Source organism: Microtus pennsylvanicus, chromosome 5 (assembly GCF_037038515.1).
Source record: "Microtus pennsylvanicus isolate mMicPen1 chromosome 5, mMicPen1.hap1, whole genome shotgun sequence".
Classification (NCBI taxonomy): Eukaryota; Metazoa; Chordata; class Mammalia; order Rodentia; family Cricetidae; genus Microtus; species Microtus pennsylvanicus.
Genome location: NC_134583.1, coordinates 101,956,444 through 102,100,622, shown reverse-complemented (window position 1 = coordinate 102,100,622; position 144,179 = coordinate 101,956,444). Strand labels below are relative to the sequence as shown.

At 42.4% G+C, this 144,179-nt stretch overlaps 1 protein-coding gene and 1 long non-coding RNA gene across 2 annotated transcripts; one reads left to right on the top strand and one right to left on the bottom strand.

The window, feature by feature from the left end:
• Positions 1-43,291: 43,291 nt before the first annotated feature.
• Positions 43,292-104,898, top strand: Gda (guanine deaminase). Its single transcript, XM_075973670.1, has 14 exons — positions 43,292-43,569; positions 68,072-68,160; positions 72,791-72,962; positions 75,933-76,020; positions 77,937-78,042; positions 83,337-83,364; positions 85,102-85,209; positions 88,067-88,174; positions 90,256-90,353; positions 92,835-92,902; positions 98,291-98,437; positions 99,226-99,356; positions 100,078-100,105; positions 100,868-104,898. Exons 1-14 carry the CDS (start codon positions 43,444-43,446, stop codon positions 100,936-100,938), a joined length of 1,368 nt encoding a protein of 455 aa, XP_075829785.1. The 5' UTR covers positions 43,292-43,443; the 3' UTR covers positions 100,939-104,898.
• A 32,086-nt stretch (positions 104,899-136,984) lies between these two features.
• Positions 136,985-142,104, bottom strand: LOC142851149 (uncharacterized). The gene is made up of 3 exons (XR_012910741.1): positions 142,035-142,104; positions 139,723-139,852; positions 136,985-137,536 (listed from the first exon to the last, which is right to left on the bottom strand). It is a non-coding gene; the product is annotated as an uncharacterized LOC142851149 (long non-coding RNA).
• Between the last annotated feature and the right edge of the window lie 2,075 nt (positions 142,105-144,179).

Genomic DNA, 144,179 nt, shown 5'->3' with positions numbered 1-144,179 from the left:
CTAAGTCACTGAGACTGTGCCTTTGAAAGGGATATTGGGAGTTCAATCTCCTTCTCTTCCTTCGCTTCCCAGTCATTCTGAAATGAAAAGCCTCCTCCATTACACACGCCCCATCATGGTACTGCCTTACCACAGGCTCCCGAACAATTGATGAAGAAACCATGACCTAAACTATGAGCCCAGATTAAATTTTCCTCTCGTTAAGTAGTTTATCTTAGGTATTTATCTTAGGTATCCGAAAGCTGAAGGAAACAGGAGTGTGGGATCATTGTGACTCTACCTGATTATGTGGTTCAGAGTGGCAGGATTCTGGAAAAAAATATGGAGAAGTAGAATAGGAAAACCTTAGTATATGGTAAATGGAGAACACTGGGGAACTCTGGTGGGGGGATAGGAATGAGGACAGTAAGCAACATTATTGAAGAATCAGAAATGAGAATTCTACCGACGGCTGGATTTATGCTAGAGGCCCTTTATGCTACATTCTGGCTGATGATCCTGAGTCTCCTGTGGGAGGCTGGGTTTAAAGGTGGCGGGTAGGATTGTGTGGCTGAGGAAATCTCAATGAAGCGGAGTGTTCAGGCGGTGGCATGAGCATTGCTGGCTGCTTTACCCAGATTTATGGAGAGAATGAGGACTGAGACGTGAAATAAAAGTAAACAAAAACCTAGCCATTTGTGCATGAAGGGATACACTTCAAGTCCAGCCAGGTGGCCATGACTGCTAAAGACATTGGAATTATTGGGGGGAAATAATCCAAGAACTTTGTACTGGATCAAAAGTAAAGATTTCTTGAGGACATCTTAATAGTTGGTAAGACCTTACATACTGGAAGCTCAAGGATGCAAGAGGCCAAGCTGTTTTCAACTTTGTTTTTAAAAAGCCACAGTGTGCCCTAACCTCAAAAAACTGCCTAGCAATTGTTTTCCTAGGATCTAAATTATTCTGTGTTGCCAAGAAAGTACTCAGAGGCTGTTGTGGACATGGTTCATGTAGCTGGCTCCTGCTCCCACCGGTGGCAGACTTCGACGTTTTCTATAATAAATGAATCATTCTCTTCCCCGCCATTCAATCTGGTGTATATTATCCCAAAGCCAAGAGACAAAACTGAGTGCCTATCACCCTGTTTCTGACAAGAAATTTAACATACATTGACTAAGTAAAAATGATGACTTGATTCAAATCATTAGAACAGCTTTGGTGGGGAAATTACTTAGGCTTTAATGAAGGTGTAGAATTGGAGTTTTTGAACTAAGAAGTCCAAGAAAGTATATTAATTAATGTCCCCCAGTGTTGAACTATGATTCAAAGTTCCTAGCACTTAATGAGAATATAAGAAAAATTTATTTCAGTGCATATAAAAGAAAGTCACAGGACTCCCGCATGCTGGCCAACATTCCCAAACTCTCTTGCTTGCCTTTGTTGGCTAATGTTGTAAAAAACCAAACCAAAACAAAACAGTGGTTCTGAATCACGGTCTTGGGTCATTCGTGCCAAATAAGTCCTCTCTCTATGTGAGTCTCTTAAGACCACATGCATAAATCAGAGTTGAGAACTAAGAGATAACAGACACCCTGACTGTGTAGCTTGCTTTCTCTCGGAGAATGTTTCTGGGTCCTTGATGTTTGGCAGTCTTTCCAGAACATCCGAAATTAAATAAAAGAGTTGCTTCTCCTCGCAGAGCACTGGAATGGATCCAGCTAAGAATCGATCCAGCAACAAATAGCTTAATTTATGTTGGTATAAAAAGCCCTAGCCTCCCAGTGTCTGTAATTAGGAAGACTCCAACGGAGACTGAGGTGTGCTGGATGGTGCAGCCCCCCCTTCCCTGTCTCTGCCCACTGCACACCCACCCACCTGTTCTTTTCATAGACTGTCACAGCCAGAATACTCAGTAAGAAACAATTTGGTCTGTCACGTGGGCTCTTAGGCTTTTTAAGTGAATAACTACCTGAAACTGTGATAATCTTAGTGGATAAAGATGTTCCCAACAGTCCCTACAAGGCTAGTGAAACTTAAGAAGAGTTTTATTTATTTTTTATTCAGAATGCTCATAAACTTCCACATTTTAAACTGCAAAGCGAACTTAGTGGGAGGGGCGTTGTTGTCTGCTTTCTCTTGTCCTTGCTTGGCTCCTTTCCTGTGTAAGTCGGGGTTAGATTTGGCAACACATGACCAAAACCCCCACGTACTAATTATTCGTACAACCTAGACATTGATTTCTAGGGGGTGAGCAGCTGGAGGTTGACGTGATGAAACAACTGTTACCCCATGGCCTTGCCATGGTCAAATGTGAGCATTCTTTTTTTTATATTTTTATTTTTCCATTCAAAAAATTTCCACTTCCACTCCTCCTCCCATTTCCCTCTCGCTCCCCCACTCCCCCTCCTCCCTCCCCCTCCAGTCTTAAGAGAGGGCAGGGTACCCTGCCCTGTGGGAAATCCAAGGCCCTCCCCACCTCCATCGAGGCCTAGGAAGGTGTGCATCCAAATAGACTAAGGTTACAAAAAGCCAGTACGTGCAGTAGAAACAAGTACCAGTGCCATTATCAATGGCTTCTCAGTCAGCCCCCATTGTCAGCCTCATTCAGAGAGTCCGGTTTGATCACATGCTCCTTCAGTCCTAGTCCAGCTGGCTTTGGTGAGCTCCCATTAGAACAGGCACACTGTCTCAGTGGGTGGACAAACCCCTCGGGGTCCTGACTTTCTTGTTCATCTTCTTTCTCCTTCTACTCTTCAACTGGACCTTGGGAGCTCAGTCCAGTGCTCTGATGTGGGTCTCTGTCTCTATCTCCATCCATTGCTGGATGAAGGTTCTATGGTGATATTCGAGATATTCATCAGTGTGATTATGGGACATTCTTTCATGGTCCTTGTAGACATAAAGGTCCTTAATCTTGCTAGCAGGAAGACTGGTGGCGGGGGGGGGGGGGAGAAAGGCAGATGCCCTCCTTTTCAAAATAACCATTGCTCAGAAATAAGTCATACTTGATTGTCACAAAAGTTTTTGTTACAAGAAGCCACAGGATTAGCTAAAATTTGGGATCTCATAAAGGGGTTATTCCACTGGGGGGATCCCTGTTTTTCTTTTTAGCTTTCTTTTTATTTAGTCTTTGTGTCCTTTGCATCATGCATCTCCATCCCATTCATTTCCCTGTCCCTTTGTATCTGCCCTCTGCTCTTGCAGCACCTCTCCCCCTGCAAATAAAATAGAAGGAGGAGGAGGAAGAAGAAAAGGAGGAGGAGGAGGGGGAAGAAGAAAAGGAGGAGGAGGAGAAGGAGGAGGAGGGGGAGGAGGAGGAGGAAGAGGAGAAGAAGAGGAGAAGGAGGGGAAGAAGAGGAGGAGGAGAAGGAGGAGGAGGGGGAGGAGGAGGAAGAGGAGAAGAAGAGGAGAAGGAGGGGGAAGAAGAAGAAGAGGAGGAGGAGAAGGAGGAGGAGGGGGAGAAGGAGGAGGAGGAGGAGAAGGAGGAGGAGGGGGAGAAGGAGAAGGAGAAGGAGAAGGAGAAGAAGAAGAAGAAGAAGAAGAAGAAGAAGAAGAAGAAGAAGAAGAAGAAGAAGAAGAAGAAGAAGAAGAAAAGAAGAACCACCAATCTCATCATCATGGAAGCTGTAGTGTCACACAGTGAGCCATGTAGTTTACCCCTTTATCCATTTATCTTTACTTGCAAGCATTCATTGCAAAGAGTTACTGTCTGATTCAAGGCCTCTGGTTTCTGTTACACTACTGATACTGGGCTCTCACTGGAAATCCTCTTGGGAATCTTGTGTGTCGTGGAGATCCTAGAGATTTGTGTCTGCAGGACTGGTCCCTTCATGTGCTCCAGCAGATCACAGACAAGAGTGGATGTTGGGGTGGGCCCACTCATAATCCTGGTTCTGGGCCTGGGTAGTTGCAGGGTTGGTCAGTCCGCCAGCCTCTCCCTTGTTCTCACCACCATGGTAAGATTTCCTGCATTGCCCTGGTTAGTTCAACACTTGCAGCGATAAACAAGGGGTCTGGCCAGCTCTCACACTTGGTTCTCCTTCACCTACACCTTCAGGGCCAGCTTTTCTGTGTTGCCCAGGCATGGTGAAGAAGCCACTCTCCCTGCGATCTCTGTTTGGAACCAACTTCCTTATAAACTACCATTGTTACATATTTGGGTTATTTTTGTTGTTTGCTTTTATTTTGTTTTTTCTGTTATTGTTCTTTGAGAGTTAGCCTTTAAGAGATATCCTATATGAATTTCATATTATTTGCATGTGCACACATGTTTCCTTTCATTCTTCTAGATAATTAGGACATTACAGCTCCACTATTTTATTGCTTGGTTTCTTTTTTTTTTCTGCATGAAATATGTACAGGAGATCATTTCAGAACTGTCAGTATAGGCTTATATTTTTCAACAGATTCATATTTTCCTACTAGATACTCACAACTAAAGTCCTGCTGGTTAAATTTAATTGTGCTTTGGTATTTTGTGTTATAAATATGCTACAATAGCCATTATTCTAAGTCTGCAGGTATGTAAACAAGCATGTTGGATATTTTTCTAGAAGAGATTTCTATATCTAAGCTTTGGTAGTGATTATCAAATGGCTCCCAAAGTGTTCTGCAATATATACCTCCTCTATCTTATTTGATGGTGCCTGTTTTCTGAGAGTCTCATCTTCCAGGGTGCTACAAATAGCCATATATGTTGCTCTTCTGGTAGGTGAAACATTCCCTCCACCCTGCTTTAGACAGTCTCATTCTCTGTGAAGTTCCTCGTGTTTCTTCTCAGTGGATTGTGCTAGCGTTCTTTATCTCCCGGTTAAAATGCCACCTTGATCGTATTCTAAATTCCCACATGTATCTTTGTCTATTTCTAGACTCCTGGTTCTGTACCACTCATCTGTCTTTTCATGAAACACGAGCAGATTCCGTGAAGCAGAGACATAAATGTACATATGAATATATACTCATATACTGCTTATAGATCACGTATCCCTATTGTTAATCGTATTTTTAGTTAATTAATTAGTATTATTTATTTAGAAAATTTCTAAGATTTTTTTTCTCAGCTAGTCTGTCTGACTCATTTTTCAAAACAAACAAACAATTCAGAATCTTCTTGTTTAGGACAAAACATGGGTCTGGTGTCATTAATGAGTAATTTCATAGAAATACTAACTTTGCTGGGTGGTGGTGGTGCATGCCTTTAATTCCAGCACTTGGGAGGCAGAGACAGGTGGATCTCTGTGAGTTCAAAATCAGCCTGGTTAGGTGGCGGGAGAGATGGCTCAGTGGTTAAGAGCCTTGTCTGCTCTTCCAAAGGTCCTGAGTTCAATTCCCGGCCACCACATGGTGGCTCACAACCATCTGTAATGAGGTCTGGTGCCCTCTTCTGGCCTGCAGACATGCACACAGACAGAATATTGTATACATAATAAATAAATAAATATTAAAAAAAACAGCCTGGTCTACACAGTGAGTTCCCAGACAGCCAGGACTGTTTCACAGAGAAAGTCTGTCTTGAAAAACCAAAATAAAATAAAATCTATCTTTATGATATTAAATTTTTAATTTCAAGTATTAGAAAGCTTTGTTCACATAATTCTTTTTAGTTTATTTCTGGGTGTACATGTTATTTTTGAAGTTGGGTGTTACTCTGTACAGAAAAAAGTAGTTTTATCTATTTTGTTAATTTTCCTTACTGTTTTTTTATGACCTTTTCCAGTGCATATTCTGGAGTCTTCCAGTTATATAGCCACATCTGCTTCAAAAAAAAAATCAGTTCAGAATTGCCCCAGTTTTTGTTCCTCTTATTTCACTTAGTTTATAGTTACACTGATAGAAATCCCAATTAAAATGAGAAGAAAAATATTCCTTTTCCTTTGCATAAACCTAGTCTTGAAATTAAATCTCTGCAAGAGATAACAGCAAAGCACTAGTTGCTACGAGCATGCAGACCCAGAGTGGTCAGTGTTAACGAGGTTGAATCTAGAAACACCTGGAGGCAGGTCTCTTGGATTCTCTTGATTACTTTAACCGAGGTGGTTAGGTCAGACCTGTCCATTGTGAGTGGTACCATTCCCCCAATGGAACCTGGATTTTGTCAATGAAGAGAGGTGACTGAGCAGCCCTGCCACATTCATCACTCTGTTTCTAGACTGTAGATGCAGTGTAAACAGATGCTTCAAGCTCCCGATTCCTTGACTTCCCCAGAACGATGGGTTGCACTCTTGAACTGTGAGCCAGAATAAACCCTTTCTCCCTGAAGTTGTCTTAGTTTGGGTTTTATTGCTGTGAAAAAGACACTACGACCCACAGCAACTCTTATAAAGGGAAACATTTCATTGGGGCTGGCTTACAGTTCAGACGTTTAGTCCATCATCTTCATGGCCAGGAGCATGGTGGCCTGCAGGGAGACATTGTACTGGAGAGGCAGTTCTACATCTGGATCAGTAGGTAGCAGAAGTGACTGTCACACTAGGCCTGGCTTGAGCATTTTAGACCTCAAAGCCTGCCCCATAATCACCACTTCCTTCAACAAAGCCACACCTATTCCAACAAGGCCACACCTCCTAATTGTGACAGTCCCTATGAGCCTATGGGGGAGGGTTACTTTTATTCAAACCACCACAGTTGTGACAGAGTGTTTTATTACAACAGAAGGAGAAACTAAAACAAGACCCAAACCATCTGCCTACCGTGTCCCTTCTCATCCATCACACCGAATCCCAGGTGAACGCTACGAGGGGTTAACGATCAGGGTTTGGAAACCCTCACTATTCTTTCCTAATGTTTCATTTTACTGATGTAGGGTCAGACTAAGAGGGAATAAATAAAATAGATAAAACGGTTTGCCCAAAGTAAGCACACAACCATAGGAAGCACCATGTTCCAGGTAAGAGCACTAAACTTTGAGAAATAAATGAACTCAGTCTATACTTCTCTCCATTTCTTTACTAATTAAACACTAAGAATATAATGCCATGCATAAATTTACAGACCAGAAGTACCAGGACAGAGGGCAATAAACTAGGTTATTGACTGAAACTTAGCCAATGCCCTCTTTTTACATGACTATGAACTACAAGAGTACTCTCTTTATTTTTAAATGTTTGAAAACCATTGAAAGAGTACTGTTCTATTACTCAAGGAAATCAATTGAAATTCAAATTTCAATATTCACCTGGTTTTGCTGGGCTATGCCATGCTCATTCACATAGTCCCTGTGTCTGAGTTTTTGCCAACAGTAATTTGAGCATGGCAAAAGAGTCCATAAGTCCAGAGTCTAAACTATGGCTATTCCTGGTCGAGGACAGTGAGTGATTCTTGGAGTTGTAAAACCTTAGGATGACCTAGGTATCTTCATTTTGAATTAACATGCCCTACCCATTCTTTTGTCTGCTAACCGAGAAAATCTGGAAAATCAACAGGAGCCATATGAGATGTTGGACATCTCAACAACTGTAGATGATCAGTAGGTGAGGGAAAATAGCACTCAGAGCGGTTTGGCATCTGTCAGCATAGAGGGTCCTTAAGAAAAAAAAAACCATCAATCTTGAAAGCTCTACAACTTATTTTCACAGTATGTTTCTGTGGTTTGAAGCAGCTGTTTGTGTATGGGAGCAGAATGAGATGGAGGTGCTGACTTACTTACAAAGTATGAAAACTGAATGTCTCTCCTCAAATCCTAACTTCCTGAGGTGACCATCACAGGCAGGCATTGTCCCACCTGGGCGCCCTTACAAGGAAAGTCTGACAAAAGACTGTGGCTATTTTATGGGTAGCTAGGCAACAAGGAACATCATAGGGAGCCAACAGAAAAAAAAAATGAAGTGTCCACAGGTGGTCATATAGTCAAGATCCGGAGATTCCTTTTCAAGACCCAGAAGAAGGATGCAGTTTGGTATTCCTCAAAACATTAAACTTCGAGTGATAGTATGAACCAGCATTTTTCACTGCAAATTAAAGACCCTAAATCACTGAATGCTATTAGGAACACAAATGTGAGCAGACACTTGTGTTTCAGTGCTCATGGTGAATTATTCATGACACCCCAAAGCTAGAAACAGCATAAATACCCATCAACTACTGACTGTGTGAAGAAAAGGTGGTTTATCCCACAGTGGAACAAAAAAGAACCAAATGTTGATATGTGCTACAAAAAGAATGGACTTCAAAAGGTTGTGCTTGGCAAATTAAGAATGTCAGGAGATCTCTACTACTACAAAAATGCATGAAATGATCAACTCAAAAAGAGACTTTGGAGGCTTAGCCAGTATCAGTTGGTCCATTGCTTTTGGGCCTGCAGGAAGGCAGGACAATATGGTGGGAGTTCATGACAGATGAAGATGCTGAGCACAGGAAAGTCAGGAAGCAAAAATGACAGATGAGCAGGTGAGTGTCTCAAGTCCCCTTCAAGAGCATGACCTCAGTGACACAACTTCCTCCAGTTTGGCCCCACTCCCTCAGGATGCTTTTGTCTTTCAGTTGTTCCATGTTGAAGACTGAGCTATTAACACAAGGGACCTGGGGCATTCCAGATACAAATATGTCATTCCACCTGAGTCAGAGTAAATAGGACAAAGAATGAGTGATTCCACTTTTCTTACTTTTTTTTTCTAGACAGGAACTTACAGTGTATCCTAGGCTAGCTTGAAAGTCTCCATTCCTCCCAGCTCAGCCTCCCAGATACTGGGATCCACTACCACACCCGGCTTTATTATACAGAATAGTTACCTTTACAAACACAGCAAGTATAATAGAGGTTAGCAGGAACCAAGAATAGGGAGAAGTAGAACTACTGGCTTATGGGTACTAATTTTAGCATAGAGTTTATATTGGGGATGATATGAAAAGTCTGAAAATAGATACTGATGATTATATAAGATCATGAGTATATTTAATGCTATTATATTTTGCATTGAAAATGGTTAAAATAGTAAGCTTATTTACTGCACACTTTACCAAGAAATAGCTCCTGAACCTGTCCATTTATTTAAAGGCTGCTGGAGTGTGTTAGCAAATTTACCCATTAGGCTCTCTGTCCACCAGCTAGGTACTGTTTCTAATAGAAGATTGCAGTAAAGTAGTCCCACACTGGATTAAAATGGATTATAATAGAGTTCTTTATTTAGGAGTGGACTTACAAATCACAGTCCTCTCAACAGGTCACGAACAGGAACCAAACCCAGCAGTCAAGAGAGAGAGTGCATGCTTCTACATCTGTTTTTATAATACCCAAGACCATGCCCAAAGTGGTCCAGTATCTCAAAGACCATTGGCTAAAAGAGTTCTCCCAGCACCTCTCCCTTTTGTATAAATAAGAATTTCAAACCCAATCCAAAACTATATACAATAAGAACAGATATAAAGTATAAAAATTAGAATTACAACCAGCATAAACAATATTAAGCAAGAAACATATGTTGAAAGTTTTACTAATTTTTCTATCCTAAGGAATCTATGTCGTGTATTAGAAATGGCTTGGCTAAGTCATGAGAGGAAAATAACTACGATTATCTAGTCTTTAATCCCATTAAAGACTTGAGAAGAGAAATAATATTACTTAAGTAAACAGGAAGTGCAATCAAGCAACTTTCAAAATGTGCAATAAATGATAGAAACAACTATCTACCTGGGCAATCACCCAAAATCTCATTTGCAACACTGGAGTAGCCAACTTTGCTAAGGCCTATAGTAACTGACAGACCATTTTCAGAGGCAGGAAAATTTACAAAACCATCTTTTCCTGTTTTGGCAAGGTTTGGCGGTCTTTTTTTTGTATCTTGCTTGCCCAGTCCAGACTCCATGCATTTTGTCAGTGTTTGAGGCATGGGCAGTTCTTTGCCCAAAGGCTAATTTTGCCAAGAATAAAACAAGCTCCAAGTGGAGTGTCTTTGGTGCTCAACATTCTCTTGAGAATAGATCAATGCTGTCAGGAGCAGTCATGTCTCACATCAACAGAACCCTAAGTTGTTTAAGTGTTATATTTTATAGTTTTCTGCAGTGGTTGAAGATTACCTATCTATGTGGAATACAATCTCTATGTATCTAAAGAACCTGACTATTCTTACTATAAGTATGGCAAACATGGATGACTGTTGACCTGTAATTTTTAATACCTTTTTCGCTAAAAGACTAAGGCTTCATATTAGAACATCAGACACTCTTTAAACAACTATGCAGCAAACGAAGACAATGACCTCAAAATGTAAACAATGTGTAAGTATCTTCATCAGCCCTAGAAATGTAGAGTGTGATATGATAAATATATCCTAAAATTGTATCAATGTAAAACTGTCTTAAACAGAGGTAGAAGCATGCATACATACAATATGAAAAAATAACTTTGCATAGGTGTACAAATATCATAAACAGAAATAGAAGCATATTTAATATAACAAATATGATTTGAATTTGTATCAATATATAAGAATCTATATCAATGTAAATTGTCTATAAATAATAACTCACAAGTATTCATTCTATTATTCACTATTATTATTAGTGTGAGTAAGCTCATACAGAAGTGTGTGCTCTCTCTCTTGGCTGCTGGATTTGGTTCCTGTTCCCCACTTGTACGGAGGACTGTTGATTTGTGAATCTACTCCTAAATAAAGAATCCTTTATTATCCTGCATTCTGAGCCAATGTAGGGACTACTTTATCACAGTCCTCTACAGATAGTGGTCCCTATTCTGTCCTACCTGGCTCTTGCATGCAAGGCTAGGTGCGCTCCTTGGGAAGACCATGACGGGTAGCGTGGAGAAACCACAGGGAGCTCTTTTGGTTCAGTGTCAGCAGTACAAGTCAGAGCTTGCGTGGAACCATCTACCACACCTTTGCCTGAATTCAGAGATGGGCTGAGTAGATGAGACTTGGGGTCCAAAAGGCTTGGACTTTAGACAGTTACGCACTTACAGATATACAACAAAGCTGTCTATGGACACACACATTTCTATACACTAATAATTTAACTAATGCAAACATGAAATTATGTTGTTCATGTTGTTTGGCAACTAGCTTGTTTTTCTTACGGACACAGTTCTAATATTGCAGTTGCAGACATACCTTAATCGCTTTGAGGTTTGTAGGAGAGTCCAGTGCATGTAGGTGCTAAAAGAATTTTTTTTTAACCCACTGCAGTTGTGCTTCTGTATTTATGATAACAAAACAACTCTCATCAAAGTCACCAATGATTTTCATGTCTGCACATCTAATGATACATGTGTGTAGTGTGTGTGTATAGGTGTTTGTGTAATGTGTATTTGATCACATGTGAATGCATGTGTGTGCATGTGTGTTTGTGTTTGTGGTGTGTGTGTTTAGTGCGTGCACGTGAGTATATGGGTACACACTCTCATGCATACACCAGAACAAGATGTTGGATGGTTTCCCTGTGGCTCTCTGTTCTGATACAGGGTCTTTTCTAAATTGGAGGCTCATGGTTTCATTTAGGATGACTCACTAGTTAGCTGCTAGGACCTGCCTGTGTCTGCCCCCAGGAGTGTGCACCCTTGACCAACTTTTTATGTGGATATTGGAAATCTGAACTCAGGTTCTCAGGCTTGCAAAGTGGGTGCTATTACTCACTGAGCCAGATCCCCAGCCCTCAGTGAATTCCTTCTCATGTAATCTAATGTAGCTGTCTCCTGCTGCCATCCTCCTCCATGTGTGTTCTTTGTTGTTTCCACGAGGGCTGTATTCTTTGGTTCAAGTCACATAGCTTTAAAAGGATGAGCAAAATAAAATCGTGATTTTAAGATAGAACAGGGTTCATTTTCCTTTATTTCTCTCTCTCTTTTTTCCTTTTAAAATGTTTTTCTAAACTGCCTGCCCTTGAATTTTCTGGTAAGCAGGGCAAGAAAAAAAATGCTCAAAAAATGTTTAACTTGATGTTTGAAGAAGATATCTACTAATTATAGTTTGCAGACATGTGCGACAAAATAACACACATGTGAATTACAGCACCCTGCATTCTTTGCTCACGCTGAGTAAAATAGGCTATTATTAGTTGGGAATTATGTGGGCAGGACATAAATGAAGGGACTGTAACAATTAAGTGAAAAGACATCATTTTCTTCTTTTCATCCCAGAACATTTTAAGCCCTTTCAAAAGCCAATCTCACTTAATTGAAATCATTTCAGGAGACTTAGGAGTACTTGCTCCGAGCTTTTATTAACCTGTATAATTTGGAGCTGATGGCTGGGACCAAGATTAGGAAGTTATGTTGGTAGGAATACAAAAAGCACATAGGCGAATGGGATCTCAGCCATCTTGGGTTTTGGTTACCATAAGAAAATACTGTAGAGCAAGTGGCTTGACAGGACTTTTTCATATCTCATCTGGAAGAGGGGACATAAGAGGTCAAGGTGCCTGCAGAGTCAGTGCCTGCAGTGGCTTCTCTTCTTGGCTTACAGACAATGATTTCTCAGCGTATCTTCATGTATAACAAAGGACTCTCTGCTGCCTCTGCCTGTTATGGCCTTAATCTCATTGTAGGGGTGCTACCTTCATGTCTTCATCCAAAGCATGAATTACCACACCTAGTCTATTGCTAGAAATCCAAGCCAGAACCTCATGCATGCTAGACCAACATTAACTTGATGTGGAATTCCCCTCTGTATGCCATGAATATGTTTTATTACCATTGGTTAACAAAGAAGCTACTTTGACCTATGGCAGGGAAGAATATAGCTAGGCTGGAGAAGATATATAGAGAGAGTAGGCAGAGTCAGAGAGAGGCCGTGTAGCTGCCTAAGGAGAAGGATGCCAGAACCTCATGGTAGGCCACTGCCTCATGGTGATAGACAGATAAATAGAAATGGTTAACTTAAGATGTAAGAGCTAGTTAGGAATATGCCTACACTATTGCCCAAGCAGTGTTGTGATTAATATAGTTTCTGTGTGATTATTTGGGTCTGGGCAGCAGTCTCTGGTTGCACTAACTGAGCCAGAGGCACATCCTTTGTTATGTACTTCTTATATTAACATAAAAATGAAATAAATTCCAAACATAATACTAAGTAATAGGTAAAACCAATAAAACTTCAATTAATGGCATTAACTTGACAGGAGAAGATATTTTTCTCACAATTGCTCAGGTTATCTGGAAAACATACCAAACACTGGTAATTGCTATAGATAATCAGGATCTGTAGCAGTTAAGGGTTAATATAAATGTAATGTTCATGGTATTATTAATAACTTTGAGTCAGATGCCAATTTTACCAAAGCACTGTAACAGAATTATGTTACTTGAAGACGATGTCACCATCCTGCCTTATCCACACTGAATTCCACATTATTTATTAGCTAGTTATATTACTACCAGAAAGTAAAACCAAAACTTTACCAGATTAGTTGCATACTAACTACTATCAAAAATTATTTCTTATCTATTCTGAACAGTTGCTGATGTCGCCTGAAATCAGGTTCTCATGAGCTGAGCAAGCACAAGGCTACCGCCCTGCTCTATGGTGCTTTCATTTTCCACCTGCTTCTCTCTTTGAGAAGTCATCTTCATGATCCTAAGACAGTGCTGGCTGCTCTAACAGCCAACCCCTGCAATTTCAGTGGGGGAACCCAGCAAAGCGCATGTCTCGTTTCTGCCACAATTCTAGTTAGGAGCATTTTGTGTTTGTTCTTCAAGGATCTGTCGTGCCTTCATGCTGTGACTCTCTCTCCCATTACTCTTCAGGGCCCTTTTGCGCAGCCAGCAAAACAAACAGACGACTGTGTGGTGGGGTAGATTTTGGTGTGAAGTTGCTACCAGTGGTTGGAGTCTGGGCTGGGTGTTTCCAAGGTCTTGGCCTTTTGTTGAGAATGAAATAGAAGTCTACATAGACAGCAAAGTATCAAAGACACTGTACTTCAAGGGAAAACAACAGTTCAGGTTAGAAAGTACTCGTCAAAAGGACAATGGGCCGCTTGAGTTAAAAAGGAAGGGCCCTGACTTCTACTTTGGAGTTCAACAGAAGGAGGAGTTTTGTTAGTAGGGATATAGTTCAGGTGATTTTTCTATTTTGGTTGATGGGCTTTGATTATGCAACAGTGCTACTGCAATGTCCTTTCCCATAATGTATCTTTTTTAATCATATGCAAGTCCAATTATGCATAAGTATGATAGTACATAGAGGATTCTACCTAAAAGTTCACACTGGAGACATGGTTCCCCTTATTGCATACACAGTTTGGCCCATTGCCCATTTTGGATTGTAATACAGGATGTGTCTGAATAGAAATGAGGTATTGTCAGAGGCCTGCTAAGGGGAGTACTTTAATTCCATTGTTCAAAGCAGGTATACATGCATCTCCAACACAGGAATGTGTGTGTGTGTGTGTGTGTGTGTGTGTGTGTGTGTGTGTGTGGTGGTGGGTTCCTGGGTTGTTCACAGGCTGCTAGGTGCATAGACCAAGTAAATGGGATCCCAGGTTTCTAAGCAATTCCCTAAGCTTGCCTGTCTCACAGTGGCTGTTTTATAATTTAGTTCTAGAAGTGATGTGATCCCAATATGGCTTCCAAAGTTTGTGTGTTGGGAATTTAATCCCCAAAGCAGCAATGTAGTGAGGTAGAGTGAGGTAGGATCCTAAAAATGTTTAGAGTTCTGAGATCTCTGCACTTGTGCTGTCATAAATAGAATAAGGTTATTTATTATCTAGGGAATGGATCTGCTGACCATGAAGCTAATGCATCTGTTATAATGGCAATAGAGCTGAGTGCATGCAGTCTAGGTATGTACTGAAAGGGAAAGGAAACAATAAACCCCAATAGTTCTCATTATATAGCATAAATTTTATGTATAATATGAGATATAAATCATGTAGCATATATATGTAAGGATATATATGGATACATATATATATATAATAGTTTACATATAACCAGATTTTTTTTTTACATAAACCAGATCACAAACTCAAATATCAAAGTAAGTCCTCTTGCCATGTGGTACATTGAAGTTTAGATGGTCATCATGAAGATGTTGGCTTCACAAATGCTTTATAGTAATGATGAAATGATGCCGTTAAATGCAAAATTCTTCTTTGAAAGTGGCAGGAATTTGGAGAAAACTTGCTTTCAAGGTCTGTGAACCTTACTTTTAGAAGACATTTTGCTAACTGGATCTCCACCCTACTCAGGATGAAATGTTACTCCACATCTTCATAGCCCCAGCGTCTTCTTGGCCTTGACTGTTGTTGGCAAAAATTACCTGCCTAGACTGTATACCTTTCTTTTCAAAAATGGATGCAAGTCCCTGACCAATGCCGCTATCTTCTATGATGTTGATCCTATCTTCCACTACATTTGTCTTATATAGAACCAGAAATATGTTCACACCATCATTAGTTTCTGAGTAAGTGATTTGTTTTCTGAAGTGGATTATAAACCAGAATCTGAAGAAATTTTATACTCAAGAATGGCAGGCAGGCAGACAGGCATTTTATTGGGAATTATAAAGGTTAAACTAATTCAGGCTTAAAATATTTTCTTTCCTGTTTTTTAATGGTCAGATGATCTTTATAAAATCACGACTTGATCATGAAGAGCCATATTGCTAACTTCTGAAAATTCCTACAATACATATAAACGGGTGTATAAATCTACACATATAATTTAGATGAAAAACTCCTATTTGGAGTGACACTACTCCCATCAAGAGTCATAGAAGATATACAAAACCCCTCAACAGTAAGCATGAACAGCTGTCTTTTGAGTTGCTGGTCAAGGTTATCTAAGAGAGTCTGAAAACATTATAGGCTATTGCTACTGCCCTTGCTTGGCCCCTCGCATAGGTGGGATGGTAAATCCCTATTGCTAAAGACACCATATACTTCAGCCACAGAGCCCAGAGACAGGTGATCTGAAACTGACCTTAAAGCCTCCCCTCTGGGGACTAGCTTTCATGATACCAAGGCACCATGGAAGACTCCAAAGGAGGGAAGTAACTAACCATCATACTTAGCTTACAAGGCTTATGAACCACCACAACAACCATCATACTCCAGTAATCCTAAGGGCACAGTAATGGTACACACACCTGGGAAGAAACCAACAGCTTCTTTAATTGGACTTGAGATCTGTTCAACAAGAAGGAAATCTTGTCTGTTACTGGAAACCTAGGCAGCTCCCCAGGGCTAGTGAACCATGGATCTCAGAGAGTCCACAACCACTACCACCACTACTGACCCACCTCCAGCACAACTCCTAAACCTAAGGCTCAGGGATCACTGTGGAAGAGGGGACAGAAAGATTGTAAGACCCAGAGGAACGGGGAGTTTGCTATAAGATTGTGTCTCCTAGCAGTATCAGAGGCTACACAGATGAAGTCTCACCAAAGTAGCTGTCCAAGCATGACTTGAAAGAGGACAACAATAGATATGGAAAAGGGGGAAGGACCATTAGGTCTCAACTCAGCACAAAGAACTCCAGGAGACTGAAGAAGGCTGAGAGCAGGCGCAGTATCTTCCCCAGGGAAGAGCACACTAGTTGTAAGAACCCGTAGGGCAGGGAGACACCACACACACAGTGTCTTACAGACATAGCAGGACTGGTGGACACCTATGAACTCTCAGAGACTATGGCAGCATGTACAAGGCCTGCACAGGTCTAAGCTAGATGGGGTCCCAGTGCTGGGAGGGGGAGTGGACAAAGCTCCCACGCCTTACCCAGAAGCTTTCTTCAATACAAATTACTAATGGGCAGGCACCGTGTCAAGCCATAGATGGCCAACCCAAAATGAACTTAATTAGACTTTTGGAGATGTTTTGTCTCTTAATACTTTGGGCACTTTTTGCCTTATGGGCCCTTTGTTTGATATTGTATTTTCCAATTATGTGTCTTTAAGGTATGTATATATGTGTTTCTTTTTTTGAGACAGGGTTTCTCTGTAGCTTTGGAGCCTGTCCTGGAACTAGCTCTTGTAGACCAGGCTGGCCTCGAACCTGCGGAGATCCATCTGCCTCTGCCTCCTGAGTGCTGGGATTAAAGGCATGCACCACCACTGCCTGGTGTGTTTCTTAGACTTTTTCTTTGTTTTTGTTCTCCATGTTTGTTTGTTTTGTTTTATTCTGGTATGCTTGGTTTTGGCTTTACCTGTTTGTTTTCTAAAGAGTGAGAGAAAAAAAGGGTAGATTTGGATGAATGGGAGGGGGGTGGGAGGATCTAGGAGGACGTACGGGAGGGAAAACCATGATCAGAATACATTATATGGAAAAAATACGCACATACAGTTAATAATAAATGTGTCCATGAATGTGAAAAAGAAGAAGAAGAAGGGGCCTACATGAGGGCTGGAGGGAGGAAAGAGAAAGGGGAAATGATATAATGATATAATAATCTCAAAACATAATAAATAAATAAAGCCGATGATAATCTGAAGGGGAAAAATTAGAGAAACACAGCACACCCACTCCAGTCCCTATGGGACCCCAAGAAGAAACTGAACTCTGAGAAGTGAGGTGATGTACTGAAGTGTGGGTTCTAGCCTAGGGGTGTCTGTCTGCCGTCTTCAACAGTATCACACTGTTATCAAGGAGGGAGTCACTCCTGGAGATTACAGGCGAAGAAGAGGGCTTTGTTTGTGTTTGTCTTTTGTAACATCGAGGAAATCTTTTCCAGACATCAAAAGAATGACATAAATAGGGTGAACAATAATACCTCAGGGAACTGCGAGAGAGGCTCCAGGGAAATGTCAGAGGGCCCTTTCCCTCAGGTGAATTTCATTCCTTGGATTGTTCTCGGATGAGGTTTCATACCTCCTGCAACAAATACTTACACTCAATTATAAGACATGTCTATTCTTGTGGATGTCAGAAGATAGCTATAGAACCCAATCTGCTCAGTGTACCCTGAGCCTGGATATGGCCTTCCGCCTTCCTTTCATGATTTCCCAGGTATAATCTATAGCACATGCCAGGCAGTTGTGTTTAAATGGTCTGTCCTGAGAAAGTTCTGAGAAAGGGTTGCTCTGTTAATGCTTAGTATGTGCTTGTTGACGTTTGTTTACATAATTTCCTGATGATGTTTTTCTGAACTTAAGCGCCCTCATTTGGATTGTTGCTTTCTTTATTACATTCATGTATAAAGTACTCTGAAACTGAAGTAAGATTATCTACAACATTAAAGTGTAGTTCACCATCCTTTCAGGTCTTCAGATCCCAGGTCTCGCAGAGAGTTCTGCATGGGTCAGTGGAAGTTGACACACTGGACTTCTCTCTCAATTCACTGGCTAAAATTGTATCACATCATTGGATGTGGTGATGTCACCGGCAATTCTCCCTCCCGAGAGGCAGAGGCAGGGGGACTGCTGCAAGTTTGAATCCAACCTGGTCTGCTGGGTATAGAAAATTCCAGGCCAATCTGAGCTACAGTTTGAGACCTTGCTTCAGTGTCAAACATACAAACAGACAAGAATGCCATGTGCTAAGAAACAATCTAACCATTGTGGCACAAACATTAGGCATCCACTAGGGTGTACCACTGAGAGCCATTGAGGGCTACTTTCCTTGGTGGGTAGATAGCTGGATCTGTAGACACAAAAGAAGCAGGGGAAAGATCACTGTGGGGCATAGTAGTCCACACCTGTAATCTCCCACTTGGGAGGCTAAGGTAGAAGGATTATAGGTGTAAGGACAAATTGGACTACCTGTCTTATTTCAAAACACAGACGAGGTCAAGGGAAATGTTTGCTAGTGTCAATAACTGAGATAAGCCTCTTTAAGACTGATTCTGGGAGCCTTTCGACTAAACAAAATATTGCTTGAGCGAGTGGATAGAAAGAGAAACGTGTGTGTGAATTCAGATACTGAGAGGACAGGTAGCCACCTTGTTTCTTTCTTTAGGACCACTAAGAACTTGATAACTTATGCAAATATCCATACAAACCGTGTAAAGATTTCTCTCTCCTTCTCCCCTGTGCTGCTATCAAGACAACTGAGCACCATAAAGTTACCCCCGCAAGTACAGGCTCCATCACGATATTGATGACTCCATGCCAACTCTCAGGAGCTGAGGAAATTTCACAAGGAAGAAAAATGAAACTCTAGGAGATTCACAGACAAGTCAAACAATGTGCTGACTTTTAAGTAGCATTTTCTCTCCAAAATATGTCAAAGCAGTGTAAGTATGGGGGGGGGGAACTGAAAGATGCCTAAGTTCCATTAGTAGTGGTTCCAAGAAGACAAAAGACCATGGCAGCGCTGCACACATCAAGCTGGGATTCCTCTTTAAGCTTTAGTACTGAGGATTGTGGAGCTTGTAGAAGCAGGGGCTCTAATATGCTGATGGGGACGGACTTCCAGTGCCCTTTCTTCTCATCCTGGTTGTCATTCTGTGACAAAGGGTTGTTGGATCTCTCTCCTCCATATGCTTTAGGACCACGTGGGGCCCAGACTGTTTGCTACAGCTGAGCCTACCTTGGGCCCAGACCAGCAATCTTATACCAGATGTGTATTTATTTTTTACATACGTTTTGAAGGGTCGTTTAATTTTTATTAACAAATATTTTAAGAAGTCTTTACTCTCTCATTAGGCTCCCAGGAGCCTACATGAAAGATATGAGTTATATACCAAGAATTTTATATAAAGATGTTTATCCTGCTGTAAGGCTACAGACACAAGAAAAAAAATGTTGGAGGAAATAGACATAGATAGCAATAACGGATTGCCTTTCTAAATTTTGGCATGTTCAGGAGAACAACTATTAAAAAGATCGCTGTAGGCCTGAAGAGATAGATCAGCATTTAAAGGCATTGACTGCTCTTCCAGAAGACCCAGGTTTAGTTCCCAGCATGCACATGGTGGTTCTCAGCCACCTGTAACTCCAGTTCCAGGAGATCCAATGCCATCTTCTGGCCTCCTCAGTCACCAGACATGCTTGTGGTATACATACAGATATGCATTCAAATACCCATGCACATAAAAAATCTTTAAAAAAAGATAATTGGGAAAAAAAGTAACATTCAATTTGTTTGTAATATATATTGTCAAATCCAACTAGATTCTGTTAAAAAAACATGGAGGGGTAAATGTATAGGAAAGTACAATGAGAATATAGAGCAATATGTGAGCAGCCACATGTCACTCTAATGACAAGGTAGCTCTTTGATGGTTACCATTCACTTAACATGAATCTGTTCTTTTCTTTCATTTGGGACAGAATATTGTGGGGATGTCACAACAGGGCTAGCCTTGAATTCACTTGGAAGCTGAGGATGACCTTAAACTTCTAAACTTCCTACCGTCATTGAATGGGTGCTGGGATTACAGGAGTGCTACACCAACTTGGTTAATAACTGTTTTATTTTTAATAACAAGAAATGGAAATAAATGTCCTTTTGTTTAAGTGAATGATTTGAAAAGAGAATGTCATCCAATTGTCCCTCATCAAATGTCTCTTACTTTGGTAAATAACAATGATGCGAAAAAGATCTACACTTTGTCAACCAAACTAAGCACAAAGAGCCAATTAGTTGTATTTTTTTTTTTGTGACAGATTGTGGGCCGTTTTCTCAGTGATAGCTGCAGAACATATCCAATGTTTAAAATAATATAAAGGTTACAAAAGAATCGCCCTTTTGTTTAAATTACGGAACTGGGTCTTTGACATCTGGCCTGCTTGGCTCTCCTGCTGTAAAGTTGAGCTTCCATCTTGTGAATCCTATTAGCAAGAAAAGCAACACCAAGACAAGAAAGTTCTTCCCTGTCCCCCACAACAGGGCTATTTAAATGTTTTGGTAAGTTCACTTATCAATAGGATGGAGGAGTCATATCACTAATTAGAAGAAATAGAAATCCTTTTATCAAAGACATGTAGCTTGTTTTTTTTTTTTAACTCTAAGCAAAATGGCATTTATCATGTGACTGGAGCTATTCGAAGCTGATTAGAAGAAGCAGTGGGGTCTGATGTCAACTTCTTTCCTCTCCACGATTAGTTTCTTTACTTGGCTCTGGCTTTCATCTTGTCTTGTGTCTTCAAGGACTGTCCTCCATCACTTACTTTTCTCTTCCTTTCCTTTAACTCCGCTTCTTCCTTCAACAGTGGGGGTTTCAGGATCATCTTGAGTAGCATCAGTGAAATGACAGCTCCCAATTTCTAAGCATTTTGTCTCTATTGAACACAGAACTAGTGGCTTTTAAATACATTCCATGATTTTTCCTAATCTCCCTCTCAGGATCTTTTCTGTTCGTTCCATAGGAGGAAACGAAATGTCAGAAGGGTTAAGCCCCATTCAGTATTATGCCACGTGTAAGCAGAATAGCGCACATTCAAAACTGTGGTTATGAGATTATATCTTAATCAGGGGTAATATTTGAAAAATTCCCCTTTGAACCTGGGCAGTATCCATCTACCTCATCACGGACAGACTTCCTGGAGACTTGTGCATACTTGCCATCTCCTCCTCCCTTTGTACACCTCAGCCCAACAGCTGAGCATCTTGGCATGTGCCCCACATCACCGAAACTGCTCTGGGCACATAACCAATTACCTTTCTATATCTTGACTTGCTGGTTGAGAGCCTAGACTTTTATGACCAGGCCATATCTGCAGTCCTCCCTTTGTGTTTCTGAGGCCATAGGATCTTGGGTCCTCCATCTGATCTTGACTTGTAGCATTCTTGACATTCTTGACAATCCTGGCTTTGAAGCAGTCTTTTCATGGGCTTTCATGAAATACCCACCTTACTTGTTTCCCTGCTACTAATCTCTGGGATTGTAGTTTGCTTCATTTCCTGTGTCCAGCCCTCTTTTCTGGAACAACTTCATGCTCACGGGACATCTAATATGTCTGTTGCCTGTAGTAATTTGGGACCAAGATAGGGAACATGTGGCAAACCCGTGACAGCCAAGAAAATCTCTCTCTCTCTCTCTCTCTCTCTCTCTCTCTCTCTCTCTCTCTCTCTCTCTCACACACACACACACACACACACACACACACACACACACACACTTCCTTCAACTAGGCCCCATCTCCTACAGTGTCTAGCATCTTCCAGTAGTCAATTCAAATATATTATATATACATAAATAAGTATGTATGTATGTATACACATCTGTGAATGAATACACTAATGAGGTCAGAGGCCCCCATCTCTGAACATTGTTACATTGAGATCAAGCTTTCAACACCTGAGTGTTTAGGGGACATTTAAGGTCCAAACTCTAACCCTTTTTTATGGGTAAGCTGTTAGGTTAGGCTTGTCCTCTCTTTATTGTCCTGGGGACCTCGTTGACTCCCAGTGTTTCATATCCACTGTTGATAAAGCCCACATGTCTCTGGAGCCTGACTCTATCCTGCCCTTTAGACTTGAATATCTGCTGCTTGTGGGACTTTTGACTTTGCTCTTAGATGGGTAGAACCTTCTTTCTCTGAGCATGCCTCGTTCTGGGCCCTCATTTTCCTCAAGTGTAAAATGGAGAACATTTTCATTATTATCTGATAGGGCATTGTAAATGTTAAATGAAAAGGTCTTTGGAAGGTACTTTTGACCTTCCTGTGGAAATTACTATTGTGAGGGACTTTATGAAATGGATACTAAAAACATGTCATGGAACACATTTTGTGGGCCAGCTCCATGCTTTGCTTTCCATCTTGTGCTTATTCAGGAACCTCTCATTTTATCACCTTTGAAAAAAGTACATCTATCCATAAATACATAGGGGCACACGTACCCTGATAGAAGCAAATTCACTTGTACAGTAGGTCCCTGATCCACAGGCAATACATCCCACACCCCACTATGGTGGCTGATTCCATAGCTTGGATTGATTCCTAAAGAATCTGTTCTATCCTGCACACATATAACTGCTATTAAGCTTATTAATTAACTTGGCACAAAATATTATCAAGACTAAATAATGATCAAATAGACAAATTGTAACAATACATCATGATCGAAATTATGTGAATGTCCTCCCCATCTCAAGGTATCCTATTATAATTTTTACTCCAAAGGAACACTCTCTAGCTTCTCACTGGCTTATGGGAACTGCCAGAATGATTGCTCTTTCACTTTGGGGACGTGAAATAACAGTGTTTGGACCCAAGCAGCATAATTTGATGAGAGAGAGAGAGAGAGAGAGAGAGAGAGAGAGAGAGAGAGAGAGAGAGAGAGCGAGCTCTTAAGTGATTAAAGATTATGTAGCAAAGACAGTGTGGATACACAGGACCTGGGTGACTTCTGTCCCTCGTGGGATGGATATAAACTGGATGCAGTGCATCTCATACTACTGAGAAAAACACATAGTTAAAATTTTAGTATTTATTTATGGGATTTCCATTTGGTATTTTCAAAGTAGAGTTGACCATGGTTAATATAAACCATGGAAAGTCACACTGCCAACAAAGGAACACGGCTGTCCAGCCTTACAGTCCTTTTAAAATTTAGTTTTTATTTCGCCGTTGATGTCAATGTCTTCATCATTTTGTTAAGTATCTCTTTGGTGCTGAAGGTTGTACCCAGATGTCTTGCCTGGTGAACACACTAACAATGGCCTACACCTCCAGCCACACGGGTTTAAGATGACTCAGCTTTTCTATCATCTCCCATTCTATAGGGACAACTTCTCCCAAGCTTTCTTCACCTGCACTAAAGGTGACCTCTTTCTAGCTCTCTTCCTCTCAGACAGTGGAGTGAGGGATTCAGCTTTATATCTGGGGAGATGTCCACGGCCTGCTAAAATCCCTGTATAATTTTTTAATTCTAGAATTTATTTTCTGATGCTGACTATCTGTGCATCTGTGACACTGTGTTTTACTTGAAGATGTCTTCTCAGCTGTTATCAAAACGCTGCTGAGAGACATTTTAGATGTTCTCTGCTGTTCTTTATTTCCCAGCCCTCAAGCCAATTAGCTTTCTTATTTCTCTACTGTGAGATCACGCCCAGAGTGGTTTCTTCCTTTTGTTTTTTCTGGGTGTCATTGTAAAGTAGACCTCACACACTTTCTAAATTAGTATAATGAGAAAGCATCAAGCAATTGTCTTGCGCTCAAATGACTCTGATTAGGCAGAATAGCACCCGGAGACCGTGCAAAGCCCATGAAAATCTCGTCATGCTAATGGTAGAAGGGGAGTGCATCTGTGATATGGCATGCCATGGTTACCTAGAGAAAAAAACAAGGGCAAGATTTACTAGGACATGCTCAAAATGCCAACATCCAGCCACGTTTGGGGTGAGAATGTTTCTGCAGGCTGTGCTGCGGATCCACCAATGCCCTTTAATTCTTTTCCCGTTGTCAGTCCTTGGCAGAGTTCAGAGCTGCTGACTGCAATATCGGGGAAGAGTAAAATGTCAACTAGAAGAATAGATTTTTGTGACATCACGCCTTATGAAATGTAAGAATCTGTGATTGTAAACGTACCATTATTTTTGTGCTGCTAAGTAAGAAAGAAAAACTGGTACTATGTAGGCCATGAAACGCTGCTGACTACAATTTTCCTTGAAATAGCGGTGATGAGAATATGTGAATATATGTAGAATTCAGTGTCTGCTGTGTTTGTCTTGGTTGTGGAGAGATTGCTCACAGCAGGTAGGAAAAAGGGGTCTTTAGCTTTGAAAAATGCATTGAGGCATCTTAGTGGGAAATCCTGTATGGCACCGCTGTGAACTAGGCACCTCCTGGTGAGAGGAATTTGATCCCTAATATTCATGTTGGGAGCATAGAATTGAGTATGTAAATTGCCTTCTGACCTCCACACATAGCCCATGACTTGGGTGTGTATATATAACATAACACTAATAAGAATTTTGCTTTTAAAAAATGAGGATGGTGATGTCTAACTATTTCTGGAGCATTCAAGGAGATAAACATGTGGAAGTTCCCAAGTGCAGACAATACTTGTTCCTTTCTTCATTTTTTTTTTTTAAACAGGATGTTGCAAATTACCTTTGTCCCCGAGTCAGGGCAGTAGTAAGTATCACACTGATGTCAGAGGGTCCATGAGCCTCGGCGGTGATCCTTTGAATGCGTGCATTCGTGGGTCCACGTTCATTCTCACGCACAGACATGTATTTTCTTTCTTTTAAAGAAAAATCTGCTTTTATACAAATAGAAGCACCCCCTATAGCAGTGATGGTGTGAGAACCTGGGCCCTGCCAGTCCCAACAAGCCAGTGTTTGTGCCCGTCCTCAGCAACAGGCCAACCAAAGAGACGCAGTGAGGGTGAAAAGCAGGAAAAGCAATGTTGCCAGTGTGGCTGCAATAAGAAGAGGAACTGGGGGACCCTGTGAACCCCCACATTCATCTCCAGCTTCCAACATGCGGTTAGGTTGAAAGGAAAGTCAGGAGGGCGGGCAGAAGTCAGCAACCTTCAGCTTTACTCTGCTCTGTCTGTCCTCCATGATGTCCTGGCTAGCTGTCTGCACCACGTGAAGTCTTTTTTGAGGAGACAAATCCCATCTACCTTTTGCCTCTGGGATTTTATCTTTCTCATTTCCGTATAGCTTTCCTTTCCTTCTTATTCCATGTCTGGCTGTGTGACTGGTTGGCTGGCCCCTTCTTTTCTCACTCCTTGATCTCCCAGATTTTCCTTTCTATTGATTCTCTCTGTTTGCGAGTCCCACCTATCCTTTCTCCTGCCTTGCTGCTTATTGTTCAGCGCTTTATTAGACCAATCAGGTGTTTAGACAGGCAGAGCAACACAGCTTCACAGAGTTAAACAAGTGCAACATAAAAGAATGCAACACATCGCTGCATCATTAAACAAATATCCTACAGCATAACCAAATACAACACATCTTAAAATAATATTCTACAACATAAGGCTGTCAAAACCACAGAGGAAAGGGTAGAAGAAGGAAGAGAGAAGAGGAGAAAGTGCAGAAGACTACTGGAAAAGAAATTCTGGTTATCACAAAAATTATATAAATGACTGCGTACAAATACGTTGCCTCTAGGCCTGTCAGTACTTAGTAAACTAGGGACTGTCCACACTGTGACACTCGCTACCTGGACTCATGGAATGAGCACTTGGAATCGAGTAGACATTCTTTTCTTTTTCAGTAAGTATTAGAACGAGGTTGAATTGAAACCAGTTTTATTTATTTTTTTGACATTGAATTTAGCTAATGAGAAAACACCTCTTCTCAGAAATGTACAAATCATAAGGAATAAAAACAGAGCCTGGAAGGAAGTCTTCCTGGGGACAATTGCCAAGATGCCTAAGGTTTCAGTTCTTGTCTCCCTTGGGCGAAGTCTTGGAAGCACTAACACACGTTCAGCATGCTGCTCTTATAAGAAAGAGCGAGGGCTGAGACCTGACGCTACAGGCGCCACTGTCTGTCAGCTGACCACCCAGCACTGATTGCTCTCAGAGACTCAAGATGGGTTTTTCCGGCTAATTTTTATGAAGCTGCTTATCTCTTCCATTTGGCCTCTGTGTTCTAGCTCTTATCTGTGAGAAACGATAAGCCCTTTGCTAGGGGACTTTGAATCCTACTGCAATCCTGCCAACGACTTTGCCTGGTGGTTTCATTTTAGCTCCAGGTTTCATTGTTTATGGATTTGGTTACCTGTTACCCACATTCCCCAGAGAAAATGGACCACTGCAACAGGAAATAATTTTACATTAGAATGACATGAAGGCAAACGGTAAAGAAATAAACAGATTAACTGACATTTCGTGTCTGCTTCTGGGCCTATTATGGCCACATTACCTCTGACATATTTACAAAGCTGTCTGTACTGCTTAATGGATGGAAAGGGTGGAAGAAAGCTGCTTATATCCTGTGTTCTCTTCTGCACTTCCCTGACTTCCAAACAAGTGGCTCAGACCCTGCAGGGGGGAGCAGCGGTGGTGGCTGGAACTCCTTGGATAGATTTCTTGCCATCCTTTCCTGAAAATCTTAATGCTCATTGACAATTACTTTGCTACTTTAATAGCAATAATGATACTCGTTTTAAAACAACTGTTATTATTTTTGAGCGCCTCCCACACACTTAGGCCTTTCGTCTTCATTACCTTCGCAGCAGCAATGGAAGTCAGATAATATTATTCAGTTTCCAGTGTTGTTATATAATGTGTGGTAATATAGTTAGTGTGGATTAATTACTTTTCTTAATATTTTGACAGCTCCTTGAGGGAGTTCTTTACCCATTTTCATTGTGTGTGTGAGGTTTATAACTATTATTTTTTTATTGAAAATATTTTTTCATGCAATATACTTTGATCATGGTTTCCCCTTCCTCATCTCTTCCCAACCCCCCCCCCCTTTCACGTTCACCCAATTCCATATCATTTTTCTCTCTCAGAATTATTTTAAAAATCAGAGTCTCACCACAAAGTCCTGGCCGGCCTGGAACTCACTCTCAAGACCTCCTGAGTGTTGGGATTAAATTAAATTAAAAATATGCATGTTTCACCATATTCAACCATAATAAAGCTCTCGTGAAAACTTATATTCTTTAGCAGTTTTCAAGCCATCTTCAACCTCTCACAGGACTCCTGTGGGACAGGATGGCCCACGCCATCTTTATTTAGGCAGAAGTTAAGCCTGATTCACCTTTATGGCCTACAATGCCTCCAAGTTGGTCTAAAAGCTGCTTTTCTGCGCAGGTGAGCTGGCTCAGTGGGTATGGGTGCTTGTTGCCAGTCCTGATGGCCTGAGTTTGATATGTAGGACCCACAAGTTGAAAGAAGAAAACCAACTCCTACATTCTCTGACTTCCACGTGATGCGTGCAGTGGGGGTGGGGGGGCGATAAACATCATTTCAAAGTTATAAAAAACAAAAAACCAAAAACCAGCCTTTGTAAGCTGTCCTTCATGCTGGGGTGCTTCTTGGAAATGCAGCTGTCTTTTAGCCCCCGATGCTTGCCAAGCTTGAGTGGCATGGTTTCTTTGGTTGGTTGTTGGTGCACTGGTTCAGGGGATTCCCCACTCCCCAGGGGAAGCCACACGATAGTGAGTTCAAGTTCACCATCTATCTTGCTTTCTGTGCTTTCAGCGTCAACTTTGCCTAAGCGGCTTCATATGGGCTCTGTCTGCTTTCTGGTGGTCTGGAACTTAAATCACGGTTTATGACGTCATAATCCTGTCTCTCAGCGGCATTGATTGCTATGCTAATGTTAGTCTGCTCTTGGCATGCACATCTCTGCAATGAACCCAGAACTTGTATCAGTCCATAGACACAATTCAAGGTTCCTCTCTCCAGCTCCTTCCTGCTCAGTATCTGCCTACTCTTGCCAGCTTCCGAGGTCCATTTTCTTCAGCCCTCTTGCTCAATGCAAGGCACATCTCCAAGTCTTAGGCGCTTGTGCTACTCAGTTCTGCAGAGCTGGGACTGCCCTGGTGTGGGGTGGTGAGACAAAGAGAGATACTAAGCACTCTTCGACCCAAAGATCTTTTTTTCCAGGCACACACTGTGACAGCACACACACACACACACACACACACACACACACACACACTGTGACAAAAGTTCATATCATGGTGACCCCCAACCTTAAAATTATTTTTTTAAAATATTTATTTATTTATTCATGTATTTATTATGTATACAATATTCTGTCTGTGTGTATGCCTGCACGCCAGAAGACGGCACAAGACCCCATTACAGATGGTTGTGAGCCATCATGTGGTTGCTGGGAATTGAACTCAGGACCTTTGGAAGAGCAGTCAATGCTTTTAACCTCGGAGCCATCTCTCCAGCCCCCCCAAATTATTTTTGTTAATACTTCAGAACTGTAATTTTGCTACTGTTATGACTTATAATGTAAATGTGTTTTCCGATGGTCCTAGGTGAGGCGACCCTGTGAAAAGGTCATTCGACCCCCAAAGGATCACAACCCACATGTTGAGCACCACTACTTTAAACAGACAAGATCCAAACCTCTTCAGGGCATGCCTGGACAACAGAGAAAATCAAGGTCAGTGAGTGTTGCTTACCTGTATTTTCCTAGTACTTTCAAGGACAAGGCAGAAAGAACATGAGTTCAAGGCTAGCCTCTGCTTTATCACAAGATTGAAGGCAGTCTGAATTGCATGAGATGCTGGTCTCACCTGTTTAAAAAGACTATTCCAATCCAAATTAGAAAAGGGCAGCATAAAGAAATGCCTAAGTGTTTTGATGGACAGGCAGGGTTAGAGCTGAGACACACAACGTGTACAGACTTGACACTGTTATTGTTTGCTCATGACTAACGAGCCTGGACCGAAAGGAAAAGAAATAGTACAAAGACAAAAGCAAGCGTTGGACCTGCAGACTTCTGTACACAGGAATCGCACTGACAGCTGTCCATCAACATGGTAGAAGGATGACTCCCAAGAGGGAGCTAAAATCCTAAAGGCTGGCCTGGGAGACAACGGGAAAGACGCTTGCCCACAGCCTGACCACCTGCGACCCCCAGAGCCCATGTAGAAACCGGAGGCAGAGACCTGAAATGCTCTACAAGCCCATGGACCAGTCATCCCGGCTTACACAGATATGGGAGGACGTGGTGGAAAGGTAAGCAGTGATAACAAGGGTTGTCCTCTGCCCTCTGCACGGGTGGGACACCCCTCAAACACATTCACACACATACACACTCATGTCACGAATAAATGAATTCCTAAAAGCTGAAGCCAGAAGCCACAAAAAACTCATAGGATGTAAAAAGGAGTTTGCCTGAGAAAGATACCCAGGGATATTTGTCTATACTTGGATGAGACCCTGGACCTTAAACCAGTGCCATTACCAGATCAAGGCTTTGAGAAGGAATTGAATGTCTTTTGTAAGTGGGAGGGATGTGACCTGTGGTCAGAGACTAGATTTTGACAGACTCTTTTCCAGATATGGCCACATATACAACACCTCGTGTTCCCTTATATGGCGCTGATGTCCCTCTCTATGCTGATATCTTGTTTGTACTCTAACAAGTAAAGCGTGCCCGAAGATCAGAGGGTGGAGCTGACCACTAGTTTAACCATAGAAGTCTGGAGGTCTGTACAGACAGACAGGAAGTGATATGGCTAGGTGGAGAGAGGAATGTAAGGCAGAAGACAGGAGCTTGGTCTCTTTTCGGGCTGAGGATTTCATAGAGGTAAGAACTCTAGTGGCTGGCTGCTCTTCTTCTCTGATGTTTCAGCTTTCACCCCCTAATCTGACTCTGGATTTTTTTATTATTAAGGCCAATTAGAACTCATGCTACCCCACACATTGGGGACCCTCCATCTCCCCTTCTTCGTGCACCTGGCTAGACCTTTGACAACAGCAACAGAACTCAATAGAAGGGCTGCTCTGTGATTTCTGAGACCAGTCCTGCAATCCCTTACATCGTGTTTTACCACGTTCACTCTTGGGGCCATGCGATAAAGACACACTGTCGTGGAATATTATTTTAACTGGGCAAAGATGTGTTAATTTGCTTATGTTGCAGAATATTACTTTAACGGTGCAAAGGTGTGTTACTTTTGTTTATGCTGCGTCAGGGGCCAGCCAGGACATAAAACATTTCTCATACTAGAATGGAGGTGTGGGAATAAATGAGGCACACTTTACACAACAGTATCGGGAGGGAGTTTTGGGTTTATTTAAATCCTGAAATCACCCGCGTTTATTTTTCAAAGAGCTTTTATATCAAGATAAACTGGGGGGGGGCAGGTAACACAGACTTTTTTAGCATTGTTTCCTAGGTAGTGGGGAATGACTTAGGTCACGTCCTGTTGATGGCTATTTTGTCTTTATCGCATGGCCCCAAGAGTGAACGTGGTAAAACACGATGTAAGGGATTACAGGACTGGTCTCAGAAATCACAGAGCAGCCCTTCTATTGAGTTCTGTTGCTGTTGTCAAAGGTCTAGCCAGGTGCACGAAGAAGGGGAGATGGAGGGTCCCCAATGTGTGGGGTAGCATGAGTTCTAATTGGCCTTAATAATAAAAAATCCAGAGTCAGATATTAGGGGGTGAAAGCTGAAACATCAGAGAAGAAGAGCAGCCAGCCACTAGAGTTCTTACCTCTATGAAATCCTCAGCCCGAAAAGAGGCCAAGCTCCTGTCTTCTGCCTTACATTCTTCTCTCCACTCAGCCATATCACTTCCTGTCTGTCTGTACAGACCTCCAGACCTCTATGGTTAAACTAGTGGTCAGCTCCACCCTCTGATCTTCGGGCACGCTTTACTTATTAGAGTACAAACGAAATATCAGCACAGAGAGGAACATCAGTGCCATATAAGGGAACACGAGGTGTTGTATATGTGGCCATATCTGGAAAAGAGTCTGTCACAATCTAGTCTCTGACCACAGGTCACATCCCTCCCACTTACAAAAGACATTCAATTCCTTCTCAAAGCCTTGATCTGGTAATGGCATTGGTTTAAGGAGTAGGCTTCATCCCAGAGATGCTCAGATGGTTCAACATATGAAAATCTGTCAACGTAATCCACCAATAAACAAGTTGAAAAAACAAAAACCACATGATCATCTCATTAGATGTCGCAAAAGCTTTTTACAAAATACAACATCCCTTCATGATAAAGGTCTTGGAGAGAGCAGGGATACAAGGAACGTACCTAAACATAATAAAGGCAATATGCAACAAGCCAACAGCCAACATCAAACTAAATGGAGAGAAACTCCCAGCAATTACACTGAAATCTGGAACAAGACAAGGTTGCCCACTCTCTACATATCTGTTCGTATAGTTCTTGAGATCCTAGCTAGAGCAATAAGACATCAAAGGGAGATCAAGGGTATACAAATTGGAAAAGAAGAAGTCATACTCTCACTGTTTGCTGATGATATGATAGTTTACATAAGCGATCCCAAAAATTCTACCAAAGAACTACTACAACTCATAAACACTTTCAGTAATGTAGCAGGATACAACATTAACTAAAACAAAATCGGTATTTCTCCTGTACACAGATGATAAAAGGGCTGGGAAACAAATCAGAGAATCAATACCCTTAACAATAGCCACAAATAGCATAAAATATCTCAGAGTAACTCTAACCAAACAAGTGGAAGACTTGTATGACAAGAACTTTAAATCTTTGAAGAAAAGAAGTTGAAGAAGACACCAGAAAGTGGAAAGATCTCCCATGATCCTGGGTAGGCAGAATTAACATAGTAAAAGTGGCAATCTTACCAAAAGCAATCTACAGATTCAACACAATGCCCATCAAAATTCCAGCAAAATTCTTCAAAGACCTCGAAAAAATGGTACTCAACATCATATGGAAAAACAAAAAACCCAGGATAGCCAAAACAATCCTGTACAATAAAAGAACTTCTGGAGACATCACAATCCCGGACTTCAAACTCTACTACAGAGCTACAGTACTGAAAACTGCCTGGTATTGGCATAAGAACAGACAGAAGGACCAATGGAACCAAATAGAAGACCCGGATATCAATCCACACATTTCTGAACACCGAATTTTTGACAAAGAAGCCAAAAATATCAAATGGGAAAAAAAGCATATTTAACAAGTGGTGCCGGCATAACTGGATATCAACATGTAGAAGAATAAAAATAGATCCATATGTATCGCCATGTCCAAAACTCAAGTCCAAATGAATCAAAGGCCTCAACATAAAGCCAGCTACACTGAACCTTATAGAAGAGAAAGTGGGAAATACACTTAAATACATTGGCACAGAAGACCACTTCCTAAATATAATCCCAGCAGCACAGACACTGAGAGAAACAATTAATAAATGGAACCTCCTGAAACTGAAAAACTTCTGTAAAGCAAAGGACATGGTCAACAACACAAAACGACAGCCTACAGAATGGGAAAAGATCTTCACTAACCCCACATCAGACAGAGGTCTGATCTCCAAAATATACAAAAAACTCAAGAAATTGGTCACCAAAAGAAAACATAATCCAATAAAAAAAATAAAGTACAGACCAAAACAGAGAACTCTCAACAGAGGAATCTAAAATGGCTGAAAGACACTTAAGGAAATATTCAGCATCCTTAGTCATCAGAGAAATGCAAATCAAAACAGCTCTGAGATTCCATCTTACACCTGTAAGAATGGCCAAGATCAAAAACACTGATGGCAACTTATGTTGGAGAGGTTGTTGGGGAAAGGGAACACTTCTGCATTGCTGGTGGGAATGCAAGCTGGTACAACCCCTTTAGATATGTGTGGCAATTTCTCAGAAAATTAGGAAACAACCTTCCTCAAGACCCAGTAATACCACTTTTGGGTGCTCAATCATGCCACAAGGACATGTGCTCAACTATGTTCATAGCAGCTTTGTTTGTTATAACCAGAACCAGGAAACAACCTAAATGCCTCTCGACCGAAGAATGAATAAGGAAAATGTGGTAGATTTACACAATGGAGTACTACACAGCAGAAAAAAATAAAGACATATTGAATTTTGTAGGCAAATGGATGGAACTAGAAAACATTATTTTGAGTGAGGTAACCCAGACACAGAAAGACAATTATCACATGTACTCACTTATAGGTGGGTTTTAAACATAAAGCAAAGAAAGCCAGCCTACAAACCACAATCCTAGAGAACTTAGACAATGCAGACACTAAGAGAGACTTACATAGATCTAATCTACATGGGAAGTAGAAAAAGACAAGATCTCCTGAGTAAATTAGGAGCCTGGAGACCTTGAGGGATGTTTGAAGGGTGGAGGGGAGAGGCAGGGAGGGGAGCAGAAACAATTGTAAAGCTCAATAGAAATCAATAAAAAAGAAAATATGCACACACATGAAAATATGCACACGCAAACACAAGTAAACACATGCAAACACACGCACACAATTACCTTGAAACTTTCAGAAGTCAATTGTTTCATTTTCTTCACTTGAATTGGACAAAATAGAAAGTCTGGTGCTGAGGTTGCTATTATAAGAAAAAAAAAAGAGGTCTGAAAAAATGGTATTGTTGTGGCTGAGAAATGGGAAGAGATGAAGCAAGGCAAGAGAAAAAGGAAGAGGAACATGGACAAGGAGAGGGTGGGGGAGGGGACAAGATCAAAGACAGACAGGGAGGAGACAGGTACAGAGGAAAAGATGGATGCAGAGCTGCCGATACGAATTGGAGCTGCACCAGAATGGTGTGGCCAGCATGCAGTGTGATGGTGGATGCTTTTGCCATAAGCCAGTGTATTAGCATCTCCACGTGGCCTGTGAAGCTTGGGCTCTTTTTCTGAGACTTTCAGTTTCTACATGCCGCCAGTCACAATGGCACATCTCTACTTTCCCAGCACATTTCCCAGTAGGATTATGTGCACCGTGGCTATTTAAATATTCCAGAGGGAAGATAAACTCCCTGATTTGGAGTTTCTGCATCGCTAAAATCACATTAATTCACCGACAATTTACTGAGTCTTTCCCGTATTAAGCCTCACTCCACATTTGTAAAAGCACACACCAAACTTTAAAAAGCAACTACTAAAATTTCCTTTCAGAAACGTTTTCTCCTCTTCATTAAGGTTAGATTAATATAATCAGTGACTTCTAAGTTTCTTGTGGAAGGATCATCTATGAATGACACTAAAAACTAAACCTGTAGAAATATCCCAGGAATCTTGAAATTCATTTTAGTTAGCTTAATTCAATTTTTAATTTTTTTTTTTTGCAAAACCATCTTGTGGTTAGTTGGTCTTCATGTCCGTTATCCATTTCCTAACTTCCTATGAAACAGGGAACTGAACCCCAGAGTCTATTGTGACAGCAGTGTCTGGCTTTCTGCTAGGTTAAAGGTCAAATTTAGCATGGTTTCTATGACTGTGAAGGTCAGATGGATGTGGAGACAGCTCAGTATGTTGACCATCTCAACGCATTGGCTGGCTGAGCATCCTCTACTTTGGGATGACTGTAGTCTTGACCTGGTTGACGTGTGTGGTTGAGCTGGTTAATGTTTGAATCTAATTGACCTCTCTCCACTGTCTCTCCACGAAGCTCTGAAAAGTCTGTGTGCCATCGTGAAGAGTTTAGCTGTACTGTGGCACAGTGGAAGTGTATGCATTCTTCTAGTTTAAGGCAGGAAGATTTACAACTAGTCCCCCCAAATGGGAGAAGCTTTGCTAATGGCTTCCCTGACCTGCTTCATTGTTTCTAGAACTAGTGTTCAGGATGCAGAGGAGGACTATTCAATGGAGTCAGATGTCCCCTAAGACAGTTCTAACATTTCCACGGCTTTGATAAAATCTTCCAACCAGAGAGAGATAGAAAAGCCAAATAAGATATTGGCTCTAATTTTCATCTGAATTGATCGCACAAACTCAACATGATGCTGGACAGTTTATGCCAGCCAGAAGCTCTGACTGGGGAAAACCACTTACTCAACCACTGTATTGAATGTCTGTTTTATCTACTTTATATTACCTTCTTTGACAGATAACATGCTCTTAAAATGTAATATCTGAGCCAGAAAAAGGAGAATGAGGGCTTCAGGGAGGGAAGAAGTGTGTGGAACCAGCAGCAATATGGGATCTCCAGTCCTACAGGTACAGACTCTACCGCTTAGCACATGGAATGGCCTTCCCAAGTAGCACTGGCAAGTAGCTGAGCTGCAATGGGGATCCCAAGGTGCTATTTATTGTTGCTTGTCCCTTGGTAGTAGAAACATCTCTTTGCTGGAGTACAAACATTCACAACGTGACCCAGAGTCGTGATGCTCACCTCAAGTTTGCTGTCACACTGGGAAAGGCATAAGCAGAACTTGGCTGAGCTGTCCCCCTGAGCCTCACTGACAATGAGTTGGTAAAGAAACCTCTGTTTATTAAGTCCCTAAATCCCTCCAGACTGGAAAAAAATCCCCTCTACTTGGGGTGAGGTGAATTCGAATCACAACTCAATACACTCATTGAGAAAATTCCTTCCCTTTACTAGAACCCAGGTAAAACTCTTGTCATTTCCGTACACCTTGTTGCTCTTTTCCAAGCTAGAGGTGACTTTCCCTCTAGTCTGCTCTTCTCTTTCAAGAACTTAACCTGAGTTTTCTTATCTTTTCTGAGAAAGGGATGAGGGCGCTAATGAAGATGGGACATCTGGGTAGTGAGATGGTAGATGTTTTCTTTCAAGCTCAACTCTTGAAAAAATACACACATTTCAATTTGACGAAAGTAACCAAGTAGCGTCTTAAAACCGCAGACTTCTTTGAAGGGTTAACAAAGGAGATCTTCACATCATTATCAACATGGCGCTTCAGCACTAGTCTTCGGGCCTGTCATGGTCATTGTGTGCAGGTCGTTTAGAATGTGGCATGTGATGTTTCTGATATGACACCCCCTCCAGCTGTCTAGAGTAATGCTACATTGACCCTAAGAAAGCCGCTCTTTCTCCCTGTGGAGACAGCACAGAGAGGGAAGGCTAGTGGACATGTCACATGGACAGGACAATATCTGGGGCACTTAGCATGGTACTCGGTCTAGCGAGGCCCAATGAAAGGCTTCATGGACAATATTTTCTGTATTTGCACTACTGTCTCACAAAAACCAGCAAGGTGAAGATTGGACCACCCCTCTACTAGCAAGCGAGTGAGATACAAAGATTTCTACTGTCAGATAAAGTAACGGGGGAAGGGCTCAGGAGAGGTAAGCCCAAGCTCTCCCTTCAAAACTGGAAAGGCAAGGGCATTATGACTCGCTGTTCATCAAATCTTCCCACTCAGAAGAATACAGTTTTAAAAGGAATCCATTTATCCCACCTCAAAATTTTTTGGTGTATCTTTTTCTTTCCCCCTTAAAGCATAATGAGCTTGTCAGAGTTTCCATGGTGACCACAGGGTGCCATGGAAACTGATAGATTTAGCTCCACTAAAAGAATAAATAAAATAGGCAGGCATTTACTTGACTGCAATGACAACTCTCCTAGATGGGAGAAGAGATGCAGCTAGCATTTAACCCGCTTGCTCTTCTCAATCTGCGCCTCACGAAAACACGAATTATTCTTCCTGGGCGCGCCTACTGACCTGTGCTGCCTAGATGCTGTTCTCCTCAGGGCTCGCTGTTCACATGGTAGTTTCCCTTCCAGCTAGCTAGCTGTGTGCCACCAGTGACTGTTAGGAATGCGATACGGCGTGAAACCTGGAGATGTGAAACACACTACAGTGACCAATGGGACTTCTGCTGAACCTATCGCACCATCCCACAGTTGTCCACGGCAAGTCTACGTGGGAGGAGACTCGGAGTCAAGACCTAGGTTCATTCTGTGCCAGCTGAATAGGAACCCCCAGTGTCCTCTGTAAAATGTTCAAACTTGACGGCCTTGTTACTTCACAGGGTTGTTGTGAGACCTAGACGGGGTAGCAAAAGGCAAGCCTTTCTAAAGAGTCCGGCTCCAGCCCCCAGGAGGGAGCTATGGGGATGATCACCTAGCCAGATGGTGCAATCGATTATGCTTCAATCTAGTACTTTGCCTTGCCAAATGAAAGGTTTAGAATACACTTCAGCCAACCTTTGAGGATTTGGGGAGGGGAAATCTGACTCCCTACAAATTAAGGAGAATTGTGTTCTTGAGAAATGATGCATTTCAGTTTCCTTGTGTGTTTGAAATCTTTTTTTTTTAAATTATGAAACACTAAAAAAATAGAATAAATGAAATCCAGGTGTCTTAAGTGGTAGTCCTGATGAGTGGCTCCCTGTTAGCCTGAACTCGTTACTTTGCCCTTTAGCATCTAGTCAGCACCCATGGGCAGTAGAGCCTTCTTTAGATAGTCACTGTTCACATGCTTAACCTTCTGAGCACTTCATAGCGATCAGGCACTATTTAGAGGAGATCAACGGGAAGGAAGGAAGGAAGGAAGGAAGGAAGGAAGGAAGGAAGGAAGAAAGGAAAGAAGGAAGGAAGGAATAGATACAGTCCTTGTTTTCTGAGGGCAGCGGGGAAAGAAGCAGCATCACAAAGGAACCCTTCACATCCGAGCGAGCAGAGGAGTACAGGTGTCCTGGATGACTCGAGTGGGGTGCTTGACTTAGATGGAGCATTTAGAGGTGGGGAGGCATGAGGCATCATCCCAGCTGGTCAAGGGGTGCAAAAGGCAGGGGAAATATGAGCAGGGCAGATCTATGACCTCTGGGAAAGGGAAGGGAAATGATTCTGAATATGTGACCAGTGGCTACCCCAAGAGACCAATGCAGGGGTCTTTTTTTTTCTGAGAGAAAGTGAAATATGGGGTCCTGTTAGTTAGGTTTCTATCGCTGTGATAAAACGCCACAGTAAAATCAGTTGGGAAATAAAGGGTTTATTTCAGTTTATGGTTCCACATACAGTCCACTACCAAAGAAGGCCAGGGCAGGGACCTGGAGTCAGGGACCGGAGCAGAGACTGTAGAGGAACATTGCTTCTTACTGGCTTGCTCTTTAAGGCTTGTTCAGTTTGCTTTCTTATACATCCCAGGTCTCCAGGGATGGCATCGCCGATAGTGGTCTGGGCCCTCCCATATCAGTTTTCCATGGGGAATAAAAAAGTCAAAGAGACTTTCCCACAGGTCAATCTGGTAAAGGCATTTTCCTCAATTGAGATTTCTGCTTCCCAAATGATTCTAGCCTGTGTCAAATTAACCTAAAAGCAGCCAGCACAAGGATTTGAATCCTGGGGATGCTAAGACTTTGTTCTGAAAGCAAGTAGAATATTTTTGTACCCCTTTCTCCTTCTAGTCCTCAGTAGCCTGGAGACATCAGGATGAGATCCAAAATTGCAGGAAGCCCCCGAGTCTGAGGGTAGAGAGTCAGAAATGATTGAGAAGACCATGACTTCTGGGCTGGGTCTTGGGTTTCTGCATCCTGAGCCTGTGTGCCAACACCTTGTCTGGGAACAGACCGGAACCATGTATTGCTCACAGGAGCTACTACCATTTAAATCGCCTTGTAGGATGCTGAATCATGCCACCCAGGGACCAGGCCATTCCTCTGTTTAAGGTTCACTGTATAGCAAGTTGCCCAATGTTTGTTCGTCCTGCAAAGCACATGGTGACAACACGAGTGAGCATCAATATAAAATTCTATCTGATTCCATTATCTCAGCAGGATAATTTCCATTGTTCAGATGTTCCTTTACAACTCTACATGCGCCTGGCCTTTCATGACCTGAATTGCAACAGAGAGCATTTTATAAACTTAACATGGTCTTATACTCCACATGTTTACCTATTATACTAACGACTGTATAATATATTGTATTTAGACTGGTCTTGAGCTGGGGAGCTCAAGGAGGCCTCCTCTTTTGGCATTCTAGTTGCTGGGATTGCAGGCTTGTGTTCCGGTGCCCAGCTACAGTATATTGCGTGACAATTCACAAATCTAGTCTTAACTGTTGAAACTGAGGGTTCTTGCATTGAATAGCTGATTAACTGTACTGGTTTTTGGGAACACGAGCATGTGCTGGAAACATTAAACCCTCTTTCACACTAAATGCAGACATTTCCTGCATCTTTCTTGCTGAGGTCTGTATTTACATGGGCTTAGGGTAAGGGAATATTTCCAGTGTACTGGACCTGGGACACAAGAAAGTGATGGTGACGTGGCTGAAGTCTCCAAGAAGCTTGAACAAGGAGTGCAGCTTGGAAGGTTCTGAATTCTCCATCCAGCTTCAGAGGGGTTTAGGTTGTGAAGGGGATGTGTGGAGTCGGCGGAGGTAGAAGGTACAAATGCCATCTGAGGGGTCAGCGGCTCTCTTTCTCAACTGGAGGCAATCTTTATTTAAACAGCGTAATGATGACATAAGCCATTAGGCAAGCGTCAGGTCACGTCATCTCTGATTGCAAGAAAGGGTGGTTCCAGCTGACAGAGCCCTGGGTCCCCTTTTCACTTCCTCATTAAGTGTCCAGGGTGAAAGTATAAAGGACAGAACAGTCTTATCTGAGTCATCTTTGGACAGCACCTGTCAAACCGGAAGTCAGCAGTTTCTAAAGCATAGTCCTCCTTTTACAGTTCAAGAGGTTACAATGTGTTCATCTGAAACGTTTTCACCTTAACCAAGCTACATGTAGAACATTTACTGTCTTTTAAAATGCAAGCCTTCCAAAATGTCTTATAGTAAGTGTTTAACTGGCTCTTTATAATATTTTTCTGTTCCTTAGTTTCACAATAGGGGCCTGCTCTTGTCATAGTCTCCCAGAAAGGAATTCTTTTTCTATTAACCCACTCCATTCTCACTGCCTCTCTTTGGCTCCAGTATAGGGCAACAGTGTATCCAGATCAGGAAGATGAGCAACTGAGCTTTTCCCTCTTGCAGCGATCCTTACCCTGCCATCCATCCCATAAGCTACAAACCCTAGGTAAGGGGGTTTTATAGTGGGAACACGTGTGTGGGGGCCCACAAGTCCATGGTGATCATTCTGACCTAATTGTCCTCCTTAACTCCACAGAAGAGGATACACTTGTGACATTTTATATGCAGAATTGAGCAAGAAATTTCTCAGACCCTACCCTATCGGTACCACAATCCTTGGCACATAAGGAAGACTCTTGCTTCTGTGACTGCTTTCAGGCCATGACCCCTGTCTTCCAAGTTTCCCGGAACATGAATATATTTCCCTGGAACATGAATATATTTCCCCAGGGTCTGTATAAGCACCAAACTCCCCATCATGCAAACAACAGCTTCTAAAAACAAAAGCGACAGATTTTCAAGTTCAGAAGCAGCTGCAAACAAACAAATGTTCCTAAAAGGGGGAGCAGGCCGGTGACCGAATCCCTCAGTGAAGTTTCCCTGGAATTTCGTTAACCAGCATCCTCCGCCTCATGACTTGAGCTGCCATGGCCTGCACCGGAGTCATTGGCAGGTGACCAGCCATCTCCATGTGCTTGGAACTGAGAGTTTTCTCAAATCTTAAGACGTTAGGGACCGAAGCAGACAAGTTTAGTGTAAGTTGGGATGAATTGGTAACTGTGGACTTTAGTTAGACTGGAACCTCTTCTCAGTGGAGAGGAAGTGAAAGGACCCAGAAGGGACTACATGAGTAATTTATATGTAAGCCAGCATCATGTCATGAAAAGCTCGCTTCAGTGAAAAGCAGCTCAAGCAATGCAATGAGGTCTCACCTTATATATGGGAGCCAAAGTAGATACGTATCTGCACTGGTGTTCCGCTTACAGGAAAAGGAAAGTACGCCCATTCATTTAACAAATATGCAAGGAACACCAGTCCTCGCTCAGGCATTGGACAGTCCCTTTGCTCTTCTGGCATTTCTGTTATGTGCACCAATGCACATGCATGTGTATGGTATAAGTGGAAATAAACTAGCAGGCTTGAGAAACCTCTTTTCAAGTTGTTGTTCAGGGAGTCCAGGAGACGCCATACAAACAAAAACAATGTAGGCTGTTGCATTGTTACTGGCTGCCTCCCAGATCTGAAGTCAAATCCATGTTGCTAAAGACACCACGTTGTTTGGACACAAGGAAGGAATAAAGCTGGGACTGACCTGGAAGCCTTCTCTTTGAGGACTGGCTCTGATGGCACCAAAAGGTGCTGTGGCCGCTGCCAAGACAGAAAACTCAGCCAACAGTCCTATCCAGCTCTGACGCCCACACACTACAGCAATGACCAATACGACAAGGTATACCTAAAGGTGCAATAGTAACCAACACCTTTCTAATAAGACATAAGGCCCACTCAATAGGAGGCAATTCAGGTTTGATACTGAGAATCTGTCCAAATACCCGTTGCTGGGGAGGCTATTTACCCTAGAGGAGAATCTACTATTGCCACTTTACTAAACCAGTAAATTAGCTACACTCTAAATACTTACCCTTATATCCACAGGTAAGCTTACCTCTCACCTTCCATCAAGGAGGCGTCTCCTTGTAGCAGAGTCCATGACAGAAATCCACAACTGACCCTGATGCAGAGAACAACTGTGGGGTGTCCAGACCCAACTGATCGAGCCATAACAAAACTCTTACTCCAGAAGCTCAGGGAACATGAGGGAGAGGAGATGGAGCCAGATGCTTCAAGATCATGTCTTCTATATTGCAGGAAAGTTCCACCCATGAGAGCTCAGCAATATAGGAGCCTACATGAGACCTGAGCAATAACATCAGTTGACGAGCAAGCTTGGATGGGGAGACTATCACAAGGCCTCTTCTTTAGATGAAGGGATACAGGCAATTAACAGGTGCTGAGAGGGAGAGTCAGTCTTCCCCAGATAATTAATTAGTTTTCTAGTAACAAGCGGTCACCCCTAAAACATATACATATAAGCAAAACTAAATGGACTCAACAAGCTGTATTGACATTTCTATGTATGTATACACATAGCAATAATAAAGAAAAAAAGGGGGAAAGGGTGTGGGTAGATCTGGGAGGAGGTAAAAGGAAGAGTGGGGTAGTGGGTAAATGTGATCAAAGTATGTTGTATGACATTCTCAAAGAAATGCTATATTAACATTAAAAAGAAATGGTAACAAGCAAACGGAGAACATGACCTTCATTAGGATTGGCTACGAAGACTGAAGTAGCAGGAAAAGGATGGATTAGTGGAAAGAGAACTTCCGGGTAGGGGGCAGCTAACTCTTGGGCAGGGGCAGTCACTATGTGGCGTGGCGTGGTGCTATCATTTGAGGCAAAGTCCTTACAAGAGAGCCTCCCCATTCATATTCACAGAAAGCGCTTGCTGGGAGGAGCAGCTGTGAGAACCTAGCATCCACTCTCTCAAGGCAAATATCCTTGCGGGCAAGACTTCCTATAAGTGCCTGGGGCTGTTGCCTGAGGAGGGAACCAGGACCGGCTTTGCAGTGACGTGGCCCAAGTCCTGTTTTCACGACCAAGGAGTCGAGGACCTCAGGCTCATAGTCTTGCAGATAAATGGTCTCTAGATTCCTATCCACGCACTTTGGCTCACGGCTGCTGCTTAGCTTGGGGACCTCATTTTCTCCTCTTTTACAACTGAATAAATCAAGAGTCATCTACATTAGACCAGAAAAGTTGGCCGTGATATTGTATGTGGGTGGGCGCAAAGACGAAAATATTAACCTTAGGGGAACAAGAGGGACTTTGAATTCCATATTAACCCTTGGTGGTAGGGTCCTCCTTCTAAGGTTCTGTACGACAAACTTCAAGAACCCCAGCAAAGAATGAACGCATTCTGCATCCTGCAATCATGGGAAAGGAAACTGGTCTCAAGGCAGGTGGCTCCAACCGACCATTCACTTATCGCTCTGTTTGGGCAAATTCAGAACCTGGAGCACAAGTTGAGGTGATGGCTGGTCCGACGAGTGTAGAAGACTCAGAGAAGACTCGAGGTGTGCAATGACAGCAAGGTAGAACAGCTTGATTTCCATAACTCAAGGAGTTAACATATCCAAAACCAACGCAGGAGTGGGGAGAAAAACCACACCCCACGGGAGTCGAGCCAACTCATAAGAGAAAAATCCTATTGGCACCAAGGAGGCAGGGAGCCAGCCCCTGGGCGCGGCCTGCAGGGGGCAGGCGATTGCCCAGGGAAGCCGGGGCAAGACGAGGGCCGGCGTCCCAGCAGCTCCAGCTTCGCCGCCGCAACAGGGACAGCTCTGCGCCCGCCCGGTGCGCCCTCCTCGACCCGTGGACTCGCGCTGCTGCCCCGCCGCTGCCATGTGTGCGGCTCGGACGCCACCGCCGCTGGCGCACATCTTCCGAGGGACTTTCGTCCACTCCACCTGGACCTGCCCCATGGAGGTGCTTCGCGATCACCTCCTCGGCGTGAGCGACAGCGGCAAAGTGAGTGGGCACGGGGTCCGGGGCACCGCGGGCAGGTGGAGGGACTCTGGAGCGGTGCTGCTCATTCCGGTTCGCTCTGGCACAGAGCGAGCACTGTGGCTCTGGAGTTGAACTTGAACGTTTGGCTCTTAGGGAATGCAAACAGCCTGGTCACTAGGTTCATAGCCTGGTTAGGGTGGAATGACACCCCAGAGGCCAGGAGCTATGGAGTACTAGCAAAACATGGTAGGAACCCTCAGAAAATGTGATTGAATTCCTTGCACAGAGTGGGGGTGAGGGGCATCATTGGATTAGTGTTGTTTACTGAATGCAGAGGTAGAATAAACAAAAACACCAGGCTTCATTCACATAGTCATTCATTTTTTAAAAAATGCATTAATGCTGCAGGCTATACAAGTTTAATGCTGGGAAGGATAGAACTGGAAAAAATCTCTCTATCTCCCCGCTTCCTCCCTCCCCGCCCCACCACACACACAGCCATTTGCATTAAAACAATCGGTTTCATTTTAAAGTTGAAAATGCCTTCTGCGATAATTGGTCTTATATAGCCTCCCCTTAGGATTCCACAAGTGTTATATGATGTCTGGTGCCTTCTTCTTTGTTCATACAGATGGTAACTAAATATATTAGCAGTGTCTTGGTCAGTTTGATAAGTGAAGCCATTTCATTTGGGGGAAGAATGGGTATTTGGGCTGTTTCTCAAAGTATACCAGTTTGTGGGCTGCCAGGTTGGAGACTATAGTGCCACCGAATCATTGACAGTATTGAATTATAACTTGTATTTGGGAATAACCAAATCTGATGGATATTCTTAAAAAATTGTTAACATTGTGTGTGTGTGTGTGTGTGTGTGCGCGTGTGCATGTGCCAAGTCCATGTGTGTTCAGAGAACAACCTGTGGGAATTGGTTCTCTCCTTCCTCTGTGTGGATTCCAGGGACTGAACTCAGGTCCTCAGGCTTGGTGGCAAGCACTTTTACCTGCTAAAGTGACCCCATGGGCTCCAAAATCTTGTTTTCTCATGGTCTTTGTTTTTTTGTTGTTGTTGGTAGTGGTGGTGGTGGTGGTGTATTGGGAAGCTTGATGCTGTGTTTCCAAGGTGATTAAAAACGTCTCAGAGCTCACCTAATGGAGACTCCAGTAAACCTGGGGACCTGCACATCCATGCCATGTATAGGATCACGACCCTCAATTTTAGTGAACCTCTAACCTGGTGCAAACCCCAAGAAACCCAATGCAGACACCGGGAGACTGGTTTCAAGGAGGAGGTGCTAGTTTGAACACAGGAGCTTTTCAATTGATAGTTTTCTTTCTGGGATGAATCGCCTATTCCATCAATTCTAATAGTGTAACTGACGTGACAGCAGGTTTGGAGACATGATGGGAATAAGTAAGAAAAGGGTGCAAGCTATCGGAAAACTAATCTTTCCCTTGAGTTTATTCAGAAGAATAACAGCATCCTGAGCATGCAATTAGTGGTTGAGTCAGAGAGCGTGTTCCTTTTGGAACATGCTGAGACTCTCAGGGAGAGAGCGTGTTCCTCTTGGCGCATGCTGAGACTCTCAGTTTGGAGAGTGTGCCATTCCCACAGGAGACAAAATTAACTAGGAATCAGCCACAGCGGCAAGCCAGTCAAGATTTGCAATTGAAAACCCCTTGCTGGTGGATTGTTAACTATTGGTCTCCCTCCTCCGTGCAAGTCAGTAAGTTAATTACCCCTTCCCCAGCCTTAAAGGGTAAGGATGGGGTATCTATTTCAGTATTCCATCTCCCTCATGTTGAAGTAGGGAATGCCACACATTTAGGATTAGTAAGACAAGCTGCTTCTTTATATACTTATTATTTATATTATTTAACTATTCCAAGGCGTATGGGAAACTAGAATGTCCTTGAAGTGAGGAAGTGAATGCTTGGAACCATCAGGCTCGGGTGCCTCTGATTTGTAGTGAGCTCTTAAAGCTGATGCCAGGACACAGCTTGAGATGGATTGGGAGTATCTAGAAGGACTTGTGAAAATACTGGCTCCGAGATAGCATCCTCAGAGAACCCAAATGCATAGGTCCAGGATGAGATTCTTGTAGGCATCTTCGGAGACTTAGACAAGGCAGTGGGTGAATTCCAGTCTAAGTGATCCTGGGGGATCCATTGGGGGAAATGTTCAAAGCTCATATCACTTCAGGCCTAGGTCTAGGGCAGCATCTCAGGGAAGGGACAGTTTTCCTTGTCTTCTCTGTCCTAGGTCTAACTCCTCATTTCCTGTCTCTTGACTTAGGCTTGGAGGATGGTAATGACTGTGTTTCATTCATTCAAGTACAGCATATTTAAAAGAGCAAAACAAAAAAAATCCCTCTGTATCCAACATTTTTGGTATTATTTAGAATTCAGGGTTAATTTTTACACTTAAGCAGCATACAGCTTGTTTTTACACCAAAGATTCCAAAATGTATAATTCATTTGCAAATGTTTCATTAATCTTGAAACACAGTGTGCTCAGATATTACTGTTTACCCAGTTCTTCCCACATACACCACGGTCAAGTTGACTCTAAAAAATTCATCAAGGTTGGAACTTTCAGTGAACGCTTTACACAGAAACCAGAGTGAGGAAGTGTGCCCACGTAGAAACAGTGTCCTGGGTGTTAGGAGCAAATTCTCTGTAGAAATAAAGCCCTGGGTGGGAGTGTTCGCCTGCTTTGAGACCATGAAATGAGACACTGAACATCTCCCAAGCTCCAGCTCCCTCCTCGGCAGACTCAGGCTTAAATCTGATACAGAAAGAGCGTATGTATGACAATGTTCGCACTTAGTTGGTACTGTACTCAGACTGTGGTGGTTCGGGCCCCTTCCTTTTCTCCGCCCCTAGTAAGCCCTAAGCCTGTTGCTCAGCATGGCAGTTTTGCAGCTTTCCACATGGTAGCACCTGTGCAGTTACGTGGTAGAGAAGAAAGCTGAGGCCTGGGGTAAACCTCGCGGGAAGAGGCACAGGTGCTGGATGTCAGCTGTGCATTTTTGTGATCTGATCGTGACGTCTGTCATTCGTGCATGGTGACATGAAGCTGTACCTGGGAAAGGTTTCAGGGTCCTTAGCTGCTCTGTCGCTAGGACAGTATTGCCAGTGTCACTCCTACTACAGTCAAGAAGCTGGTTAGAGAAGCCAATCATCCACAGATGTGGCAGTGTGACCAGCTCTCAAAACATGGACCAAAGACCATGCTCTGTTTCCCTCAACAGTCTGCTTCCTTAAGGAACGACCCCTGAATTTAAAACTTACACGTTCAGGGGATGGCTTAGTGGTTAAAAGCCTGGTTGTTCTTCTAGAGGTTTTATTTGATTCTTAACATCCACACGACAGCTCACAACCATCTGTATCTTTTGTTCTAGGGGTGCTGATGCCCTCTTCTGGCCTTCAAGGGCACCTACACTCACTGCACACATGCATATCCAAACAGACACAGACACATACTGTATATAATTTTAGCCAAGGCACCAAACTTGTGATAATAAAAGTGGAATGAGTCTCGAATCCAAAACTGGGCTCATCAGTGAAGACGAATGAATGAATGAAGTAGGAAAGCAGCCGCAGTGAGGTCACTAATCTAGTGAGACACACCAGACCTGCTGTGGTGGTCAGAACGGAGTTGGTCTGAGTAGAGAGGGAAAGATAACACAATGTAAGACAGGCCAGGATGATAGAGGCCATGTAGAATTAGATAAATATTTTTTTTTCAAGCGCGGGGACATGGGGATGGATAGGTCAGGGAGTGAGGTTGTTAGAGACTGCTACAATGGTTTAGCTGAAGGAAAATGTTGCATGAACTCCTAAGACTGCCTCTGTCACCGAGTCTTCTATGAATCTGATCAACTCAACATTTTCATTTCTAGGCTTTCTTATATATAAAATAATTCCAATCATTACCTCATGAGGTGGGGGGGGGAAGTTCTAAGTTATTTAATAAGGGTAAACTGTGTGGAATAATGCATGACAGAGAGGCTGTCCAGGCCAGTATACACCAGCAGTTGCCACCCATGGAGGACGAGGAGTGTGGGCAGGGTGGAGAGCTATTTAGGTCAAGTCAGCTGAATCGGATGATGGCTCGTGCACATGGTCTTATTGCTGATTTCTAGAGCCCAGAGTGGTGTCTATAAATGTGTGTGAGCCTCAAATACTAGATTATGAAGATGTGTGTATGTAAAACTAGAGGCAGTATCTACCCAGCCATGGAAGTGAGTGTTGAGCTGGGCCTCAAAAAAAAAGGTAGGATTTGAACATGTAGAAAAAGGGTCAGTAACCCTGATAAAGGGCTCTTCAGTTCCCCAGACTGATTAAGTCCTACTTCATCTGAGATGGCTTTGCCATCTTGCTTTGATAGAGTTCTTAGTCTGAATTACAAATCTCTGACTCTGAATCATCCATTGCTCCTGACTGGGAGGGTGAAAATTCACCTTCCTTGCCAAGCTCACAAACTCAGAATATTGTCCTAGTCCTGAAGAGAAAAATTGGACTTAACCCATGCTGAAACAGGAGTATGGGTTTCCTAAAATGATTCATTCGTGCCCAAGTATCACAGGATTATCCTCTGATTTCCTGCAGTCTTCAAAGTCGTTTTCTCCATCCAACTTGTTCATGGCAGTGGTTGGAGAGGTGGCTCAGTGAGTAAGAACTATTTTCCCAAGTTCAAATCCCCAGCACCCATATAAAAATGTGGGCATCGCTATACATGCCTGTAACCCCAGCATTGGGGTTGGGGTGATCCTGGGAGCTTGCTGACCAGTCCAACTAACCCAAAGAGTGAACTTCCAGTTAAGTGAAAAGCCCTGTCTCAGACAATGCAATGGAAATCAATCAAGGAAGATACAGCCTCTTCTAGCACACATGCAACATGCTCCCATTTACTTGCATGCAACACTTACATAACACATACACACACACCACACACACACACTACTGCACACACATTCATACAAAAAGTATTGTGACAAAAGCTTGGTTACTCATTCAAGAGTCATGACTATGTTTTAATTAACACCCTCTGAATCTGATCAGCCTCTAATGGATGCACCATGGTAGTAGCCAGGCATGGAAAGCCTGTCATTCTGGAATCATGGTCCCCTTTTGTGGATTCTTGGTCTCATTTGGTAAAGAAAATTAAAAAAAAAAGGATTCCAAAGAGAGTTCAAGAACCATTTTGATAGAGTTTGAAAGCAACAGAGTAGTCAAACTGTGAATCTCAGCAGCTGCTGGAGGTGGAGAAGAAGAGATAATGGTACCTGTTGAGTTAGGGTTCAAGAAAGCTGCAAACTCAGTAACAGAGAACAGCAAGCAGCTGTGTCGGAGTAGGGGGACTTGAATGTCTCCAAACAGAGTGAGAACATCTTGTATGTCAGGGCAAGTGTGCTTGGGATTTTGGCTTGTATCAAAAGAGACGGAAGGAGCAAGGGAAAAGTTATGCCTTCTGGTTAGAACCCAGAAAGTAGGCTAGTGATGATCTATAACCAACAGTATTGAGGGATGGGTTCTTGGAATGTGTAAGTACGTTATCTGATCAGTTATTCCTTCAGTTTCTTTAGTATGTCTTTATGGTGTATCAGCTTTTGTGAAGGATGTCTTTTTTTTAAATTTATTTATTTATTAAAGATTTCTGTCTCTTCCCTGCCACCGCCTCCCACATCCTTCCCCCTCCCCCAATCAACTCCCCCTTTCTTATCAGCCAGAAGAGCAGACCGGGTTCCCTGCCCTGTGGGGAGTCCAAGGACCTCCCACCTCTGTGAAGGATGTCTTTTATTGAGGTCATTGCCAGGTTTAGTTGCATTAATCTCTTAGAGGATAAGATCGTCAAATGTAATATTCTAATATTTGGGACCAGTTTAGAATGTCAAGTCTCTACCCAGAGTCAGAGGTAGAACTCAGTTCTCATTCTTTTGATTAATGGGAAGCAACTTTCTCTTGATTGGCCTTAAGGAATCCCTGGTATCTCCTCCCTCTCATATAGTATTTTAAAGCTTAAAAAGGGGCCATTAGGATGCTTCTCTTAAAATTGATATTACCCAGAAAAAGGGCAATAAAGACCAAAGCTGACTGTGGACGAAGGGTCCATCATTAATGGCCTCTCAGCCTACTCATACCTGATAATCCTTTTTCCAGTTATCAGGTCCTTATTTTTCTGGCTTTATTTGTGGCTAAGGGATGTGGTAAGAAGCACCCTTACTTTCTTTAGATGTTTTTCTATGAGGAAAGATACCTAGAGATGTTGCTGCCACCATCTGGGACTATGACTGTGCTAGACTGTTTCATCACTGTGACAAAATATCTGAGAACACCAAGTTAAAAGGAAAGATTTGTTTGGTTCATGGTTTCAGAGGTTCAGTACATGGTTGGCTAACTTCATTGTTATTAGGTCTATGGTGAAACGGATTATGGTTGCAGGAACGTGGTTAATGAAGGCCAGAAGGCTAATTGCCATGTGGTGGCAGTGAAGCAGAGAGCGAGAGAACTTCCCTCATGGTTAAATCACTAGAAATATCCTCACGTGCATACTCAGAAAACTCTGCCATGTTTGAAGAGTTGAACTCCCCTGAAACTCACAGCTGGTGAAGTGTCTTCATTGTGTGAACCCTTGGACCCTTTGCTCATTGCCTGTAGTTACTGAACTACACTCCTCAAAGAGTGCTTTGGTTACTACAGGCAAAGCTCCAGACTGTCTTGGGAGGCAAGTTTTGGAAGGAAGCCAATATGAAGAAACTCAAGGGTAGTTACTTTCTCAAAGCTCTGCCTTCCTGGGCTTAGGGTCCCCAAGGTCCTTTTCTGGGATGTGGGGGAAGGGAGGTACATGAAGGCTTGGAGAGGAATCACTAGTCTGGCTGAATCATATGCCTTCTCCTAAACATCTTTCTTAGGTGGCATGTATCTCCCAGGTTCAACTCCCGAATCTGCTTCTTAGACAGCTAGATGCAAGTTTGTTGTTTCAGAGAATGAAAGAATAAGTGATTTTTGTCAGAGGGCTAAAGAACTGAAGAACTAAGAACGGGAGGAGCATGGGGCCTTTGAAATGGCTCAGCAGGTGACGGCATCTGGTCAAGCCTCACTACCTGAGTTCAATCCCTGGGACCCAAACATGGGAAGGAGAGACTCGAACCCCCTACATTGCCCTTTGACCTCCACACGCACAGTGTGCATGGGTTTACCTGTGTGCACACACACACATGGCAAGTAAACAAAATTGTGCTTTGGAAAATGGAGAGGAACATACAGGGCGCACTGTATGTTCTTAAGGTCAGAGAGAGGTCATCCAGTAATTGATAGTTTAACTGTCCTGGCACAGCCTCTCTATGGCCTTAGGATGACAAGCAAAAGCAGGGAGATGTTAAAGGTTAAACTGAGGATGGAGTTTAAAGTACTCTACTCCTATAAAGTCTCATCTCTAGCATCTAGAATGCCAGGTACTGGGAAGCTGGTACGGATTAGGGAAGGAAGGCAGAAGTAATTCTGCTAAGGCCACCTTCCTGAAGGGGTGGCTCTGCCACGTTATTTTCAAAGATCAATAGCTGCTTTTCCCAGTACCTTCTTCTGGTTGGCCCCAACATCGGTGTCTTTTCAGGCACTCCTACCCAGTCATGCCCAGCATGTTTCCCAGAGCTCTTCATTCATATTCCTTCCCACCACCGTTCCCGCAACTCTCTCTTGCCTCTTGACTGAAACATTTTTGGGGTATCTTGTTTTCCTCCCTATTCCAGTGTTTCCTCCACATGACTGACTGCTATTTTCTTAGATCATGGGTGGTTCTTCCGCAGCCATCTGTGGCTTACTATTGACTGGAAAGTCCAAATGTCTTTGGAGGAATTCTAGACACGGCATTCTTTCTGATACTTTCCCCAGTGTCATCTCTCTGTAAAGTGGGATAGAATGACTCTGACTTGCTCACACTGTCATGTGTCCCTGAGCAGAGAATGAACAGGTAGGTTTCCCATGGTTCCGTAGCACACCATGTCCTTTTATGTCTCCATGTCTTGGAGAATGATCCCTCAGTCTGAAGTAGCCCTCCTTTTTACACCCCAGTCCACCTGCGTCAAATGTCTTATTCTCTCAAAGCTCAGCTTTGGTTTCTCCAGTCATTATTTCCCAACTGGATAAACGTTTCTTCCTCAGCACATAAAATTTTGCATGCACTTTAAATAAGTATTTTCTTAGTACTTAAGGGATGGTTTCTCAAGCCAGACTATGAGTTCAACTCTCAGCTCTTTCATTTACCTGGGACAAATTTCCTTATGTATCTAAGCCTCCACAACTAAGCATCCATGTTTCAAGTTTAATGTTCATTGTGAGATACTAAGATGGTAGACACTTGATTTGAGGCTAAGGTTTAGAAGGTGGGGTCCTTGGTATGTGAATCAGATTAGAGCCCAGTTCTCACTGTAAGATTGGTATCTTTATAAGTGACACATCACACACACACACATGCACACACACAAGCACGAACACACACACAATCTCATTCTGTGGTGTTCTGCTCTACCTGAGGACTCTGCCAAGTCTCTTTTTAAAATACCTTATGCATTCTTGGTGGTGCAGAACCAGCAGCAGAAATGGACAGAGACGGAGAGTATGCCAGCTCCGAGCTGTTTGTCTCCCTTCTGCTTGTGCACAAGGTTCAACTCCAATATCATCACAAATCTTCTCATTGTTTTTAAATTACTTCTTCCTCCATTTGATGTCCTTTACTGTCTGTTTCTCTGACAGCGAATTCCTATGCATTTGCTGTATCTGATTTGTGTACATGCTAGTTCAAATTGTACGCTTCTGTTCATGTTGCATCTGTAAAAAGCAGAAAGTATCTCATAATTCCTAGCAAATGCAGGCTCTTTCAAATTGTATAGGTGCTCAGGAAGTATTTATTCAGTGTTCTAAAAATTTGCAGCAACCACTATACAGTTCGTCTTCTTCTTGTACCTTAGTAAGAACAACATTGGATGTTATTTAGTGTGGTCTCAGGAGTGACATCTATTGAACAAATATAAATGTTCAGAAAGTGTGATGATGATTAAATCCATTGGAAATGATGCTTTTTTTTAAAAAAGAGGATTTGGTTTTATGGTGAAGCCTAAGAATTGAAGATTACTTTCCTTAATTCCACTAACTATAAATATATTATACTTTAACAGCTTCTTCTACAGAAGCTGTTGCCACCTGGTTGGTATACTAACAACTAGGTTCTGTGTAGTGTCTCAGAAGCAGCACATCCCAACCTCAGTGTGATACAGATTTTCCATCCCAGCTCAGCCTTACCCTTTTCTTTAATGAAAGTTGGACTTCAAAGTTAATATCACTATTGGGTACCATGGCAGGTAACAAAAAGTTCAAAGACTTTGTGGTTTTCCCAAGGGATACAGGACGAAGTTCTTTGAATCCCAATCCATTTCCTCTTTCAAGTTCTTATGGCTCTGGGTCTGATTAAAAGACTCCCTGAAGGGCTGGGGAATGGCTCAGTAGGTTAGGCATGTGCCTTCCAAGTCTGATGACCTGAGTTTGGATCCTAAGAGCCCAGGAGAAGCATGAAGAAGTAGTACAAGGTTCTATAATCCCAGCAAGTCCCTACCAGGAGAAGGGACATTGGGTTTGCTTATGTACTGTAAACAACAGAAAAACAAGAGGCTCCATCTTCAAACAAGGATGAAGACAAGGATACCTCAGGTTAGCTGACCTCTACAATCCCATCCCTGCATTATGACACTTGTGCACACACTCACTCATAAACACGAACACACACACACACACACACACACACACACACACACACACCCTAGGTATACTTCCCCTACTGAAACATTGATTTTTCTCTTTCAACCTTGTCTCCTTGGTCCCATTCCATTGAACTCCCTACAGAGAGATCCATCATTTATTCTGCAGGGGTGTCTAAGATCTCTGATCAGTCATTCCCCTCTTGGTTCCTTGTCCTTGGAACTGCAATACCTCTTTCTTGATCTTTTCCTTTAAGATTGTTTTCTTTTTGTTTTCCTTTGACTCCATGGATTATATATAAAAAGAATATTAAAAAAAAAGAGAGCATGAAGTTGGAAGGGAGTCCTGGTGGGAGTCTTGGAGGAGCTGGAAGGGACAGTGGGCAGGGGTATGATCAAAATACATTATACGCATGTATGAAGTCCTCAAAGAATAGATAAAAACATGTTTTAAAATGCTACTGTTCCCCATTTACAAATATTTAATTTGAGTGGATGCCACAGCATTGACAAACGTGAGTGTCAGAGTTCAGAACTAGTTGAAGCCCTGTTACAAATTAAATAATAGGACTTGAGAGATGGCTCAGCAGTTAAGGGCACTTACTGCTCTTGCAGGGGAACCCAGGTTTGGTTCCTGGCTCCCATGGAGGCTGAGAGTGAATAACCACCTGTAACTCCAGTTCCTGTGGCTCTGCCCCCAGCTTCTGCCGTCCACAAGTACCGCATGCTTGCGGAGCAAGTACATGCATCCAGGCAAAACACATAAATGTAAAGTTTAAAAAATCTTATTATTTTATCTCAGAAATAGAATTTAGTATCTCTGTGTCACTGGAATGCTAGATACAGTCAGTTTCTTTGTTTCAAAAAACAGATTGCCCAGTACCGAAAGCTTCACTTCTTAAGATCAAAGAGGAATGATTTTTTCTATAAAATTGAGATTATTTTAAGAGAATGAAATAAATGAAACCAAGTAAGATGATAGAATTAGATGTTTGCGTTGTTCAGAATTGCAGAGCTGGGAGGATGTGGCGTGGGGCCAGAGGACTTGCCTAGCATGTTCCGAGCCCTAGGTTCTGTCCTTAGTACTGAGAACAAACACCGCATCAAAACAAAAACCTTTGGTTCTGGGAAGCATTTGGAAATGAAAACAACCTCCCTAGCCTCTCACACCTCCCTCCCAAGAGATGACTGTACCTGGAAAATGATTTAATCCAGTTGAGCAAAACAGCGCATCAATGACTCATATGAAGAAGGAAATCACAACCTTTGGCTGCATGAATGGAGGTTTGTACAGCTGTTCTTACCCTCCCCCATCTGTCCAAACAATCTGTGGGAAGAAGGAGGAACCCAGGATTTGTGCTAGATTTACGGTGATTGAAAGGCGAATAAGGAAAGCTATCTTGCAATCCAGACAGGATTAGGATCTTTAGTAGTGGCCTGTGATTGGGCAGAGGGCGAGAGAACAAGAGGAAAAGGGACATAAGGGAGCAAGCCAAGAAGGAAAACGCAGGTTTCCTTCATATCTTTGAACCTCCCATATTTTGGTCCACACCCTTTGTCAACTTTTGCCGACCTGTACAGATCTGTTCGCTAAACCCGAGGACCTGAAAGAATGGGCCAGACAGACTACAGTCTAATGCTGTGGATGGCTTTATTCAGTTCCTGTGTAATTTTACACGTAGATGAAACAAAGAAAGCCGTGATCCAAGGAAGGCTATTTCAGTTCAGAAGAACATGTAGTTTATTTATGCCATTAAGCACATATGAAATAGTAAGACAATAGCCCTTTCCCAGGACTTTTTCAAGGAATCTAAACACAATTGTCTGGCACACACTACAGATTATATCTGGAAAAGCATGCTAACAAGGCAGAAGGCCATATCCAGATTCAGGGTCCGCAGAGGACAGCACTCAGCTTAGCCTTTCCCCAGATGGGGTTCCATAGCTATGTGCTGACACCCGACAAGAATAAACATATCTCATGAACTGAGTGTAAATGCTCATTGCAGGAGGCACAAAAACACATCCAAGACCAATTTAGGGAACAAAATGCACCTGAGGTAAAAGGCCTCTGCCTTTTTTCAGGGAGGTGTTGTTTATCACATGTCATTATTGTGATCGTGTTCTGACAGCACTCACTGTTCTTTCTTGCCCTCCTCTACTCATGACACTCATCTCCCACAACCTCCCCACCATCCTTCCTTAGAGCTTCATGCTTTACTCAGCCTGTGACATCAATCTGATGCATAAAAAAATACCACCACGCTTTGGCCTCAATTTCAAATATTTACTAGAGTTTCTTTTCCTCAAGCAGAGAGTAAACCTTCAAAATGAGTTTTTGTACATTTGTTCGAACTTTTTGAAATTTGATGGGCATGTGATGTAACTTTAATACCCGATTCCTTTCTGGTCATGGCCAAAACTCATCCAAGAGCATGTTTGGTGTGGGAAGTCCTTCTGTCTATGCGTTGCTTTTATTGGTTAATGAATAAAGAATCTGTTTTGGACCTTTAGGAGATCAGAACTTAATTAGGCATGGAAAGCTAGGTTGAATGCTGGGAGAAAGAAAGGCAGAGTCACAGAGAAGCCATGGAGCCCTGGCGGGTGACGCACAGATTAATAGTGATGGGTTAAATAAATACGTAAGAGTTAGCTAATAAGAAACTAGAGCTATTGGGCCAAGCAGTGATTTAAATAATACAGTTTCTATGTGATTATTTCAGGGCTGAGCAGCCGGGAACAAACAAGCAGCTTCCTCCAACACATGTTAACCTTCTGTTTGTCTTGGCACTTCTGCTCCCAGGCTCTAGATGTGATGATCTGAGTGTTACCCTGTCACACACAGGTGTGACTTTCCCACAGAGCCACATGGAGGACAATCTATCATTCTGTTTGATGGTGTGTGCTGGTCAGTGTCCCGTCCTTAGCTGTCTAGCTGGAGTGCCCTTGTGTAACCTCACCCTGGCATATGGGTGGTAACTCTCAGGAGGGTGCTGAAAGGGCTGGAGAGATGATGGTGCAATGAATAAGAATTCTTGCTGTCAAACATTAGGCTGAGTTCGGGGAATCCTGCTGAAGAAGGACGAAGGATTGTAGGAGCCAGAGGGGTCAAGGACATCACAAGAAAATCCACAGCAACAACTAACTGGCTCATAGGATCGTAGAGTCTGAACCAACAACCAGGGAGCCTGCATGGGACTGACCTAGACCCTCTAGACGTGACAGCTGTGTAGCTTGGTCTTCTTGTGGGACTCCTAACAATGGGAACAGGGGCTGTTCCTAAAGCTTTGGTTGGCTCTTGGGAACCTGTTTCTTCTTCTGGGTAGCCATGCCTGGTCTTAATACAAGGGAAGAAACAGTCTTACCTCAACTTGATATGCCACGCTTGTTGACACCCAGGGGAGACCTGCCCCTTTCTGAACAGCAATAGAGTGGATGGGGGTATGGTGGAGGGGAGGGGAGGGAATGGGAGAAGAGGAGGGAGAGGAAACTGTGATTGGTCTGAAAAGTAAATAAATAAAATTTAAAAATTTTAATCATATATATATATATCACTGCTGCTTTTCAAGAGAACTGGAGTTAAGGCCACAGTACCTATGGCAGGCACTTGCTACCACCTGCCAGCCCAGCTCTAAGGGATTAGATGTAGTCCCAGGGGATCTTGTGCCCTCTTCTGGCCTCCTGAGAGTACTACAGGCTTATGATGCACAAGCTGTATGTGCAGGCTAAACCCTCACATAAAAATTTTAAAAATCTATCCTTTTATAAGTGAATTCGTGATCTTACTGAATTTGGCTGTTCTGAAGTGTGCTCCTAGGTAGCCAGCATCATTTCTTTGTACGTTGCTGCCAACTTTATAAGCAGGATCCATAAACCAAATTGGAGTACGTTTCTTCCTGTGACTTAAAGATGGTTTGAAAACTACAGGCACGGAGCCTTTGGAGTTCTGCTATCTAGAAACAGACAGGACCACGTTTAGCTTTTCCGCTAGTTCTTAACTCCTCAGACTTAATCACCAGGTAAAAATAAGCTAGTATAAGATACTGATTTTTTTTTTCCAGAGAAACTGGGGATGGCTTTGTGATTAGCGTGGCAGGTACCCACAGAGTCAAGGCTTGGCTGCAGCTGGTGGCACTGTTGGGAGTCCGGGGAACCTTTCAGAAGTTGTGCCTCATGGTAGAAAGCTAGGCCACTGGAGGATGAGTCTTGAAGAGGATGCTGGAACTCTGCCACCCCCTTTGCTTTTCCAGTCAGCATTCCTAACTGTCCTTGTTGGGGTTACCATTACTGTGATGAAACGCCGTGACCAAAGGACTTGGGAAGGAAAGAGTTTATTATGCTTCCACATCACAGTTCATCATCAAAGGAAGTCAAGACAGGAACTCAAGCAGGGCAGGAACCTGGAGCCAGGAACTGATGCAGAGACCATGGAGGGGTGCTGCTTACTGGCTTGCTCCTCATGGCTTGCTCAGCCTGCTTTCTTATAGCACCCAGGACTACCAGTCCAGGGGTGGTACCACCCAGAGAGGGCGGGGCTCTGCCCATCAATCACTAATCAAGAAAATTCCCTCTAGGCTTGCTTATAGCCAGGTCTTAGAGGCATTTTCTCAATGAAGGCTCCCTTCTCTCTGATGACTCTAGTCTGTGTCAAGTTGACAGAAAACTAGCCAGTACACTGGACCCCAAAAGTTGTGCAGCTAGTAAGCACAGCAACTCCACAGACAGGAAGTACCCTTGTACCAGAACTCTGTTAGTCTGTGCAGCTGTGTCCCAGTGGCCAAGCAGGTTGAAAAGAGAAAAATATGACAAACAGGTGGACCAACAAGATGCATTTTCATGTTAATATTGAACATTAGACATCAAAGATCATTTCTTTGCTCTCTTCAAGAAAAATATGTTGCGTTTGACCAGTGAATACCGCTGTGCATTCGCGTGCATGTACTAATGTGCCGAGCTAATTAGCTAATGGTCTTGGAGATCTTGGAAGGGGACATTGATACACAGGGATTTTAGAGCAGGATGCCGGTTGGTGGATGTGACCCTCCAGGAGGATGCAAGCGGTACCTGCACAAGTGAGGAATGGGTGTGAAAGACCTGGAGAACACAAGCTTGGCTGCTGCCTTCCCACCCCAACCGGTTTTCTCGGAACCCAATAGCAGGGTTTTTTGTTAAGTTGTATATAAAGGAGAGTTTATAAGTTAAATAATACAGAAAAAAACCCCTCTCAGCTTACAAGTTGGAATAGCTGCTCTCTAAAAGGGACTATGCTTCTCAGAGGATTATGTGAGCATGAGTTGGCGACATCTTAGAAGTTGGCGAAATGAGTAATCAGAGCAGTCATCTCAGTTGAGTCTCTGCCTATCCCTTTGTCTGAGTTTTGGAAATCATTTTCTATTGTGCAAATCAGCAAGAGCTTCAAATCCATAATTATGTATTGAGTGCTTACTGTGTGCTGGGCTGTGGTGGGTGACGGGGTTACAAAGATAAAGACACACTGTCTCCAGGGAGCTCCTGGGAGGTGTGCGTGGCCCGTGATATCACAGATGGTCTGTGATAGACACTGAATGGTGAAGTGAGGCCGCACACATGAAAATGGTTTGCCCACCTCAAACATTTTAATTAAAAATTATTTAAGAATACTGTTGATTAGGGCACTGAGGACCACACTTCTTTTTAAAACAAATTTAAAAATACTCTGGAATATGGCTATAATTAAGACTTTCATGATGCCCTCCTTAAAATGAAATAGACATAATTGGGATGTATATTGTGTATATACAAATACATAATTTGTATTATTCATACTTTATACATAATTTTAAGACTCATGCTGATAAATTATAATGATGAATATAATCATCTTGTGTCTTATTCATTTTTAATTTTGATCCTTAAAGCAATTTAAGTATTTGAGGATCACTGGACGTATAAAGGACCCTCTATTCTCTCATACCTTCCTGCTTATTATCTTTAACAGACAACAGTGTCCCACTAAGAATAAAGGAGATGCCAGGAAATATGGAGTAGAAGAAGCTGGTCCTGACAGGGTTATTTTGATAGACCCTCACAGATGACATCTGAGTTAGGACTTGCAGCCTGGCCAAAGTTAGATAGGGAATAGCATTATGAGGTAGGGGGAGAACAAGCAAAAAGCTGAGGCAATGAGGATTCATGATTGGGAAGGCAGGCAGTCAGAAAGCAGAATGAGCGAGAGACCAGAGTCTGTGAACGCCTACAGATGTGACCAACCTTGTTACTCTTCTGTGTTCTCCATGCATGCCATTTTCTTCAGCCTAATCTGGTGTTTTCTAATTCATTAACATTGTAGATGATAATATTTTCAATATTCATGCCTCAGACTTAGAGCTTATCAGTTTTGATTCTCTAATCATTCTTCTGGTCTTTCCATAATGCCTTACTTTGTGGAGATCACTTGAAACCCACCTTCTAGAAGTCCCTTAATGTGTAGGCTTGCTGGTCTCCAAAATTCCTTTAAAATCTGTTTAGTTAGTTTGCTCAGGCAAGGTCTTGATATATATATCAAGCTGTCTGGGAACTCACTGTGTAGCCCAAAATGGCCTTGAGTTTGTCATCCTCCTGCCTGCGTCTCTTCAGTGCTGAAGTGGCAGGCGCTTGCCTTCCCGCAACCTCAGATCTGTCTCCCTTAACTTTTAAAATCTAAAAAACATTTTTATTGTGCTTTTGTCCTTGAAAAGTAATTCTGCTGGAGAGAAACCTAAGAGGACAATTTTTTTTTTCTGAGCATTTTGAAAACCATTGTCAACTGTTCTTGAACTTCTATTGTTGCTTCGGAGACTATGTTCTTTGCCTTGCGTGCTGCAGCTCATTCCGCTCTATAGAATGAAGTGTTCCTTCTTCTTTCTGTGGTCTTGAGTTGATAGTTTCCATTAGCTCTGACAAAGTTGGCCATTTTCTCTCCTGATACTGCCTTCCTCATACTGTCTCCTTTTTCCTTGGGGACTTAGACTAGTTAAGGGTAGGGCTGGTGACTCTTTAGTCTAACTGGTTCTCATTTCTTCCCACCTCCCCTCATTCTTCCAAACTGTAAATCAGCCCTAAGTCTAAGGTGTTACTTTATCCTTCTTGCAAAGATTTTGACATCTTTTTTTACCTTTTTCTTCTCCCTCTGCTCTTCTCTATGCTCACTATTGCATCTGACCTTTCAAATGATCAACAAAGGGCTGTCCCCAAGTCTCCTGCTTAATGCACCTTACAATCATTCCTTTTTATTTATATGTGACTCTTGTTTGAAACATCTAGGAAGCACGTCCACCTTTTTGACCCTGTCTTTCAAAACAGTCATCTACAAAGCTCAGTCTTGAGAGTTGTGCAAACAAGTCACAAAAACCCGTCAGAAACATCTCATAACGTTAAAACTTAAAGGTAAGGGTAAGGGTTTTTTTTTTTGTGTGTGTGTGTTTAAAGTGGAAAACTGTCTCAGCAGTGAAGAGGATTGGCTGCTCTTCTAGAGGATGAGGGTTCAACTCCCAGCACCAACATGGCAGCTCACAACTGTCTGTAGTTCTAGTTCCAAGGCACCCAACAGCCTCTTCTGGTCTCTGTAAGCACCACCTGCTTGTGGTAAAACATTCATACAGCATACAAGAGTAACAAAGTAAACATTTATGAAATGATTTGATGTTTGGGCTCTTTTCTTTTCATACCTATCCTGAAATGCATGTAGCGGGAGGCAATAGGTTGGTGACGCCAAGCAGAGAATAAATGCTAAGCACATTAGCTTTACGTTACAAAACCTTCCAGAGCCAGAGCCCTTACGGTTCATTTCTCACCTTTTGAGGCTGCATCAGGCCCTGGGAGTGTGACATGACTAGAAATGAGCATTTCACACTTATGAAATGTTCCACCTACTGGAACAGACAGATACGAAGAAGATATTGGTGAAAATGTGAAATATTAGATTGAGTGTGTAAAAAATCAAAAATTCTGAGTTATATGATGCCTGCCATATATGAGTGCTGTCCTGAGAACTTTGTGTGTGCTGTCTTCTTTCGTTCTTCTGTGTTCACAAGGACGACTCCCAGTCCCTAGATAAGAAGACAGGCAGAGATGGACCAGGGCGGTGGCTCAGCCACATGTACCATTTCTCTACACACACGAGTGCTTAAGTGTGAATCCCTAACACCTAAAAGGTTAGCTAGGGTTGTGTGTATCTGTCACCCCAGCAGTGGGGGAGGAGATAGGAGGAGCTCCATGGTTCACAGGCCAACTGGCTTCGCCAAAAAAAAATGTGAGCTTCTAGCCCAGTGAGAGATTTTGGCCCAAGACAGTAAGGCAGGGGGTGATGGAAGAACACACCCAACGTGTGTCTCTGGCCTCGAGTGTACGCATGTGGGGGCTCCCACAGTTGTATGCATTCTCCACACACAATGAGATGCTTCATTAATCTAGTAGGTACCCCAATCCGATCAATTTCACAATCAATGTTGGGCCTTGTGGTGTCTTGGGAGAACGAAAACTACAAAAGATATCAAAGTAAATGTCCAATACATGGACAAGAAGTCCATAGAGGAAGGCTGGGCAGGATTTGTGTGTGTGTGTGTGTGTGTGTGTGTGTGTGTGTGTGTGTGTGTGTGTGCCTCATGAGTGTGGATGCTCACAGAGGCCAGAAGAGGATGTTGAATCTCCTTGGAGTTGGAGGACTCTGACAGGGATTCTGGAAGAGTAGCAAGTGCATACTCAGAACTGCTGAGATGTTTCTTTAGACTCCTAGCCTGTGGTGGACTTCTAAGTCTGAGTTGGATAGGTAGATGGTGCCTACCTACAGTAACTGAAATGGCATTTTAGCATGTAGTGGAAAGGAGTCCAGCTCTTTTTCACGATGACTGGAGTATGAACCTGCTGAAGACATCTCTCCTGTTGAAAGGAATTTTAGATCCTGTCTGTGTGGTTTGAATGCAGGGTGAAGGCAGAGTAAGAGGAATTAATTATATAGATTCCTCCACAGAACATCACCATTGGCTAGCTAATCTTTTCTCTTTTTATCAATAGGAACTAGTTTTGGAAATTTTGGTTTGAATCTATTAAATGGGGGGGGGGGGCAGGGCAGACAGACAGACAGAAAAACACACACACAGATTTTTTTTCAAACTGAAGTGCAAAAATGTTAAACAAGTATTTATTTGGTACACTATCACTTTAAATATTTGAAGCATAGAAAATTGGATTTTCTTTATAGAAAAAAACACAAATTGGAATAGCTTGAACAGCACCTACCATGTTCTTATTGTGTAACTTACAGAGCGAGCATCTTTTCATCCTGCTTTAGAAATGATGTCCTGTGATTTTTAATATTTTTTGTGCTATTTCTGAGATAGCTATAAAATATAATTCTTTGGAAATTCCTTTAATGTTTGTGTGTGTGTTCATGTGTCTGCACATGCTTGTAGAGACCATAAAAATTGTTTTAGGTATTGTTCCTTGGGTACTGTCCACCTTCTTGTTTTTTTAGACAGGGTCCCCCTCTGGCCTGTAACTCACCAAGTAGGCCAGAGAGCCCCACAGATCTCCCTGCCTCTGTCCTTGGCTGTCCTGGAACTTGCTCTGTAGACCAGGCTGGGCCTTGAACTCACAGAGATCTACCTGCCTCTGACCAGTGCTGGGATCAAAGGCATGCACCACCATTGCCTGGTTTGTTTGATTTTTTTAAGTGAGTATTTTTCAATCAATTCATTTACTAGAAGAAAGAACACTTTCTGTTGGTGTTAGGCACAATGACTAAAGATGGAGCAGCCGTCCATCCTCTGAGGCACTGCCAATGTGCCCACCATCTTTATTATCCCAGCCACTTAGATCCTATATTTTTCTGTAATGCTGTTAGTTATCTTGATATATTCACTTTATAAATTTATGTTTCTATGTAAGATATTGCTTAGCCTTTAAAAAGTTGTAAGAATAGTACAAATAGCTCTCATATATTTCCCTAGGGTCAACATCTTGTCACCTTTATATTTCCTCTACCCTCTCTAGACTAGGGGTTCCCAACCTTCCTAATGCTGGGATCCTTTATTACAGTTCCTCATGTTGTGGTGACCCCCAACCATAAAATTAATTCCATTGTTACATCATAACTGTGATTTTGCTACTATTATGAATCATAATGTAAATATCTGCTACGCACCCTTGTGGGGGTTGTGACCCCCAGGTTGAGAACCACAGCTCTCGAGAGATGTAGACATCCATACAATTTATACTTCTCTGAGCTAAGAGTAAGTTATAGGTACACACACCGATTGTACCCAAGTTGGGGTCTGGACCTTTGATGACCTGGTTGGCTTCTAATCCAGCAAGGGGTTGCCACCCTACTTTGGGGCTGGTGTCCTGGTGATGTGTATGGCCTCTGATCTGGTCGGGGGTCCTCTGGGGTTCAGGATGCTGGCCTGGCTTCTGGTGGGTGTTAGAGTCTTCTGCCAGCGGTGTGAGCTGTGGTAGGATGGGGAGAGGAGGGGCAGTTGGAGTTGCTGGGAGGGTGAGGGCAGGGCAGGAAGTGAAGGACAGGGTGGTAGCTTCCCTGTTTTGAGGGAACTGGCCTGGCCTCTGATTGGGTAGCAGGCTTCCGGCAGAGGTGTGGGCTGGGATATGGGTGGCAAGGAGGAGGGGTGGTTGGGGTTATGCTGGACAGACAGAGGCCGGGTTTGAGGGGGGCAGTCTTGCCTTGGGTTCAGGGAGCTGGCCTGGCACCCGGTGGGGAAGGGGGCTTCCAGCAGAGATGGGTGGGGAAATTTTTTCTGCCCCCTCTGATTCATATTACCAGACAACCAGGCAACTGTCTAGACAAACCTCTAGGCAGATGGATTGTACAGCAAATATCCCAGTGTGAGCTCTGTGCCTGGGATGGTCACAGCCTCCTCTGCACTCCCATTCACAAAGAGAATATGGGATCAGAAAGTCTAAACCCTTCATGGTAGTTTTCGGTGACTTTTTGGTAACGTTCACCCCACCCTGCCTTGATAGGTTGATTGGTTTTTCAAACCGGTCTCATTTTCCCTTTCGTCAGTTCGACTCGAATTGTGCTAATATACCAACGTGTGCCTTTGCCAGGGGCCTCAGAAATCTCTGAAGTGATTACCTTTGGTTTGGTCTTCCATCCCCCCACAGCGACCTGAGCAGATTTGTGTGATGCGTACAGACAGAAGCTGCCCCCTTCTGCTGTAGAGCTGAGCTGTTTCACGGTTGTCCAGAAGTTTACTCTACTCCATGGCAACAAGCGTTCTGCCCAGATTTCCCATCTGGTGTTTGAAGCCTGCGTCTTGCAGAGACTTGTACCACTGATAGTCGCTATTCATCTGCCTTTGGCTTCAGTACTTCTGACGTTATCACTATTGCTCATCCTAAACAGCCCTCGTTTCAAGTAAGAGGCACTTGGCCTTGTTTACTTAGCAGAAGGAACTTCGGTTCCTCATCTCGAAAATGAAGGGTTTGGCTGAGAAAGCCCCTGCCAACTGTTTTTAATGATCTGTGTATGTGATTGACAGTTTGCCTAGACAGAGACCACGGCCTGTAAGGTGGAAGGCCTGAGGGCCATGCCAGACTCTTAAATGAGCGAGCAAGTGAATGGCATCATGAACCCTGGCTGTCTAGGAGTGAGGAGGCCATTTCACCATGAAGAATGCATCAGTTGTATTTTTCACTAGATTTTCTTCTTAGAGAGTTCTTAAAAATAAATCTGAAGGCTGAACATGACTTACAACTTCTGATTGTTTATGGTCTGGCATGTTCCTTCTGTTCTTGTCTAGTGCCTGTTCTGGGTCTCCACAGGTGTGTGTGGTGTTTCTGAACATACTGAACATATCCTGTGTTAGTCTTTTGATAGTCTCAACTATTCTAGTTACCCCAACCTACCAAATGTCATATGTGTTATAGTCACTATGAATTGATGGCTCCCAATCCCTGCTACTCAACAAGAGGGCCACAGACAGTGCTGGATGAACAAATATGCAAATAAGAGCAAGAAAAAATGGAAGCCTTGGATTGTGAATTGAAGTTCTCTAAGCTGGTGCTCCAATACCATTGCCAGCTGGTCTTTATTGGTAGTGCCTCTTGTTGCTTCCGTTTCCCCACCTCCATTGCTGGCATTCCCCTGCTGTCTTTTTTGGTCTACCCTGGATATTTATCAAGCACCAATTCATTTCTATCACCCTCAGATTGTCCCGTTTCTTCGAGACTGTTCCTGCCCACACCACTGTTTCCCCCTCTGATGCAGTGAGGGAAGCGGCTCAGCATGCTCCCCCCACCGTGTCCATTCCGTTCCTCACCTGTCTGATGTATTTTAGCTCTGCAGCCATAGGCTCTGCATGTGGAGACTAGCTTTTAGTATTGGGGCTTTGCGCTTACATTTTTTAAGCATTGTAAGTAGAATTAGCTTTATGGTGAGAGGAAGAAAGTGAAATGACCATCAATTTTTCAATAAAGAGACAGCTACTATTAATACATTTACAATCCTTTCAACATACATGTTCATGTGTACACCCATATCTATAGCCACACCGTATTATTATTATTAAAAATGTCATTATACATGAGTTTTTATAAAGATACTTTAACCTTATATAAAGGTTAATTTGCTGTTCACTAAATATGTCTTCATTATTTTAATCGTTTCAAACTTTTAAAAGCTGGTGCTATATAGATGATTTGTTGAATGTAAATATGTATAGAACCCATTATTTCTAGAAAATTTTGAATAAGTATTTGTTCAAATTAAACCATGATATTAATCTTTAAAATGTTCTGGATGGGGAAAGGAGCAGTATGATAACACACACTTTTAATCTCAGCACATGGGAAGCGGAGGCAGGCAGATCTCCATGAGTTCAAGGCCAGCCTAGTCAACATAACAATTCTGGACCTGCCGAGGTGACATAGAGAATCCCAAATATACTTTCTCCTTTTTGATGGTCTGAAATGCTACACTGTCCCGCTTTCCCTACTGAGTTATGAATTCTGGTCTAAACCCTTACACAATTTTAATATAACATAGTATATTTTCTTTTGGGAAGTCTTACAGAACATTTATTGTTATATCATTCATGGGCATAAATTGAAACATTTAAAATTTCCCAGGAACACGAGGAAGTTTTAAAATGTCTATTATATATATTGAAAGGTAATTTATTATATGCAAATAAAAAGATTTTTCTCCAATTACATAATGGGTCAGTGAGTATTACTGGTTGCAGACATTAAATAGGGCAGCTTAATTTCTCTTATTTTCCATTTTCATAAATATCAGTGTTGAAAACCATTTTCATATAAATCAAAATAATTGGGGTAAGAACAGTTTTATTACAGCAATATTGACTGGTTCTTTTGACTTTTAAATTATTAGTTTAAAATATGTATCAATTGCCAGTTATTTTTAACTGGTCTATTAGGTGATAAGCAATTAGTTCATTTGCCATTCAGTTGGTTCGGTTGACAGCAAAGGTCGCAGTATTAGCAAAATATCACAAGGAGTCAGGTATAGGGGTTGCATATTATGTAATATATTATTTCATAAGGATTTGCACCTCCAAAGGGTGTGCTTATCATAGAAAGTCACTGTTGATCATGAGTTTTCCACAGGGGTAGCAAAATTGCCTCAATTTCCCCATTTAGTTTATGTCTCTCCAGAATAAACTTTGTCCATTTTTATTGTGCTCAAAATCATTTATTCATAATATATTTCAAATATGTGTATAAAAGTGTTATATTCTACTACTTACTTACGATGTTTATAATACATCACTTCTGAAAAAGTATCGATAAATTCTAATTTTATGGCTTTTTACATAAGTATGTATAGGCTCTGATGAGTGTTGATTCCTCTTTTTTAGATGTTTATTGATTTAACCATTTAAAAAAGTTTAATCTTTATAATCATCTAATTATTTTAATTTAGGAATTGCTTCTGATCAATATCACAATTTTTTAAGGTGTGTCTCAATGAACAAAGAAATTAATGTTTTCAGTTAAGCAATTATTTTTTTTCCTGAGGTACATCTCCTTAATTCTCACTTCACTAGATAAACAATTTTCTATTTTGTAAAGCTTTTTCCAATTTTAATTTTTCCTTAAACACTTTTTTTCTCATAATATTGCATCTGAAATAAAAACAGGAAGAGCCCTGAGCTCTGGCTTGGTAGACCTATCATGCCATCTCCTATCACAGCGAAACAAGGCAACCAAAGCAGCCAAACCAAGGTGCCATTTCCTGTGTTCTAACCTTGTGACTTCCTACCTCTTCTTGCTGAGCAATCTACTTACAGAGAAAACAGCCACAGCACACTTGCTCATTTCACTGTGTTCCAGGCGGATGCTGATTTCATCACCAGAATCATCACATTTATTCTCCACATTAGCCCTGTAAAGTATGAGTTAGTGTTTCCCATAACAGGCTAACAGCGATGTTATTAGGTTTAAGTTGGGTGTTTTTTCACAACAGTGTTTCCCTTAATCACATCAATGAAGGAGAAACGGTGCTCCTGGTCCCCATCAGTGAGTCTTCAGAAGAGCACGTCTGAAGTCTCAGGTCTACGCTTCAGCAGATGAGAATATGTATGCATTTTGCTTTTATGGATGACCAAATGCAAACTATTGTCATTCTTCCCTCCAAATTCAATCCCATTTGGTACCAAATATCTTTTAAAATTCATTCAGCATCACTATAGTCTCCTTTGAAAACATTTGTGTTTTTAGTGTTAACAAGTGGCTATGATTTGCTAATATTCGATTCTTTCCCTTTTTCTCTTAAAGATAGTGTTTTTAGAAGAATCATCTCAGCAGGAGAAGCTGGCCAAAGAATGGTGCTTCAAACCGTGTGAGATCAGAGAGCTGAGCCACCAGTAAGTCTCTGCCAACATCTTGCCTTTTGCTGGGAGCCAGTACCAATGTTCCAGTTATCAGAAAAGACAATGAGAGAGGGAGGCTTTCTGATTAAGCAGTTGGCCACCATTGGGGAAGATGGGTGAGAGGAAAGCAATCTGAAGGACAGAAACTTTGAGGCCCAGAGGCTGCCGTCATTACTTTATCAAACATCTGTTGGGTATCTTGTGTACAGTATTAAAGTCTTGGCAAGTTGTTAGCCCCAAATAAGCATGGGGGGGGGATGAAGCAGGGAAACCATCAAGGAACAGAGTTCTGATGAACATGAGATGGGGATGGGAAAAGTTGAAAAATGATGGAGGGGAGCTTCTTCATCTCCTTCTGGCACAAGCAGTGGACCACCTCTTGGCCCTGTCTAATGTTGGCTCCTGATGTCTACCATCCAGCTCCAAGTCATTTTATGAATGGTGAACTGACTTCTAACCTTGGCTGCACTGACAAGTTGCAAGTCTGTAATCATCCCTGAGCTGCGTCTTGCTCTCTGTAAAATGAGGTGGTGTATTTAAGGACATTGATTCCACCTGCTTCTCTCACATCCCACACTCCTTCATCTTTATCTCGCAAGCCCCAGACTCACCCTTGAGTATGTGGACTTGGCTAATGTCATGTCCCAGTGCTTCCTGTGTTGGGGCAAAGCTACACAGGATGCAGTGAGTCCTTCGATAGCCTGTCTTCTGCTCTTGAAGATGACACCCTCAAACACCGCCTTTGCCTTTGCCTTTGCCTCTTTGCTCCTGCTAGCACACACAGGTTTCCCTTGAATTAAAAAAAAAGTGAAGTCCCCTGACTTTCGCTGGGGAAGATGCCCAGTTCTCTCTCCATCACCCATATCTGGAGTGCAGCACTCCTCAGCACCTTGGACAGAACTAAAGCAGCCTGAGACTGGGAGTGAATCCCTTTGATGTTGAATGCCATGGGCTCACTGCAGTAGAGGTCCCATAGTCTCTCTGAGGCTTCACACATCTTACCTTCAGATTTTTGTTACTGGTCACTTCCCTGCCTCCTTTTTTACTCTCTCTGATATCTCTGTATCCTGGGTCTCCTCTATTTTCTTGACAACAGTTCTGCCGATGTCAATCATCACCACCCTCTCTTCCTCTCTCATTCTTAAGTGAATACTGATGCTCAAGAGTTAGCCTCATTTCTACAGAAAATTTCTGGCATTAGTAGCTTGTAGAGAAGTTTCTCAACCCCGAATCCTGTCTTTAATTCTTGTGTGACTGCTTACCCCACATCTTCAGTAACTTCCCGGACACCTAGAGGCCACAAGCTAGAGTCTAGCTAGGGTTTTGAGTGTGTTCATATGCTAGAAGTTGGACCCAGTGCAAAGATGTTGAGAAGTGGTGAGTTTTGAGAGGAGGGACCTGGTTAGAGATGATTGTTGGTGATCTTGCAAAGTGAGGGAGTCCTTGAGAGAATGTAGTCTATTAAGGTGAGTCTACTTCGTGCAGCTGGTTACTTGTATAGTTCTCTGTGTGTTGTCATGCAAGAAAGTATGTCTTGCCTAAGTAATGCATACACATTTTCAGAAGTTTGAACTATATAGGCCTCTTTTAAAAAGCAAAGTATCCACCCTTAGGTAGTTTGTTACAGAAATAGGAAACAGTCTACTGCGTCATACTGTGACATTTGGCTTAAACTTACATCAGGAGACCCTACACAGCTGACTCTTCAACCAGGTTCTCTGACATTTTTGTGTTCACCCTCATATGCTCAACCTGTCTCTCTGACTCATCTCATTTCCCTCTAGGGAGTGATAAAATATGAAATTCTTCCTCTCATGTTTGGTCACTTGCTTTTCTGTTCCCATTACCATGACCTTTTTTTAGTCATGTTTTTTTTCCTTTGTGTGTGTTTTTATAGAAATGTGCACATGTGTATATGCATGCACACATGTAGAAGCCAGAGTTTGTCATTCTCCACTATTGCTCAGGGAGGGCCCCTTTATTGAAATCCAGAGCTTATCAGTTCAGCTGGTATACTCAGCATATTCTGGGGGTCCCTTGTTACTGCCTCCCCTGTGCTGGGATTAAAGGGGAGCTACTATGCTCTCCTGGTATTTATGTGGGTGTTAGAAATTCTAACCCTGGTCCTTACGCTTGCCCAGGAAACACTTTATTGACTGGACCTTCTCTCTGGCCCCTCAACATCGTATTTTGGTAGTGATTCATGTTATTGTAAGAGTAGTTGCTTTTGTTTTCCTGTTGAGTAGTATTCCATTAGGACTCAGTTTGTTCATCTGTTTTTTTCTTCCATGACAGTTTTTAATATTGTTTTCAGTTTGCGGCTATGAGCTGAACAAAGCTGCTGCAAACATTCTTGCCCAACCTTTTATAAACTTAAGCTTTATTCTCCTGAGGAGACGCTTAGGGGCGGAATTATTCACCAAGAGCCTCTGTGTGATGAGATCTCTCTGTCTCTGTCTCAGTATCTCTCTGAAACACACATGCCCCTAATATCTTGAGATATCATAAAGTCTCTGAAGGCGGAGTGATGTCTTACTTCTCTGTAGACCCCCCACAAGTCTTCACAGAGTTTCCTAAACACGTTTGGGAAACACCATCTAATGAGCACCCGACTGCTGTGAACTCCAAGATATTTCAGTTTCCGGTGGTAGGGGAAGTAAGTCCCAGGGACAGAGGTACCTACCCAGAGGGGACAGTACTGGCACATTTCACGTTGTAGATGCCCTTGATGCCTTCCTACCTACTCATGAGGTGTCACTGTTCTTTGTCACATAGAGTGTAGCCAACAAGACTACTGAGCCTAGAGGGGAGCTGCCAAGGTCAAGACTTCTCTCCAAAGCTCACAAGTTAATGGTTCGCTTTTCCAAGCTACTGATATTTCCCCAGCTTACATTTGTTGTTATATAAATGAGAACACTGGGGCTGGAGAGGTGGCTCAGAGGTTAACAGCACTGACTGCTTTTCAAGAGGTCCTAAGTTCAGTTCCCGGCAACTGCATGGTGGCTCATGTAATGAGATCTGATGCCCTCTTCTGGTGTCCAGGAAAACATGCTATATATATATATAACCAATAAATAAATCTTTAAAAAAATGAGAACACCATTGTCCCACTCCACATGTTGAGCACATCATCTTATCACCACAACTGGCATTTGCTGATGCTTTTGTTTGCTAGCCTCCACTCTTGTATGCAATAACTCAATCCCCACAATTCTATGATCACAACCCTCTCCTCATTTTTCATATAGTGAAGGTGATAAACAGGGAGACTAGGTCACATGACACACATCCCACTGCTTGTTAATGGTGGAGCCTCACTCAGGCAGTCTGATCTAGCATATGAATATATGTATGTAACTGCTACAGCAAGCAGCCCACCATCACTGACACAGTGCTCAGGGAAAACTGTGTCCAGCACTAGTACATATAAACCCTCAGTAAGTGTTAGCTGCTTGCCCCACAGCCTCATTCCTATTTCTAGCTCCCCTTTTAACACAGAGCATTTTAAAGCTGCTCTTGCGTGCGTCTTACATCTGGATATATGGATGCATCACATTTGCTGGCTAAGGGTTTTTTCTTATGGTGTCGAGTTCTGTGGGTGATGGTCCAGGTGTTCTAGGTGAGAGCAGTGGAGTAGATATCATTTCTTAATAGATATCTGTTTGGATGAGTTGGTGCGGTGAATTCCCAGGGGAACTGAATTAGCTCTTTAGATGAGCTTTATGAGTCTGCTAAGCATTTGCTTTCCTTCCTCCTGTGGATAGTGCTTCTGAAAACTTAAAAATATCTATCCAGAACCCGTCGGTACAAAAATAAACAGAAATGTGGCTGGGGGAGGCTCAGCCAATCAGAAGCACGAGTGGAAAGCTGGGCACGGTGGTGCATGCCTGCCTTCTCAGCACTCAGGAGGTGGAGGCAGGAGTAGTGTGAGTTCAGTGCCAGCCTGGGCTCTACCTCAAAGTCATGTCTCCAGAAGGAAAGGAAAAGAGTTGAAGCAGGAGGGGGGTGACAGCATCTCAACCCCTCCGTACTTCACCTTCACACTAACAGTCCATGTCTGCACTCTCTTGGCAAAGACCAGGGATCTCCAAGCAGCCCAGGCATGCTCTTGATGCTTCTGTTGAGAGTTCATCCTTGGGATACATGGAGGACAGGATTTCTTGCAGTCTTCTAAGATGAAGGGGACCACTGAGCCTTGAGTTATTGGTTTCATCTTTATCCCCCCGTTGTGACATCTGTCTTTGCCCCTCAGCACAGTTCTTGATGCTTGAAGACCCTATCCCCACCTCCACTCTCTGTCCAGTTGGAAGAACAGAGTCATAGGATGTGGCCATGGCTTCTCTCCTTTCTTCTGCTATGGTGACTCAGCATCTGTGCACTTCTGTGCTTTCTTCTGCTACAGCAGCTCAGCTTCTGTGCACTTGTGCGTTTTCCTTCCCTCCACCACCTCTGACTAGAGCTGCAACCATTGTAACGTAGGTGCTCTCTCTTCTAGCAGAATTTTATTCTTATTTTCTGGTCTCTTTTAAAAAAAAGGAAATTTAGAGTTGTAAATGTGCAGGACAAACAAAACCCTTACCTAAAGATGCTCTCCAGTGATTTCCTTCTTCTCTTTACTTCCCAGCGAGTTCTTCATGCCGGGCCTTGTTGATACACACATCCATGCTCCTCAGTACGCCTTTGCTGGAAGCAACGTAGACCTGCCACTGTTGGAGTGGCTGAACAAGTACACATTTCCTACAGAACAGAGGTTCCAGAGCACTGACCTCGCTGAAGAAGTCTACACCAGAGTTGTTGTGAGTATCCTGTGTGGGGGTGCTGCGTAATGCCTGATCATTCACACGAACATTCATTTCTAGTTATAAACACTTCAGTTATAAAAGTGTTAAGGGAGAGATGGGCTGTGGCAACATTTTTAAGTCCTCTCATAAGCCGCTGAGCCTGCCACCCTCGCAGTGGCAAGGAGAGAATGAGAGTGTAATGACCCTAGCTTTCGTCTGGTGGATTCTACTACAGCTCTCTTATTCTTGTCTTCCGGGTGTGCTCTCTCACTGCCGCCAATTCATAGTGCTGTTCTGAGGACCATCTGGAGTATCCATGTGACCTTCAGAAGGCTCCGTGACTCACTGTCCCCATCTGGAAAACTCATATAGCACTAGAACCTCCTTGATGGATTGTTATGATAATTCATGAGATTAATATTTGGGAGGTCCTTTAAACAGTACCTAGCATATGGTAAGAGCTGCATTTTGTTATTTGTTTAATGCTCAAGGAAAAATTAAATTTCAAACTGCTTTTGGGAGGATATCACATCGTTTTATTAGGTTGGCAAGGACGGAAGCTAGGATGATCTCACATTACAGAAAAGGTGGGGACGGGATATGAGCACTGACGGCGTTAGTGGGAACACTGTAGCCAATTCAGTCCCGATCAGGGACTGCTGTGTGTGCCCCACTGTTATGTTGAGGGCTGGGAAAATGGGCCACGTTCTCCTCTTTTATAAAACCTAGCTCCAGAATAAGAGCACACCCAGAAACTGGAATGCAAATGCTTTTCATCTTGCCCCTGCCTCCTACAGTGAACTCTTCGGACCGTACTCCTGAGTTCTTGCAGGACTGACCAGTGGTTCTTCTGTGGTACTGGCTACATGCCTTCTGCATGAACTGGCCTGGCTCTCCTGCCGATTCCTTGTCTTGTATCATTCCAGGCTTAAAAAGTAGAAACAGGCACGTACATTCATTCAGTTGTCTTGCTTAGTTAAGATTGTGGGGCTGGCATTTTAGCCTGCATCCGCATGACAGTAGAAAACTGAGAAGGGCGAAAAGCTGGTTATGAATTGGCTAGCACACTGTGTTAATGAATTGTGTTAACCACACCAAATCTTTATCTTCACAATGTATTTATACCTCACATTGTTCTAAAACGGGCTTGAAATTGCTTAAAATTGCATAGGATGGAACAAAAGAAAATGAGTCATCAAATCACAGAAAAGGAAAAAGAGGGGAAGGGAAAACTAAAACCCAAAGTGAATGTTCGCTCTTGGGAGAGGCTGTCACAAATTTTGCTCTGTTTCTAGCACGTGATGAAGACATGGAAATCAGAAATGAAATTCACACTATGTGTGTGATTTTGAGAGCCACATTTGTTGAAATCAAAGCAATCTATTCTTTATACTGAAGTTAAAAAAATAATTCTGACATTGCTTAATGTGGATGGAAATCATGCTATCAAAATACATTTGTAAAGATGGTTAGGGGTAGGAGAGAGAGAAAAGGAAAATGAGAGAGAGAGAGAGAGAGAGAGAGAGAGAGAGAGAGAGGAGAAAGGAAGAGAAAATTTCACCTCAAGAGACCTTGAGAGAGAGAGAGAGATTTAAGGATTATATATCCTTCAAGCAAAGTCTCTATATATTTCTTCATCATAAATATAGGTATTTAAAGTCAGTGAGCCTAGAAATAGTCTATTCCTGACAAATATTTATTTGCCAAATTTGGCCTATGGTTCTGGTTATGAACAGGCCTACACATGCTGACAGAGATGGGAATGGAGCTGACCTCTGCTTGAGAGAGCTGGCATTTCTCCTTCATGCCCTCCCTCTCCCCCATTCCCTCCTCGTCCTCCCTCCTTCCCTCCCTGTGTTCTCCCTGTCTTGTCACTTGACTGGACTTTGCACAGATTTCTGAATCTTCTAAGTGCTTTTAGTTCATTCCAGACAAACGTGAAACTACAGCTTCTCATTTAGCTCAGGCTTTTCCTCATGAGAACTCAGGCTGGAGGACTTTCCTCACACCACGTCAGCACTGCTGGGCTGAAAAACTTCACTATAGGATTAACTTTGGAGGGAGCAAACAGGCCCCAGGGTCGTTGTGAGAACATATCTTCCAGCCATTCATTTTCAGCTTCTTCAAGTTGTTCGGCTTCTTCAGGAACTGTGGGAATGGCATACTTGATGCTCTGGTGAAAGAGACTGAGGACCAGGGAGGTCAGCTGGATCATCACGTGCCTTTCTTCATCTTGTTTGGGTGGGATTTGTGCCCTTTTCACACTTGAGAGTGACTCCCTACACAGAGGTTAGGAATGCTTGGATGACCTCTACAGGGAGGAGGAAGTGACTGCATGGGCACCAGCCAGAGTCCTGCTAGCATGCCCAGGCATCCACCCTCTTCTCTAGGTCTCCGGGTTCTTCTCTAGTCTCTCTTCTGCAGTCATCTCATCTTGGGTTTTTCTTGGGGGCTAAGCCCTGGTGCTCCCATTTATCATTGTGTGAGTAGAAATTTGCTGAGGATAAAGATGTAACTCATCTTGGGTTTTTCTTGGGGGCTAAGCCCTGGTGCTCCCATTTATCATTGTGTGAGTAGAAATTTGCTGAGGATAAAGATGTAATGATCGTTGTTCTGCCAGGTGGAAGCGGAAGTCTGGCTGAATCAATTTACTTTGTCATACAGAGCAAAATCCCATTTGTATGCTCACAGATAAATAAAACTTAAATATCCTCAAAGAATCCTAAGGAACAAGGAGTTAATTGGCATCCCATTTTGTGACCTCTGAAACACAACTAGGAGATTAAAAATACCAATTTTTCCTTAAGTTCTCACTTTGAGACCATAAATACTTTTGCCATTTACTGAGGTCTCTTCCACATCAAGATGGCATACCTTTCAATAAACACATGTTAAAATTAAAAAGCAGACTTCTATTTTCATCTGTGTGTGCCGTGTGACTCTTCTGAGCACGTGCAATTCGGGACTTTTGTGATTTATTTTCAGAGGAGAACACTAAAGAACGGCACAACCACAGCTTGCTACTTTGGAACAATTCACACTGACTCATCCCTGATCCTTGCGGAAATTACAGGTGAGCAGCTGAGAGCAGGATTTATGGGCACATCAAGCAAAGACAACCAGACCATGCCTGGCAATAGTTCATGCTCCGTAGGAAGCCATGCCTTCAGATCTAGAATTTGAGCATTTGCACTTTGTATTTTTTGCAAGTAACTGCATGCCTGGGGATATTCCTTGGCTCTTCTAGTGAGTTGTTATTGTTTAAAGAATTTAATTATTTCTATATGGATTCTGGTCCCAGGGTGATGTTTATAGATCTGAATTTTGTATATCAATTTGGTGTTTTTTTTAAGAGCACATTTATCAATGTAGCTGTAGCAAGAGTTTATTACATTATAATTAACAGACAGGCCTTGGTGGTTAGCTAGATTCAGGGCATGGTGCTAGATGCCAGAAGCATTGTCTTAGTTTAGTAACATGTTTAATTCTGTTACTAGATCCCAAACAGCATATAAAATACTCCACTCTAAATAGCCTTCTACATCTACTGGTGCCCTCATAGCACAGGTAGATTAAGTAAAGCTCAAAGGTGTGCACATATCCAAGACCGCAGAGCTGGGAAGCAAAATGGAGCCTGGATCTAGGTGGCTGATTCCACACATACCCAGCACAGTGCCTGGCATTTAGCAGGCACTTGGTAAACACCACTGACTGATGATGTATTTACCCTGATGTTGGGTTCCAGCATAGTTTATACCAAATGCCTAATGGCTGACGCTGAAAGCAGAAACAAAAGTTCTCAGAAGAGGCAAAAACAGCCTGTCTGGAATGCTTCCATAGACGTGACCTTCAGCTGCTTGGAAGAGGGAGAGGCGAAAATGAGGAAATGAGATGGACAGAGGAGTGGGGGCAGAGATGTTGATGATAGAGACAGGAAATAGCGTGGCGTAAGGAAAGGGGGGATTCACTGGCTGCTCAGAAAGGAGTGGAAGGGGGGCAGGTTTCGACCACAGAGAGGCCTTGAACATGCATCAGAGACTCAAGAGGTCTCAAGCCAGATAAGGGATATGATGAGAGCGGCATGTTAAGGAATTAATCTGATGACTAGATGTTAAAAGAACTTGCAGAGAGAGTGGCAGGAAGCCTTCTGAAAGACTTCTGACAGTGAGAAGACATTGTAACACAGCCCCACCTTCATAGGGCAACCGAAGTAAGAGTTTCTCCAGCACACGTGATGAGGTCCTTCATTGCCAGCGGCTGCTAGGCCTAGCAGTCAGTCAATGGTAAACAATGCTGTGACAGTCCGGAAGAACCACGGCCTGTTCATCTGAGCACCGTGAGCTTTGTGCATCGTTCTTTGTGTATTTCTTACAATCCCGCTCAGAGCAGAGGACTCTGGGACCCTGGTGTCTAGATCTCAGATGATAGCTACCATCTTGGGGTAACCACAGGGGTGAGGAATCAAATCTAAGTCAATCACCCAGCATCCATGTCCTTTCATTTTCTATGCTGTCCTTTATCTAGAAAAGAGACCCAACACGCACGGAGAGGAACTTGATCCAGGGATGGCAGGAGAGTAACAGATAGGAGAGAAATGAGCGGAGGAAAAAAGATAAAAAATGGTATATTGAGAATATTAATGTATTGTCTAGGATCCGAGGTTATTCCCTCTTGTACCATGTGAGAAGATGAGTGTCAAGATAGTTATGATATTGGTAGAAATAAACACAAAGTGTATAGTCAAAAGGGAAAGGTAAATAGGAAGTATAAAATACCCAATTGTTTTCCAGCAGGCTGGGGGCTGGGTGGAAGCCATTTGTTCTTTGAATTTAGTGGCTTTGTTATTGTCACAGTGTGAAGACTGAGTGATGACTCTTAACGTTCTCATGTTTTCAGGATAATTTTAATTTAAAAGTGTTTTTAGACTTCTCAGAAAAAAGTGTCAAAAAAGAAACATGTCTTCAGATTTTTTCTTTGCGTGCTCCACAGATAAATTTGGACAGCGAGCCTTTGTGGGCAAAGTCTGCATGGACTTGAATGACATGGTTCCAGAATACAAGGAAAGCACCGAGGAGTCGGTCAAGGAGACAGAGAGGTAGTGTGCCTGGGGTTTCCATCTGTATGGATGGCGCTGGACAGAGAGGGGAAAGTAGACACCATAAGGACCCAGTTGAGATTTGAGCACGGCGACAGACTATTCCACTTGCTGCAGTATCTTGTTAGTCCACAGTGCTCAAAAATGTGACGGTGGTCAGTGGGTGGCTCACAGAGCTGTCCTCTGTAGACTGGACTTGACCCTCAGAAAGATCCACAAGGTGTCTTTTTTTCTGATAAGAAAACTGAGCCCGGCATAGCCTGGTTGACTTGCCCACGGCCATTGGAGCAGCCCACTTACAATCTGATGTAATGCCAGAGATAATCATTTCACAGAGAGAAATGGTTTCTTTGGGGTTATTGTTCTAGAGGCTCCAGCACATGATCGAGTGGTCATGTGATGAGGTAGGAGTGACTATAGGGTACACTGCTCACCTCATAAACCAGGAAGGACAGACAATCAGAGAGAGGAAATTGGCCGTAATTCCAAAATGCCTTCTGGGGGCACATGGCCAATGGCCTAGTGATCTTCTAGCAGACTCTGCTTCCTAAGATACCCCACTTCCCAATAGCACTGACCTGGGGACCAAGCTTTGGCACATGGACCTTCGTGGGACACTCATCTGAACCATTTATTAGTATAGATTAAAGCATCAGAGCCAGGATTTAACAGAGTAAAGAATCTCTACGACTTAAAATGTAGAGTTTCTTGTAGCGCAACACGGATCTTACTCAAGCCATGCTTAGTATGGAAAGGAGAGGCAGGAGGTGTATTCAAGAATTTTTTACTCATGCACACGCCCAAGAATAATGGTGCTTGGAGCCAATTACAGAAAACATGTGAGACATTATGGGAAACGTTCCATTTACAGGTGGGTGAAAGACATTTCAGTAAAAATAGTCAGGCGGAGTGGTGCACCCTGCAATCCAAGTGTGTGGGAGACTGAGAAGAAAGGATCATGAGTTCTAAGCCAGCCTTAGCCATATAGTAAGACACTCTCTAAAAAAAAATAACCAAAAATTATGTTCTTCCCTGGCATAAAGCATAAAGAAGCCCAATGAGGTGTGAAGCTGAGACATTATCTTTAGTAAAACCTCCCAAAGACATTGATGTGAGACTTTACTCTGTATCCTTTCAGTTGGTTTTGTAAAAAAAAAAATTTATTGATTCTTTGTGATTTTGCAGCATGAACCCAGATCCCACTCATCTCCCTGTCTCATCCCTCCACCCTCTGCCCTATGACCTTCCCCCCAAAACAAAAGAGAGAGAGAGAACTTTGGCATGGAAGCTGTAGTGTGGTCCAGTGAGTCACACAGTATACACCTTAGTTCATACATCTTTACTTGTAAGTGTTTTTTCCACTGGATCAATGTGTTATAGCACTATTCTTTTATCCTACTATAGAAAAAGAAAAAAATCTGCATGCATTCTGGAATGACCACAACATGTGCAAATACAGAACTAGAAAAACTCCTCCCAGAACTGTTACATGAGGAGGTGAAAAGCAGACATACAGCAAGAAAGCTGTATTCCTTTTCAAAAAGGATTTATTTACTTATTATGTATACAATGTTCTACCTGCATGTATGTCTGCACACCAGAAGAGGGCACCAGATCTCATTGTAGATGGCTGTGAGCCACCATGTGGTTGCTGGGAATTGAACTCAGGACCTCTGGAAGAGCAGCCAGTGCTCTAACCTCTGAGCCATCTCTCCAGCCCCGGCTGTATTCTTTATATGCCTTTTTTTCCACATCTGTGGACTCATGGACAATAGATCCTTTTTAGTAAAAGGTCTAGACACATTCGACGGTGATACACAGGCAAGAGAGACACTGAATGGTAGAGACCAACGCCTATTATAAAGCCACTGGGTGTAGAGTGAGTTCACCAAGGATGTGAATTGCCTGTTTTGGGCTGATCTATACCTCAAAGGAGTGAGCACACGTGCGCACAGAAGTGTCAAAACACGGTGTGGACAGAGACAACACGACAGGTCCACGTGACCTGTCCTCCAACGTGACTGCTTCTCAAGCTGCCACTCACAGATGCCAAATACAAAACAGGTGCCCTGGACACACCAGGGTTGGCCTCAGGACAGGACTCCAAAAAGTCTGCTTGCAAGGGTGTAGGGTACTCAGTGCTATCCTCCAAGTTCAGCCCAGCAGGCCTGTGGATGATTCACAGGTAGCAATCAGGGCATAGAATAGAAGCCTAGGACTCAAGCCAGGCTAGTTTGTTAGGTTTGGCAGAGATACCCAGGATGAATGGAGTCTCATCTATACAGAAGCCACATTGCACCACAGTGGGGAACCCTGAAAACTCACTCCAGCTGAGGTTTTGTTCCAGATGGACACTTGGCTCATTGACGTGCAGGACAGGCCTAGAGAGATGGCTCAGCAGCGCAGGGCTTGGCTTTGGTTCCCAGGGCACACACGGCTGCTCACACATCTGTAACTCCAGTCTCAGGGAAACCAATGCCTTCTGATCGTCACAGGCACCTCATACAGGTGATATACTCATACATGCAGGTCAATACATACATGGGATAAAACTAGCAAAAGAACCCAAAGGTCTTCTGTTCTGTGAGGAGACAGGATGAACCCAGGCTCTGTGTCCAGCCCCTCTGATCTCCAGATATCATATTTGCAGTCCTTCTTCAGCTGTTCTGGGAGTTGCAAGAAAGAAAGAGGCAGAGGGCCGTGTCACCGAGGCTATCAGAGAGCTTGTCCCACACCTGACATGACTACCGAATGTAGGTGCGGGAAGTGTGGTATACAGTACAGTTGATCAACTATGAGAAAAACCAAAGTTCTGACAACATGATGAACTTTAAAATGGCTAAGCCAAGAAAAAAAGACCAAACACAAAAGGGAGCACATTATAAACCTTCGTTTATATTGAATGCATAGAAACTGCAAGTCCACGAGACAGAAAATGGAGAGGTTTGCTCGTGCTGGTGCTGGGGGGGCACTGCCCAACTCCTGCCTATAGACCCAGGGGATCTCACTCTGGCGATGAGAATTCAAAGACTGTATTATTACGGTAACTCCGCAACCCAGTAAATTGGCTACATTTATTGAATAGAGCACTTAAAATGGGTGAACTTTATGATATGTAAATTATACTTCTCCGAAAATGACTTTGAAAAATGGAAATACGTTCCAGTGCACAGTCGCTTTAAGAGTCTACTATAAAAGGTTAGATTTTTTAAGTGCATCGTTTTGAAGGGTTGCTTTTAGATTCATCAGAAAGTGATTCTTGACAAAGACTTTAATAGCACAGAGTGGCACATACTGCAGATTCCCCAACTGGGCAACTCCTTTGCCTACTACAAAGTCTCTCTCATCTCTCCTAGAACCCATCCTCCCGTTTTTGCCCCCACACAGATGAAGCAATTTCTTTTAAAGTTCAAGAACCTTAAACTGTATCAGTAACCTCTAGTTCTTCTTAAGATGTAGAATTAAAGTTAAAAAAAAAAACAAATTAAGTCCCTCTTCTAGGATGCCAAGGTCACTAAGTGGATGTAGTCCGTTTTGTAAAATTGGTGTGTTGCTTTAAAAATGTCTATTTGTGCATGCTTGCACATGTCTGTGTTCACAGGGGCATGCACTAGTGCACACATCGGTGGGGGCCAGAAGAGGATGCTGGGTGTCCTGCTCAGCCATGCTCCACCTTACCCCTTTGAAACAGGGTCTCTCACTGAACTGCAAGTTTTCAGCTGGGCTAAAACTCCCGGCATCCACCTGGCTGTCATGTCCCCCTAACACTGGGGTTGGCGGCATGCAGAACTTTTTATTTCTTCCCTTCCTCTTTCCTCTCCTTTTCTCCCTCCCCTCTCTCCCTTTCCCCTCTCCTTTCTTCCTTCTTTATTTCTTTGTTTCTTCCTCTCTTTTTATTCTTCCTTCCTTTTTTTTTTTTTGCATCGGTCCCTGAGATTCAAATTCAGGTCTTCATGCCTGCATAGTGAGCATCCTACCCACTGCACCTTCTTCTCAGCCTCACACACGAAGGGTTCTTTATTCTCCTGTATTAGGCTAGGGCTTCCCCAGGAGGCCAGACTTGTTAAGTATGGTGCCCTGCTCATTTAATTACTTTTCAAACATTAGTTGCACAAAGTAGTAGCTTTCACTGTGACATTTTCATAAGTGCATATAAACCACTAGGATCATATCTACAACCCCCTCAATAGCTTTTGATTACAGTTATTTGGCGAGTTTTCATTATATTCAATTTCATATAACATTGGGGGAACTTATTAATCATTTAAGTACTTTTTTTAACATGATATTTGATGGTTGTTCCATGGTATCTTGAATGTTTAACAAGGAATTTCACCATATTTTGTATTTCACATCAAGAGATACACAGAAGAAATTTCTTCAGATTTACTCTTTTGGGGCCTAAGTTTAGATCTCAGCTTTGCTTCTATTTTCTGGGATTCTCTCACTTCAAGTACGTTTCCTCTGGAGTGCTGAGGTGAGAGGCTGCTGCATGGTCACAGGAAGAGGGGCACACCTCTACCTTCAGCTCCTGCACAAACCACTGTTGTGGTCACCTAACCTTAATTCACAATTAATTTCTCTGGGGCTGAAGATGGATCCCAGAGCTTTGTTTGTGCCTGGCAAGTGTCTGTCACAGAGTTCCATCCCCAGGCTCTCAGTTCACACTTTGGTCTCACATAGCACCAGAAGGAAGAAAACTAATGACTGGCTAGGACAGAAATAACCATTTCACCGGACAGTTGTCACTGTTCAAGTAGGCAGAAGTGCTAAGTTCATGACTTGTTCCATTCCACATACACTTCATAGCCACCTGTCATCAACTTCCAACTTCCTCCAATATCCACCTCCTGCCAGACTCTGTCCTCGGAGACTGATGGTGATACTTGGGGTGTAAGTAGCTTCCACATAAGAGGAGATTAGAAGAACAGTCTCTAAGGCTCCTGAGTGCTCGTGTGTGCCCAAGAGTCCATGGCCCCATCGTCCACAGAACACGGTGCCCTGCAACTCTGTCACACAGAATTGGAGCCACTAACACAGCCTGGGGGCTGTGTGGATGCTCAGAATAGCCCACAAGATGCCCAAGGACAATATTCCCTGTGATTTTCCTCTCCCTCTTTTGCTAGCAAGGGAAAAGCTGGGTAATTATTGCTTGTTAATCCCTAATGAAGCCTTTGGTGTCAGAAATGTTTGCATGAAAATCAGGACATGTAAGGACTCTGTTCTCACCCCTTTGAAACATTGATTTGAAGGTAGCAAACTTTTCTAACTTTGCACTTGTCCCTTGATTTCAGATTTGTGTCAGAGATGCTTCAGAAGAACGTAAGTGCATTGTTCAGTTTTCACCTGGAGTACTGCTTTGTTAGCTGTAGCCTCTGCGGCAGATGAGTAGATAGATTACTCTGTGTACCTGTGGCTTAGTCTTTACATAAGAGACATTTTCCCAGAACCTTCACTTGATGACAGTGGACCCAATAGCTCAGCTCAGAGAGGTCAGATTTTTTTTTTTAATTGAAAACATCTGGCAAAGATTGAGTCCCGGGGAGTGGAGTGGGATGGTTTGTTGCACGTGTCCAGTGCCGGATGATGATCTCAGTGAGATCCACTCACATGTGCACTGGCAGGGCTGCGTGGAAGTCTTAGGGGTCTTTTCATTTTATAACTGAGAACCTGTGCCTGTTGATCAGTATCGCTTCACATGATCCAGAAATCGCCTTTCTGGGTGTCTATCAAAGGGAGCGAAGTGGGATGTCTTGGGGAGATGGATGCATCCTACGTTTATCACAGCTGTGTTTACCATAGCGTCAAATATGGAAACAACCTAGGAGTCTATGGATGAATAAAGAAAACTCATTTCATTCAGTTTTCCATTATACGTTTACACAAGAAAACTATACGTACATTTTGTATATACATATATGCATACAAGTGTACACAATCTAAATATGTCTCCCATATCCCATGAGTACGTATGTATACACACTTGCATGTATAATGGGATACTATTCATTTGTAAGAACCATCTTGCTATTTGAGACAGCACCGATGAATCTGGAGTTTATTATGTAAAATTAAATAAACCCAGTTCAGAAGAGGAATACTGCCTGCTCTCATTTGAATGTGCAAACTGAAAAGGTCAGATTCATGGGAACTTCTGGTTTTTGCTTTCCAGGAAAGGCTTGTGGGACACTATCTTTAGACCTCTCTGGGTGTTTGTAAGCACAGTTTTGTAGTCAGAAACAATGATCTGCTTTTGGTGGATTTGATTATTCGCTATTAAACCGTGCTGCAGACTCTATGTTTACTGAGCTTGTTTACAGCTCCAGGGATGTTGTGTGCACCTCTCTTTGGTTCTTGTGCCCTTTGTCTATGTGCAGCATGGAACCCAAGTTTAGTCAGGTATGTGAATTCCATCCCGAGTTCACTAAGCTTTTAGTTAGTGCAAGGTGTATTGGCCAGTTGTCTTTCACAGAAACAAAATACTCGAAGTAAGTAGCTTATAAGAAACAAAGGTCTGCTTTGACCCATTGTTTTGGACAGTTTTAGTCTATGATCACTTGGCCTGGTAGCTTTTAGGCCTATAGTTAGGCAGAACACAATGGCAGAAATTTCAGTCAGATGGTAACTGCCTACCTCATGGCTACCAGGAAGCCACAGTTGACTTCCTTCTAGTTGATTCTACCTTCCAAAGGTTCTGCCACCTCCCCATAGCACTATTAGCCAAGAACCTTCACCCAACATGAGTTTGGGGGGACCTCCTCAATACACAGGCAGGGAAATGCCACCCCCTCACATGTGGTGCCTCCACCCCAGGTTTTATCTGAGGTAACAAGAAGGGCACGCTTCTCATTAGTGATAGCACTTTCTTCTGTGAACTTAATGCTGTAGAAAGTGCTGTTCTCACTCATGAATTGTTTTTTGGAACCTAGAACCTCTGTCTACCTGAATTTGGGGCTTTCCCTCACTATTGAAACTGCAAAAAAATCGTTGTTGTTGTGGAATGTGTGATATGTTCATGATCTCCATATTTTCCTCACGAATTTCTTTTATTATGTCCAGTACTCAAGGGTGAAACCCATAGTGACCCCGCGTTTTTCCCTTTCCTGCACGGAGAACCTGATGAGTAAACTTGGCAACATCGCCAAGACCCATGATCTGCACATCCAGGTAGGCATTTTTCTTTGGTTTGTGCCTCTGTCTATACCTGCTGTAAATCCCAGTCTCCAGCCTCCATCTTTGGAGGCCCCGCCCCTGTGCCCCTTGCCCCTTGACACCTCCCTGAGGAGGGTCAAAGTGACCCACCAAACTTTGACCCTTCCCCAGAAAAAGTCAAGACCACTCCCCCATGCTACTTAAAATGCTCCCCCCAAAATAAACACATGTCGCCCCCCCCCACGTTGGCGGCTTTCCAGTTCCCCCCGGGGACACCCGAGAGTGCAGGAGTCCAATTAAACCTGGATATCTTTTAATTTGGTTTGTTTTGATTTGGCTTGATTGGGAATTTTGCGTCAGCAGAGAGCCCGTGTTAGAAAATATTCCTAACACCTGCAAGATCTCTCAGTGCCTTCAAGCCATCTCTAATAACCTGTAGTTCGCCTATCGAAATCTCCTAGAGTCAAAGAATTTTAGGGCAGGAAGCGCCCTGACTTATGTCTCCAGGAAGGAAGCTCCCTGTCTGGCGTCACCCTAAAGGCACCCTGACTAATGGCACCTAATCCAGTTGATCAGTTGTTTGGGTCAGGAGCCTGAAGTTGTTCTCATCCTCCATATTCTCTGATCTGTCTTAGACAGGCCAAGACAGCTTTATAAAGGATAGCAAGGTCAATGTCAGACTACCCATTTTTGGTACGATGCTCTTAACACATTTCCTTCCTACTTTTATATGATGCTTTCCTGGTGTTCTAGACCTTCATTTGTAGAGGAACCAATTATTATTTGAAAAGGAAAAAGAACTTAATTTCTACCTTACGAAAGTGCATTTAAAATCCTTTTGTTCTGAGCGTCTTAATTTAAAGTTAGGAACAAAAAGTATACCGTCCTTTATCATTAAGTTGTTGCAATTTAGCAATAAAATACTTTTAAAATCTCACAGCTGGGCTAAAATTAGGAGCGCCCTTCCCCCACTCAAGCTTAATTACACACTGAACTAAAATTTCCCCTTTCAGAGCCGACAGTCTTAGAGGGAACAGAAAGTTGGGGTGAGGCAACATATTGATGATCCCTTGCTTTTATTTATTTATTTTTAAAATGTATGTTCATAGGACCCATTTGTATGTCTTCGCCATGATTATTGTTTGTGGCTTCTGATATTTGGACTTTGGATTCAGTCCCCCACAGTTATGTTATGGTGATACAATTCCAAATTTAGATAATGTTTCCACTTTGGGAACAGCATGGTTTATTCTAAGAATGATTGAAAAAGAAAGAAAGAAAGAAAGAAAGAAAGAAAGAAAGAAAGAAAGAAAGAAAGGAGGGAAGGAAGGAAGAGAAAAGAAAAGAAAAGAAGAAAGGAAGGAAGGAAGATGCAAATGATATTAAAAGCTACATAAAAATAAAATGAAAATGACATGTTGAAAGTCTGTCCTTTGGCTGGAGGTGCAAGGCCATTGACAGAGCACTTGCCTAGCATGCAAACCCTGAAACCCTGAGGTCGATCCCCAGCATAACCTGTGCATGGGACACAACACTCAGGAGGTGGAGGTGGAAGAATCAGTAGTGCAAGGTTGTCCTTGGCTAGAAATCTAGCTCACAGACATTTTAGGAAACAGGAGATGAGCTCTGATTAGAGGGATGGATGATATGCATTTATTTGTATTATCCAATCAAAGCACCTGGTTGTTCTTCCTCTTGTGCTACACCCATGCATTTCATGGAAGGACTGGGATTTAGTCCTGACTGTGGGTAGAGTTTGACGTAGGTGCAGCACTGGTTGGAGTTGTTGCTCACTTTTTCTTTTATCTTGCCATGTCTCTTCTTAGCACAGAAAAGAGGCTTGGCAGAGTTGTTTTGCAAGAGTTTGTTGGCTTGAGAATTGTTCCCATCTACTTCCATCACCCTGGGTCTGAAATAATTTTATTTTCTAGAAACTTAGGTAGCTTCCAGTGCAAGACGCTTTGTGTCCCCTCAGATTTCAGGTGCCCCCATGAAAGGTTGGAGTGGCTGCCTCAGACTCACTTGGGTTGTGTGTGATCTCCCATGAGCTCCTTCCTGATGAAAGTGGGATTCTTCAGCTGTCACTTGCACATTATTTAATGCGAAAATATGATTTAGAAGGCCAAGAAAAGAGGCAGACTGAGGCCAGGCCCTGAGCCTAGTCTTCCTCCTGCCTCCAATACATGGAGTTCTGTAAAATTTCACACCTGAAGTATGACTAACACATCTGCATGAGAGATGAAAAATTACTTAACTAGCCCAACGCTTTAATTGCCTGATGAGAGGTGGAAGCTCACAGAAGACAACTGACTTGCTCTAGGACATATAACTAGGCTCAGAATTCAGCTCTCTTTGTTCAGATTTTAGTCTCTTTCTGAGTGACCCATGGATTCATCTTCAGATGGTCACTGAATTCTGATAGGCAGGTTGCTGCAAGCAAGCACTGGGTGCTCTTTGAAAGTACTTACGTTTGTTCTTGCACTAGATTAGAGTTTCAAGACTTGAGGGAAAGGTCTCTCTCTCTCTCTCTCTCTCTCTCTCTCTCTCTCTCTCTCTCTCTCTCACACACACACACACACACACACACACACACACACGGAGAGAGAGAGAGAGAGAGAGAGAGAGAGAGAGAGAGAGAGAGAGAGAGAGAGAGAGCCATACTCAGGATATTTAGTTTTTTTGTCATGTATATTGATATAGAGGATGCATATAATCATTTAAAATTAAACCCAAGTACAGAGTTTCATGTTTTCATCCGTAGTCTCCTATATCAGCAAGTTCAGCAAGCAGAAGCTAGCAATGGCATGCTGAGATAGAAGATATAATGTTAAATATTGTACAAAAAGTGAAAACAATATGTATTTGTTTGCAGAGCCATATAAGTGAAACACGTGAAGAAGTTGAAGTTGTGAAAAACTTATACCCTGGCTACAAAAACTACACAGATGTCTATGATAAAAATAATCTCCTGACAAACAAGGTAAATTCAGTATCATGATATAATGTATAATGATATAAATTTCAGAATCTCAGAAGTAATCACTGTTCTTCAGTACACATGCATTTTCTAAACTAGAGTCAATGCAGTGTGTGTGTATGTGTATGTGTGTGTGTGTTTTGGGTGTATGCATGTATGTGTGTATGTGTAGGTGTATGTGTGTGTCTATATGTTCATGTTTGTGTTTGTGTGTACACGTGTGTTTGTGTGTGCACAGATATATGTATGTGACTATATATGTGTTTGTGTCTACATATGTATATGTTTGTATGTACACATGTGTGTAGATACATGTGAGTACATGGTATGTGTGTATCTATCATCTATATGTGTATGTCTATATATGTGTGTGTTTGTGTGTGTGTGTGTACGTGTGGGCCTGATGTTTCATACCTATCCTTAAATCTAAAATTTCATTGGATGGTAAGAATGGCCTTCTTTCCAATGATGCTTTCGCAGTTAGTACATCAGTGGGCTTTTCTTTGAGTCAGCAGACCCATTTCCAAGGACAGTTCTTTAAAGGCTGTAAAAATGGGTGTGCTGATAACATAGGAAAGTTTGGAAATAACTATCCCCAAGGAATTGGTTAAGTCATAGAATCTACATAATGAGAATTCCATTCAGTGTGCACAAAGATCAAATATGCATGCTTCCACAGAAGAACATTCAATACAGTAGGACATGCAAGTACCTGCGTGTACATGTGAGTTTTCACCTTTAAAACCTGCCCAGAGATACACAGGGAATGTGAAAAGCAACGTTTTAAACTCTGAGGTTTAGAAATTGACTATCTATTACCTCTATAATTAATTAAAATTAATGTGAGTGGCAAGAGACTTCATTAAAGCAATATACCCTTTGGCCTTGGCCTTCTGTGAGATGAACACACTACCTTGAGAGTTTACTGCAACAAGTTGTTTCTTAGTGACTACATGAAAGGAGATAGGAGTGCAAGCGATTGGAAAGGTTAATACTTTGCATAAATAATGTAAATTTTACATCGGAAGTTTGATCCTTCTTTGCATATATTACCATACGATTAATAAATTAACCTTACATTTTCATGTTAATCTTATTTGTGCAAAGGTAGAGAAAGCTTTGTTTGAATAATAATTTTTGCCTGTTGAACTATGCCTCCCAAAGGAGAAAGCAATTGAGTATAGATTTTACATTAAAGTAAAAAAAAAATTAGAGAATTAAATGTTGCTTGGAAACCCACAAATCTTACCAGGATGAGAATTTAGAGAGGTTTCATATGTGTGGCACCTACTTTCTTAAATAAAGTTTACCTTCTTAACTAAAAGCTGTTATGATATGACGTATCCTGATTTCATGTCCATGTCAAGAGCCATGGGTGACTGCATTAAAACTAGTAACAGAAATAAAGAAGAATTCTTTCAGATATGGTGACTTATCCCAAAACTCCCAACAGCATTCCAGAGGCTGAGGCAGGAAAAATTATGATTGTGAGGTCAGCTTGCGCTCTATAGTTCAAGGCCAGCCTTAGCTATATAGAGATCCCATCTCCAAAACAAACCATCTACAACAATTAACCCATAGTTCTTTACAAAATCACATTTACAGCTTCCATGGACTTTTTGAAAGTCCTGATTGGAATACAGACAAGCACCAGCCTACTGGAGGTACATCATACAGATTTAGAAAAGAAAGCAACTTGAAAATTTTCTATAGCAGAGATAATAAAAATTGTAATGTGTTTGTTCACTTTGTCTGGAATTCCTATGCCATGGATGAGCTGACTGAGCCAAAAGAATCAAAATCAAGAGCCAAGACAAGGATGGAGTTCAGTGGTACAGTACTGGATTCGGTTACCAGCACTACAATAAACAAACAAACAAATCGTTAAAATGTACAAATTTGTTGAGACCTTTGTAATATGTATTTGATGCAGGGATTTTTGTCCTTTCAAATAATAGCAACAGTCTTTGCAAAGACCACTGTGGCCAAGCCGTTGCTTCTGTACCTTTTTATAGTACATAGCCATGAGTATTAGTACAAGCATTTTTAGTGGTAAATTCCATGCTGGCTATTCTTCTCTCTAGACAGTCATGGCACATGGTTGTTACCTTTCTGAAGAGGAACTCAACATCTTCAAGGAACGAGGAGCGTCCATTGCACATTGTCCCAACTCAAACTTATCGTAAGTACACAACTGCTTGGTAGATTTATTGATATGTAGTGTAGATGGGCATTTTCTGTTTTCTCGGTTTCTTCTTCTAGGGTCTGTTTCTATACTGGGTTTGAGTAGAGAAGGAACCAGTTAGATGGAGGCTCACCTGTGCTAAGGTGAAGAAAGAAGGCATTTGAAAGAGGGCATTGCTGCAGAGTTCTCTGAAGATCTCTAACTTGCACACACATGCAGCAAGAGGAAGTAGAACAGAGTTTAAAATCAATAACATTCAGGTTTTACAGCTGAGAACAGACTGAAAGAATGCATATTCCAGGGGCATAGTGTGCCCCAGAGTTTAGAAGGGATTTGTGGCTCTAAAGCTCTTGGTCACGCTGCTGAATGTGTTGAGACACAGCTCATATAGGAAAACCCAGGAGAGACTTACTCTCACTTAATTCCGAGAATACGAAAGCTTTATTTGAAACATGTCCTTAATCTTTCTTTATTTGTTAGTTTTCTTTGTTTAGTTTTCAAGACAGGGTTTCTCTGTGTAACCACTCTGGTTTGTCCTAGAACTCACTTTTGTAGAAAAGGCTGACCTTGAACTCACAGAGATAAGCCTGTAAAGGTGTGTGTCACCATCCAGTGTCCTTAACCTTCCCAAAGGTTATGAATTCAATGAATGAATCACTTGAAAGTTATGGCTTATATCTCCAGCAAAAGCAAAAGGTCCATAGAAAGAAAAATGTCATGTCTAAGTTTAGGGAACTTGTGGATAATGTGTTCTAGTCTGTAGATGCTGGGTTAGAAACTTAAGAGTTGTGCAAATAGTGTATTTGGGTGAGAACTGATCTTAGAGAGTACTCCTTGGGAGTCTGACACACAGGGCAGAAGTGAATAACATCAAACCAGTTACCACAGTGGGACCTGGAGTCTAATTCTTCTAGACTCTGCCAGTTATTCATCTCAAGAAGTGATGGCACAGGGACAGTAACACACACTCAGCAATGGCGGAAGTGCTGGGATGACTATGGAGGAGCATCCCTTTTGACTGTCTCCCAACAGGAACAGAGCAGAAGAGGGTAGAACACCTCAGAAAAGAGCTGGAGGTATTAGCAAGCTCAGGGACTTCGTGAATGGCACAGATGTGTGTTCATGGCGATGTAAGAAGAACTCCTGGACACACAGGACATTTCTCTAGTTGTTTAAAAGGTCTCAAAAGTCCCTGAGTTTTGAAACAGGAAGTAAATGCCATGACTTGTCCTTTATCTTTCCCTGGATCAAATGGGATGAAGGTGATGAGGTCCAAAATTCAGATCGGGAGCCCTCTCTCCGAGGTTGGTATCCTTGGAAGCAGCATTTGTACTCTCAGACCCCCATTTCAATGGCTCCATCCTCTTTAGTTGCATCATCTTTGACCCTAAAAGCAGGGAGGAAGAAAAACATGAGGGAAGAATACCTTTCCTTATCAGTCATAATGTCATCGCCAACCTTCTAAAATAAGACACATCCATGAGAGAAAAGCCCAGCAAAGTGCTTCCCCGGAGTTTTATGTGCACAGGACCGTTAAATGAAGGCCAATGGGCACAGAGAGCTCTCCCGTATTTTTTTGCTTTGATGAGATGGAGCATGGCAAACATACAGAAATGTAATTGGACAAAGAGGCTTTGATCTAATGCCAAGTCATTAAGTTGGGATACCCGGGAGGGCATCTTCAGATCTTCTTGATCATTGTGTCATATTGTTTTTCTTCTGTGACTAGGGCAGGACCTCTTCCAACACAGAATCTTATGACTGTCTATCAAACTCCTTCGTGGCCAACATAAGACATAAGGATGGAGGATTAGAATAATCTTATCAGGATTTGTGGCTGACATAGGGAAAAAGGGCAGACATTTTAGTTATTTTATTGCTTTTGGAGCAAACTAGGACCCTATGTATGCTTAGTAAGCACTCTACCACTGAGTTAGACCATAGCCCTGAGAAATTCTGGCTTATATGATTTGGAGACTTGAGGGGAGGAGATCAGAGAGATGCTCTGAGCCTACTTCTGAGGCCCAAAGCATCATACACTGGGCTATTATTTTTGTACTTTAATAGAAATTGCTTCTCTTTTGGGTAATGCATTGTTCTGGATATAGAGGAATGTGATGGTTTTTAATTTATATTTTCTATCATGAAGGAGGAGTTGGCTAGAAAGCTTACAGCTCTATTAGATTCACAGACTAAGTACCAAGCTTAATTCTTAATTCTAATTTTCCATGTAGTTTCCTGCCCTCTACCTTCCTTGCTAATTTGGACACTTGCAAGAGTGACCTCAGGCCAGAAAGAAGGAAGCAGATTTTTATGGTCTTCTCTGCTCCACCACTTTCCTGACCTGATCTGACTGACCATTGGCCTTAGGGCTTAGGAAGAGAATCACAGTTTTTAGTACTATAGCCATCTTTGACAGTGCCTGTATGCTGTTCAGTCACTCGGATCTCCTTGTTCTTGCATTTTCTTTCTCTCCAGGCTGAGCAGTGGCTTACTGAACGTGCTTGAAGTCCTGAAGTGTAATGTGAAGATAGGGCTGGGAACAGGTAAGCAGTCATCATCTGTAGCTGAACTGATAAATCATCATTCTGATGTAGCTGATTTGTAGATATTTAAGCTGTGCTTAAGGAACGTGAGCTTTTTTTGGTTGCTAGGGATGGATGTCTTAATAAGAAACAACAACCAAAGAGGAAGAAGTTTGGAAGTCATTATCCCCACTTCTCAAAGCCATTTTCCCTGGTCATTGTTTCTAAGCTGGGCACTCATGTCTAACAGCTCACAACTGCCTGGTCCAGCTCCAGGGGACCTAACATCTTCTTCTGGCTTGCACAAACACTTGCATTCACATGCACAAACTCTCACATAGACATATAATTTAAAAATAAAACAAATTCTTTTTTAAACATTTTATGGATTCTTTGTGGATTTCACATTATGCATCCCAGTCCCACTCATCTCCCTGTCCTCTCACATCCACCTCTGCCCTAGCAACCTTCCCACAGAAATAATCAAAATTTAAAAGAACAACTGAAAACCAAAACACACACACACACAGACAGACACACAAGATTCTGTAGCGTGTCGCAGTGAGTCACACAGTTTACCCTTTAGTCCATTCATCTTTACTGGTGAGTGAGTCTTCATTGCGATGAGTCATCGGTCTGGTTCGAGGCCTCTGGCTTCTGCTGCGCTATCAATACTGGACCCTCACTGGGACTCCTCTGGATATCCTGTTACTGTCCTGTGTCGGTGGAGGTCCTGCAGTTTTGGATCTGCAGGTCCAGCCCCTTCACATGCTCTAACAGGTTCATAGATGAGGTGGATGTTGGGTGGGCTTAATCATAACCCTGCTTCTGGGCCTGGGTGGTAGCTGGGTTGGTTAGTTTGCCAGTTTTCCCTCATCACTACCACCTGGGTGAGCTCTCCCGTACTGCCCCGGGGAACTCACCCAGTGCAGCAGGCAGCAAGAGGTGGAATCAGTTCTCTTGTTCTCAAGGCCTCAGATCCAGATCACATGCACTCACACTACCAGAACTAGCTCTTCTGCCTTGCTACCCTCTTCCCTTGTTAATCATTGTTTTTCAATGATGCCTAGCCATAACTATATATTTCTATATTTTTCCTTTTTGCAAAAATATTTTGGTAGTGTTTCCCTAAATTCTTTTTCTATCTCAGAAGTCTTTTTTATTGTTTTTATTGAGCTATGCATTTTTCTGCACTTCCCTCCCTTCCTCCCTTTTTCTCCCCTTCTACCCTCTCCCGTGACCCCCATGCTCCCAATTTATTCAAGAGATCTTGTCTTATTCTCCTTCCTATGTAGATCCATGTATATCTCTCTCGGGTCCTCTTCTTCCCAAGGTGCTTTTACCACGGCCCTTATCACAGCAATGGAAACCTAACTAAAACACTCTCTGAGCAATGGTCTTTGGTTTTCTTGGGGACATAGGTCTAGTGATGGATGCCATGTTTTCTCCGTCCTTCCTGCCTTCCTAATGCAGCCCTCTTGGATGCTAGCAGATACATAAGATCTCTTCCCCATTTTCTGTGTGTTCACTTTGCAAAAAACCCAGCCCTAGATGACCCCAATAGTTCCCTTTTCTATGCCTGCAGCTGGGTGTTTAGGAGCTGCTGGAGAGAGCAGTGGCTTACATGTTAAGTTCTGTGCTCAGATTCTAAGCAGCCCTCAACACTGGCAACAGCGATAATTATATTTCTCTAATAAGTATCTGCCTCCTCAATCCCACTTTTCCTCCTAAAACTTTCTATTGGTGCTGAAGTCCTCTTCATTCCCAGCCCATATCCTCTTTCTGTGGATCATTACAAGAGTATAAAAATAAATCAGAAATCTTTGTTTCAGTTTCCACCACCGAGTTTGCATACATTCTTGCTCACGTTTAAGTGCTGTCTCCTGGACTATTGCCATCAATACACAAGCATCTAAAATGTCTCCATTTCGTTCATACTATGTAACTGTTCTCTTGCTCAGACACCCCCTTCAGCTTCCTGTTCCACACTGCTGCCTTTCTTCACAGCAAAACTTCTGTGAGTGTGGGTATCCACACAGCTCGTGCTCTCCCCCCCCACCCCCCCCATCCTGATTCTTGCCCAGCCAGCAAGGCAGCCATCTTGTTCTTCTCGCTGTGACTCACTGCAACCATGATCTCTTTGCTGTCTCTCAAAAGATGCCATTCTGGACCTTTGGAAGAGCAGGCAATGCTCTTAACCACTGAGCCATCTCTCCAGCCTGCTCTTCCAAAGGTCCTGAGTTCAATTCCTGGCAACCACATGGTGGCTCACAACCATCTGTAATGAGGTCTGGTGCCCTCTTCTGGCCTGCAGACATACACACAGGCAGAATATTCTATATATAACAAACAAATAAATAAATATTTTTTTAAAAAGATGCCATTCTGTTGTGACTGAATGCCTCTGTAGTCTACTGTGATTGATACTTCTCCTGGTCCCAATAGCTTACATGGGAATCAGCAAAATTGCATTGAAAAAAAATTATTATTCCTATGTTGCTGGCCTTTCTTTCTTCCCTGAAGGGTTGCTTTCTTTTTCCTGCCTATTTGGAAAAGCTGTCCCCAGAGATCAATAAGTCAATCTTTTTGTATTTCACTTCCCCTCCCCCGCAGGGGATTTTGTCCTCAACTCTGACCTCAGATGCCTCTTAGCTTTTATGTGCATCCCAACTCCTCTAACAAAAAGTTCCCAAGAAAAAATTGACAAAACCTCATGCTTGAGAGCCTCTATTGTTAGAGGCTTTAAGAATTATCACATTACCACTACCTGGTGTGGCATAGTACCTTGGTTAAATAGCAAGTTACCCTGTCCATGGACCTTGATATTTTTGTCTCTAAAATGGAGTTGATAATAGCAGATGAGATAAATACCTTACCTGTTTGTGCTGTGGGATAATACTCTTGTACCCTGTAAAGATTTGTCACTCATTTTGGTTTAATAAAATGCTGATTGACCAGTAGTCAGGCAGGAAGTATAGGCAAGGTGACCAGACTAGAATTCTGGGAGGAAGAAACGCTTGGTCTGCAGTCACCACCCAGAAGCAGAGGAAGCAAGATGAGAACGCTACATTGAGAAAAGGTACTAAGACATGTGGCTAAACATAGATAAGAATTATAGGTTAGTTAAGTTGTAAGAGTTAGTTATAATAAGCCTGAACTAATAGGCCAAACAATTTATAATTAATATAAGCCTCTGTCTGATTATTTGAGTCTGGGTGGCCAGGAAATGGAAGCACAACCTCTGATTTCATGTTTGTGTGGAGGATTGGTTAAGTCAATATTGTGTTGTTCTTGTAATGATTCTTGGTATGATAAAACACTGGTTTGTGACAACTGGCTGTTTAGCATTGCTTTTTAATTTTATAATTGATTCACTTCTTTCTAATTAACAAGAAATAGTTACACACAAAAGACTTGTTATTTATTTGTGTGTGTTCAAGTATTTGGGCTTATGGAGTGTGTGTGTGTGTGTGTGTGTGTGCATGTGTTCACATGTGTATAGAGAGACCAGAGGTCAACCTCAGGTATTATTCCTTAGGCACTGTGACAGGGTCTTTGCATGGGATGTGGGCTTGCCAGTTAGACTTCATGAGTATCCATAAAGTCCTGGTGATCTGTGTTGTGTGTCTCTGCCTTCCCAGTATGCTAACACACACAGCTTTTTACTTAGGTTTTGGGGATCAAACTCAGACCCTAATGTTTGCTTGCATGACAAGCACTTTACTGAGTGACCTGTCTCTCCAGCCCTGATTATTTCCTATTAATGAAGACTAATAATTTAAGTAATAAAATTTGTCAGGGAACCAGATAATCCTACATCAAGACTGTTATTGATAAAGAAAAGCACTCTATTAAAAAAAAACTCCATGCAAGTTTACCTAAGGACATATAAAATGGCTGAATATAAAATTCAGCTGCAATCCAGAATTGCTACTAAATAACCAATTACTTTTGATAATTTCAGTATTTATAGGCAATAATAATCATATAGGCCTACCAGAAATGACAGGAACATTTAAAACTACAATGGATATTTGATTAACTATAAAATGTATTCTCCAATAAAACATGCTATCTTACTTGACATTGCACCAACTCATTTCATAACGTGCATTTTTTCCTGCCAAAAGCAGTGTTTCAATTAATTATGACTAGGGGTTTAATCTGAGTCACTAAAACTCTCATTTCTCATTCAGTGATGCCAACCAGTATGGAAATGCTGCCCATATCAGCTCTGGTTATTTATTGTACTAAGTTTCCAAAAGTTATGCTCATTGTAAAGCTTTCTGAAGAATTATTGTTTTAAAAATTGGCTATTTAATTTTCTAAAGCTTTCATCTAGGTTGAAATAATACTTGGACATTTTCTTTAATGTACGCAATTGTGAGTTTATGTTAAATCGTATTATAAACCTTTCACAGCCATATTTGAGTAATTTTTTAAGTGTTTAAGAAATATCTATCTATCTATCTATCTATCTATCTATCTATCTATCTATCTATCTATCTATCTATCTTTATTAGCCATGTGGATGTTATAGTGGGTTGAGTTGTAGTCCCCAAAAGAAGTCTACCAGAACTTTTAACTATGACTGTATTAGGACTAAAGGTTTCTGTAGATAGAACTAAGGTAAGACTGGCAAGATAAACTTTTTCTGAAATGGGATGGCTCCTGAGCTCAATGATCAACGCTTATAAGAGGCAGAGAGGAAAAGCCACAAAGACCCAAGAGAAAAAGATGATGTGAACATGGAACAGACTGGAGTTACTGCCATAAGCCAAGATCTCCAGGAGGTGTGAGGAGCTGGACTGAACAAATCCAAATTCTTCCTGGAGTTTCTAAAGAGCTGGGGCCCTTGCCATCACTGTCAGTGATGCTGAGTTCTGAAGTCCTGGCCTTGTACAGTCTCCCCATACACTCTGTCATTGAGCCACACTCCCCAGCTAGCCCTGCCAACACTTAGACTTTTGACTTCCAAAACTGTGAGAGAAGACAGTTCTCTTGTGTTAAGTTACAAGATTTGTGAGGTTTTGAGCAATCCTAGAAGCTAATTCTGAAATATATTTGATTTTAATGAAAGGTGGTTTTTAAAAATCAGCAAAGCAATGGATTTTGTTAGAGCATCCTGATGTGTGTATTGTCATTTACCTTGTTCTCGTTTGTCCCCCTCTCATGCCTACTTGCTTGTCCTATTCCTCCCCCTAGTGACCACTTCTGCTTTTATGCAAATGAAAAACTTTGAGTTTATGTAAATGCTGGCTTATACTTATATGTTTACAGGTGAGAACTTTTTAGAAATTGAAAAATAAAATGTTTATCATTAAAACCAGAGGAAGAAAACAACATATATACCTGTTATTCCATCCATCTTCATAGAGTCACGGTTTGGGCTTTGTCTTTCCTACACAGATGTGGCTGGTGGTTACTCCTACTCCATGCTTGATGCCATCAGAAGGGCAGTGATGGTTTCCAATATCCTCTTAATTAATAAGGTGAATGAGAAGAGTCTCACCCTCAAAGAAGTCTTCAGACTAGCCACTCTTGGAGGAAGCCAAGGTAATGACTAGTTTCTTCATCTTTTACACCATGTACAGCCATGCCAATGTATGCCTTTGGCTATAATGTAAAGGTACGCCATAGCGAACTAAGGCAAATCCCAATACCTGCACATTCTTTAATATGTTATAAAAATGTGCCATGTTCTCCTTTGGCATACAGGGACCATGGATATGACTTAGAGCTATAAGACAGCCTGCACCCTATTTTAGAAAACTATTCTTTTTGGGCAACCAGAAAACCTTTCCTTTAAAGTTAACAGAGTCACTTTCAAAAACACTGGCATGCTTCAGATGCAGGATCTCTGGATATTTTTCCCAATTCAAAGGGTTTAAACTAAAGAATTCATGATGGATATGCCTGTTTTAGAAATTTCACAAAGATAGTTTTTAATTTGAGGTTCAGTTCACTGCAAAGAAAAGAAATACCACCAACTATTTCACAGACTAAAAAGACAAAGCTAGGAGTGTTGGGGAAAGGAGGAAAGGATGAGGCAGATTTGTGCCAAGCTGGTTGCTTTGAGGGTTCAGTAGAGTGCGCTGACAGAGCTGAAATTGAGACTTCATCAGAATTATGACAGTGGTGGTGAATGGAGCTATGTGCTTTCCTGTTTTCTACTGTCTATACAGAGGTCATGTGGCCTGTTGGGATGAGAGTTCTTCTCTGCTTCACTATTCAGATACTACTTTTGGAGGGTCTAGTTTTATGTTTGCAGAAACCATCCTGGCTAACAAGGACATCACAATGATTCAGTAGCAACTTTGACTCCTGTTCACTTCTGTTCGTAGCCCTTGGTCTAGACAATGAGATTGGAAACTTTGAAGTTGGCAAGGAGTTTGATGCCCTCTTGATCAACCCCAAAGCATCGGACTCTCCTATTGATCTGTTTTATGGGGATTTTGTTGGTGATATTTCTGATGTAAGTAAAAGAAAGTAAAGTAAAATGCCTTTTTGTCATTTGGGTTTTTTTTTTGAGTGGGTGGAGGGATCCATTTTTAAAACAGTCATTATTAAAGTGACATGTATTCGTTTAGTTTATTTATAAGAAATGTGTTAATGTTTTAAAAATTCTTTTATTCTTCTATTATTAGAGTAAATTTCTGAGAAATAGGCTTTATCTCATTCATTTAGTTATATTTTTCTTCTTTGATGCACTTTTTGAAGTATTTGCATCATTTGTATGGAGTTCTTTGATTTATGTGAGACTCTACATCTGACAATTTCAAGGTTGTTTGCCAAGAATATTCCAGTAACAGGTGGAGAATGGTGAAGCACATCTTTAATCCTAGCACTAAGGAGGGGAAGTCAGGTATATCTTCTTGAGTTCGAGGCCAGCCTGGTGTACATAGTAAGTTCCAGGACTATGTTGAGACCCTGTCTCAAAAACCAACAAATAGATAATATTTTAGTAAGGATAAACATTTGTTAATAGTAGTCTGGGATTTTTGTTCATTTGCTTACTTTGGGTTTAGGTTTTCATTTATTCATTTGGTTTTGGAAAGACAACTTTTTATGAAAATGTAAATTTGTCATTAAAAAATAGATTTCAATTTCTGGATTTTGCCAATGGAATTTCCCTGTGAATCTCATTTCTGAATGTATCAAGTACTGTTTCTCACCGCATTTATTTTCCATTTTAGGCTGTTATCCAGAAGTTCCTCTATCTAGGTAGGTAGACATGCTTCTGGGCTATAAACACTTTTTTTTTTGGTTAAGACTCTCTCTTCTAGGTACATTGCATTAAACTCTATGGATGTTAAATTGTGCTAATTCATTTTTTAAACAGTTCTCAGCACTGAGCTTGCACTATAGCACAATGCCTAGCAATTCCCCAAGAACATACTTAAGTCCTGAGCTGTGACATAGAGGGGAAGAGAGCTTTTGGTCAAGCCCTCTTATGCTCCTTCTGTGCCCCCAACCTCCCTATCCTGGGACAGAACTGAACCCACAGCCAGAGTTCTAGTCCCAGAGGCATAATTAGATCAGGAGAGCCCAAAAGTAGCCTTCCATCCCTTTGTGTGAGTTCAGTGCTGGGTGAAGTTGAGCTTCTCGAGGGCACATTCTGTAGACTGCTTATTTCAATGTGCTAAGCAAGAATCCAGGAGTAAAGATAGGTATGCCTTTTCTCCTGGGACTGGAAATGCCAACCAGCTCCTTCAGCAGAAATGTCAGAGATGGGGCTTATTGAACACTGGTGCATTTGCACCTCAGAGACAGAATGGAAACCCCAGTCCACAATGAGCTATGGTGTCATCTCTTAACCAAGTCATCCCAAGGATATTATAAATGATCTGGGAAAAATAGAGCTTTTTTCTTTATGCTTGTGTTTCTTCTTTGAAAAGTGTTTTGCTTAAGATCTCTTTCGAAGGAAATTAAGGCAATTATTGACCCAAAAGCACAGTACAAACAATTCTTTGATTTTTCTTTCAGGAGATGACCGGAACATTGAGGAGGTTTATGTGGGTGGAAAGCAGGTGGTTCCGTTCTCCAGCTCAGTGTAAGAAGACCCGTGGGCATCCATGATATTCTCCTGGAATGACATGGTTCTGCATCTTCCTTGTGCCCGGGTGCCAGTTAGAAAGTATATTTAAAAAAAAAAGTATTGTGTTCTTCAGATGACTTCTGTTTCTCTGTCTGCTTCCAGTGCTCACTTGGTAAATCGTGCAAAGGAAGTGACATGCTCCTTGACCCTGGTGGGGAGTATTCAAAATTCCATGATGGTGCCTACTTCGGGGCTGCTTAGATTTGTGTTAGGCTCATGCAGAAGGCAGTGTTAATAACGGGCGCTGTGCTTCTACTATTGAAATCAAACCTTTCTGTGCAGGGAAATACGGTGCAAAGAAATATCCCTATGTGGTTAGACATTCTGAGCTAAGTGAAAAGTAGGAGACTCCATGTGCCCCATTAAGTAGGGTTTTATGCGAGGGCACAAGCTAGACGGTGAACAGATGTTGGAAAAAAACATTGATTGTGCTCGGAAATTAAATACTGAAAACAGCCATGTAAAAAGAGAACTTATTGGATTTTAAAATGTGCTTCTAGGTTGACCTTATCTATGGAAATTTGCACTTTATGGAATTTGCATTTCAGAGATGTGTTATTGTTATGCGTTGCCTTCTTTAGGGATGAATGGCAGAACCCGAATGCTACATGCTTTTCAAATATAGTTCTATGCTTCAAAGTGTTTGACAGAAGCTGAGTATTAAAGATTTACAGTGTCTTAGGGATAGTATTCATATAGCCACATGGCATAAATAGTTGTGTTTTTGTGTCCTTCAAAGTCACCTTGATTTCTGGCTGTGCAGTGTTACAGTTGCTTCTATTTTATTAGATGAGAAACAAGCCCCATGTGCTGCTGCTGTCTAGGCTAGGGTCTCCATAAATCGGGGGAATACTGTACCCCTGGGAGCTGTTAGCAGTGGCAGGACAGGGCTCTCTGCAGTGCCCCATCTACTCAGCACAGTGGGTCATTGTTGCTGTGAACTTTGCCCTCCTATCAATGAGCTAGAACTTAAAAGCCAAGTGCAAGTCCCTTTAAAAACTGTAGATAAGGCTCTGAAAGCCTGTATCCTGTTTTTCTAATTTATCAGATTGTCACTTGAATTCCTTGAGTTTTTTTTTCTAGCATCAAAATCTTAGTATAATGAGACAGTTATAGAAATTCCATGTAATGCTTCTATTAGCAGGACTTGCTATTCTAGACATGAAGGAATAATAAACAAAGGAGGCCATTTTAGCTTCCCTAACTACACAATGTCCCTTCTTATAACAATGAAAACCAGATAACAACCGCATGGCAGATTCTTAGCAAGCAGTGATGTGAGTTCTATATTTTCTTAATTTATTCCTCACTCTATAAACAAACAAAAACAGGGAGCAGGTTTTGTCAACATATCATTTCATTCCCAGGGCTTAGGTGAGTTTCCGTATTATCCTACAACAGTTCTTAGGTGATAGAGCTAATTCTGTGTTAGCACGTGTTAGCAAGTCCGAGAGCACACAGATCCTCTGCTGCCCTGTAAACCTCAGTTTCATATCGCATGCTAACTGGGCAGTAATTTGTCCCGACCTGTTTTCCTGATAGAAGCACTTCTGGATGTGGTTGTGTAAACATTACATTTAAAGATGGTACAAATATTTAGTCTCATTTAGTTTTAGTTTTTTTTAAAAAAAAGACAAGAGTTATTTTGCGTGTATATGTGTGTGTTGGGGAGATAGAAATGGATAGAACCAATTTCTGGTCTTAATCTTCCAGCACACCAGTAACATCAAAATGATCTGCCAAATCCCCTCTCCCATTTCTCTCTGAGTTTGGCAAGTGTTTTCTGCTGTGTCTTTGGACTCTTACCAAAGGAACTTAGTTGCAGGGAATCTCACCTGAGCGATGTGGGCCTGGGAGCTTAGGTTGAGTAAGAGTTCTGCCAGTCAGCAGCTGCTTCCAACCTTCGCAGACCCCACACTCCTCTTCCTTAAGGGTGTGCATTTTGATACTGAGCATCAGCTTTTATTTAAACTTAAGATTCACGCACAGTAACATAAATATGTGTAATTCTGGAAGCAGGAACAACAGTCATTTGACACCATCCGGTCAGGCATCCAGATGAGTCCTGATAGTGTGTTATAAGCTGAATAACTTCTAATAAAAACAATGTGTTGAAGTGTTTACATGTACTTTGATCTCCCTGCATCCCTTATAACTTACGAGTTTTATTCTCCCAAGTGAAGTGTTCCTCAATGTGTGACTTATGTCGTTTCAGTGCCCCACACAAGGGGTCAGATGTCCTGCACTTTGAAATGTTGACTTTCTGAATTACAGTCAGCACTATTCCTAGCCTATCCCAACTGTCACTTTTTGTTTGGATGGTTTGCTCTCTTTAGAAGAAAGGGAGAAGGAAAAGGAAGGAAGAGAAGAAGGGAGGAAAGGAGGAAGGAAGGAAGGAAGGAAGATTAAAACATTATCCCTCCTACTCTATACCATTTAACTTGTTTCTCTAGAATTTTTGATGGACTTCATTGTAAAAGGTTAAAAAGCACTGAAAAGTATCATGTGTATTACATTTCCAAAATTTCTTGTAACCAAAACACAAAAGTAGGCTAATCAAGTTAAATTTGATTTCGTGGGGGAGGCATTAAAAATAAGAGATTAGGACCCAAAGGGTTTTTCTATTCTACTGGGCCCAAGAGACTGGACTTTCCTCTGTGGCATTGTCTTAGCTGGCTCTTTTCTTGCCCTGTCAAAGACTTTAGAATCCAAGAAGATGTCTACCTTCACACCAGGAGGAGGCCTTTCTAAGTTAATTCTGTGAACATTTAATCTCTTTTCTTCTTCAGTGAGAAATTTCCAAGTTAAAGGAAAGGAAATGGTGGAAACCCCCTTCTTCCTTGCTTAGCTGATTTTTTGAAGTGTTCCCTTGGCTATCTCTTTGGCAAATGCTCTGAAATTTTACAGAGGAAACATAACGGCTGTGGGATCTGGCAGTGTGTTCTATCTTCACTCCCTACCAGATTATTCCTATTTTTAAACTTTTTTGCTCCAGAAGCAGACATATGGGAAGCCTTCAAGGCGTGCTGGGAAGAGCATTGTATCAGTTCCTCCTTTTATATGCATGTGAGGAAGGTACCTAGAGCTGAATGCTTCTGGAGCTTGGTGGGCATTTTTTAACGTTGCTGCTGCTGTTGTTGCTGCTGCTGCTGCTGGAATATTCAGATACTTTAAGAGAGTTACCTTAGCTATTAACAAATAGAATGATAGGCATAGCAAGAGCAATGACTTGAAATAATCTTTAAATCACAAAGATTCTATATAATATATTTAAGACCGAAAGGAGATGCTTGCAATTTCTCTGATATACTTGCTGCTGCAGGTATGACACCATACATTGCACTTTATTATGTCTCCAGAGAAGACATAATAAATGTCTTTCTGAAGACCTGGGTGGAAGCAGATAGGTGAAAAGTCACTGAGAAAGAAAACAAAACAAAACTCTTGACATTTGTCGCCATAAAAATACCCCCAAAACTCTTGATTGCCGCTTGTTGCCATGTGTGTTTCCAAGCCTACCCCAATGTTCCTACCCATCCCCAGCACTGAGTGTGAGAGAGCAAGGGTTGAAGGGTTCGTTTGTGGGTCTAGTCCAAATGCAGTGACATACAAAAGCCAGCCAAGTCAAAGATGAAGACATTTTTACCAGGTTACTTGAGTAACTGGTATCATTAACCTTTGTTACTTGGCAGTGACTCACCTGTCTACTTCTTACCCAGAAATCCTATCAGCAATCTTTCCTGACCTTACTGTTAACCTCTTGATGGCTGTTCTTAAGAATATAGACACACATGTGAATGTAGTCAAGGGGACCTCCTTCCCCTCAGTATTTGTATGATTTGCTAATTGTCACTGTACTGAGTGGGCTCCTTTGTGCATCAGGAAAAAATAAAATAAACGTGATTTTGTGTTTGCATTAGCGTTTGTTGTGTTTTCTGTGTTTGTTTTGGCAAATTCTATCAGCATGATGAAAGGAGGATGAATTTGATAATACATTTTTTCCTTTTCTTATAACGGATTAAAAAACAGACTGGAATGTTTAGCTGTGGGCCAACAATACTTCCATCATATCACTATACATGGCTTTTTAAATCAAGCCACTGGGATGGTTCTTCTAGACTGGCAGCTGGTTTGGGTTGATGGGAGGGTTAGTAAAATCTTATTCCGGCTATGTCTGTGAAGAAGTGCAAGAGATCAATAGATCATGCAGGCTGTGGTCTAATAACTAGTTTAATCCACTAATGGATCCAAAATTCATCCAGAGTGTTGGGAGGTGGTGGAACTACAGCAGGTGAGGCCTGCTGGGAGGAAGTAGATCACTACAGACATGCTATTTCTGTTACTGTTCCACCCAGCTTCCTGTCTGCCATGACGGAAGTCATTCTACCATGCCCTCCTTGCCGTGGTGGACTGAAACCTCTGGTATCGTGAGCAAAATGAACCCATCCTTTATGAAACTGCTCATATCAACGAATGCTGCTAACATTCTCCTCCCTTTTAGGGTCAGATCGCTACACTGGTTTTAGCACAGTTGATTTTTTGTATTTAAAATGCATTCGCTTTTTGATTTTTGTGCCTGCTATGTGTCCCATATATGTGCAGGTGCTTGTGAAGGCCAGGAGAAGATGTCATAGCTCCTGGAACTGGAGTTACTGGAGGTTGTGAAGCTCCTGATGTGGGTGCTTGGAACTGAGCTCGCGTCCTCCTCAGGAACAGAAAGTGTTTTTCAACTGTTGAGCCATCTCTCCAGCTCTGTTTGTCATGTTTTGAAAGCTAAAACCCAGAAGAAGAAATCCACCTCATATCAATAATCAGTTCACTGGGCTGTAGCAAAGGCAGATCTAAGGGGAAGTTACGGGCAGCTACATTTTAAAAACCAGGGAGCTCTCAATATTTCATCTTTGAGATGTAATGACACATTTCTAAGCCTTAGAAATGAAAAATAAGATAAATGTAAAACTATAGAAGGAAAAATAGTAAAAATCAGAGTCGAAGCTAAAGAACTAGCAACAAAAAAGTCAATAAAGAAGATCAATTAAAGAGTTGATTCTTTGAAAAAGAAAGGACAAATCCTTAGCCAAGTCAACTTAAAGAAAAAGACCTAACTTAATAAAATTACATTGAAATTTATGTATTACAGTAGATGCCACCAAAAACAAGAGGATCTTTAGAGATTATTTTGAATTTTTCATTCTCACAAACTGGGAAAATCTAGAAAAAAATAGAAAAATTCTGAATACATATGTTTACCACTTGAGCCAAGAATATATCCACAATCTAAACAAACAGTTGCTAAAAATGAGATTGAACAAGAAGTCTCCCATCAGAGGAAACCCCAGGACTGGACACACACTTACAGGTGAATCTTACCAGGCAGTTGCAGAATTATCAATACTGTTCTTTAAACTTCTATAAGCCAGGTGGTGGTGGCGCATGTCTTTAATCCCAGCACTTGGGAGGCAGAATCAGGCAGATCTCAGTGAGTTTGAGGCAGCCCAGACTACAAGAGCTAGTTCCAGGACAGGTTCCAAAGCTACAAAGATTCCTATTACGAAAAAAAAGAAAGAAAGGAAAATATTCTATAAAATATAAGTGGAAAAAATACTCATTTTATGAAGGAAGATGCAGTAATACAAAGGCCAATTAACAACAATAGCAAAAATAAACATGCAAAAATTATCAACAAAATGCTGCAAATAACACATTACAACCATGACTAAGTTGGTCTCATTCTAGGGAAGCAAGAATAATTCACCATCCATTAATCAATAAACATGTTAGAGCATGTAGATAGAATCAAGAACCAAAATTATATGGTCATCTCAATAGATATAGAAAAAGCTTTAGATGAGTTTCAACACTGCTTCATGTTAATGATGCTGAAGAAATCGAGAACAGAAAAATCGTAATAAAGGCCACATTCATTAAACTTATAACTAACATCTTACTGAAGGGCAAACTGGAACGCAAAGCAGCTGTATACACAATTAACTTGCAAAATCATTAGTTAAAAAAATACATAAAAGTCACCAACTAGGAAATCAGGAAAACAGTCCCATTCACAATAGTCAACAACAACAACAAAAAAACAACCCACTAGGATTAAACCTAATAAAGCATGTTAAAAACCTTTTTAATCCTTTAATCCTAACACTTGGAAGGTAGAGGTAGATGGGTCTCTATGAGTTCAAGGTCAGCCTCATTCACACAGTGAGTTCTAGATCAGCCAGGGACACATTGTGAGACCCTGTCTTAAAACATCAAAAGAACAAAAGCAGAGGAGATGAAAATCATGTTGCTTGTATGTAAATAAATGGAATTCAAGGTCATCCTAGCAGGGAAAGCTAGTTGTGAAGGCGTAACTCACAAACAATCCCACACCAGTTTGGAATTATGATTAATAGAATGGTTACTTATTTAAAGAGAAAAAAACTTACAGATCACCGTCCCAGACAACAGCCCTCTGGGCGATCAGAAAAGGAGTCTAGTAGCCGGAAACAAGCTGGAAGCAAGAGAGCAAGCACAGGGCTATTGCTGCTTTTTAAAGCAAACGAGACCGTGCCCAAATGGGCTGGTATCTTAAAGTCTACTGGCTGAAGGAGCAGAAGGAGCTCCCACAACATAACTGGACTCAGGAAGGCAATGGTTGCAAGTGTTTCCTCATACATGGAATCAAGACAAAAGACCTAAACGGCACAAAAGAAGAGGAAGAAGAGAGAGTACTGGGATGAAAAAGGGATCAAGAGGAGGGGAAAGGAAGGAAGAGGACAGTTTGGAGTGGTGAGGATGTATACAGTACATTGTATGCATGTAAGAAAATGCCAGGCAAAGCTATGGTTTGTACAAGATGAAAGAATTAGTTCACACATATAAACGGGTGTGAAACTTTAAAGCAGGATTTATACAATAGTACACTGTCTGTGATGTCCTAGGCTATTTTCAATACTATTCTATTTTGTTTTTAAATTGTAGTCTACGTTTGTATTTCACTGTAGCATTTTAGGATTCTGGTTTCTTGAGCGCCTGATGATGGACAGACCCATGACCTCTGTATCAGCACTGTGCCAGTATCTGAGTTTAAGCTTGGCCTCACCATTACAGGAAGACAGAGTGGAGGAAGGAAAGTCAAATTGCTGTAAATCTCCATGGCTCCAGTGTCTTGTTTTTTGGCTTTTGTTTAAGGATTCAACAGTGTCCCTCTTTTGGTCATGAGGATTAAGTAATGAGGTACTTAGATGGTAGGTAAGACAGCACCCAGCTACTTAGGTGCTCACAGTTCAGTAGATAGGACCAGAAAAGTGGAATACATGCTAAAGATTAATGAAACCATTGAAGTCTTTATGAGTTTAGTTTTGAATAGTAATCAAGTAATGTTAAGGTAAGGATCTTCTGTATATGAAGCTTCCCACATATGATTTCTCAATAGTATTATATGTTCATGTTCCTAACTTACAACATGAAGCATAAAGTCAGCCAGAGATTTGATCTATAAATTTACCCCTATACCCATGCCCTCAGTAAAGGTCTGTGAGGCTTCTCCCTCTTCCCCAGAACAGCTGGAGGGGCTGCTGGAAGAGCAGCTTCTGAGGTTTCTGAGATGTGGTGGTCCAGGGATTCAATCAATCCCTTGGGTAGAAAGCCCGAGGACCTTCAGCAGAGGTACATCTCAAACAAATGCATTAAGACTCTGCCCACCCTGGGCAGTTTTCTGTTCTCTGCCAAACCTCTGGCTGTACTGTCTCGGACCACCCAACATAAAAAAAGTCCCTTCATCTGACTTACTGTATGGTGGTTTTGTCTTGCCTGACTCGCACATGTACCAGAAGCTGCAGCCCACGCTGGACCAGGTACCGTGCTGGCTAGTATTATGTCAACTTGACACAAAATAGAGTCATTTTTGAAGAGGGAGGCTCCATGGAGAAAATGTCCCCACCAGAGTGGCCTGTGCAGCAATTTTTGATTGACGATGGATGTGGGCGGATCCAGCTCACTGTGGGTGGTACCACCCCTGGGCACGTGGTCCTGGCTGTATAAAAAGCAGGTTGAACAACTCATAAGGAACAAAGCCAGTAGGTAGCATTACTTCATGGTCCTCTGCTTTAGTGTCTGCCTCCAGGTAAGTGCCTCAAGTTTTTTCCCTGACATCCCCAGAAGATGCTCTACCAGCTGTGCGGTGAAATAAAGCTTTTCCTCCGGGACTGCTTTTGTCTCAGTGTTTGATCACGGTGATAGAGACCCTTCCACAGTTTTTTGGGTGAGTGTGAAGGATGGAGACGGTTTCATGTAGTCCAGACTGACCTGTGTAGCTGACACTCACCGCATACCTGAGAATGATCTGATCTCCTTGCTCTCACCTCCCAAGTACTGAGATTACATGAATGTACAGCCACACCTAACTAACTCTGGCTTTTCTTTTTCTTTTAGAGAACAATTGAGACAAAATATGCAGAAGAGAAACTTCATGGACATGAATTAGCAATAATAATAATGCCCAATTTGAGGGCAGTGTGTTCTGTAATAGCAGTTAACAGACACATGCAAATTATTTTATGGTACCTAAATAAAGATTTGAAAAATGTAGGATTTACACATAAAAGAAATACAGGACTGTGATAAGGCGTTTCAGGGGTCCAGGAAGAAATTTCTCAGTGGAACAGAACAGTAAGCTTTTGTTACCAACAAGAGCAGGTTTGTTTTGTTTAAATCTTTTAAAGAATGGGAGTAGTGAGCGGGGAGAGGGTTGGGAGCCCAGGGAATATGGGGACAAGTAACACCAAAGACCTTTTGAAAAGCTGTATGGAAACTTTCTACTGCAGATGCTTTCTAACATATGTGTGTGTGTGTGTGTGTGTGTGTGTGTGTGTGTGTGTGTGTGTATGTATGTGTGTTTGTGTGTCTAAATATATTTAATCCTAAAGTACATAGATATATACATATATGTATACACACACACATATATGTACACACATATACATACATGCATATATATATGGGCTCACCATATACTGGTAGCGAGAATACCACAACTAGACATGTTATACCACCAAGTAATACGCACAGTGCAAGGAATGGGTTTCATCTTGTTAGTCATTAGCCAAATAGTCCCAAAAATGCCCCCAAGCATCACAAACTGTTGTCAAAGCTTTCTGTTACTCTCTGTAACCTAAACGTAAAGGTTCCAGTTCTGAAGATACAATTTACTTATGTCATCAAGCATGGAGAAACCAAGTCGATACCCAGCCAGGAGCTTCACGCCTACTGACTAGTGTCCACGGTATTCTGCATGCTACTGGAGGAAGAAAGTGGTCATCAATATAGTCATCAAACAGAAAGCTGCCTACAAGATACCCTGGTGTCATTGCGACACAAATTATTGGAGCAACCAACCACTCTTTGATTGGATTTAGGGTCCACTCCATGAGATGGGACCCAGACCAGACACTGTTAAAGTGGCAAGGACCTGAGACTAAATAGGCCATAGCTGAACAGCTGTTTGCGATTGATACCCGCCGAGAAAGGGAAATCAGTTTTCTTCAGTGGAGTGTCAGTGGGTTTATCAAATACACACAGGGTAGGCCCCAAGCCCAGGAAGAGCTGGCTAGCAACAATCTATGTATTTGTGGATGTCTGTGTGAGTGTGTGTCTATGTATGTGTGTCTCTCTCAGTGTGTCTGTGGGTGCACGAGAATCTGTGTTTGTGTGTGTGTGTATGTGTGTGTGTCTGTGTGTGCCCGCACTCATATGTGTCTCTGGAACTGAACCTAGAACCTTGTGCACAGTAGGCAGCCATTTTACTACTGTGTTATACCTTGTTGCAAAATCTTTTGCTTTGTTTTGTCAAGACCGGTTTCTCTTAAGACTGACTAGGATCTTGTGACCTTCCCACCCTAGTAGAGATTTTACTACTCAGGGTGTAAGTACAGTGTAATTAGTTTGTTAAATTACACACCAAGTTGTGAAGCCCCCTCACAAGGTGAAAAAAAGTCAAGAGAATAATCATCCAAAAGTTTTATGTTAATTTTAAAATGTCCATAAATATTATATTAATATAGGTAAAAATTGAAGTGATTTTTAGAAATTGTAAATAGCCAGGCATGGTGACTCCCAGGTGCACTCCCAGAACTCAGAAGGCTGAGGTAAAAGGAGAGTCACCAAAGGTTTGAGGCCATCCTGGGCTACATAGTGAGTTCTAAGTTAGCCTAAGCTACAGAATGTGATCTAGTTCCAAAGGAAAAAAAACCCCACAAATATCATGAACAGCCCTAGGCAACCTCTGGTCACTTGGAAAGAAGAGTACAGCTCTTATCATAGAGGGATTTTCTCAATTCATAAGTTCTGTAAGTATCAGAAAATGTCCAATTATTCTTTAAAATAAATCAAAGGATAGAAGCACTGAATTCACAGAAAAATACAGTTGAATCATCATAAGAAACGGTGTTCATCTTTGCTAATATTAAGTGTAAGCAGAAGTTTCTGTTTAACAAGCTGCTCACAAGTAACCACACAAAGGCTTAATATTAATTATAAGTGTTTAGCTAATAGCTCACTCCTGTTACTAGCTAACTCTTATATTTAAGTTAACCCATACTTCTTATCTATGCTTTGCCATGTAGCTTGGTATCTTTTCTCAGTATGGCATGACCATACTTCTTTCTGTATCTGCTCATGATTCCTCTGACTCCACCCTTCTTCCTCCCAGCATTCTCTGTTAAGGCCCCCCCCCCCCGAACCATATCCTGTCCTGATTTTGGCCAGCCAGCAAAACCAATCACAGTAACATATGCACAGTGTAAAGGAATATTCCACAAATAAGAGCCATTGAAATTAAATTATAGTTCTTCAAACACATAAAATAATAATCTCACATGTGACCTTGCAATATACCGCAGTAATCAAGCATTTGTCTAGCATGTATTGAGGCTATGGTTTCGATCCCCAGTACCCCCCCACACACACGCACACCATCTTACATTTGCATGAAACAGGTGCCCTTGTTTGTTACTACTGAGGCTGCAAGGGAATAATCTGAGAGGGAGAATTTGCTGACAGTTTTCAGGAACTAAAGGTACTCATGTCCTCTCACCTTAATCGCTCAGTTCTGGGTAATTTATCATATACACAAACACAAAAAATATTTTCCTAATTGCTGTAGCCTGCAAGCCCGCACACAGAGAGCTAGCCCCCGCGGAGCTGCTTGCAGTTGTCTGAAGCAGTTGCCTCTGCAGGAACTGGGGATTCCATTTTCACCGCACAGCCTTCTCTTCTGCATTTGCAGTGCCTAAATTTTGTGGTCATCTTATGCATTGCTTATTGAAACAAACGCATATTTTAAAATGAAACGCAAAACCAGGACTGAAGACATAGCAATAGCAAACACGGTGCGTGCTGATTCTACGGGGAAAGCATCAGTCCAGAGGTTTATTGTATCAACTCAATTAATCTTCACAAAAATCCAAGGAAAAGACACACCGACTTCTCAGATGAAAGAAGTTAAGCAATGGGTAGGATCCTAGACACATGAGGGGCATTAGAAGGGCAGTTAGCAAGATTTGCTCGAGGTTTGCAGGTTAGCTCGGAGACCTGCAAGCTGTCTTTTAACGAGGCAGAGAATAGATGCTTTGAGTTCTGTAGATGAAGTGAGAGAACCTCAGAGGGTCCCCGGCCCGCAACTCGGCTCTGTGACGTCAGTACAAAGGCAGAAGGCAATAATGGGCACAGCAGGCTAAAAAACTAACTCACACACATTGACATTTGAATTTCATGTGTTAAATAGTTCTTCACTGTCTAAACTCATTCTTAGGTAGAAGGCTCTACAGAAGGAGCTGGCAATCATGGGGTTGCTCTCGGGTCACAGATTAACTTTTGGGTAAGAAAACAGTATTAACTAACTCTCTGCTCCGGACATTCAAGATAATTCCCTTATTTCCAGAAAATAGATATGTAAATAGAGTTAAAAATATCTGTCTGTTACCAATTTTCCTGTGCCAAATGGTTGCTCAGCCTTTACTTGCTTACATTCACCGATAGGAAATTCATTTAACCTAAATCATTCACTATAGGACAACATAAATTATTAGAAAAGTCTTTACCGATTTGAAGGGAAGTATTTCATGTGAGCCAGAGGCTAGAGGGAAAAAAATTATTTGAAAGTGGATGAAACCAGTGTTTGCTATAACGTTGTAAAAGACATTTTCTTCAGCAATCCGTGGAGGTGAAGATAATGTTTAACCAGCCTGCCACCTAGTGGCCACAGCACGAATAGACGCAGGTGAAATAAACTGCGGTCCAAGGACCCAGGGGGCAGCGGAAGAGGTGGGAGTGTTCCTCCTGTCTTTTTTTTTTAATCTTCTTTGTTTGTTTATTTTTTTTTAATTTTTTATTGAAAAAAAGGAATTCTCCTGTCTTTTAAAATCTTTATAAAAACTTACGACTAGGTGGATATTATTTGAAAATGGTGATGATTGGGAATCAAGCAATATTAATTCAATTTTATAGAAAACAGATGGCTAAGCCTGTCATTCAAAGACCACATCCAACCTAGCTGCAGTCCCAGTGTGCGTGTCTGCTTTGTAGTCAGCTAACATGCTAAAGCTGGGTCACACCTGGGGCTCACGTCAGCCAATAGCGTTCAGCAGAAGCGATGTGCTGATTCTGGGCCTATGCCTTTGAGAAAGCCTGGGAACATCTACTTTTGAAAGGCATAAGTCATGATCTAAGAAGTCTAGGAGAAAAGGCCTATCATTGAAGAGGCTGTGTAGACAGAACATATGGGAAGGCTCATAAAGATGAGTAGGTCCAGACAGAGAGTGAGCAAAAATATTGAGAGAAGAGAGACAGGGTAGAGAAGGGAGGAAGGCAAAAGAGGAGAGGGGGTGAAGGAGGGAGGGAGGGAGAGAGAGAGGGAAGCATGCCACTACATAGTCCTGCCTTACAGGTATCTCTGCAAGAGCCATATTTGCCCAGTATCAGGAGTTGAGCCTCTATATCGTCAGCACTCCGGGTGACATAGCATTAGATCCAGCTGAACTCCATCGGCCTACAGACTCCTGGGAAAACTACTGGTCACAGGTACTCCGTTCTGAGACAGTTCTTCCCGGTCCCAAAGATAACTGAAATGAGGGCATCCATAAGTAGAGTGTGGTAGGAGTATCAGCTTCCCGCTTCTCAGATTCCAATGCGCCCTTGCGTCCTGTGACCTGTGAAGATGTCACGAAGCCCTTGACAGAGCCTTTCTTTGACATCTAGTGTAATGCTCAGTTTTACCAGTAGAGGGCCCCAGAGATGCCCCAAGAGAGAAGACTCCCCGATGCGCTTTCTCTAGGCTCCTGAAGAGCACTTCCTACGACAAAGATTTCTCCACAGTATGTGGTTTCTCGGCCTCTTCAGTAAAGCCGTGGTCATATGGCTAAGGGTCTCAGGGCGAAGCCACCCATGCCTGGATTTTTGTCTCCCTCACCTTTCATTAGTTCTAAGGGCCTGCCAATCCTGTGAGCCTGCCTCCCAGTCCTTGCTCTACTAGCACTTGGGGCTGCCCTGGCCCGGCCTATGCTCAGGGTTGGCTTCTCTAACGCCGGGTCCTAAAAGTGTCTTCAGGAGTGCCATACTCCTGCTGGACGGGCAGCCAGCCTCATCTTACTCATGACTTGACGCTATGAACTCTATGACCACTTCCCTATGTGTCTGCTCCTGTTCTTAATGGGACCACACACTGGAAAATGCATTCTTTTTGCTTGGTGACTAGGGACCAGATCTGACCCAGGCAACCAAGAAATTCTCTTTCCAGTGAATTCAAAGTACCCCTTTTTCAGCAGGATCTTTATACTTCCTTCAAGATTGTCTGGACTGTTATAAGTTTTACTTTCTCTGTTTCCTTGCTGTTGGAATGACTAGTTGCCTGCACTGAGTGGCTATGATGTGGGCTCAGACTGGTCCAAAATGAGAGGGCGTCTCTGCAGTTTGACACTGACACACATTTTCTTTTTTAAAAAAAATTCTTTTTCATGATATCCGTGTCTTGAGTAGGCACTCGTGAGTGCAGGTGCCCATGGAGACCAGAAGAGGGCATCGGATCTCTTGGAAATGGAGTTAGAGTTACTCATAAGCTGCCTAATACAGGGGTACAAAAATGCTTTTAACCACTGAGCCATCTTTGCCGGCCCACATTTTTGCTCTTTATGATTCTATAGAAACTCTTCCTTATCAACACTATGCAAATTATTAATATCCTGTTAGTATTAATAAAGCAGATAATACATAATCATCCATGCACACTCACTGTCTCATAATGCCACTGAGATCATGTTCTCGGGGAGAGCAATGACAGGGTGGAGAGAAACATCTTTTGCCCAACCTAAGCAGACTGCACCTGAAAGCTCACTGTTCCCTTTTCTAGGTCAAGTGTGACGTATCATCATCTTTAGAGTCAAACCATTCATCGAGTAATGACTGCAACAAAGGTCCTCCCACCCGAGACGTGACTGGCACATCCACCATACTAAATAATGCCAGCAACGAGGCAGAACGGGAAGAAAGCATTTTATAGGCAGAACGCAAACGAGAGCATCTCTAAACATTGTGTTCAGCTGGGCTAGAACCCAGTGCTAAGCCCAGAAACTAAACAAAGCGTGTGAAACCGATTTGTCTCTACAAGCGTTAGCGTATATGGCCAGATCTGCCCATACTGCGGACTCATCACCGGGGCCATTCGATCCAATTAGACGCATTTTAGAGGCATCTTGCTGTGACAATAATTAAAAAAACAATGCCAATTGCTTTGTTTTCCTTACATGACTGTATCACTAGGTCAATAAAAATGTTTTCACGTCTCTAATTCATGGAGTTCTTTTTCTGCCCAGCAAGAGAAAAATCTGACAAATATGCTATTACCCTGATGGGAATTGCCATGACAATTCAAGTCTTAATAGTCCTTGGAAAGCATTTGTCTCTGGGGAACAAAAACTGGTCCTGCCTGTGTTTTAAGATTTCGAAAAACAGATCTGGGTTTGCTAAAAACATGTAGAAATGTGCAATTTTTGACACAGGGTGAGGGGGAGGGTGTTAACCTACCCAGGAGTATTCTTGCAAACAACTCAGGCTAATTTAAGGATTGTTGCTTTAAAAATCAAGGTAGTGAACAACCCCGATGATCAGATAACAGCATGGTCCCGCGTGGTCTGACTGTGGGTAACCGCAGTCAAAATGGGCTGAGAACAGCAAGTGCCGGGCGACGTCTCTGGTAAACACAGTTAGAACTGAGCACCAGGGCCCTCCGGATGCTGCAGCTCCATGGAGTGTGTCCTTGCTTCTCATCTGATTGTCCAGCATGGATCATAGGTCAGATATGGTTTGTTTCAGGAATGGAAATCTAACTCCCACCCACTGTGAGGTATTAGGAAGGCGGGAACTTAATCTCACCTTCAGTGTTTCAAGGTGAGACATTTAGGAAGAGGTTAGAATAGAGAATGGATTACGGCGCCTCTAGGAATGAATACTGGTGGCTTTGTCAGAAAAAGAGAACCCAGGACACACATGCATGCACCCATGAACCATGAGCATACAACATGCTTGCTGTATGATCCTCAGGGCCACCTTGGGACTCTGCTGGCCAGAGGACCATGGGGAGATGTGGGTCTTACACCTACCGATCTGAAAGCTAAAGAAATTCCTTTCCTTCAGGAAGCTGACTAGCCTCAGATGTTTCATTATGATGGTGCTAAATGAAGAACCACATGGTTTCATTTCTGTCATGGAAGTGAAGAATGAGGGTTTTATCGGGAGTTTTCTTAGTGAGAGGTGGGTAACACATCCTACCAAACACCATGTAGATTGGAGAATTCCTAGAAGTGAGACAGATGGACTGGGTATGGGGCCCGAGTTAAAATAAAAACTTTATAATATCCATCTCTGCCACAGGCAGGTTCTAGTTTCTGCCTCCTGAGTCCCAGACAACAAAGTTGTTCCTGAAAAAAAAAAATTCCTGTCTCGGTTTGTCTTCCTGTTCCTAGCTTGTCCAGTGTTTCATTTGCATTTTCATGATCCATCACTAATCCTACTCTCTAACTCGCTCCTGCCATCCCCTCCCTCTTCCAGTTAAACTTTTCTCCTCAGGTCAAGTGAAGGCCTCATCACACTGGAGTCTGAAAAGGCAGAGCGATGATGGGAAGAGATGAGGTGGAAAGCGTTCTTGTTGCCATGGTCAAGGGAACCTTTTGCTCTGGTACCCATGGCTGGAAGTCTGAACGCATGAGTAACGTAGACAGCCAGGGATGGGAACTGCATATGAGCCTCCATGCCATTGACTTCACAGCAGGCTGAGACGGGCAGGGAGAAGCCTGTCAGTACCAGACACAAATACTTTCCACCTACTGCCTCAATAGGCCTGGAAGAAGCATGAAGCATACATGTGGCCACTCGGAGCCTGCCTGCATTGCCTACTCTACAGAACTGCATCTCACATCTTCTGGTCCTACAGAAAACACTTTAAAACTCAATAAAGGGGCTCAGAGTGCAGCTCTGTGACACGGCACTTGCCTGACAGATGTGAGGCACAGTACCCTCACCATCACACACACACACACACACACACACACACACACACAGACACACACACACACACACACACACAATCCAACATAACAAGGCCCTTGGTACTTTCTGAGGTAGACACTCGTCTTTTTGTGGGCTATGGCCTAGATATATGAGCCATCCCTTCAATTCTCATCTCTTCTGAGGGTCCCCTTGATCTCTTCCCCTTTCTTGGGATGGTCCTGTGCTCGGTGCTGTCCTCGGAAGACATACTGCCATGAAACACTCTTTCCTTAGTTACCCTTGTCTCAGCAAGTTCCCTGTGAAATATTATCATCTCATCTTTCTCTTGGCTGACTTGGAAGTTCTCACTCACTCCAGTATCTAATCTTGTTGTCTCCATGACTCAGGAATTATCTGAGACCCAGAGTAAAATTTTAGCTATATCGAAGATTATTAGGCTCCTGAGAACTGGCTTAGGAACAGAAATATCTAGTGTGATGTGACAACCTGTCTTAGTTTCTGAAGCCTGAGGGTGTTTGGGGACATGGGATTTTTGTACTAAGAGTTGATCACCCTAGAAATAGCTGCGTCTATGGGAAAAATACATTTTACATGCTTAACACCTGATTGTCATTTGTGAACCTTTGGAGAAAGCCTGTTGGGAAACACACAAATGCTCTCGTTCATCACAGTCTTCTCAGAGCAGAGTCAACAAGACAGCTCAATGAGCTCTGCCGAGAGCTCCCTTCAAATCCCTGTTCTCTAGACCTTCCAGAGTTCAAACCCAGGGTGCCAAGGACAGCAAGAGAATAGTCATGCTCTAGTTAAAGGTTAAAGGAAGAGGTGATTGTGGCCCCAAGAAGGAACTAAGAAATCTCTACCCTAAATATACAGAACCTGTTCTCTGTTGCTGTTGTTGTTAGAGCAAAAACAAACAAAAAGACCCACATGGTGGTGGTAATACATACCTTTAATACCAGCACTTGGGAAGCAAAAGCAGGAGAATCTCTGTGAGTTTGAGGCCAGCCTGGAAAAAAAAGAAAAGAAGAAAGGAAGAAAGAAAGGAAGGAAGGAAAGAAGAAAGGAAGGAAGGAAGGAAGGAAGGAAGGAAGGAAGGAAGGAAGGGAAGGAAGGAAGGAAGGAAGGAAGGAAGGAAGGAAGGAAGGAAGGAAGGAAGGAAGGAAGGAAGGAAGAAGAAAAAAAAAACCAAGAGCCAGTTTGTCAGGAAAGCTGCCATTGAAGTCCTGACCAACTGTCATCTGAGACAGGCTTAGAATACCAGCTGTGTGAGTGGAAAAGCTCATATCTGAAAATTGCTGACCAACACCCATGAGGTCAAACACAAACCCTATTTACTACTGTCCATGATTTTGGTGACGTTTTTTCAGAATTCTTAAGTCTATTCTGTTTTACAGAAACGTAAAAGCAAAGCAACAGTAAAACCCTTTAAGTCTGGACATGTCCCTAAATTTACTCTGGGTAAATTGCTACCTGGTTTACTTGGCTTAATTGTGTGTGTGTGTGTGTGTGTGTGTGTCTGTGTGTGTGTGTGTCTGTGTGTGTCTGTGTGTGTCTCTGTGTGTGTGGTGGGGGGTTGTATTGGTTTTGTTTGTTATGTGTTTGTTTGAGACAGGGTCTCACTGTGTAGCTTTAGCTGTCCTAGACCTATTAAGATGTAGACCAGACTGGTCTCAAACTCACAGAGCTCAACCTGTTTTTGTGTCTCAAGTGCTGGGGTTAGAGGCATGTGCCACCATGACTGGCAAATGCAGCTTGTTTTTAATAAAATATCCTGTGAATCTGCAAGGCAAATCAAGTCTTTCGCGGTGTTTGTGTCTGTTAGGATTCTCTTGAGACCGGAGCCTGAGAAAAGAGCATGGCTGTAGAAAGTTTATCTGGGAAGTCATCCCAAGAAACAAAGGTGAGGGAATTGAGACAGAGAAAAGAAAAAAAAATTATGCAGAGGGTGTCTGTGTAGTTCTGGTAAAGAATCGTGATTCTGGTCTGAACCAAGATAAAGTGAAAGGCTAACGGGAACTGAAGTGTTGACTAGGTTTGCAGGGCATGTTAGCTCAGTCCTTCAAAAGATCTGGATCTGGGCTGAGGCTGTGATCATCTAGGTGGGGCTGAGACATTCTGCTGCCCATGGACCATTAACACCCCAAAAGAGCTTTGAATATGGCCACACAAAGTTGTCACTTGGTGAACACTATGAGGTTTTCTGCATGATTATTTAAAAAAAATATTTTAAATTCTGTGTATGTGTGTACATGCCTGTGTGGGTTTGTTTGTGTGAGAGTATAGTGCCTATGAAGAAGGCATCGAATCCTCTGGAACTAGAGCTACAGGTGGTTAAGACTGACAACATTGGGTGCTGGGAACTGAACTTAGTTTCTCTACAGAGTGGTATGTACTCTTAAGCACAGTATAACATGATACTACAGTTCTCAAGCATGAATCTTGTAGGTGACAACATCCTGTTGCAATATCAAAAGGTTGGCTATAGCGGGGTGGTGGTGGCAGGTGGGTCTCTGTAAGTTCAAGGCCAGCCTAGTCTACAAGAGTTAGTTCCCGGACAGGATCCAAAGCTAAAATAAATAAATAAGATTAAAAAAAAGAAAAGAGGTATAAACAACATTCCTCCCATTCAGTTGTTTGCAGGTGTTTTGTCCCTGCTGATTTCTTTGATCTTATTCCTGTTCTTTGGAGTTCACTGTAAAGATAGATTCTTTTTACTTTCTGTCCCCAAAGCTGCTCAAATCTTCCTTCCCGTGGTATTTTAATGTATATAGTGGTGTCTGAATAAACTCAACATTATTGGTAAAAGAAGATATTTTTGTGTGTAATTGTTGGAGCTGCTAAAATCCCCATCTCATCCAGTTGCACACTGGGAACTAAGTTGGTGACTCCACTGTTTGTTCCTGACTCTTCTCTGCCCACCTGCTGTTATGGTCTGTACCTGGGTTCTCAACACTTAGTGTAGTGGTTTAAACAAGAATTGCTGCCCTACAGGCTTGTGTGTTTGAACACTTGGTCTCCAGCACTATTTGGGGGAGGTTATAGAAGCCTTAGGAGGTACAGACTTATGGAAGGAAGAAAGTCCCTGAGGTTTAGCTTTGAGAGCCTTAATCCACTTCCTGCTGGCTTCCTCCACTGTAACACCCGATTTGGTGTTACACCCTCGGTACAGTTCGTGCGCCACTGTACCGAACGCGAGTCGGGCAAGGGCCTGGAGATTGAAAAGAAGACACAGAGAGACCAGGGTCATTCGAAAGGAGATCAGCCGAATGCCACTTTATTCAGCGTTGGGGGAGTTTTTATCTACCTGACTGCAGCACAAGGATCTCCACCCAGGCAGGTGGGAAATTACCATATTATCAATGGAATGAATGCCCTGCAGCTAACCACCAGGCGGGGCAGGCATAGCACAGAAACACACAGGAAGCTTAGTAAGTTGATCATAAACTGTCCCCACAAATGCACCACAGGAATAAGGGAGACCAGGGCCCTACAGGTCCCCCTTTTGTATAAATTATGACTAGGCCTGTCTTGGGTGGCATTGGACGTCAGGCAATACCCCTTACCCGTCATGGGAAAGCATCCAGGTCAAAACACATTTCCTGTCTTAGGTTGAGGCAGCCCCCCAAAAGCCTTTCCCGTCTTTGGCTCACTAGTCATCCATCACCGAGTTCAGCCAGATTTGTGCTGAAAGATTCTCTGGGGCAATAGCTAAGAGGACTTGCCACATGGCAACATTGACCTGAGCTTGCCTTTGGCTCTGGCATCATAACCATGAAGATGATGCTCCAGCATATGTAAGCATCCCTAAAGGAGACTGTGCTTGCTCAATCCTTAATAATTCTGCCCAAATTGGAGCTCTTTAAGTAAGGTCTCAGCGCTGGTGAAAATAACCCTGGTATAGCTAACTAGAATAATTTTGAGAGCCAATTAGTAAATTGTACACCTCAGGGTCCGTAAACAACAGCAATAAGCTTATTACTGTAACATCTAGCAGTGGTCTTTAACCACAACCAAGAGCAAAATTCCATTTGTAAATTTAGCTCAATTTGAATGGCTACGGCATTTGCAACCTGCCCTGAGAAGGTATCCTTTGTGCTAGCAGGAAGCAACTGACTGACTAATGAAAAATCCAGCAGCTTTAGCTGCTATGGCAGCAACAGCTGTGGCTGCCGATATCATGGGATGGGTAGATAGGTAGACGGGCGAGGAACAATCCTTGGCACTCGGACCACCATAGCCAGCTCCTCAGGAAACCCGCAACTCTTCAGTTGACAAGCCAGAATCTCCTTGATCTCTCGGCTCTGTCCTGTCTTCAGGCTTCTGGACAGGAAAATCCACAGCACGCACCAGCCGCTCAGGTACCCATATTGGATTGTCAGCATCCTGCGGGAAAACACAAACAGCCCCTCTTCCCCACACCAGTACAGGATCTGGACCATGCCAGGTGCCATCTGATAGATTCTTCCAATTGACATGAGGCATCCCGGAAGAATCTGGCCGCCAATGCCTGTCAGCGGCAGTATGAGATTGAGCATCAACAGTCAAAAAATTTAAAATGTATAAAATGAAAGATAAATGATCTCTGGGGGTGGAACCATATTCCCCCTTTTTTGTTTTATGCAAATAGGCTTTGAGCGTGCGATGCGCTCGCTCCACTATAGCTTGTCCTTGAGGATTATAAGGTATACCCGTTTTGTGAGAAATTGAAAACTCAGAACAAAATTTGGCAAAGCCAGAGCTAGTATAGGCTGGTCCATTATCAGTTTTAACAGTTTTCGGAACTCCCATGTAGGCAAAAGCCTGGAGACAATGACTTTTAACATCTCGTAATCTTTCTCCTGTGTGAGCTGAGGCAAAAATGAGATGAGAATATGTATCCACGGTTACGTGAACATATTGCATGCGCCCAAAAGAAGGAACATGGGTGATATCCATTTGCCATAAATGATTAGGGGCAAGCCCACGAGGATTAACTCCCAAATGGGGAACAGTTAAAAGTTCTGTACACAGAGAGCACTTTTTAACAATATTAGTAGCTTGCTCTCGAGATATCTTAAAATGAAATCTTAAAGATCCAGCATTGAGATGAAAACGATTATGAGCTTTTTCTGCAGCTTCATAAGATTCCTGACTAACTACATAAATCTGACGAGTAAGCTGATCAGCCAAAGCGTTTCCCTCACTCAAAGGACCAGGGAGGTCAGTATGAGCCCGCAAATGCCCTACGTAAATGGGTACAGATCGGGCCCAAAGCAAAGTTTGAATAGCCAATAACTGCATCTGGACTCGAGATACAGAGGCAATATAAGCTGCAGTTTCCAACGGTGCAAGAATTTTGCTTATATACTGACTGTCAGTAAAAAGGTTAAATGGAATATCAGCATATTTCTCTAGGGCCATCTGGACAGCAACCAATTCAGCCACCTGAGCAGAGTTAGTATTAACAGACTGAATATCAAAATCAGGAGGGGAGACTACCACAGCTCTCCCGGTGGAAGATCCATCAGTAAACACATTTCGTGCCCCTGCCAGAGGCTGCAAAGAAATAATTTTAGGGAAACATACCGGATGATTTTTAAAGAAGGTGACTAACTTATCAGAAGGATAATGATTGTCTAACTTGCAGGGATTAGTGCATAAAAATAAAGTCCAATCTTCAGCAAAATTTTGTAACCAAGTTATTTCTGCCTGGGTATAAGGTGTAATAACCTTATCAGGTAACACTCCAAAAATTTGCAAACTAAGCTTATATCCTTTCTGAATAACACGTAGCACAGCTGATGGATAAGAGATAACAATTTTTACAGGCGACACATGTTCATGTACCCACAGGATGGGTCCTTGCTGCCAAAAAACTCCAGTAGGACTATGCTTGGAGGGGAAAATTATCAACAGCAGTGGCTGACTATAGTCAATATAATTAATATGAGCAGAGGCAAGCTTTTCTTCAATTAGAGTAATACATTGCCTTGCTTGAGGTGTTAACTCACGAAAGGAGGTTGGGTCTGGATTCCCCTGCAGAATGTCAAAAAGTAGTTTTAAGTCTCCAGTAGAAATTCCCAGACTGGGCCGGACCCAATTTAGGTCTCCAAGCAACTTTTGAAAATCATTCAAAGTTTGTAGTTTATCTAGGCGAAGAGTAACCTTCTGCGGTTTTACTCCTGTCTGCAACAGCTGATGCAAGTATTGATATGGAAACTGTTGTTGTACCTTTTCAGAAGCAATAACTAATCCAGCATGTGCTAGGCATTCTTGCAAGTCAGCAAAAACCTCAAGAACTATTTTTGGGTCCTGTCCAGCTAATAGGATGTCATCCAAATAATGACTTATATACAGTTGAGAATATTTATACCTAATAGGGGCAATAACCCGTGCCACAAACATTTGGAAAATTACAGAACTATTGGCCATACCCTGGGGCAATGTTACCCATTGGTAGCGCTTGTATGGTTCTTTGAAATTTATAGGAGGTACACTGAAAGCAAATTTATCAGAGTCTCTTGGATGCAAGGGAATGGTGAAAAAACAATCCTTCAGGTCAATAACTAAAAGATAATATCCTGCAGGAATACCTACAGGCTGAGGCAACCCAGGTTGAGTTGCCCCCATAATTTCCATGCAATCATTTACTGCTCTAAGATCTTGCAATAACCTCCATTTACCAGACTTTTTCTTAATAACAAGGATAGGGGTATTCCAGGGAGAAGTGGATGGCACTATGTGTCCTGCTTCTAGCTGTTCCAGGAACTCACTCAGTAGACCAAGCTGGCCTTGAACTCAAGAGTTTCCCAAGAGCTGGGATTAAATGCACCACAGGAATAAGGGAGACCAGGGCCCTACACTCCACTTCCTGTGTGTGGTTGAGGTGTGACCTTTCAGCTTCTTGGGCTGGCTACCTGTTGCCATGCTTCCTCTTCTCTTATGAATTCTCTCTCTGGAACTGAAAGCAAAATAAACTCTTCCTTTTGCAAGTTTGCTCATGGCCTTTGATCATACCAAGGAAATAGTAACTGACTGATCTTGTTGGCCATGGCCACGCTTAGCTAGATAACCAACAAATTGATAAGTCAATACAAGCAGTATTCCTATGCCTTGGCTGTTCATTAGGCTCACCTGGAAGCTGTAAAAATGAATCTCCATCCTCCCAGCTGTGCTTCAGGCTAATTATATCAGATCTAAGGGCATGGGGCACCGGGAAAGAGGTTCTTCACGCTTCCTAGGTTGGTTCTAGTGAACAGTAAAGTTGGCAAAGTTTGCAATGAGGTTTCAGACTTTCAAACCTTGGATCTCTTAGCACTCTTAAAAATTATTGAGGGCCCAGAGTCACAGTTTGTGCAGATGATATCTAGAATTTTAAGTGACCTTTAGTGATATATAATTTGCAAATATCGCTCACTTGGTGGACTGTCTTCCTATTTCCTATAGTATTCTCTGAAGCACAAAAGCTCTTGCATCTATGCATGTGTGTGTGCATGTTCATGTGTGCGATTATGTGTGAGGAGGCCAGAGGTTGGGGTCAGGCATCTTCCCCACTCGCAGTCCACCTTATGCTTGGAGAAAGAATCCCTCATTGAACCCCAGCATCAGTGATCAGGCTGGACCGACTGACCAGCAACTCTCAGAGGTCCTCTTGTCTCTGCCTCCCCAGAGTTGGGATTACAAGCAGTCAATTTTTCCTCATGGGTACTAGAAATCAAGCAAATGTTCTGTGTTTTATTGACTAAGCTTTCTCTTCAACCCCAAAGTCTTGATTTTGTGAAAATACAATCTTTTTTTTGTTCTTTTATTAATTTCTATTTTTGCTATCATATTTAAGAAATTGTTTCTTACCTAATCCAAGGTCACTGGTGTTTACTTCTGTGTTTTCTTTTTGGAGAAAGACTCATTCTTTTAGCACTGTCACTTGGCTGTGCAATCCATTTTTAGTAAGGCTTTATATAGAGCATAAGGTAGATGCGCGACTTCATTCTTCCGCACGTGTCTGCCATTTGCTTAAGAGACTTTCCTTTATTGAACCATTCCGCACCCCATTAAGAGTCAATTGGCGCTGGGCAATGGTGGCGTGCGCCTTTAATCCCAGCATTGGGGAGGCAGAGGCTGGTGGATCTCTGTGAGTTCAAGGCCAGCCTGGTCAACAAGAGCTAGTTCCAGGAGAGCTACACAGAGAAACCCTGTATAGAAAAAGAATCAATTGGCTTTAAATATCAGAATCCATTCTATTCCACTGATCTTTCTGTCTGCTTTTATGTTGGGACCACACCATCTTGATCTCTGAATTACAGTAAATTTAGAAAGCATGATGCCTAAGTTGTCTAAATTTACTCTTTTACAAAGATTGCTTTGTGTGTTTTTGACTTCTTGAACTTCCACATAAATTTTAGGCTTTCTTACAAAAGGTCATGTGAAGGTGTGATAGAGATTTCATGTGGTTCATAATCAAGTAGAAATCATTGCCATTTTAATGCTGTGCCTTCTGATATATGAACACGGCATAGATTTTTTAACCTCTTTCAACAATTTCTATACTCCCTCTGCTGAGTTTATTTCACTTGGTGCTATGATAAATAAAATGATTCTTTAAATTCTGCTTTCATATTTTCCTTACTAATGTATAGAAATAAAACTGCCTTTTGCACATTGATTCTGTATTCTTGAACATTGCTTCTTAGTTTTTAGGAGTTTGTGACACATCTGAAGTGAGCAATTTGAGATGATATATTTCTTAGAAATTTTAATATGCAAAATCATGTCATCTGTAAAAGAAGTAATTTTATTTATATCTTCCCAATCTGAATGTTTCTTTGTTTCTAATTCTTACATAATTCTATGATCAGAAAAATGTTGAAATATGAAGTCAAACAGAAGTGATAAGTGCACTTATCTTATGATCCAAGGAGGAACCATCTAGCCTTTCATTGTGGAGTATACATGGTTTGTAAGTTATATCAGGCTTTAAAAGCTCCCCTGTAGTTCTAGTTGGTTGAATACTTTTTAATATGCAACAGTTTTAAATTTTATCAGTGCTTCTTTTTTCTTATTTTTAAAAGATTTGTTGTTTAGACTTGATTTTTTTATTTTGAGAGATGGTTTCATGTGACTAGGCTGGCACTAAACTTACTACGTTTTTGAGGTTACCCTTGGACTCTTGATCCTCTTGCCTCCACTTCCTAAGGGCTAAGATTGCAGGTGTGTGTCATCTTCCCCTCCACAGCTGTCTTTCTGTATTTATTGAAATGATCATGTACTTTTTTTTTGCCAACTTTATCAACTTTCTTTGTTATGTGATTGACTTACAGATGTCCAACCAATCAGCATTCATGGAAAGAATCCCACTTAGTCAAAGTGTATAATCATTGATATATTTTTTGTTGAGAATTGTACACATATCACTGATTTAGCTGTATCGAATAAATACATTCATATATAAATGGGTGAGTTTTTAGAAGCAAAGGACTGCACTCTCTATCCCGTGAAAAGCTAAAGGTTAAGCTGAAATGGAAACAGCGGTTGGAATCCAGAAAAAGAGATGAGGTTCTTCCTTTTCTCTTTCCTACGTGAGGGAACTTGCACAGTTGTATTATGTGATGGGCTCTGTTTCTTCATGTATGTAATGGAGCCCAGCCCAGGGGCAAGGCCAACACTCTTAGGGTCTCTATCCAGCCACGGCAAACTACAAGTCTCTAAGACATCACATGAAGTTCAGATTTTAAGAAAATATTTTTACATGTTATTTCACACCTCACTTAATGTCTCTGAGGTTATTTGAAAGCAAAAAAGAAATGAATTAGTTGAGCACAGCATAATCACACAAAGTCTACTTTGCGAAGCACAGAGAAGTAAAAAAATTCTCTTTCAGGGAGTTAGGACTAAGCTTAAAGATGGATTTGAGCTGAGTTCTGAGATGAATAGGAATTTCTCAGTTATAGATAGCAGGACAGCTATAATCTGTATATAATTACATGTTCACACGTATGTATATATAACACGCATGATTTCTTTTCAAAATTTTAAGAGGCAAACTTTTTACTTGCTTTTATAGTGCCCTCACAAATAATTTGCAAGAGTAAGTATGTGATTGAGGTAAGTTTAAATAGGCAATAAGACCTGTAGTTCATGGACCTGAACGTAACAAAGTCTTGCAAGTGGGCTTCCAGTGGTCCTTAATTAGACTGCAAATTCCTTTCGGGTTGTTTCGCCACTACTGTCATGACACCAATATTCCAGCAGAGGACACAGTTTTCAATCATTTTTCTTCATAAGGTTTAACATGCTCTTCTATAGACTTTAATTTTTAGCATATTTACCATAATGCGCTCGGGGTATTTAAATAGGAAATACAGAAAATAAAATTTATCCATAAATCATAAACTATTGAAGGAGCACTTTTTTTTGCTTTTGTTTTTCGAGACAGGGTTTCTCTGTAGCATTGGAGCCTGTCCTGGAACTAGCTCTTGACCAGGCTGGCCTTGAACTCACAAATATCCGCCTGCCTCTGCCTCCCAAGTGCTGGGACTGACTAAAGGCGTGTGCTACCACCACCTGGTGAAGGAACACTTTTCAACAGAGTGAACATAGGCAGCCACAGGTGGTTAGCTGTCAAGCACCATTGTTAGGATTTTTGTTCAAGCATGAACAATATTAAGGTGAAGATGAAGCAGTTACTTAGAAAACCTAAGCAATAAACAGTGTCATTTAAAAAAGTATTACACTCAACTAAAGATTTCTTTGGCTTAATTTTTTTTTAATTTTTGCTACAGGGTTTCTCTGTAATTTTTGGTGCCTGTTCTGGAACTAGCTCTTGTAGACCAGGCTGGCCTCAAACTCCCAGAGATCCACTTGCCTCTACTTCCCGAGTGCTGGGGATTAAAGGCGTGCGCAGCCACTGCCTGGCCTTCTATGGCTTAATTTGAATCATTAGGGTTTTGTTGTTTGTTTTTGCCTTTGTCTTTGCATTTAAATATCGTTCTGTAGATAAGCAACAAGTAAGCAATGATTTGATTACAGCTACAGACCTGAATATCTTGGTGGAGTTTATGGATCAGACATGGACTCAGGAGACCCACCTTTGATTTTTATCTTTCTTTTATTACTGGTGTTCAGTTACTCTCTTTAACCAGGTCTTAATTTGTCAAGCCCACATTAGAATCTCTTGCCTACTTCATAAGACCTGTTGTCTAATCATAGAAGATAGTACATCCAAATCTGCTTTTAAAATCATTAAGGCTGGGGGTGGGTGCAGGGTGGCGAGGGAGAAAAGCCATCAATGATGTTACAGTACTGGACTCTGTGTACCACAATACAAGCAATATATGCCTATAGGTACACAGTGGCATGAAGGTTATGGGGACAACCAATTACTTTTTGATAGAATCTTAGGTGTGTTCTACAGGAGGGAATTCATGCCTAGTACTATAAACTTTCTCCAAAACTCATGATCCAAGATGTTAGAAGCCCTAGGGGAGAACCTAAAAATGTAATTTTATCAAATAGAAATGTTATCAAACTGTGTTCTAATTATTTTCTATGCCCACAAATTAGCACTGTTTTCACCCTTGGTAAGTGGTTAGTACAGAGACTTACAACTGGTTAAGTGCTGAGAAGAAGTGGCTTTTCAGCACTCAGCCCTGAATGGTCTATCAGAAGGCAGGAATTTGGATCCCTTCACCTGTATCTGGCCGCTCACGAATGTCTGTACCTCTAGCTCAAAGGGATTTCAACATTCCCTCTTCCAACCCCCATGTACATCTATAAACACACATGAGCATATGCATGCATACACATACATACATACATATATACATAACTATTGTAATGGTTTAGATACAACGGCACAGTTCCCCGAGGGGCAGCAGGGTCCCACCACCTGAGGGTCCCACAAGGAGCTGAAGTGGTTAGAGATGGATAGACGTCATGCAAAGAAAGTGGGTAGAGTTTATTTAGTGGGTTATAAAAGGCAAGGGGAAAGGGGAGAGGGAGAGAAAAAGAGGGGGGGGGGAGAAGAGGCAGCAGCCACCTCTTCCAAAGAGAGACTGGACAGGGTAGGGGAGGAGAGGGAAAGGGAGAGGGGGAGGAGGGGAAAGGAAGGGGAAGGAGAGGGAAAGAGCAGAAGTTACCTCTTTAGGGGAGAGAGAGAGAGAGAGAGAGAGAGAGAGAGAGAGAGAGAGAGAGAGAGAGAGAGAGAGAGAGAGAGAGAGAGAGGAGCTTGCAGGCTGGAGGAGGCAGGATCTCCATCGGTATATCTCCCTGCCCCCTCCCCTCCCTCCCCCCTCCCTGTGGAAGGGAAGGGGTTGGAGAGGATGGGGCTTGTCTCTTAAAGGGACTCGGTACCCAGGTGACAGACCAGGCCAGCAGATCATAACAACTATGATAAGATAAATATTAAAATAATACATGTAATTTTAAACACTTTAAAAGAGAGTGATACAAGAATGGGAGTTTCTTCCAGGTATTCTAAATGAAGGCTTTGTTTAGACACATGAACTTTTAACACTGATTCTGGCTTAATGCCTATTTAAAGTAAAAGATACTAATAAAAGACAAGGTAGCAGATAAAGCGCACACCTTTAATCCCAGCACTTGGGAGGCAGAGGCAGGCGAATCTCTGTGAGTTCGAGGCCAGCCTGGTCTACAAAGGGAGTTCCAGGACAGGCTCCAAAGCTACAGAGAAACCCTGTCTCAAAAAAACCAAAAAAAAAAAAAAAGATTTGAAAGCAAAGAGAGCACTGATCACCTACTGAAATATGGTGTCGTGCAAGTAAACACATGCAGAAAACTTTAACGCCAGCTCAGGAATAAAGGACAAGGAGCACACAGTGTGGCTTTAGAATGTTAGACACAGTTGTACAGGAGCCTGCCCTGTGGGAGGAGGGTTGTGCCTTCAGGACAGAGTTCCCATGTTTGTAGGCCTTGGGGACTGTGATTCATCTTCTGACATCTGCTGATGACCTCGGGGCAATGCCAAAGTGAACACTGTTCTGTCGATGACCATGGGAGTCAATGCCAAAGTGAACACTGACCTGGCAATGACCATGGGGTCAAAGCCAAAGTGGACATTGGTCTGCTGATGACCTCAAGGGCAAAGCCAAAGTGGACATTGGTCTGCTGATGACCTCAAAGGCAAAGCCAAAGTGGACATTGGTCTGCTGATGACTATGGGGCCAATGCTAAAGTGGACGTTGGTCTGCTAATGACCTCAAGGGCAAGGCCAAAGTAGACATTGGTCTGCTGATGACCTCAAGGGCAAAGCCAAAGTGGACATTGGTCTGCTGATGACTATGGGGCCAATGCTAAAGTGGACATTGGTCTGCTAATGACCTCAAGGGCAAGGCCAAAGTAGACATTGGTCTGCTGATGACCTCAAGGGCAATGCCAAAGTGGACACTGGTTGTTTTCCGGTCTATGCAGGGAAGAAATGAGGTTGTGACAAAGAAGGTAAAGAAATGAGAACAGAAGCCTTGCGTATGTGCACACAGAGCACAGAAGATTCCACCCTGCGTTAAGAGAAGATGAACTGAGCATTTCTGCGTCCCTGTCCTTTTGCTTTCAGTCAAGTTCTCAATCTATTCCTGCTGCAGGTACTGATAGTTCCCAGGAAAAGAAGCTAAAAGGAGTCTACATATCTTAAATCAAGTAGTTATAACCCCCAGATACTTCTAAGTCTTGTCTCCGTATTTATAATTTGCACATAAAGCAAACTGATAAAACTGTACACTGACCCTCATCCTTTCTAGTCACCCCGTGCCTCAGGTTTGCATTTGGAATACAGACTCTCTGCTTCACACTGGAACACAGTGTGTGGGAGGGAGACACCCATCCACATTTTGTCCTGAATGAGTCTTAAGGTACTTTATGTGAGTGACGCTTGAGCCTGCCTCTCTGAACTCCGTCAACCTCACACAGACTGCCCGTCTTTGGTTGCCTAACACTGGAGATTTCCCACCAGTGATGTTGTCTTTCCCAAACATCAGCTATGGAGGAAAAAGGCTGAAGAAATCCCCTCAAATCATTTCAGAACATTTGAAGACGTTATGAATACTCCTGAATTCCAGATGGGGCAGTCAAAAGGAATGCCCGTGGATCCGCAGCTCCATAGAAAGAGACGTGTCTTGGGACCCAAGGCAGAAGCTTTACGTTATTAGTGCCAAGTTAGGGCTCTTCCTTCCACTCGTGCCCAGGTCCCCACTTAGTGTCCTAATCATGCAGAACACAAAGAATGTCAAAGAGCCTTGAAGGTAGGAGCCGATGTGCTGGGTTCCGACAGGAGCTGCCATAGATATGATATCCCGTTGCTTACAGATGTGCCATCCCATTGTTTACAGATGGGCTATCCCATTGTTTACAGATGGGCTATCCCATTGTTTCAGGTAGACTGTTCTTAAAAAGCATTTGTTCAGTGAAATCCTACTCCTAGCTTGCTGTGCAGCTGCATATGGTGGCTTTTTATTGTCTTTAAAAATTTGGTAGTGTGTTTAAGGTCAAGAACCATTTAGTTTTGCCTTATTCTCAATCATGATGGCCAGCTTCCATTCCCTTGGCTCTTTTTGAAACCTTTGGACTTGCTTAGTCATTGGGTTAATGCAAAATTAATTGCAACCACGCCTTTGGTTGTTTTAGTAATATGCAACTTGTCATTTTTAGACACTTTCAGGTTATAATTATGCAAAACACATTGAGAAACAGTAGTGCATTTATTCTCCCCAGGGACTTATTCTTTAAGCTGTTTAGAACAAAATTTTGGCAAGTGTGTTAAGACTTCTGTCAGCCCCTGGGCAGCCTGCTTGTGGCCTGGCTCGGCTAGGGCTCCATGCCATTAAATCTTTCAAATGTTCCCTGAAGTTAAAGGCATTAAAGAGTTTTGCAAAAATCAGTTTTGTCTTAAATGTATCTTCCAACACATGTGTTCAGGGTCAGTTTAAATGACTAATGTGAACCATCTTGTTACTTCTTCCTATTACTTCCTCCTGGTAGTTTTCTTGTTCATACCTGATTTCTGACATTCCTTCAATATATGCCTAATTTTTAACCATGAAACATTTTCAAGTCTTCTATGTTACATTCTTTTGTGTGGCTGTGACCAAATGCTTAAGAAAATACCTTAAGGTAAGAAATATTCATACTGACTCATGATTTCAAACTGTCAGGTCACTTGGTCTCATGTCCTTGAGTAACAGCACACTGATGACAGGGGCAATGGAGGAGGTAACTGCTAACTCATGGTGGACAGGAAGAGAGGAGAGGGACACAGGAAGGAGCCAGGACACAACCCCAAAGACCTGCCACCAGTGGCCTATTTCCTTCAGCTAGACCCCACCTACAATAAAGTTCTATCTCCCCACATAGCACCATCATTTAGGGCCATATGTTTTAACACACAAGCCTATGGGGACTTTTGCTACTCAAACCTGGATGTCCCCTACAGTGTAGGCCTGATGCTCATCTCTGTGAAGCCTTCCTTCATTGACCACTCTGGCTCACTATGAGCTGTCCCTCTTGATCTTCGGAACTGGCAATGGATTTCAATCTCATTGTTTATTTGCATTTGGTGACTTGTCACTTTACTTCCTTTTTTATATATGTGCATCCGGTTTTCCTAGTGAAGTTACACACTCTCTAAAAAGCTGGGTGAGGTGTCCTGGCTGTTTCAGGAGGCTGATATGGGAGCGCTTTAGGCCAGGAGTCTGAGGCTGACCTACGCAGTATACTGACTTGAAGGAAAGTCTTGAAGGAAAACATCACTTCTTATACATTTTTGTTCTCACTCCGCCTACCAACATACATTTAAATCTATATAAAATCCGCTGACTAATCGGTCGTGACTAATAAATATCAGTCACTGAGCGCGGTGTTAGGAACACAGTGTGTGGGTTCAGAATGGCCATAATCTCTCCAGGGAGGCCTAATAATCAGGAGATCCTGCGGTACAAACTTGACTATATCTCTACCCATGATGTATAGACCGGAAAATTAGTCCCTTATGGAACCATCTGAGAACAGGGAACATTCTGAAGGAAAAAACAAAACAACAACATCAACAACAAAAAAACCTGAAACAAGTTAGAATTCAAGATATATTAGACAAAATGACAAATTCTTTTATAAGTGTTATCAACTTGATTCATTCACGCCTACGAGGGAAAAACTATTATTATATGTTTTTTTTTTATAGTATAGGTAGACTGAGATTTAAGATATTTGCTTGAAGTCTATAGACCAGGGTTTACCGTCAGGCAATGACTGCAGAATCCGGCTGCCTACAGGACACTAAGTGCATAAAAGGTAGTGTCAGAAATTAGTGATATCATCCCCTTCAAATTTCCCAACGAACACATCAGGAAGTGTGAGGGTTTGCAAGGAAATGAATCCTCTGGGATGAAACTGATGTCCAGATTTGACAACTTGTGCGAATGACCTTGGAAGGGCAGGAAGTGAAACACGAGGGTGCTGTGAGGGCTTTGCTCTTCCTTGCCAACCTGACTGCCTTAGGACCACCATGGAATCCTGCTTCTGAGTGTGTCTACAGGAGGGTTTACAGTGGGGAGGGCCACCCTGGAGGCGGGAGGGTCCTGCACCGCAGACAAGAGAGAAGGAGTTCTTCATTCCCTTGGCATGGACTCCATCACATCTACAATAGCAGCAAGTGAGACAAGAGGGGCGTAGAACAGACCAGGGCTTCTACACTGAATTCTGCACAAGAGACTGCAGAGAGTTGGCTAAGCGGCTGTGCTCGTGAAGGCCTCTGGGACAGAAGCCCATACAGCTCGACTGGGGGTGAGGAACCTGCTTGACTCCATTTTGAAGGTGGAAGCCATTATGCTGTCTTGTTAAAAACAGGTTTCAATTTACTGTAAGAACTGAGTTGCTGTTTCTGGGAACCTGATCTTCCCCAAACCTATGACCCTGACTTGTTTTTGAGAATAGCCATACCCTCCCTGACTCTCCCTGGCCCTTCCTGAGTCCTCCCTAATCACATGGTGACCACGTGATGTTTTTTGAGATTTTTTTTTTCCTGAATTTCCTTAGTGCCCCATTGCCTCTGCAAACCGGCTTTGCAGCTACTTGTGATTTTACTTCTTGAAAGGGTCCACGAAATGGATTTGCGGCTGCTCTCTTTAACCTGACTCAGGAGGCAATCACTGGTCAGCTCTTTTATTGGGTGGACCCCAATAAAAAAAATCAAGGTTGTTTCTGCGGGGGCCCAAGGCAGCCTGGCCACACTTGGGGCCCAGGCCACACAGCTGTCCTGGGTTCCTGGAAAGGCCATAAGGACACCACCCAGGGAGGGCCAACTTCTACCGGGAAGAACCTGACTTTCCAACCATTAGATAAGATTAGATAAGACCACCAGATGTCCCTGAGCCCAGGACTCACCTAGTCGCCTTTGGCCGAGATCCCTAGACAAATGTCAGCCGGTCAGGGTCCTGAACCCTGGAAATCCTCTCACCTCAACCTCTATATGATAAGATCCTTGCCCTGGTTGGACTTGGTACTCTCTGCTCTCAACCGCTGCGTTGAACAGAGAGAGTCCAAGCTTAAGCTTGAATAAAGGCTCTTGGCTTTTACATACGGATGCAGACTCCATGATGGTTTGGAGGGGGGATCCCACAATCTAGGCATAGCACTTCAAATTTGGCTCAAATTGTGGTAGTGGTCTTGCTCTCGCCATTGGGATTAGCAGGCCGCCTGGTGACTAAATAGAACACAATGAGCTTGGCTGGGTTTCATTCCAAGCTGCAAAGAGTGCCACCCCATCTTGGTGTCCCAGGATGGCATGGAGGGCATCCTGGACACGAACCTCTGTATACTTTCTAGTGACCCGGATATGTGTGGTGCTAAGGAAGAACCCCCAAAACGGCTTCCTGTCAGGGCAGAGTGGGAAAACTGGAAGGCCCTGAGGCCTTGGAGCTTTCCCGTTGACATTCAGCTCAGCTTTCAGCAGTTGTCCGTAAGGAAGTGGAACCTGGTTTCCTGCCTCTCTCCCCTCCCCGGGTCATTTGTTAATGTTCCAACTCTTTGTATCTCAGGTTTGGGAGATAGGGCCTTAGCAGACCTGATTAAGTAACAGAGAGGCTGTTGTGGTTGGGCCTGATCCAGTAATGTTACTCATCTCCGAGTCTGGGTGCCTGCAGTGAGGCAATCAATGTGCAAAGGTAGTGGGATGTGCGGCAGAGGCTGACCCCTCAAGTCAGAAAGCAAGAGTCTGGGCATGAGGTATGTCCTTTAAGGTCACTGCAGTGACCTGCTTCCTCCAGCTAGGCTATACCTCCTAATGGTTTCATAGTCTCCTAAAAACAACACAACCAGATGACTTCTTAAAAGTGTTTTTAAATAATCCAAGTAGCTGCTGGCCCATGTCATAAAATGGTATGCAAGGGGTGTTCAGTAAGGCCTAAGGAAACCAAGAGTTCTGGGCTGCCCACCTCCTGGGCACGTAGAAGCGGGGTGAATGGCAAAGGCGAAGGTATGAGGCTGCAAGAGGGGAACGGGGTCCTCCACCCCTGTCCATTCAAAGACCTTGTCCTCACCCTTGTGTCCCCCAGGCTCTCATCAAGCTGTTCTTTCTAGGCATAGTTTTTTGTATCCAGTGAACAAATGAATATATAACAAATGAATTCAGTCCTGCAACGAGAATAAAAATGTTCTTTGCCTTTCAAAACCTAAACTCATCAAAAATTTCAAAGATGTCTTTGCTTCATATTTCAATTAACCAAGTGAGACAGAAAGTCAGGGAAAGCAAAGATTAGGTGGAAGAAGGCATAGGCCCAAGGAGCATCAGAATGTAGAAGTGTGTGTGTGTGTATGTGTGTGTGTGTGTGTGTGTGTTAATTAATGAAAACGTGTCTCACTGTCATAGACATCATGGAGTCAGCTCACCCCACTGCCTCAGGTGAGGCTGCAATGCCAGGGTCTCAGGAAGGTGTTCTCTTGCTGCCTGCAGACTTAGAGATGCTGGGGCTCAGAGGGAAAATAAACACTGGCAGCCTCAGCCAGAAGCAATACAAGACTCGTCTACACCAAGTGGGCTATGAGTTTTACAGCCATCTTCAGAGTTATCCCATTGTTTTAATTGTGCTTAAAATAACTATCCAAAATAAATGATGCGATGAGTCTTCCTCTCCATCCCCCCAAAAGTGACGACTAAGGTTATAAACAATGTAAAATAAAGTGAGACTTCCTCAAACTTCTCAGGCATGCCTCTGGAAGCAAGACTTCACGACCCTTTACTATGCACCTTAAAAAACCAATTACTGAGTGATTTAGATTTCGGTAAAGTAGTGCAGGATAAAAGGATGCATTCTTTCACTCTTCTGTCGCTTAGCGTGATTACAAATGTTATACAAATTTGGAGATGGGAGAGATGGCTTGGTGGTTAAGAGCACTGGCTGTTCTTCCAGAGGACCTGATTGTATTCTCAGCACCCATATGTTGGCTCATAGCCATCTGTAACTTCATTAGCATGCTTGGTGTGGTCTTGTTAAGACAGCCCTGTTGGTGGGACTTCATGCGTGTAGCTTCTCTGACGTCTCTCTGTGCTTCCATCGGTTAGTTTTATGAACTGTCTCTATATGTTGCAATGAGAAGTTCCTTTGATGAGAAGTGAGTACTCCACTGGTTTGTGGGTCCAAGGATAAATATTTGGAACATAGTTAGAGGCTGTGTTGGTTTAGTACAGTAGCAGTTGTGAGTCCTCCTCCAAAATTCATGACTTCCCTGGCCCTGGTAGTTGGTTTCTGGTCTTGTGCGTGGTTTGCTTTCGGTGAGTGGGCCTTAAGCTGGTCAGATCTGCTGGTTACCTCCAGTGTTTTGTGCCACTATTGCACCCTTACAGTTAGAACATTCTGCTCATTGCTGTGGATCATAGGCGCCGTGGAATTGTTGTCTCTCCTTTCGAGATTGCATAGCACCTTTTGGTACCATGAAAGATAGTTCTTTAGTAGGAAGCTTCTAGGGCAGGTTTCGCTCGGGTACCCTGGATCCCATGTCTGAGGTTCACGGTGTCTTTAGCAATTTACCTTCCAAGAAAACCAAGATCAATATCAATAACCTTTAGTATTTTTTGGTCTGTTGGACAGCCCTGACCAACAACTCAGAAGAGGGTTTCTCATGTCTGGTGTCGAAATGTTTGTACACAGTCTGACTATTTTCTGGCACATTGGCAGCCTAGATGAGAAATATTTTTGTTATTTTAATTTTTTTAGATTTTATCTCTGTTTTTAATTATGTGTGTTAGTATACAGGCATACCTTGGCCCTGACCCTTGGGAATCTAGCACCCCTCATCAGTGGGACCTGTGAAGGACCCAATTCGTACCCTATCATAGCAACGTGTGTATGTGGGGGTGCACACGAGTGCAGTGCCCACAGAGGCCAGAAGAGAGTGTTGGATCCTCACTGGAGCTAGAGCTACAGGCAGTTGTGAGCCGACTGACACCGGTGCTGGGAACTGAACTCAGGTCCTCTGCAAAAGCGGCTTGTACTCTTTAACCACTGACCCATCTCTCCAGCCCCTGTTACTTTGTTATATTTCATTAATTTACTTGGCCATGTCAGAGATTGAACCCAGTGCTTTGTTCATATCAAATAAAGGCTCTACTGCTGAATTCTGTCCTCTGCCTGGTTGGTTTTCCTCAGTGCTGGGAATGACTCCTTTTCAAACATACCTTTTTATTTTCCTTGCAATGAACAGACTCATTAAGTCCTTCATCTGAAGGCATCTTAGAGGGCTTTGACTTAGAATGCATGCTTCTATTCAATTTGAAGACAGAAGGTGCCTGTATACTACCCTCTGCTATTGTAAACACAGCTTTGAATATGAACAATCTCACCCTGATTAGAGGTTCTCAGCATTAAGCACATGTCTCAGCTGTAATTCCTACAACACTTTAGCAAATAACAGAATACATAATTCTCTGGCTCGTCCAGGCCTTTCGTGTCATGAAGTTGAAGTTCCTTCTCCTCACATGACAAACAACCCAAACACATGCTATAATCAAGAGAGCAGGGTATAATTAAATTTGCATAGCGCTGCCTTCAAACTCTCTGCAAACCCCATAGAGGTAATGAGACAGAAATACGGCAAAGCATCTATTTCTAAAGAAGAGAAATTTTCTAATTGAGAGTCTTTGATGTTTCTAATTTTTAGGTGATTAGGAATCAGATTGTCACGGGTGCCCACATTGTCTTTCTCAAATTATTATTGTCATTTGCTTCTGCAACATGAAGATCACATTTCTGAGAATCTGGTCTTTGAAATGTGGTGGGGATCATTCTGTTCATCGGTCCATTCAGCAATAACGCACAGAGGCCGTTGCTGTCAATCCGCCAGCAACATGTTTCGGCTATGCTTGCAAAATCTGTGGGTTCCACATCATTTCAGTGAGACCCTGACGAAATTCTACCAAAAGAATGAAAGGAAGATCTATTTTCATTTATTTTCTTCCCTATTGAGAAGAAAAGAAAAAAAAAATCAGCTCTACGGAAATCTGCCTTCAGAATTCTGAGGTTCTTGGACGACAATGGTCCCTTTGTGTGACCCCACAAGCTTGATGGTATCCTCTTCATTTACAGGGGTTCTAACGGCAAATGGCAGGGGACAGCAGCCTTCACAAGTCAATCATTTCAGCCATGAGATGCACCATTATACCAGTGAGTTAGAAACACACAGGCCATTCTGGTGGCATCTGACTGTTCTGTGTGACTGTAAATCCAAACACCGTGACTCTCATTAGTCGCTCTAGCAAGGCAGGGCTACTATCTGGCTGTAATGTGCCCCTGCTGTGTCAATTAAAGATGAATTCATAAGTGGACAACACCCACAGAGGATTCCTGCTCAAAGGAAATTCACCCTGACCTAGTCCTACCACGACCAAGAAAAATGTGAAATCAGTATAACTGAGCGCCATCAAATTAACTGATTCCAAAACCTGAAATAGTATCAGGTGTTGTGAGTAACGTTCACTGGGTCATTCAGAGCCTCCCTTTGAAGTGAGATTTATTATTTCATCTCTTTCTGAGATGGATGTTAGCTGACGGTCCTCAGAGCTGGCCCAAGCAAATTCACACCCCAGCCTGGGCCATCAGCATCCAGTGATTGGTTCACAAGCGCACATCTCCTCCTTACCTCCTGTGGAGCCCTGCCAGGCCTGGTTTGTACATAGCTGTTCTGGTCAGTTTACTTACTTTCCTCTGTTCATACATACCTGCATCCTGAGAACACTCTTAAGTGCATGGCTTGACTACTGAGTTCCATCTCAGCATCTGTTTCCCAGGAAACCCAGACTGTGATATCCGACTTCTCCTTCTCTGTAGGTTCTACATACCGCTGCTTTCCTGCCGTCGGAATTAGACAGGGGAGAGTGAGAGTGATGTGTTTGTTTTCCTCTTGTAATTTCTGAAGGCCTAGACACTGCCTATGTAATAGTCCATGTCTCACAGACAGACAAATGCAGTAGGGCTGAACAAACAGTAAACAAATGGGGAACTTTCCAAGTTAGGGTAGAACAGTTGTATGCATAGAGCGCACACGTTTTTCACATTTGGTGGTCAGTGCCTTATTTGAGACTCATGGGTAACCTCAGAGAATGGCAACTGATTTAAGCTGCCAGAGGCCTAGTGTTATGCACAGATTCTGAGGCAGAACGGTCAGGTGCATACATCTGGCTTTCACTTAAGTGAAGCTGGAAAGCCAACTTCACACGTCAGTAAAGTGGAAGTTTTTATTGATTGAAATTCCTTATAAGTCATGCTTGAAAATAAGACTGGTATATTATTAGATTTCTTTATTTTTCTTGATATAGATACTTATTTGTGTTTTTTGCTCATTTGAGAAAGGGACTTACTAGGTCTGAGTTTATGCAGCCCAGGCTGTCCTTGAAGACAGGATTCTTCTGTCTTAGCATCCCTTCATATTGGGATTATAACATGCCACCATGCACCATACCTTGCATGACGAGTTGGGGTTTTGGGTGTTATTGTTTTTTTTTGTTTGTACTAAAAATTAAACACAGGGCCTTGCACAAGCTGTGTGAATGCTTTATACTGCTTGGTTGTTCCTTTTTAAATGACTACATTTTAAAATACACTGCCTTTTATCTATTCTTGAAGAGTTTAATTTATGTAAACAATATATCTTGATCACATGTATCCTTACCACTCCCAAAATTTTGTCATCAGGCATAGTCCCTAGACATGGCCTCAGCTGGCTTTGAACTCACAACGTAGCCCAGGCAGACCTTCAACTAACCATTTTCCTTCCTCAGGAACTGGGATTCCAGGCATGTGTCACCATGGCTGACCTCTTTTAGTTCTTGTTAGAACTGATGGGGAAAGTCTGTACTAGATAATAATGTTATTGTCAGACAGACTGAGAAATAATGCAAGCTGTGCTGCCCACTTAGTTTGAAAGGAGGTGCTCAGATCCCTGCCTCACTGCTTGTGGAGTCGCTGGCATTGCTCAACAGTCTGTGTTCCTAGGAGCCTTGCATGACCAAGACCAACTCCTGGCCCGATCTCCTGAAACAATGAAGTCTTAAAATTTCCCCAGGAATCCCAGGCCTGTGTAATAATGAATGCATATTTCACAGTATGCATGTTTACGGATGTTAGTTTCATCTTTTCTGTAAAACTTATCAGTGAGACAGAAAAAAAGAGAAACTGTGGGTTTTGCCAAACTGTAAATAAATTACATTTTTTGAGGAAACCGAGGTGAGTTTGTGGAACCAAGCACCTGGTTGCAGTCTTGCTTGCTAAATGTGTTGAATTTCAAGATTGTCACGGTCAGCTCCTCCTATTCCGTTTATTTCATGCCCTGCCAGGGCTCGGTAGAACTTGGTACTCCTTCCTCCCTCCTCCCCCACCCTTCTCTTTTACCCATAAATATTCTCTCTCTTCCTCCTTCCTTTTCTGCCTTCCCCTCATATTCTCTCTCTCTCTCTCTCTCTCTCTCTCTCTCTCTCTCTCTCTCTCTCTCTCTCTCTCTGTATTTTTACACATAGCCGCATAGATGACTACAGAGTTTTGTGGAGGTGAAAGATTTTTATATTCAATGCAAAACACAACAAATACAATATTTTTCATTCTTGTCTGAAGAGCAAAACTTTCAATCCTTTCCTTCAACAATTCAATTACAGCTCTTGCTACTGCTTCCTCCTCCTCTCCTTTCTCCTCCTCTTCTTTCTTCTTCTTCTTCTTCTCTCCACCTTTCTCTTTTGAGAGGAGGTCTTACTATGCAGCCCCTGCTGGCCTGGAACTGACCAGGCTGACCTAGATGTTACTGAGATCCAGCTGCCTCTGCAGTGCTGAGATTAAAAGTATATGCCATCACACTCAACTTGCCCACTTTCTTTTAAGAGGAGAAAAGAAGCAGAAGGAGGAGGAGGAGAAGATGAAGAAAAAAAGGAGGAAAAGGAGGAGGAGGAAAAAAAGGAGGAGAAAGAAGAAGGAAGAGGAAGAGGAGGAAGAGAAGAAACACTATTTTCTCATAGAGAATGAATTTGTTCTTTGAGATACTTACTCATCAGGTCAGGTCATCTGGACTGCTAGTGACAAAAATCTCATTCAAATCAGCCTGCTGAAGAGACTCTCTATTGAGCAGTGTAAAGTAAGAGCTGAGAGGAGAGATCCTGTTTCAGGTGTGGGTGGACAAGGGAGCTTAGTGCCAGATCAGTTTTCGTTCTCCAGGTTTGTTGGCTCTCTTCTCCCTGATCCTGCCTCCCTCTCATATGACTGTTGCTCACTGTAGCAAGATGTTTTTGCTAAGTCTCCCCTCTGCCAGCATTCAACACCCATCACCAATCCAAAGGGTGGGTCTAGTTCTGTCTTAAGTTTCAGCCTAAGTCTGCTTAAGGCGAGATATTCAAGTCTGTCTCTCAGGCTGCCACTGTGACAGGGGAGGAGAGGGAAGTCCTAAAGTTGGAGAGGTGGGGACAGTCTGACTCAAAACCCTGGGACCGGAGCAGCTCCTTGGAGAGATAGCAGCTACAAGGGCCACAGAAAAGAGAGTTGTAGCAGAACCACAGCAGGGAAAGTGACCTTCAGCATGTACCTGACACGCCCCTTAAACCTCTCCCCTTCTGGACCCCCCTGAAATTTAAATAGCATTGCACACAGTACTTAAATCCAAAGACGAAAGCCATTCTCTTACTAGTTTAGAATGGAAAAATTCCCTGCAGTTGTCAAAAATGTTCTGGATATTGATGGAAGTAATTACACTTGCGTACATGTAAAAAATGCATCCATCAAACTATACTTAAAATGTGTGTATTTCACCACGCGAGTGGTTTTGTGCGTATAGACCTGTTGTTATTTTATTTCCTGCAAGATTATTAAATGTTTGTGTGATTTTTGAACAGAGTAATCAAACCCATTCTCTTTCATTTGCTTTGTAATAAACCTTATTTAGTCAGAAGTGAAGAAGTGGAGGTCAGGTCACCAGGGAAGAAAATCCAATAGGTTTGAGGCTCATGTCCTACTTCGTCTTCCTCTGGATGTACTTGCCCAGGGTTTTTTCTGCATATATGTAGTCATGTATCATGTAACGATATTTCTATCAATGACGGACCACACATGTGATGAGGGACCAATAAGACCAGCCATCTTTGTGGAACAAAGCAACTGAACGATGACATGTGTCTTAGAATGAATCCCCATGTCTAATCCATTTGTTTGCCTGTATTTTGCTCAGAAACCAAATCTGTTGATATAGAACACATTTAAAGACTAGAAGAATCTGAAAGTTCATGTCTGGTGTGAAGGCTTCTAAGCATTTCTCTAAATTAAGTAGGTGAGAGTACTCAGAAATAAATAAATAAATAAATAATAAACCCTCATCCTTTTATTATTCATAAAGTGGCATAATCTGATGCACTTAGCTAATTATTCTTTATTAATAAAAAAATCGGGAGTCAGCTATCGGGGTAAGAACCTGAATGATCAGAGAAGTGGTAGTGACTTCATATCTCTTCCATTCCGCGATCTAAAAGGGCCATCTCTAAGCCTCGTCTTTCTACTTCCTGTCTCCTAGCAGTCGTCAGTCCTCCAAAACCTCTATGGTTAATAGTGACTAGCTTTGCCCTCTGACTCAAAGCAAGCTTTATTATCAGAATATGCTCAAAGCATCACACAACAATAACCAAAGCTGTTTTTCACAAAGCAACCACAATTGATACCCCTAAACAGCTTATTGGGGTGAACTTAGAACCGAAAGGTCTGCTTTCATGTCCTGACCCCTGCCCTCTCTTGCTGTGTGAGAGGAGGAAGTCTGACTTTTCCTGGGCCTCAGCTTTACAAGGGTAAATAATGGCGGTGTTCCTGATCGTCCTTTCTTAGGGCACCCAGAGAAACCTGAACCACCACACAAGAAGGATGCTCGTGCCATTTGTGTCACGCTCGTTCTGTTCTCTCACCCATGCCTTTGACCATATTAACCACACAATGTTGTAAAGGGGGGCTTTCGCGCTGTCGTTTCCTCCAAGCTAAGCTATCGTCGAGAACTTGTCCAGCAGCACCTTCCAATTTGCTAGCGCATCAGAACGCCTTGCCCGAGCCACAGGTTGAGGCTTTAAGCCGCTACCTTCACACGCTTCACCCGACTTCTTGTTTATCTGGATGGCTTGTTAGTGTGATCTTCTAATGGACTCTACCTGACAACATTATTCAT

Excerpts from the sequence above, each read along its gene's own strand:
- Gda (XM_075973670.1), top strand. The coding sequence starts at position 43,444 with ATGTGTGCGGCTCGGACGCCACCGCCGCTGGCGCACATCTTCCGAGGG. Across the intron at positions 78,043-83,336 it reads TCGGTCAAGGAGACAGAGAG|ATTTGTGTCAGAGATGCTTC; the intron begins GTAGTGTGCCTG and ends CCTTGATTTCAG. Across the intron at positions 92,903-98,290 it reads GAAGATAGGGCTGGGAACAG|ATGTGGCTGGTGGTTACTCC; the intron begins GTAAGCAGTCAT and ends TTTCCTACACAG.